This window comes from Camelus bactrianus, chromosome 16 (genome assembly GCF_048773025.1).
Source record: "Camelus bactrianus isolate YW-2024 breed Bactrian camel chromosome 16, ASM4877302v1, whole genome shotgun sequence".
NCBI classification, from domain to species: domain Eukaryota; kingdom Metazoa; phylum Chordata; class Mammalia; order Artiodactyla; family Camelidae; genus Camelus; species Camelus bactrianus.
This window is the reverse complement of record NC_133554.1, coordinates 26,236,355-26,380,533: the sequence shown is the minus strand read 5'-3', so window position 1 is coordinate 26,380,533 and position 144,179 is coordinate 26,236,355.

The window sequence follows — 144,179 nt, the reverse complement described above, 5'->3', positions numbered from 1 at the left end:
TTTCCTGTTGCAGTTTTCAAGTTCCTGCAGTTTTCACTGTAAAACCGAGATGGAGCGAGTACCACCTCATATATATGTATGGATTGCAGTTTGCTACTGAAAAGAATTTTGGGTTCTCAACAAGCTAGGTGATGGATGGCTTGCACACACACTTATCTCTCAGAACTGAGCATATGTAGAGAAATTCTTTCATCTAGCACAAAGGGAACGGTTTGCAAGACAAACTTTTACTCTGGTTTCTCAATGTGTTTCCAAGTGCCGGTTTGAAGTTCCTGCAGTTTTCACTGTAAAAATGTGTTGTTGCGTGTACCTCCCCATATAAATATATGGAGTGGAATTTGCAACTGCAAAGAAAGTTTGTGTTCCCAAAAAGCTAGTTGAAGAAAGGCTAGCACACACAATTAACTCTAAGAACTGAGCATGTGGAGAGACTTTCGTTCATCTTGCACAAATGGAACGGGATGCAAGAATCTTTTACTCTCGTTAACTAGTGTGCTTCCTAGTGCCGGTTTGAAGTTCCTTCAGTTATCACTGTAAAAACGGGTTGGAGCGTGTACATCCTCATATATAAGTATGCAATGCAGTCTGCAACTGAATAGAAAATTTGTGTTCCCAACTAGTTAGTTGAAGGACGACGTTCACACACACAAAACTCTCAGAACTAAGCATGTGGAGAGACGTTCGTTCATCTACCACAAACGGAAAGGTTTGCAGGAGAAACTTTTACTCTGGTTTCCAAGTGTGTTTAGTAGTGCCGGTTTGAATTTCCTGCAGGTTTCACTGTAAAAGACATTAGGAAATTGTACATACCCATATATATGTATGGAGTGCAGTTGGCAACTGAAAAGAAACTTTGTGTTCACAACAACCTAGGTAAAGTAAGGATTGCAAACACAATTATCTCCCAGAACTGAGCATGTGGAGAGACGATCGTTCATTTAACAAAAAGGGAATTGTTTGCCGGGGAAACTTTTACTCTGGTTTCTCAGTGTTTTTCCTACTGCCGGTTTGAATTTCCTGAAGTTTACACGGTAAAACGAGTTTGAGCGAGTACCTCCCCATGTATATATATTGATAGCAGTTTGCAACTGAATAGAAATTTTGTGTTCTCAACAAGCTAGTTGATGTACGGCTTTCACACACACTTAACTCTCACAACTGAGCATGTGGAGAGACTTTCTTTCATCTAGCACAAATGGGACGATTTGCTAGAAAATCTTTTACTCTGGTTTCGTAGTGTGTTTCCTAGTGCCGGTTTGAATTTCCTGCAGTTTTCACTGTAAAAACTAGTTGAAGCGAGTACCTCCCCATATATTTGTAAGGAGTGCAGTTTGCAACTGAAAAGAATCTTTGGGTTCCCAACATGCTATGTGAAGTAATGCTTGCAAACACACTGATCTCTCAGAATTGAGTATGTGGATAAACGTTCGTTCATCTAGCACAAAGGAAACGGGTTGCCGGAGAAAGTTTAACACAGGATTTTTCAGTGTTTTTCCTGGTGCATGTTTGAAGTTCCTGCAGTTATCACTGTAAATCAGAGTTGGAGCGAGTACCTCCCCATATATAATCATGGAGTGCAATTTGCAACTAAAAAGAAACTTTATGTTCCCAAAGTGCTAGGTGAAAGACGACTTTCACACACACTTATATCTCTGAACTGAGTATGTGGAGAGACGTTCATTCATCTAGCACAAAATAAATGATAGCAGGGGAAAATTTAACTCTGGATTCCCAGTGTGTTTCCTAGTGCCGTTTGAAACTCCTTCAATTTTCACTGTAAAACGAGTTGGAGCGAGTACTTCACCATATATTTGTATGTATTGCTGTTTGCAACTCACAAGAAACTTTAGGTTCCCAACAAGTTAGGTGAAGTACGGCTTTCATACACACATATCTCTCAGAATTGAGCATGTGGATAAACGTTCATTCATCCAGCACAAATGGAACGGGTGGCAGGAGAAAGTTTAACACTGGTTTTTCAGTGTTTTTCCTGGTGCAGGTTTAAGGTTCCTGCAGTTTTCACTGTAAAACCGAGTTGGAGCGAGTACCTCCCCATATATATGTATCCATTGCAGTTTGCAACTGAAAAGAATCTTTGGGTTCCCAATGAGGTATTTGAAGGATGGTTTTCTCACACATTTATCTCTCAGAACTGAGCATGTGGAGAGAGGTTCATTCCTCTAGCACAAAATGAATTATAGCTGGGGAAACTTTTACTCTGGTTTCTCAGTGTGTTTCCTAGTGCCGCTTTGAATTTCCTGCAGGTTTCATTGTAAAACCGAGTTGGAGTGAGTACCTGCCCATATATATGTATGGATTGAAGTTTGCAACTGAAAAGAAATTTTGGGTTCTCAACAAGCTAGGTGAAGGACGGCTTTCACACACACTTATTTCTCAGAATTTAGCATGTGGATAAACATTCGTTTATCCAGCACAAAGCGAACGGGTTGCAGGAGAAAGTTTAACACTGCATTTTCAGAGTTTTTCCTGGTGTAGCTTTCAACTTCCTGCACTTTTCACTATAAACCGAGTTGGAGCGAGTACCACCTCATATTTATTTAGGGATTGCATTTTGCAACTGAAAAGAAACTTTGTGTTCCCAACAAGCTAGGTGAAGAACGGCTTTCTCACACACTTATCCCTCAGAACTGAGCATGTGGAGAGACATTCGTTCATCTAGCACAAAAGGAACGGGTTGCAGGAGTATCTTTTTCTCTGGTTCAGTAGTGTGTTTCCTAGTGCCGGTTTGAATTTCCTGCAGTTTTCACTGTAAAAACTAGTTGAGGCGAGTACCTCCCCATATATTTGTAAGGAGTGCAGTTTGCAACAGAAAAGAATCTTTGTGTTCCCAACATGCTATGTGAAGTACGGCTTGCACACACACTGATCTCTCAGAATTGAGTATGTGGATAAACGTTCGTTCATCTAGCACAAAGGAAACGGTTTGCCGGAGAAAGTTTAACACAGGTTTTTCAGTGTTTTTCCTGGTGCATGTTTGAAGATCCTGCAGTTTTCACTGTAAATCAGAGTTGGAGCGAGTACCTCCCCATATATAATTATGGAGTGCAATTTGCAACTAAAAAGAAACTTTATGTTCCCAAAGTGCTAGTTGAAAGACGACTTTCACACACACTTATATCTTAGAACTGAGCAAGTGGAGAGACTGTCGTTCATCTAGCACTAAGGGAAAGGGATGCAGGGAAAATTTAACTCTGGATTCCCAGTGTGTTTCCTAGTGCCGTTTTGAAACTCCTTCAATTTTCACTGTAAAAACGAGTTGGAGCGAGTACTTCACCATATATTTGTATGTATTGCTGTTTGCAACTGACAAGAAACTTTGGGTTCCCAACATCTAGGTGAAGTATGGCTTTCACACACACATATCTCTCAGAATTGAGCATGTGGATAAACGTTCATACATCCAGCACAAATGGAACGGGTGGCAGGAGAAATTTAACACTGATTTTTCAGTGTTTTTCCTGGTGCAGGTTTAAGGTTCCTGCAGTTTTCACTGTAAAACCGAGTTGGAGCGAGTACCTCCCCATATATATGTATCCATTGCAGTTTGCAACTGAAAAGAATCTTTGTGTTCCCAATGAGGTATTTGAAATAAGTTTTTCACACACATTTATCTCTCAGAACTGAGCATGTGGAGAGACGTTCATTCATCTAGCACAAAAGGAATGATAGCTGGGAAACTTTTACTCTGGTTTCTCAGTGTGTTTCCTAGTGCCGCTTTGAAATTCCTGCAGGTTTCATTGTAAAACCGAGTTGGAGCCACTACATTCCCATATATTTGTATGGATTGAAGTTTGCAACTCAAAAGAAATTTTGGGTTCTCAACAAGCTAGGTGAAGGACGGCTTTCACACACACTTATTTCTCAGAATTGAGCATGTGGATAAACGTCCTTTTATCTAGCATAAAGGGAACGGGATGCAGGAGAAAGTTTAACACTTTTTTTCGGAGTTTTCCTGGTTAGGTTTCAAGTTCCTGCAGTTTTCACTGTAATACTGAGTTGGAGCGAGTACCTACCCATATATATGTATGGATTGCATTTTGCAACTGAAAAGGAACATTGTGTTCCCAACAAGCTATGTGAAGGACGGCATTCACACACTAAATTCTCTCAGAAATGAGCATGAGGATAAATTTTCCTTCATCTAGCAAAAATGGAACTGATTGCAGGAGAATCTTTTACTCTGGTTTCGTAGTGTGTTTCCTAGTGCTGGTTTGAAGTTCCTGCTGTTTTCTCTGTAAAACATATTTGGAGCGATTACCTCCCCTTATATATGTAAGGAGTGAAGTTTGCAACTTAAAAGAAACTTTCTGTTCCCAAAATGCTGGGTGAAGTACGGCTTGCACACACACTTATGTCTCAGAACTGAGCATGTGGAGAGACTTCCGTTCATCTAACACAAATGGAATGGTATGCAGGGGTAACTTTTCCTCTTGTTTCTCAGTGTTTTTCCTACTGCCGGTTTGAAGTTCCTGAAGTTTACACAGTAAATCGAGTTGGAGCGTGTAGCTCCCCATATATATGTATGGATTGCAGTTGGCCACTGAAAAGAAATTTTGGGTTCTCAACAAGCTAGATGAAGTACGGCTTGCACACACAATTATCTCTCAGAATTGAGCATGTGGATAAACTTTCGTTTATCCAGAACAAAGGGAAAGGTTTGCAGGAGAAAGTTTAACACTGCTTTTGCAGTGTTTTTCCTGTTGCAGTTTTCAAGTTCCTGCAGTTTTCACTTTAAAACCGAGATGGAGCTAGTACCAACTCATATATATGTATGGATTGCAGTTTGCTACTGAAAAGAATTTTGGGTTCTCAACAAGCTAGGTGATGGATGGCTTGCACACACACTTATCTCTCAGAACTGAGCATATGTAGACAAATTCTTTCATCTAGCACAAAGGGAACGGTTTGCAAGACAAACTTTTACTCTGGTTTCTCAATGTGTTTCCAAGTGCCGGTTTGAAGTTCCTGCAGTTTTCACTGTAAAAATTTGTTGGTGCGTGTACCTCCCCATATAAATATATGGAGTGCAATTTGCAAATTCAAAGAAAGTTTGTGTTCCCAAAAAGGTAGTTGAAGAAAGGCTAGGACACACAATTAACTCTAAGAACTGAGCATGTGGAGAGACGTTCGTTCATCTTGCACAAATGGAACGGGATGCAAGAATCTTTTACTCTCGTTAACTAGTGTGCTTCCTAGTGCCGGTTTGAAGTTCCTTCAGTTATCACTGTAAAAACGGGTTGGAGCGTGTACATCCTCATATATAAGTATGCAATGCAGTCTGCAACTGAATAGAAAATTTGTGTTCCCAACTAGTTAGTTGAAGGACGACGTTCACACACACAAAACTCTCAGAACTAAGCATGTGGAGAGACGTTCGCTCATCTACTACAAAGGGAAAGGTTTGCAGGAGAAACTTTTACTCTGGTTTCTCAGTGTGTTTAGTAGTGCCGGTTTGAATTTCCTGCAGTTTTCACTGTAAAAGACATTACGAAATTGTACATACCCATATATATGTATGGAGTGCAGTTGGCAACTGAAAAGAAACTTTGTGTTCCCAACAACCTAGGTAAAGTAAGGCTTGCAAACACAATTATCTCCCAGAACTGAGCATGTGGAGAGACGATCGTTCATTTAACACAAAGGGAATTGTTTGCCGGGGAAACTTTTACTCTGGGTTCTCAGTGTTTTTCCTACTGCCGGTTTGAAGTTCCTGAAGTTTACACTGTAAAACGAGTTTGAGTGAGTACCTCCCCATGTATATATATTGATAGCAGTTTGCAACTGAATAGAAATTTTGGGTTCTCAACAAGCTAGTTGAAGTACGGCTTTCACACACACTTAACTCTCAAAATTGAGCATGTGGAGAGATTTACTTTCATCTAGCCCAAATGGAACGGTTTGCTAGAAAATCTTTTACTCTGGTTTCGTAGTGTGTTTCCTAGTGCCGGTTTGAATTTCCTGCAGTTTTCACTGTAAAAACTAGTTGAAGCGAGTACCTCCCCATATATTTGTAAGGAGTGCAGTTTGCAACTGAAAAGAAACTTTGGGTTCCCTACATGCTATGTGAAGTACGGCTTGCACACACACTGATCTCTCAGAATTGAGTATGTGGATAAACGTTCGTTCATCTAGCACAAAGGAAACGGGTTGCTGGAGAAAGTTTAACACAGGTTTTTTCAGTGTTTTTCTTGGTGCATGTTTGAAGTTCCTGCAGTTATCACTGTAAACCAGAGTTGGAGCGAGTACCTCCCCATATATAATCATGGAGTGCAATTTGCAACTAAAAAGAAACTTTATGTTCCCAAAGTGCTAGGTGAAAGACGACTTTCACACACACTTATATATCTGAACTGAGTATGTGGAGAGATGTTCATTCATCTAGCACAAAAGAAATGATAGCAGGGGAAAATTTTACTCTGGTTTCTCAGTGTGTTTCCTAGTGCCGCTTTGAAGTTCCTGCAGATTTCATTGTAAAACCGAGTTGGAGCGAGTACCTGCCCATATATATGTATGGATTGAAGTTTGCAACTGTAAAGAAATTTTGGGTTCTCAACAAGCTATGTGAAGTACGGCTTTCACACACACATATCTCTCAGAATTGAGCATGTGGATAAACGTTCATTCATCTAGCACAAATGGAACGGGTGGCAGGAGAAATTTTAACACTGGTTTTTCAGTGTTTTTCCTGGTGCAGATTTAAGGTTCCTGCAGTTTTCACTGTAAAACCGAGTTGGAGCGGTACCTCCCCATATATGTGTATCCATTGCAGTTTGCAACTGAAAAGAATCTTTGTGTTCCCAATGAGGTATTTGAAGGATGGTTTTCACACACATTTATCTCTCAGAACTGAGCATGTGGAGAGACGTTCATTCATCCAGCACAAATGGAACGGTTGGCAGGAGAAAGTTTAACACTGGTTTTTCAGTGTTTTTCCTGGTGCAGGTTTAAGGTTCCTGCATTTTTCACTGTAAAACCGAGTGGGTGCTAGTACCTACACATATATATGTATGGATTGCAGTTTGCAACTGAAAAGGAACTTTGTGTTCCCAACTAGCTAGGTGAAGTACGGCATTCACACACAATATTCTCTCAGAAATGAGCATGAGGATAAACTTTCGTTCATCTAGCAAAAATGGAACTGGTTGCAGGAGAATCTTTTACTCTGGTTTCGTAGTGTGTTTCCTAGTGCTGGTTTGAAGTTCCTGCAGTTTTCTCTGTAAAACAGAGTTGAAGCGATTACCTCCCCTTATATATGTAAGGAGTGCAGTTTGCAACTTAAAAGAAACTTTCTGTTCCCAAAATGCTGGGTGAAGTACGGCTTGCACACACACTTATGTCTCAGAACTGAGCATGTGGAGAGACTTCCGTTCATCTAACACAAATGGAATGTTTTGCAGTTGAAACTTTTCCTCTGGTTTCTCAGTGTTTTTCCTACTGCCAGTTTGAAGTTCCTGAAGTTTACACTGTAAATCGAGTTGGAGCGTGTAGCTCCCCATATATATGTATGGATTGCAGTTTGCCACTGAAAAGAAATTTTGGGTTTTCAACAAGCTAGGTGAAGGACGGCTTCCACACACAATTATCTCTCAGAACTGAGCATGTGGATAAACTTTCGTTTATCCAGAACAAAGGGAACTGTTTGCACGTGAAAGTTTAACACTGTTTTGCAGTTTATTCCTGTTGCAGTTTTCAAGTTCCTGCAGTTTTCACTGTAAAACCGAGATGGAGCGAGTACCACCTCATATATATGTATGGATTGCAGTGTGCTACTGAAAAGAATTTTGGGTTCTCAACAAGCTAGGTGAAGGACGGCTTGCACACACACTTATCTCTCAGAACTGAGCATATGTAGGGAATTTCTTTCATCTAGCACAAAGGGAAAGGTTTGCAAGACAAACTTTTACTCTGGTTTCTCAATGTGTTTCCAAGTGCCGGTTTGAAGTTCCTGCAGTTTTCACTGTATAAACGTGTTGGAGCTTGTACCTCCCCATATAAATATATGGAGTGCAATTTGCAACTGCAGAGAATGTTTGTTTTCCCAAATAGCTAGTTGAAGAAAGTCTAGCACACACAATTAACTCTAAGAACTGAGCATGTGGAGAGACGTTCGTTCATCTAGCACAAATGGAACGGGTTGCAAGGATCTTTTACTCTGGTTAACTAGTGTGCTTCCTAGTGCCGGTATGATGTTCCTTCAGTTATCACTGTAAAAACGGGTTGGAGCGTGTACATCCCCATATATAAGTATGCAATGCAGTCTGCAACTGAATGGAAAATTTGTGTTCCCAACTAGTTAGTTGAAGGACGACGTTCACACACACAACACTCTCAGAACTATGCATGTGGAGAGACGTTCGTTCATCTACCTCAAAGGGAAAGGTTTGCAGGAGAAAATTTTACTCTGTTTTCTCAGTGTGTTTAGTAGTGCCGGTTTGAATTTCCTGCAGTTTTCACTGTAAAAGACATTAGGAAATTGTACATACCCATATATATGTATGGAGTGCAGTTGGCAACTGAAAAGAAACTTTGTGTTCCCAACAACCTAGGTAAAGTAAGGCTTGCAAACACAATTATCTCCCAGAACTGAGCATGTGGAGAGACGATCGTTCATTTAACACAAAGGGAATTGTTTGCCGGGGAAACTTTTACTCTGTTTTCTCAGTGTTTTTCCTATTGCCGGTTTGATTTTCCTGAAGTTTACAGTGTAAAACGAGTTTGAGCGAGTACCTCCCTATGTATTTATAATGATTGCTGTTTGCAACTGAATAGAAATTTTGGGTTCTCAACAATCTAGTTGAAGTACGGCTTTCACACACACTTAACTCTCAAAACTGAGCATGTGGAGAGACTTTCTTTCATCTAGCACAAATGGAAAGGTTTGCTAGAGAAACTTTTACTCTGGTTTCGTAGTCTGTTTCCTAGTGCCGGTTTGAATTTCCTGCAGTTTTCACTGTAAAAACTAGTTGAGGCGAGTACCTCTCCATATATTTGTAAGGAGTGCAGTTTGCAACTGAAAAGAATCTTTGTGTTCCCAACATGCTATGTGAAGTATGGCTTGCATACACACTGATCTCTCAGAATTGAGTATGTGGATAAACTTTCGTTCATCTAGCACAAAGGAAACGGGTTGCCGCAGAAAGTTTAACTCAGGTTTTTTCAGTGATTTTCCTGGTGCATGTTTGAAGTTCCTGCAGTTTTCACTGTAAATCAGAGTTGGAGCGAGTACTTACCCATATATATGTATCCATTGCAGTTTGCAACTGAAAAGAATCTTTGGGTTCCCAATGAGGTATTTGAAGGAAGGTTTTCACACACATTTATCTCTCAGAACTGAGCATGTGGAGAGACGTTCCTTCATCTAGCACAAAAGGAATGATAGCAGGGAAAACTTTTACTCTGGTTTCTCAGTGTGTTTCCTTGTGCCGCTTTGAAGTTCCTGCAGATTTCAATGTAAAACCGAGTTGGAGCGAGTACCTGACCATATATATGTATGGATTGAAGTTTGCAACTGAAAAGAAATTTTGGGTTCTCAACAAGCTAGGTGAAGGACGGCTTTCACACACAATTATTTCTCAGAATTGAGCATGTGGATAAACGTCCTTTTATCTAGCATAAAGGGAACGGGATGCAGGAGAAAGTTTAACACTGGTTTTTCGGAGCTTTCCTGGTTAGTTTTCGAGTTCCTGCAGTTTTCACTGTAAAACCGAGTGGGAGCGAGTACCTACCCATATATATGTATGGATTGCAGTTTGCAACTGTAAAGGAACTTTGTGTTCCCAACAAGCTAGGTGAAGGACAGCATTCACACACAAAATTCTCTCAGAAATGAGCATGAGGATAAACTTTCGTTCATCTAGCAAAAATGGAACTGGTTGCAGGAGAATCTATAACTCTGATTTCGTAGTGTGTTTCCTAGTGCTAGTTTGAAGTTCCTGCATTTTTCTCTGTAAAATAGAGTTGAAGCGATTACCTCCCCTTATATATTTAAGGAGTGCAGTTGGCAAATTAAAAGAAACTTTCTGTTCCCAAAATGCTGGGTGAAGTAAGGCTTGCACACACACTTATGTCTCAGAACTGAGCATGTGGAGAGACTTCCGTTCATCTAACACAAAAGGAATGATTTGAAGGGGAAATTTTTCCTCTGGTTTCTCAGTGTTTTTCCCACTGCCGGTTTGAAGTTCCTGATGTTTACACTGTAAATCGAGTTGGAGCGTGTAGCTTCCCATATATATGTATGGATTGCAGTTTGCAACTTAAAAGAAATTTTGGGTTCTCAACAAGCTAGGTGAAGGACGGCTTGCACACACACTTATTTCTCAGAACTGAGCATATGGAGAGAATTTCTTTCATCTAGCAAAAAGGGAACGGTTTGCAGGACAAACTTTTACTCTGGTTTCTCAATGTGTTTCCAAGTGCCGGTTTGAAGTTCCTGCAGTTTTCACTGTAAAAATTTTTGGTGTGAGTACCTCCCCATATAAATGTATGGAGTGCAGTTTGCAACTGCAAAGAAAGTTTGTGTTCCCAAAAAGCTAGTTGAAGAACGGCTAACACTCAGAATTATTTCTAAGATCTGAGCATGTGCAGAGAGTTTCGTTCATCTAGCACAAATCGAACGGGTTGCAAGGAATCTTTTACTGTGGTTAACTAGTGTGCTTCCTAGTGCCAGTTTGAAGTTCCTTCATTTGTCACTGTAAAAACGGGTTGGAGCGTGTACATCCCCATATATAAGTATGCAATGCAGTCTGCAACTGAATAAAAAATTTGTGTTCCAAACTAGTTAGTTGAAGGACGACTTTCACACACACAAAATCTCTCAGAAATTAGCATGTGGAGAGACATTCGTTCATCTACCACAAAGGGAAATTGTTGCAGGGGAAATTTTTACTCTGGATTCTCAGTGTGTTTAGTAGTGCCGGTTTGAATTTCCTGCAGTTTTCACTGTAAAAGACATTCGGAAATTGTACATACCCATATATATGTATGGAGTGCAGTTGGCAACTGAAAAGAAACTTTGTGTTCCCAACAACCTAGGTAAAGTAAGGCTTGCAAACACAATTATCTCCCAGAACTGAGCATGTGGAGAGACGATCGTTCATTTAACACAAAGGGAATTGTTTGCCGGGGAAACTTTTACTCTGGTTTCTCAGTGTTTTTCCTACTGCCGGTTTGAAGTTCCTGAAGTTTACACTGTAAAACGAGTTTGAGCGATTATATCCCTATGTATATATATTGATTGCAGTTTGCAACTGAATAGAAATTTTGGGTTCTCAACAAGCTAGTTGAAGTACGGCTTTCACACACATTTAAATCTCAAAACAGAGCATGTGGAGAGACTTTCTTTCATCTAGCACAAATGGAACGGTTTGCTAGAGAATCTTTTACTCTGGTTTCGTAGTGTGTTTCCTAGTGCCGGTTTGAATTTCCTGCAGTTTTCACTGTAAAAACTAGTTGAGGCGAGTACCTCCCCATATATTTGTAAGGAGTGCAGTTTGCAACTGAAAAGAATCTTTGTGTTCCCAACATGCTATGTGAAGTACGGCTTGCACACACACTGATCTCTCAGAATTGAGTATGTGGATAAACGTTCGTTCATCTAGCACAAAGGAAACGGGTTGCCAGAGAAAGTTTAACACAGGTTTTTTCAGTGTTTTCCTGGTGCATGTTTGAAGTTCCTGCAGTTTTCACTGTAAATCAGAGTTGGAGCGAGTACCCCCCCATATATAATTATGGAGTGCAATTTGCAACTAAAAAGAAACTTTATGTTCCCAAAGTGCTAGTTGAAAGACGACTTTCACACACACTTATATCTCAGAATTGAGCCTGTGGAGAGACATTCGTTCATCTAGCACTAAGGGAAAGGGTTGCAGGGAAAATTTTACTCTGGATTCCCAGTGTGTTTCTTAGTTCCGATTTGAAACTCCTTCAATTTTCACTGTAAAAACGAGTTGGAGCGAGTACTTCACCATAAATTTGTATGTATTGCTGTTTGCAACTGACAAGAAACTTTGGGTTCCCAACAAGCTAGGTGAAGTACGGCTTTCACACACACATATCTCTCAGAATTGAGCATGTGGATAAACGTTCATTCATCCAGCACAAATGGAAATGGTGGCAGGAGAAATTTTAACTCTGGTTTTTCAGTGTTTTTCCTGGTGCAGGTTTAAGGTTCCTGCAGTTTTCACTGTAAAACCGAGTTGGAGCGAGTACCTCCCCATATATATGTATCCATTGCAGTTTGTAACTGAAAAGAATCTTTGGGTTCCAATGAGGTATTTGAAGGATGGTTTTCACACACATTTATCTCTCAGAACTGAGCATGTGGAGAGACGTTCCTTCATCTAGCACAAAAGGAATGATAGCAGGGGAAACTTTTACTCTGGTTTCTCAGTGTGTTTCCTAGTGCCGCTTTGAAGTTCCTGCAGATTTCATTGTAAAACCGAGTTGGAGCAAGTACCTGCCCATATATATGTATGGATTGAAGTTTGCAACTGAAAAGAAATTTTGGGTTCTCAACAAGCTAGGTGAAGGACGGCTTTCACACACACATTTTTCTCAGAATTGAGCATGGTGATAAACGTCCTTTTATCTAGCATAAATGTAACGGGATGCAGGAGAAAGTTTAACACAGGTTTTTCGGAGTTTTCCTGGTTAGGTTTCAAGTTCCTGCAGTTTTCACTGTAAAACCGAGTGGGAGCGAGTACCTACCCATATATATTTATGGATTGCAGTTTGCAAATGAAAAGGAACTTTGTGTTCCCAACAAGCTAGGTGAAGGACGGCATTCACACACAAAATTCTCTCAGAAATGAGCATGAGGATAAACTTTCGTTCATCTAGCAAAAATGGAACTGGTTGCAGGAGAATATCTTACTCTGGTTTCGTAGTGTGTTTCCTAGTGCTGGTTTGAAGTTCCTGCAGTTTTCTCTGTAAAACAGAGTTGAAGCGATTACCTCCCCTTATATATGTAAGGAGTGCAGTGTGCAACTGAAAAGAAACTTTCTGTTCCCAAAATGCTGGGTGAATTACGGCTTGCACACACACTTATGTCTCAGAACTGAGCATGTGGAGAGACTTCCGTTCATCTAACACAAATGGAATATTTTGCAGGGGAAATTTTCCTCTGGTTTCTCAGTGTTTTGCCTACTGCCGGTTTGAAGTTCCTGCAGTTTTCACTGTAAAAAGGTGTTGGAGTGTGTACCTCCCCATATAAATGTATGGAGGGCAGTTTGCAACTGCAGAGAAAGTTTGTGTTCCCAAAAAGCTAGTTGAAGAACGGCTAATACACAGGATTATCTCTAAGAACTGAGCATGTGCAGAGACGTTCGTTCATCTAGCACAAATGGAACGGTTTGCAAGGCATCCTTTACTGTGGTTAACTAGTGTGCTTCCTAGTGCCGGTTTGAAGTTCCTTCAATTATCACTGTAAAAACGGGTTGGAGCGTGTACATCCCCATATATATGTATGCAATGTAGTCTGCAACTGAATAGAAAATTTGTGTTCCCAACTAGTTAGTTGAAGGACGATGTTCACACACACAACCCTCTCTGAACTATGCATGTGGAGAGACATTCGTTCATCTACCTCAAAGGGAAAGGTTTGCAGGAGAGAATTTTACTCTGTTTTCTCAGTGTGTTTATTAGTGCCGGTTTGAATTTCCTGCAGTTTTCACTGTAAAAGACATTCGGAAATTGTACATACCCATATATATGTATGGAGTGCAGTTGGCAACTGAAAAGAAACTTTGTGTTCCCAACAACCTAGGTAAAGTAAGGCTTGCAAACACAATTATCTCCCAGAACTGAGCATGTGGAGAGACGATCGTTCATTTAACACAAAGGGAATTGTTTGCCGGGGAAACTTTTACTCTGGTTTCTCAGTGTTTTTCCTACTGCCGGTTTGAAGTTCCTGAAGTTTAAACTGTAAAACGAGTTTGAGCGAGTACATCCCTATGTATATATATTGAATGCCGTTTGCAACTGAATAGAAATTTTGGGTTCTCAACAAGCTAGTTGAAGTACGGCTTTCACACACATTTAACTCTCAAAACAGAGCATGTGGAGAGACTTTCTTTCATCTAGCACAAATGGAACGGTTTGCTAGAGAATCTTTTACTCTGGTTTCGTAGTGTGTTTCCTAGTGCCGGTTTGAATTTCCTGCAGTTTTCACTGTAAAAACTAGTTGAGGCGAGTACCTCCCCATATATTTGTAAGGAGTGCAGTTTGCAACTGAAAAGAATCTTTGTGTTCCCTACATGCTATGTGAAGTACGGCTTGCACACACACTGATCTCTCAGAATTGAGTATGTGGATAAACGTTCGTTCATCTAGCACAAAGGAAACGGGTTGCCAGAGAAAGTTTAACACAGGTTTTTTCAGTGTTTTCCTGGTGCATGTTTGAAGTTCCTGCAGTTTTCACTGTAAATCAGAGTTGGAGCGAGTACCTCCCCATATATAATTATGGAGTGCAATTTGCAACTAAAAAGAAACTTTATGTTCCCAAAGTGCTAGTTGAAAGACGACTTTAACACACACTTATATCTCAGAATTGAGCCTGTGGAGAGACGTTCGTTCATCTAGCACTAAGGGAAAGGGTTGCAGGGAAAATTTTACTCTGGATTCCCTGTGTGTTTCCTAGTGCCGATTTGAAACTCCTTCAATTTTCACTGTAAAAACGAGTTGGAGCGAGTACTTCACCATATATTTGTATGTATTGCTGTTTGCAACTGACAAGAAACTTTGGGTTCCCAACAAGCTAGGTGAAGTACGGCTTCCACACACACATATCTCTCAGAATTGAGCATGTGGATAAACGTTCATTCATCCAGCACAAATGGAACGGGTGGCAGGAGAAAGTTTAACACTGGTTTTTCAGTGTTTTTCCTGGTGCAGGTTTAAGGTTCCTGCAGTTTTCACTGTAAAACCGAGTTGGAGCGAGTACCTCCCCATATATATGTATCCATTGCAGTTTGCATCTGAAAAGAATATTTGGGTTCCAATTGAGGTATCTGAAGGATGGTTTTCACACACATTTATCTCTCAGAACTGAGCATGTGGAGAGACGTTCCTTCATCTAGCACAAAAGGAATGATAGCAGGGGAAACTTTTACTCTGGTTTCTCAGGGTGTTTCCTAGTGCCGCTTTGAAGTTCCTGCAGATTTCATTGTAAAACCGAGTTGGAGCGTGTACCTGCCCATATATATGTATGGATTGAAATTTGCAACTGAAAAGAAATTTTGTGTTCTCAACAAGCTAGGTGAAGAACGGCTTTCACACACACTTATTTCTCAGAATTGAGCATGTGGATAAACGTCCTTTTATCTACCATAAATGTAACGGAATGCAGGGGAAAGATTAACACTGGTTTTTCGGAGTTTTCCTGGTTAGGTTTCAAGTTCCTGCAGTTTTCACTGTAAAACCGAGTGGGAGCGAGTACCTACCCATATATATTTATGGATTGCAGTTTGCAACTGAAAAGGAACTTTGTGTTCCCAACAAGCTAGGTGAAGGACGGCATTCACACACAAAATTCTCTCAGAAATGAGCATGAGGATAAACTTTCGTTCATCTAGCAAAAATGGAACTGGTTGCAGGAGAATCTTTTACTCTGGTTTCGTAGTGTGTTTCCTAGTGCTGGTTTGAAGTTCCTGCAGTTTTCTCTGTAAAACAGAGTTGAAGCGATTACTTCCCCTTATATATGTAAGGAGTGCAGTTGGCAAATTAAAAGAAACTTTCTGTTCCCAAAATGCTGGGTGAAGTACGGCTTGCACACACACTTATGTCTCAGAACTGAGCATGTGGAGAGACTTCCGTTCATCTAACACAAATGGAATGTTTTGCAGAGGAAATTTTCCTCTGGTTTCTCAGTGTTTTTCCTACTGCCGGTTTGAAGTTCCTGAAGTTTACACTGTAAATCGATTTGGAGCGTGTAGCTCCCCATATATATGTATGGATTGCAGTTTGCAACTGAAAAGAAATTTTGGGTTCTCAACAAGCTAGGTGAAGGACAGCTTGCACACACACTAATCTCTCAGAACTGAGCATATGGAGAGAATTTCTTTCATCTAGCACAAAGGGAACGGTTTGCAGGACAAACTTTTACTCTGGTTTCTCAATGTGTTTCCAAGTCCCGGTTTGAATTTCCTGCAGTTTTCTCTGTAAAAAGGTGTTGGACTGAGTACCTCCCCATATAAATGTATGGAGTGCAGTTTGCAACTGCAAAGAAAGTTTGTGTTCCCAAAAAGCTAGTTGAAGAACGGCTAATACACAGGATTATCTCTAATAACTGAGCATGTGCAGAGACGTTCGTTCATCTAGCACAAATGGAACGGTTTGCAAGGAATCCTTTACTGTGTTTAACTAGTGTGATTCCTAGTGCCGGTTGGAAGTTCCTTCAATTATCACTGTAAAAACGGGTTGGAGCGTGTACATCCCCATATATAAGTATGCAATGCAGTCTGCAACTGAATAGAAAATTTGTGTTCCCAACTAGTTAGTTGAAGGACGACGTTCACACACACAACATTCTCAGAATTATGCATGTGGAGAGACGTTCGTTCATCTACCTCAAAGGGAAAGGTTTGCATGAGAAAATTTTACTCTGGTTTCTCAGTGTGTTTAGTAGTGCCGGTTTGAATTTCCTGCAGTTTTCACTGTAAAAGACATTAGGAAATTGTACATACCCATATATATGTATGGAGTGCAGTTGGCAACTGAAAAGAAACTTCGTGTTCCCAACAACCTAGGTAAAGTAAGGCTTGCAAACACAATTATCTCCCAGAACTGAGCATGTGGAGAGACGATCGTTCATTTAACACAAAGGGAATTGTTTGCCGGGGAAACTTTTACTCTGGTTTCACAGTGTTTTTCCTATTGCCGGTTTGAATTTCCTGAAGTTTACAGTGTAAAACGAGTTTGAGCGAGTACCGCCCTATGTATATATAATGATTGCAGTTTGCAACTGAATAGAAATTTTGGGTTCTCAACAAGCTAGTTGAAGTACGGCTTTCACACAAACTTAACTCTCAAAACTGAGCATGTGGAGAGACTTTCTTTCATCTAGCACAAATGGAACGGTTTGCTAGAGAAACTTTTACTCTGGTTTCGTAGTGTGTTTCCTAGTGCCGGTTGGAATTTCCTGCAGTTTTCACTGTAAAACTAGTTGAGGCGAGTACCTCCCCATATATTTGTAAGGAGTGCAGTTAGCAACTGAAAAGAATCTTTGTGTTCCCAACATACTATGTGAAGTACGGCTTGCATACACACTGATCTCTCAGAATTGAGTATGTGGATAAACGTTCGTTCATCTAGCATAAAGGAAACGGGTTGCCGGAGAAAGTTTAACACAGGTTTTTTCAGTGTTTTTCCTGGTGCATGTTTGAAGTTCCTGAAGTTTTCACTGTAAACTAGAGTTGGAGCGAGTACCTCCCCATATATAATTATGGAGTGCAATTTGCCACTAAAAAGAAACTTTATGTTCCCAAAGTGCTAGATTAAAGACGACTTTCACACACACTTATATGTCAGAAATGAGCATGTGGAGAGACGTTCATTCATCTAGCACAAAAGGAATCATAGCAGGGGAAACTTTTACTCTGGTTTCTCAGTGTGTTTCCTTGTGCCGCTTTGAAGTTCCTGCAGATTTCAATGTAAAACCGAGTTGGAGCGAGTACCTGACCATATATATGTATGGATTGAAGTTTGCAACTGAAAAGAAATTTTGGGTTCTCAACAAGCTAGGTGAAGGACGGCTTTCACACACACATTTTTCTCAGAATTGAGCATGTGGATAAACGTCCTTTTATCTAGCATAAATGTAACGGGATGCAGGAGAATGTTTAACACTGGTTTTTCGGATTTTTCCTGGTTAGGTTTCAAGTTCCTGCAGTTTTCACTGTAAAACCGAGTGGGAGCGAGTACCTACCCATATATATGTATGGATTGCAGTTTGCTACGGAAAAGGATCTTTGTGTTCCCAACAAGCTAGGTGAAGGACGGCATTCACACACAAAATTCTCTCAGAAATGAGCATGAGGATAAACTTTCGTTCATCTAGCAAAAATGGAACAGGTTGCAGGAGAATCTTTTACTCTGGTTTCGTAGTGTGTTTCCTAGTGCTGGTTTGAAGTTCCTGCAGTTTTCTCTGTAAAACAGAGTTGAAGCGATTACTTCCCCTGATATATGTAAGGAGTGCAGTTGGCAAATTAAAAGAAACTTTCTGTTCCCAAAATGCTGGGTGAAGTACGGCTTGCACACACACTTATGTCTCAGAACTGAGCATGTGGAGAGACTTCCGTTCATCTAACAGAAATGGAATGATTTGCAGGGGAAAATTTTCCTCTGGTTTCTCAGTGTTTTTCCTACTGCCGGTTTGAAGTTCCTGAAGTTTACACTGTAAATTGAGTTGGAGCTTGTAGCTTCCCATATATATGTATGGATTGCCGTTTGCAACTGAAAAGAAATTTTGGGTTCTCAACAAGCTAGGTGAAGGACGGCTTGCACACACACTTATCTCTCAGAACTGAGCATATGGAGAGAATTTCTTTCATCTAGCAGAAAGGGAACGTTTTGCAGGACAAACTTTTCCTCTGGTTTCTCAATGTGTTTCCAAGTGCCGGTTTGAAGTTCCTGCAGTTTTCACTGTAAAAAGTGTTGGAGTGAGTACCTCCCCATATAAATATATGGAGTGCAGTTTGCAACTGCAAAGAAAGTTTGTGTTCCCAAAAAGCTAGTTGAAGGACGGCTAACACACAGAATTATTTCTAAGAACTGAGCATGTGCAGAGACTTTCGTTCATCTAGCACAAATGGAACGGGTTGCAAGGAATCTTTTACTGTGGTTAACTAGTGTGCTTCCCAGTGCCGGTTTGAAGTTCCTTCATTTATCACTGTAAAAACGGGTTGGAGCGTGTACATCCCCATATATAAGTATGCAATGCAGTCTGCAACTGAATAGTAAATTTGTGTTCCCAACTAGTTACATGAAGGACGACGTTCACGCACACAAAACTCTCAGAACTTAGCATGTGGAGAGACATTCGTTCATCTACCACAAAGGGAAATTGTTGCAGGAGAATCTTTTACTCTGGTTTCTCAGTGTGTTTAGTAGTGCCAGTTTGAATTTCCTGCAGTTTTCACTGTAAAAGACATTCGGAAATTGTACATACCCATATATATGTATGGAGTGCAGTTGGCAACTGAAAAGAAACTTTGTGTTCCCAACAACCTAGGTAAAGTAAGGCTTGCAAACACAATTATCTCACAGAACTGAGCATGTGGAGAGACGATCGTTCATTTAACACAAAGGGAACTGTTTGCCGGGGAAACTTTTACTCTGGTTTCTCAGTGTTTTTCCTACTGCCGGTTTGAAGTTCCTGAAATTTACACTGTAAAACGAGTTTGAGCGAGTACATCCCTATGTATATATATTGATTGCAGTTTGCAAGTGAATAGAAATTTTGGGTTCTCAACAAGCTAGTTGAAGTACGGCTTTCACACACACTTAACTCTCAAAACTGAGCATGTGGAGAGACTTTCTTTCATCTAGCACAAACGGAATGGTTTGCAAGAGAATGTTTTACTCTGGTTTCTTAGTGTGTTTCCTAGTGTCGGTTTGAATTTCCTGCAGTTTTCACTGTAAAAACTAGTTGAGGCGAGTACCTACCCATATATTTGTAAGGAGTGCAGTTTGCAACTGAAAAGAATCTTTGTGTTCCCAACATGCTATGTGAAGTACGGCTTGCACACACTGATCTCTCAGAATTGAGTATGTGGATAAACGTTCGTTCATCTAGCACAAAGGAAACGGGTTGCCAGGGAAAGTTTAACACAGGTTTTTTCAGTGTTTTCCGGGTGCATGTTTGAAGTTCCTGCAGTTTTCACTGTAAATCAGAGTTGGAGGGAGTACCTCCCCATATATAATTATGGAGTGAAATTTGCAACTAAAAAGAAACTTTATGTTCCCAAAGTGCTAGTTGAAAGACGACTTTCACACACACTTATATCTCAGAATTGAGCCTGTGGACAGACGTTCGTTCATCTAGCACTAAGGGAAAGGGTTGCAGGGAAAATTTTACTCTGGATTCCCAGTGTGTTTCCTAGTGCCGATTTGAAACTCCTTCAACTTTCACTGTAAAAACGAGTTGGAGCGAGTACTTCACCATATATTTGTATGTATTGCTGTTTGCCACTGACAAGAAACTTTGGGTTCCCAACAAGCTAGGTGAAGTACAGCTTCCACACACACATATCTCTCAGAATTGAGCATGTGGATAAACGTTCATTCATCCAGCACAAATGGAACGGGTGGCAGGAGAAAGTTTAACTCTGGTTTTTCAGTTTTTTCCTGGTGCAGGTTTAAGGTTCCTGCAGTTTTCACTGTAAAACCGAGTTGGAGCGAGTACCTCCCCATATATATGTATCCATTGCAGTTTGCAACTGAAAAGAATCTTTGGGTTCCCAATGAGGTATTTGAAGGATGGTTTTCACACACATTTATCTCTCAGAACTGAGCATGTGGAGAGACGTTCATTCATCTAGCACAAAAGAAATGAGAGCAGGGGAAACTTGTACTCTGGTTTCTCAGTGTGTTTCCTAGTGCCGCTTTGAAGTTCATGCAGATTTCATTGTAAAACCGAGTTGGAGCGAGTACCTGCCCATATATATGTATGGATTGAAGTTTGTAACTGAAAAGAAATTTTGGGTTCTCAACAAGCTAGGTGAAGGACGGCTTTCACACACACTTATTTCTCAGAATTGAGCATGTGGATAAACGTCCTTTTATCTAGCATAAATGTAACTGGATGCAGGAGAAAGTTTAACACTGGTTTTTCGGATTTTTCCTGGTTAGGTTTCAGATTCCTGCAGTTTTCACTGTAAAACCGAGTGGGAGCGAGTACCTACCCATATATATTTATGGATTGCAGTTTGCAACTGAAAAGGAACTTTGTGTTCCCAACAAGCTAGGTAAAGGGCGGCATTCACACACAAAATTCTCTCAGAAATGAGCATGAGGATAAACTTTCGTTCATCTAGCAAAAATGGAACTGGTTGCAGGAGAATCTTTTACTCTGGTTTTGTAGTGTGTTTCCTAGTGCTGGTTTGAAGTTCCTGCAGTTTTCTCTGTAAAACAGAGTTGAAGCGATTACCTACCCTTATATATGTAAGGAGTGCAGTTTGCAACTTAAAAGAAACTTTCTGTTCCCAAAATGCTGGGTGAATTACGGCTTGCACACACACTTATGTCTCAGAACTGAGCATGTGGAGAGACTTCCGTTCATCTAACACAAATGGAATATTTTGCAGGGGAAATTTTCCTCTGGTTTCCAAGTGTTTTTCCTACTGCCGGTTTGAAGTTCCTGAAGTTTGCACTGTAAATCGAGTTGGAGCGTGTAGCTCCACATATATATGTATGGATTGCAGTTTGCAACTGAAAAGAAATTTTGTGTTCTCAACAAGCTAGGTGAAGGACGGCTTGCACACACACTAATCTCTCAGAACTGAGCATATGGAGAGAATTTCTTTCATCTAGCAAAAAGGGAACGGTTTGCAGGACAAACTTTTACTCTGGTTTCTCAATGTGTTTCCAAGTGCCGGTTTGAAGTTCCTTCAGTTTTCACTGTAAAAAGGTGTTGGATTGTGTACCTCCCGTATAAATATATGGAGTGCAGTTGGCAACTGCAAAGAAAATTTGTGTTCCCAAAAAGCTAGTTGAAGAACGGCTAATACACAGGATTATCTCTAAGAACTGAGCATCTGCAGAGACGTTCGTTCATCTAGCACAAATGGAACTGTTTGCAAGGAATCCTTAACTGTGTTTAAATAGTGTGCTTCCTAGTCCCGGTTTGAAGTTCCTTCAATTATCACTGTAAAAACGTGTTGGAGCGTGTAAATCCCCATATATAAGTATGCAATGCAGTCTGCAACTGAATAGAAAATTTGTGTTCCCAACTAGTTAGTTGAAGAACGACATTCACACACACAACACTCTCAGAACTATTCATGTGGAGAGACGTTCGTTCATCTACCTCAAAGGGAAAGGTTTGCAGGAGAAAATTTTACTCTGGTTTCTCAGTGTGTTTAGTAGTGCCGGTTTGAATTTCCTGCAGTTTTCACTGTAAAAGACATTAGGAAATTGTACATACCCATATATATGTATGGAGTGCAGTTGGCAACTTAAAAGAAACTTTGTGTTCCCAACAACCTAGGTAAAGTAAGGCTTGCAAACACAATTATCTCCCAGAACTGAGCATGTGGAGAGACGATCGTTCATCTAGCACAAAGGGAACTGTTTGCCGGGGAAACTTTTACTCTGGTTTCTCAGTGTTTTTCCTACTGCCGGTTTGAATTTCCTGAAGTTTACAGTGTAAAACGAGTTTGAGCGAGTACATCCCTATGTATATATATTGATTGCAGTTTGCAACTGAATAGAAATTTTGGGTTCTCAACAAGCTAGTTGAAGTACGGCTTTCACACACATTTAACTCTCAAAACTAAGCATGTGGAGAGACTTTTTTTCATCTAGCACAAATGGAACGGTTTGCTAGAGAATCTTTTACTCTGGTTTCGTAGTGTGTTTCCTAGTGCCGGTTTGAATTTCCTGCAGTTTTCACTGTAAAAACTAGTTGAGGCGAGTACCTCCCCATATATTTTTAAGGAGTGCAGTTTGCAACTGAAAAGAAACTTTGTGTTCCCAACATGCTATGTGAAGTACGGCTTGCACACACACTGATCTCTCAGAATTGAGTATGTGGATAAACGTTCGTTCATCTAGCACAAAGAAACGGGTTGCCAGAGAAAGTTTAACACAGTTTTTCAGTGTTTTCCTGGTGCATGTTTGAAGTTCCTGCAGTTTTCACTGTAAATCAGAGTTGGAGCGAGTACCTCCCCATATATAATTATGGAGTGCAATTTGCAACTAAAAAGAAACTTTATGTTCCCAAAGTGCTAGTTGAAAGACGACTTTCACACACAATTATATCTCAGAATTGAGCCTGTGGACAGACGTTCGTTCATCTAGCACTAATGGAAAGGGTTGCAGGGAAAATTTTACTCTGGATTCCCAGTGTGTTTCCTAGTGCCGATTTGAAACTCCTTCAACTTTCACTGTAAAAACGAGTTGGAGCGAGTACTTCACCATATATTTTTATGTATTGCTGTTTGCCACTGACAAGAAACTTTGGGTTCCCAACAAGCTAGGTGAAGTACAGCTTCCACACACACATATCTCTCAGAATTGAGCATGTGGATAAACGTTCATTCATCCAGCACAAATGGAACGGTTTGCTAGAAAATCTTTTACTCTGGTTTCGTAGTGTGTTTAATAGTGCCGGTTTGAATTTCCTGCAGTTATCACTGTAAAAACTAGTTGAGGCGAGTACCTCCCCATATATTTGTAAGGATTGCAGTTTGCAACTGAAAAGAATCTTTGTATTCCCAACATGCTATGTGAAGTACGGCTTGCACACACACTGATTTCTCAGAATTGAGTATGTGGGTAAACATTCGTTCATCTAGCACAAAGGAAACGGGTTGCCGGAGAAAGTTTAACACAGGTTTTTTCAGTGTTTTTCCTGGTGCATGTTTGAAGTTCCTGCAGTTTTCACTGTAAATCAGAGTTGGAGCGAGTACATAACCATATATATGTATCTATTGCAGTTTGCAACTGAAAAGAATCTTTGGGTTCCCAAAGAGGTATTTGAAGGATGGTTTTCACACACATTTATCTCTCAGAACTGAGCATGTGGAGAGACGTTCATTCATCTAACACAAAAGGAATGATAGCAGGGGAAACATTTACACTGGTTTCTCAGTGTGTTTCCTTGTGCCGCTTTGAAGTTCCTGCATGTTTCATTGTAAAACCGAGTTGGAGCGAGTACCTGCCCATATATATGTATGGATTGAAGTTTGCAACTGAAAAGAAATTTTGGGTTCTCAACAAGCTAGGTGAAGGACGGCTTTCACACACACTTATTTCTCAGAATTGAGCATGTGGATAAACGTTCTTTTATCTAGCATAAAGGGAACGGGATGCAGGAGAAAGTTAAAACTTGTTTTTCGGAGCTTTCCTGGTTAGGTTTCAAGTTCCTGCAGTTTTCAATGTAAAACCGAGTGGGAGCGAGTACCTACCCATATATATGTATGGATTGCAGTTTGCAACTGAAAAGGAACTTTGAGTTCCCAACAAGCTTGGTGAAGGACGGCATTCACACACAAAATTCTCTCAGAAATGAGCATGAGGATAAACTTTCGTTCATCTAGCAAAAATGGAACTGGTTGCAGGAGAATCTTTTACTCTGGTTTTGTAGTGTGTTACCTAGTGCTGGTATGCAGTTCCTGCAGTTTTCTCTGTAAAACAGAGTTGAAGCGATTACCACACCTTATAAATGTAAGGAGTGCAGTTGGCAAATTAAAAGAAACTTTCTGTTCCCAAAATGCTGGGTGAAGTACGGCTTGCACACACACTTATGTCTCAGAACTGAGCATGTGGAGAGACTTCCGTTCATCTAACACAAATGGAATGATTTGCAGGGGAAACTTTTCCTCTGGTTTCTCAGTGTTTTTCCTACTGCCGGTTTGAAGTTCCTGAAGTTTACACTGTAAATCGAGTTGGAGCGTGTAGCTTCCCATATATATGTATGGATTGCAGTTTGCAACTGAAAAGAAATTTTGGGTTCTCAACAAGCTTGGTGAAGAACGGCTTGGACACACACTTATCTCTCAGAACTGAGCTTATGGAGAGAATTTCTTTCATCTAGCACAAAGGGAACCGTTTGCAGGACAAACTGTTACTCTGGTTTCTCAATGTGTTTCCAAGTGCCGGTTTGAAGTTCCTGCAGTTTTCACTGTAAAAGGGTGTTGGAGTGAGTACCTCCCCATATAAATATATGGAGTGCAGTTTGCAACTGCAAAGAAAGTTTGCGTTCCCAAAAAGCTAGTTGAAGAACGGCTAACACTCAGAATTATTTCTAAAAACTGAGCATGTGCAGAGACGTTCGTTCATCTAGCACAAATGGAACGGGTTGCAAGGAATCTTTTACTGTGGTTAACTAGTGTGCTTCCTAGTGCCGGTTTGAAGTTCCTTCATTTATCACAGTAAAAACGGGTTGGAGCGTGTACATCCCCATATATAAGTATGCAATGCAGTCTGCAACTGAATAGAAAATTTGTGTTCCCAACTAGTTAGCTGAAGGACGACGTTCACACACACAATTCTCTCTGAAATTAGCATGTGGAGAGACATTCGTTCATCTACCACAAAGGGAAACTGTTGCAAGAGAAATTTTACTCTGGTTTCTCAGTGTGTTTAGTAGTGCCGTTTTGAATTTCCTTAAGTTTTCACTGAAAAAGACATTAGGAAATAGTACATACCCATATATATGTATGGAGTGCAGTTGGCAACTGAAAAGAAACTTTGTGTTCCCAACAACCTAGGTAAAGTAAGGCTTGCAAACACAATTATATCCCAGAAATGAGCATGTGGAGAGACGATCGATCATTTAACATAAAGGGAATTGTTTGCCGGGGAAACTTTTACTCTGGTTTCTCAGTGTTTTTCCTATTGCCTGTTTGAACTCCCTGAAGTTTACACTGTAAAACGAGTTTGAGCGAGTACCTCCCCATGTGTATGTATGGATTACAGTTTGCAACTGAAAAAGTACTTTGTTTTCCCAACAAGCTAGGTGAAGGACCGCATTCACAAACAATTTTCTCTCATAATAGAGCATGAGGATAAACTTTCGTTCATCTAGCAAAAATGGAACTGGTTGCAGGAGAATCTTTTACTCTGGTTTCGTAGTGTGTTTCCTAGTGCTGGTTTGAAGTTCCTGCAGTATTCTTTGTAAAACAGTGTTGGAGCGAATACCTCCCCTTATATATGTAAGGTGTGCAGTTTGCAAATTAAGAGAAACTTTCTGTTCCCAAAATGCTAGGTAAAGTACGGCTTGCACACTCACTTATGTCTCTGAACTGAGCATGTGGAGAGACGTCCGTTCATCTAACACAAAGGGAACGTTTTGCAGGGGACTTTGACTCTGGTTTCACAGAGTTTTTCCTACAGCCGGTTTGAAGTTCTTGAAGTTTACACTGCAAAACGAGTTGGAGCGTGTAATTCCCCATATATATGTATGGATTGCAGTTTGCAACTTAAAAGAAATTCTGGGTTTTCAACAAGATAGGTGAAAGTCGGCTTTCACAAACAATTGTCTCTCAGAATTGAGCATGTGGATAAACGTTCGTTTAACCAGCAAAAGGCGAACGGGTTGCAAGAGAAAGTTTAACAATGCATTTTCAGAGTTTTTCCTGGTGCATGTTTGAAGTTCCTGTAGTTTTCACTGTAAATCAGGTTTGGAGCGAGTACCTCCCCATATATAATTATGGAGTGCAATTTGCAACTAAAAAGAAACTTTATTTTCCCAAAGTGCTAGTTGAAAGACGACTTTCACACACATTTATATCTCAGAACTGAGCATGTGGAGAGACGTTCGTTCATCTAGCACTAATGGAAAGGGTTGCAGGGAAAATTTTACTCTGGATTCCCAGTGTGTTTCCTAGTGCCGATTTGAAACTCCTTCAATTTTCACTGTAAAAAATAGTTGGAGCGAGTACTTCACCATATATTTGTATGTATTGCTGTTTGCAACTGACAAGAAACTTTGGGTTCCCAACAAGCTAGCTGAAGTACGGCTTTCACACACACATATCTCTCAGAATTGAACATGTGGATAAACGCTCATTCATCCAGCACAAATGGAACGGGTGGCAGGAGAAAGTTTAACACTGGTTTTTCAGTGTTTTTCCTGGTGCAGGTTTAAGGTTCCTGCAGTTTTCACTGTAAAACCGAGTTGGAGCGAGTACCTCCCCATATATATGTATCCATTGCAGTTTGCAACTGAAAAGAATCTTTTGGTTCCCAATGAGGTATTTGAAGGATGGTTTTCACACACATTTATCTCTCAGAACTGAGCATGTGGAGAGACATTCATTCATCTAGCACAAAAGGAATAATAGCAGGGGAAAATTTTACTCTGGATTCTCAGTGTGTTTCCTAGTGCCGCTTTGAAGTTCCTGCAGATTTCATTGTAAAACCGAGTTGGAGCGAGTACCTGCCCATATATATGTATGGATTGAAGTTTGCAACTGAAAAGAAATTTTGGGTTCTCAACAAGCTAGCTGAAGGACGGCTTTCACACACACATTTTTCTCAGAATTGAGCATGTGGATAAACGTCCTTTTATCGAGAATAAAAGGAACGGGAATCAGGAGAAAGTTTAACACAGTTTTTTCGGAGTTTTCCTGGTTTGGTTTCAAGTTCCTGCAGTTTTCACTGTAAAACCGAGATGGAGCAAGTACCACCTCATATATATGTATGGATTGCAGTTTGCTACTGAAAAGAATTTTGGGTTCTCAACAAGCTAGGTGATGGATGGCTTGCACACACACTTATCTCTCAGAACTGAGCATATGTAGAGAAATTCTTTCATCTAGCACAAAGGGAACGGTTTGCAAGACAAACTTTTACTCTGGTTTCTGAAAGTGTTTCCAAGTGCCGGTTTGAATTTCCTGCAGTTTTCACTGTAAAAATGTGTTGGTGCGTGTACCTCCCCATATAAATATATGGAGTGAAATTTGCAACTGCAAAGAAAGTTTGTGTTCCCAAAAAGCTAGTTGAAGAAAGGCTAGCACACACAATTAACTCTAAGAACTGAGCATGTGTAGAGACGTTCGTTCATCTTGCACAAATGGAACGGGATGCAAGAATCTTTTACTCTCGTTAACTAGTGTGCTTCCTAGTGCCGGTTTGAAGTTCCTTCAGTTATCACTGTAAAAACGGCTTGTAACTTGTACATCCCCATATATAAGTATGCAATACAGTCTGCAACTGAATAGAAAATTTGTGTTCCCAACTAGTTAGTTGAAGGACGATGTTCACACACACAAACCCTCAGAACTAAGCATGTGGAGAGACGTTCGTTAGTCTACCACAAAGGGAAAGGTTTGCAGGAGAAACTTTTACTCTGGTTTCTCAGTGTGTTTAGTAGTGCCGGTTTGAATTTCCTGCAGTTTTCACTGTAAAAGACATTAGGAAATTGTACATACCCATATATATGTATGGAGTGCAGTTGGCAACTGAAAAGAAACTTTGTGTTCCCAACAACCTAGGTAAAGTAAGGATTGCAAACACAATTATCTCCCAGAACTGAGCATGTGGAGAGACGATCGTTCATTTAACACAAAGGGAATTGTTTGCCGGGGAAACTTTTACTCTGGTTTCTCAGTGTTTTTCCTACTGCCTGTTTGAAGTTCCTGAAATTTACACTGTAAAACGAGTTTGAGCGAGAACCTCCCCATGTATATATATTGATAGCAGTTTGCAACTGAATAGAAATTTTGGGTTCTCAACAAGCTAGTTGAAGTACGGCTTCCACACACACTTAACTCTCAAAACTGAGCATGTGGAGAGACTTTCTTTCATCTAGCACAAATGGAACGGTTTGCTAGAGAATTTTTTACTCTGGTTTCGTAGTGTGTTTCCTAGTGCCGGTTTGAATTTCCTGCAGTTTTCACTGTAAAAACTAGTTGAGGCGAATACTTCCCCATATATTTGTAAGGAGTGCAGTTTGCAACTGAAAAGAATCTTTGTGTTCCCAACATGCTATGTGAAGTACGGCTTGCACACGCACTGATCTCTCAGAATTGAGTATGTGGATAAACGTTCGTTCATCTAGCGCAAAGGAAACGGGTTGCCGGAGAAAGTTTAACACAGGTTTTTTCAGTGTTTTTCCTGGTGCATGTTTGAAGTTCCTGTAGATTTCACTGTAAATCAGATTTGGAGCGAGTACCTCCCCATATATAATTATGGAGTGTAATTTGCAACTAAAAAGAAACTTTATGTTCCCAAAGTGCTAGTTGAAAGACGACTTTCACACACACTTATATCTCAGAACTGAGCATGTGGAGAGACGTTCGTTCATCTAGCACTAAGGGAAAGGGTTGCAGGGAAAATTTTACTCTGGATTCACAGTGTGTTTCCTAGTGCCGTTTTGAAACTCCTTCAATTTTCACTGTAAAACCGAGTTGGAGCGAGTAACTGCCCATATATATGTATGGATTGAAGTTTGCAACTGAAAAGAAATTTTGGGTTCTCAACAAGCTAGCTGAAGGACGGCTTTCACACACAATTTTTCTCAGAATTGAGCATGTGGATAAACGTCCTTTTATCTAGAATAAAGGCAACAGGATTCAGGAGAAAGTTTAACACAGTTTTTTCGGATTTTTCCTCGTTTGGTTTCAAGTTCCTGCAGTTTTCACTGTAAAACCGAGAGGGAGCGAGTACTTCCCCATATATATGTATGGATTGCAGTTTGCAACTGAAATGGAACTTTGTGTTCCCAACAAGCTATGTGAAGGACGGCATTCACACACAAAATTCTCTCAGAAATGAGCATGAGGATAAACTTTCATTCATCTAGAAAAATGGAACTGGTTTCAGGAGAATCTTTTACACTGGTTTCGTAGTGTGTTTCCTAGTGCTGGTTTGAAGTTCCTGCAGTTTTCACTGTAAAAGGGTGTTGGAGTGAGTACCTCCCCATATAAATATATGGAGTGCAGTTTGCAACTGCAAAGAAAGTTTGTGTTCCCAAAAAGCTAGTTGAAGAACGGCTAACACTCAGAATTATTTCTAAAAACTGAGCATGTGCAGAGACGTTCGTTCATCTAGCACAAATGGAACGGGTTGCAAGGAATCTTTTACTGTGGTTAACTAGTGTGCTTCCTAGTGCCGGTTTGAAGTTCCTTCATTTATCACAGTAAAAACGGGTTGGAGCGTGTACATCCCCATATATAAGTATGCAATGCAGTCTGCCACTGAATAGAAAATTTGTGTTCCAAACGAGTTAGCTGAAGGACGACGTTCACACACACAATTCTCTCTGAAATTAGCATGTGGAGAGACATTCGTTCATCTACCACAAAGGGAAAGTGTTGCAAGAGAAATTTTACTCTGGTTTCTCAGTGTGTTTAGTAGTGCCGTTTTGAATTTCCTTAAGTTTTCACTGAAAAAGACATTAGGAAATAGTACATACCCATATATATGTATGGAGTGCAGTTGGCAACTGAAAAGAAACTTTGTGTTCCCAACAACCTAGGTAAAGTAAGGCTTGCAAACACAATTATCTCCCAGAACTGAGCATGTGGAGAGACGATCGTTCATTTAGCACAAAGGGAATTGTTTGCCGGGGAAACTTTTACTCTGGTTTCTCAGTGTTTTTCCTACTGCCTGTTTGAAGTTCCTGAAATTTACACTGTAAAACGAGTTTGAGCGAGTACCTCCCTATGTATATAGAATGATTGCAGTTTGCAAGTGAATAGAAATTTTGGGTTCTCAACAAGTTCGTTGAATTACGGCTTTCACACACACTTAACTCTCAAAACTGAGCATGTGGAGAGACTTTCTTTCATCTAGCACAAATGGAACGGTTTGCTAGAGAATCTTTTACTCTGGTTTCGTAGTTTGTTTCCTAGTGCCGGTTTGAATTTCCTGCAGTTTTCACTGTAAAAACTAGTTGAGGCGAGTACCTCCCCATATATTTATAAGGAGTGCAGTTTGCAACTGAAAAGAATATTTGTGTTCCCAACATGCTATGTGAAGTACGGCTTGCACACACACTGATCTCTCAGAATTGAGTATGTGGATAAACGTTCGTTCATCTAGCACAAAGGAAACGGTTTGCCAGAGAATGTTTAACACAGGTTTTTTCAGTGTTTTTCCTGGTGCATGTTTAAAGTTCCTGCAATTTTCACTGTAAATCAGAGTTGGAGCGAGTACCTCCCCATATATAATTATGGAGTGCAATTTGCAAATAAAAAGAAACTTTATGTTCCCAAAGTGCTAGTTGAAAGACGACTTTCACACACACTTATATCTCAGAACTGAGCATGTGGAGTGACGTTCGTTCATCTAGCACTAAGGGAAAGGGTTGCAGGGAAAACTTTACTCTGGATTCCCAGTGTGTTTCCTAGTGCCGATTTAAAACTCCTTCAATTTTCACTGTAAAAAATAGTTGGAGAGAGTACTTCACCATATATTTGTATGTATTGCTGTTTGCAACTCACAAGAAACTTTGGGTTCCCAACAAGCTAGGTGAAGTACGGCTTTCACACACACATAACTTTCAGAATTGAGCTTGTGGATAAACGTTCATTCTTCCAGCACAAATGGAACGGGTGGCAGGAGAAAGTTTAACACTGGTTTTTCGGAGTTTTCCTGGTTAGGTTACAAGTTCCTGCAGTTTTCACTGTAAAACCGAGTGGGAGCGAGTACCTACCCATATATATGTATGGATTGCAGTTTGCAACTGAAAAGGAACTTTGTGTTCCCAACAAGCTAGGTGAAGTATGGCATTCACACACAAAATTCTCTCAGAAATGAGCATGAGTATAAACTTTCGTTCATCTAGCAAAAATGCAACTGGTTGCAGGAGAATCTTTTACTCTGGTTTCGTAGTGTGTTTCCTAGTGCTAGTTTGAAGTTCCTGCAGTTTTCTCTGTAAAACAGAGTTGAAGCGATTACCTCCCCTTATATATGTAAGGAGTGCATTTTGCAACTTAAAAGAAACTTTCTGTTCCCAAAATGCTGGGTGAAGTACGGCTTGCACACACACTTATGTCTCAGAACTGAGCATGTGGAGAGACTTCCGTTCATCTAACACAAATGGAATGTTTTGCTGGGGAAAATTTTCCTCTGGTTTCTAAGTGTTTTTCCTACTGCCGGTTTGAAGATCCTGAAGTTTACACTGTAAATCGGGTTGGAGCGTGTAGCTACCCATATATATGTATGGATTGCAGTTTGCAACTGAAAAGAAATTTTGGGTTCTCAACAAGCTAGATGAAGGACGGCTTGCACACACACTTATCTCTCAGAACTGAGCATATGGAGAGAATTTCTTTCATCTAGCACAAAGGGAACGGTTTGCTGGACAAACTTTTACTCTCGTTTTGTAGTGTCTTTCCTACTTCCGGTTTGAATTTCCTGCAGTTTTCACTGTAAAAATTAGTTGAGGCGAGTAACTACCCATATATTTATAAGGAGTGCAGTTTGGAACTGAAAAGAAATTTTGGGTTCTCAACAAGCTAGGGGTAGGACGGCTTTCACACACACTTATTTCTCAGAATTGAGCATGTGGATAAACGTCCTTTTATCTAGCATAAAGGGAACGGGATGCAGGAGAAAGTTTAACACTTGTTTTTCGGATTTTTCCTGGTTAGGTTTCAAGTTCCTGCAGTTTTCACTGTTAAACAGAGTGGGAGCGAGTACCTACCCATATATATGTATGGATTGCAGTTTGCAACTGAAAAGGAACATTGTGTTCCAAACAAGCTATGTGAAGAACGGCATTCACACACAAAATTCTCTCAGAAATGAGCATGAGGATAAACTTTCGTTCATCTAGCACAAATGGAACTGGTTGCAGGAGAATCTTTTACTCTGGTTTCGTAGTGTGTTTCCTAGTGCTGGTTTGAAGTTCCTGCAGTTTTCTCTGTAAAACATATTTGGAGCGATTACCTCCCCTTATATATGTAAGGAGTGCAGTTTGCAACTTAAAAGAAACTTTCTGTTCCCAAAATGCTGGGTGAAGTACGGCTTGCACACACACTTATGTCTCTGAACTGAGAATGTGGAGAGACTTCCGTTCATCTAACACAAATGGAATGGTTTGCAGGGGTAACTTTTCCTCTGGTTTCTCAGTGTTTTTCCTACTGCCGGTTTGAAGTTCCTGAAGTTTACACAGTAAATCGAGTTGGAGCGTGTAACTCCCCATATATATGTATGGATTGCATTTTGCCACTGAAAAGAAATTTTGGGTTCTCAACAAGCTAGATGAAATACGGCTTGCACACACAATTATCTCTCAGAATTGAGCATGTGAATAAACATTCGTTTATCCAGAACAAAGGGAACGGTTTGCAGGGGAAAGTTTAACTCTGCTTTTGCAGTGTTTTTCCTGTTGCAGTTTTCAAGTTCCTGCAGTTTTCACTGTAAATCCGACATGGAGCGAGTACCACCTCATATATATGTATGGATTGCAGTTTGCTACTGAAAAGAATTTTGTGTTCTCAACAAGCTAGGTGATGGATGGCTTGCACACACACTTATCTCTCAGAACTGAGCATATGTAGAGAAATTCTTTCATCTAGCACAAAGGGAACGGTTTGCAAGACAAACTTTTACTCTGGTTTCTCAATGTGTATCCAAGTGCCGGTTTGAAGTTCCTGCAGTTTTCACTGTAAAAATGTGTTGGTGCGTGTACCTCCCCATATAAATATATGGAGTGCAATTTGCAACTGCAAAGAAAGTTTGTGTTCCCAAAAAGCTAGTTGAAGAAAGGCTAGCACACACAATTAACTCTAAGAACTGAGCATGTGGAGAGACGTTCGTTCATCTTGCACAAATGGAACGGGATGCAAGAATCTTTTACTCTCGTTAACTAGTGTGCTTCCTAGTGCCGGTTTGAAGTTCCTTCAGTTATCACTGTAAAAACGGGTTGGAGCGTGTACATCCCCATATATAAGTATGCAATGCAGTCTGCAACTGAATAGAAAATTTGTGTTCCCAACTAGTTAGTTGAAGGACGACGTTCACACACACAAAACTCTCAGAACTAAGCATGTGGAGAGACGTTCGTTCATCTACCACAAAGGGAAAGGTTTGCAGGAGAAACTTTTACTCTGGTTTCTCAGTGTGTTTAGTAGTGTCGGTTTGAATTTCCTGCAGTTTTCACTGTAAAAGACATTCGAAAATTGTACATACCCATATATATGTATGGAGTGCAGTTGGCAACTGAAAAGAATCTTTGTGTTCCCAACAACCTAGGCAAAGTAAGGATTGCAAACACAATTATCTCCCAGAACTGAGCATGTGGAGAGACGATCGATAATTTAACACAAAGGGAATTGTTTGCCGGGGAAACTTTTACTCTGGTTTCTCAGTTTTTTTCCTATTGCCGGTTTAAATTTCCTGAAGTTTACACTGTAAAATGAGTTTGAGCGAGTACTTCTCCATGTATATATATTGATTGCAGTTTGCAACTGAATAGAAATTTTGAGTTCTCAACAAGCTAGTTGAAATACGGCTTTCACACACACTTAACTCTCAAAACTGAGCATGTGGAGAGACTTTCTTTCATCTAGCACAAATGGAACGGTTTGCTAGTGAATCTTTTACTCTGGTTTCGTAGTGTGTTTCCTAGTGCCGGTTTGAATTTCCTGCAGTTTTCACTGTAAAAACTAGTTGACGCGAGTACCTCTCCATATATTTGTAAGGAGTGCACTTTGCAACTGAAAAGAATCTTTGTGTTCCCAACATGCTATGTGAAGTACGGCTTGCACACACACTGATCTCTCAGAATTGAGTATGTGGATAAACGTTCGTTCATCTAGCACAAAGGAAACGGGTTGCCGGAAAAAGTTTAACACAGGTTTTTTCAGTGTTTTTCCTGGTGCATGTTTGAAGTTCCTGCAGTTTTCACTGTAAATCAGAGTTGGAGCGAGTACCTCCCCATATATAATTATGGAGTGCAATTTGCAACTAAAAAGAAACTTTATGTTCCCAAAGTGCTAGTTGAAAGACGACTTTCACACACACTTATATCTCAGAACTGAGCATGTGGAGAGACGTTCGTTCATCTAGCACTAAGGGAAAGGGTTGCAGGGAAAATTTTACTCTGGATTCCCAGTGTGTTTCCTAGTGCCGATTTGAAACTCCTTCAATTTTCACTGTAAAAACGAGTTGGAGCGAGTACTTCACCATATATATGTATGTATTCCTGCTTGCAACTGACAAGAAACTTTGGGTTCCCAACAAGCTAGGTGAAGTACGGCTTTCACACACACATATCTCTCAGAATTGAGCATGTGGATAAACGTTCATTCATCCAGCACAAATGGAACGGGTGGCAGGAGAAAGTTTAACACTGGTTTTTAGTGTTTTTCCTGGTGCAGGTTTAAGGTTCCTGCAGTTTTCACTGTAAAACCAAGTTGGAGAGTGTAACTCCCCATATATGTGTATCCATTGCAGTTTGCAACTGAAAAGAATCTTTGTGTTCCCAATGAGGTATTTGAAGGATGGTTTTCACACACATTTATCTCTCAGAACTGAGCATGTGGAGAGACGTTCATTCATCTAGCACAAAATGAATGATAGCAGGGGAAACTTTTACTGTGGTTTCTCAGTGTGTTTCCTAGTGCCGCTTTGAAGTTCCTGCAGATTTCTTTGTAAAACCGAGTTTGAGCGTGTACCTGCCCATATATATGTATGGATTGAAGTTTGCAACTGAAAAGAAATATTGGGTTCTCAACAAGCTAGGTGAATGACGGCATTCACACACACATATTTCTCAGAAATGAGCATGAGGATAAACTTTCGTTCATCTAGCAAAAATGGAACTGGTTGCAGGAGAATCTTTTACTCTGGTTTCGTAGTGTGTTTTCTAGTGCTGGTTTGAAGTTCCTGCAGTTTTCACTGTAAAACCGAGTGGGAGCGAGTACCTACCCATATATATGTATGGATTGCAGTTTGCAACTGAAAAGGAACTTTGTGTTCCCAACAAGCTAGGTGAAGGACGGCATTCACACACAATATTCTCTCAGAAATGAGCATGAGGATAAACTTTCATTCATCTAGCAAAAATGGAACTGGTTTCAGGAGAATCTCTTACTCTGGTTTCGTAGTGTGTTTCCTAGTGCTGGTTTGAAGTTCCTGCAGTTTTCTCTGTAAAACAGAGTTGAAGCGATTACCTCCCCGTATATATGTAAGGAGTGCAGTTGGCAACTTAAAAGAAACTTTCTGTTCCCAAAATGCTGGGTGAAGTACGGCTTGCACACACACTTATGTCTCAGAACTGAGCATGTGGAGAGACTTCCGTTCATCTAACACAAATGAAATGATTTGCAGGGGAAACTTTTCCTCTTGTTTCTCAGTGTTTTTCCTACTGCCGGTTTGAAGTTCCTGAAGTTTACACTGTAAATCGAGTTGGAGCGTGTAGCTTCCCATATATATGTATGGATTGCAGTTTGCAACTGAAAAGAAATTTTGGGTTCTCAACAAGCTAGGTGAAGGACGGCTTGCACACACACTTATCTCTCAGAACTGAGCATATGGAGAGAATTTCTTTCATCTTGCACAAAGGGAACGGTTTGCAGAACAAACTTTTACTCTGGTTTCTCAATGTGTTTCCAAGTGCCGGTTTGAAGTTCCTGCAGTTTTCACTTTAAAAAGGTGTTGGAGTGAGTACATCCCCATATAAATATATGGAGTGAAATTTGCAACTGCAAAGAAAGTTTGTGTTCCCAAAAAGCTAGTTGAAGAACGGCTAACACTCAGAATTCTTTCTAAGAACTGAGCATGTGCAGAGACTTTCGTTAATCTAGAATAAATGGAACGGCTTGCAAGGAATCTTTTACTGTATTTAACTAGTGTGCTTCCTAGTGCCGGGTTGAAGTTCCTTCATTTATCACTGTAAAAACGGGTTGGAGCGTGTACATCCCCATATATAAGTATGCATTGCAGTCTGCATCTGAATAGAAAATTTGTGTTCCCAACTAGTTAGTTGAAGGACGACGTTCACACACAAATAACTCTCAAAACTTAGCATGTGGAGAGACTTTCGTTCATCTACCACAAAAGGAAATTGTTGCAGGAGAAACTTTTACTCTGGTTTCTCAGTGTGTTTAGTAGTGCCGGTTTGAATTTCCTGCAGTTTTCACTGTAAAAGACATTAGGAAATTGTACATACCCATATATATGTATGGAGTGCAGTTGGCAACTGAAAAGAAACTTTGTGTTCCCAACAACCTAGGTAAATTAAGGCTTGCAAACACAATTATCTCCCAGAACTGAGCATGTGGAGAGACGATCGTTCATTTAACACAATGGGAATTGTTTGCCGGGGAAAATTTACTCTGGTTTCACATTTTTTTTCCTAATGCCGGTTTGAAGTTCCTGAAGTTTACATTGTAAAACGAGTTTGAGCGAGTACCTCCCCATGTAAATATATGGATTGCAGTTTGCAACTGAGAAGAAATTTTGGGTTCTCAACAAGATAGTTGAAGTACGGCTTTCACACACACTTAACTCTCAAAACTGAGCATGTGGAGAGACTTTCTTTCATCTAGCACAAATGGAACGGTTTGCTAGAGAATCTTTTACTCTGGTTTCGTAGTGTATTTCCTAGTGCCGGTTTGAATTTACTGCAGTTTTCACTGTAAAAACTAGTTGAGGCGAGTACCTCCCCATATATTTGTAAGGAGTGCAGTTTGCAACTGAAAAGAATCTTTGTGTTCCCAACATGCTATGTGAAGTACGGCTTGCACACACACTGATCTCTCAGAATTGAGTATGTGGATAAACGTTCGTTCATCTAGCACAAAGGAAACGGGTTGCCGGAGAAAGTTTAACACAGGTTTTTTCAGTGTTTTTCCTGGTGCATGTTTGAAGTTCCTGCAGTTTTCACTGTAAATCAGATTTGGGGCGAGTACCTCCCCATATATAATTATGGAGTGCAATTTGCAACTAAAAAGAAACTTTATGTTCCCAAAGTGCTAGTTGAAAGACAACCTTCACACACACTTATATCTCAGAACTGAGCATGTGGAGAGACGTTCGTTCATCTAGCACTAAGGGAAAGGTTTGCAGGGAAAATTTTACTCTGGATTCCCAGTGTGTTTCCTAGTGCCGATTTGTAACTCCTTCAATTTTCACTGTAAAAACGAGTTGGAGCGAGTACTTCACCATATATTTGTATGTATTGCTGTTTGCAACTTACAAGAAACTTTGGGTTCCCAACAAGCTAGGTGAAGTACGGCTATCACACACACATATCTCTCAGAATTGAGCATGTGGATAAACGTTCATTCATCCAGCACAAATGGAACGAGTGGCAGGAGAAAGTTTAACACTGGTTTTTCAGTGTTTTTCCTGGTGCAGGTTTAAGGTTCCTGCAGTTTTCACTGTAAAACCGAGTTGGAGCGAGTACCTCCCCATATATATGTATCCATTGCAGTTTGCAACTGAAAAGAATCTTTGGGTTCCCAATGAGGTATTTGAAGGATGGTTTTCACACACATTTATCTCTCAGAAATGAGCATGTGGAGAGACGTTCATTCATCTAGCACAATAGGAATGATTGCAGGGGAAACTTTAACTCTGGTTTCGTAGTGTGTTTCCTAGTGCCGCTTTGAATTTCCTGCAGATTTCATTGTAAAACCGAGTTGGAGCGCGTACCTACCCATATATATGTATGGATTGCAGTTTGCAACTGAAAAGGAAATTTGTGTTCCCAACAAGCTAAGTGAAGGGCGGCATTCACACACAAAATTCTCTCAGAAATGAGCATGAGGATAAACTTTCGTTCATCTAGCAAAAATGGAACTGGTTTCAGGAGAATCTCTTACTCTGGTTTCGTAGTGTGTTTCCTAGTGCTGGTTTGAAGTTCCTGCAGTTTTCTCTGTAAAACAAAGTTGAAGCGATTACCTCCCCTTATATATGTAAGGAGTGCAGTTGGCAACCTAAAAGAAACTTTCTGTTCCCAAAAAGCTGGGTGAAGTACGGCTTGCACACACACTTATGTCTCAGAACTGAGCATGTGGAGAGACTTCCGTTCATCTAACACAAATGGAATGTTTTGCAGGGGAAATTTTCCTCTGGTTTCTCAGTGTTTTGCCTACTGCCGGTTTGAAGTTCCTGAAGTTTACACTGTAAATCGAGTTGGAGCGTGTAGCTCCCCATATATATGTATGGATTGCAGTTTGCAACTGAAAAGAAATTTTGGGTTCTCAACAAGCTAGGTGAAGGACGGCTTGCACACACACTAATCTCTCAGAACTGAGCATATGGAGAGAATTTCTTTCATCTAGCACAAAGGGAACGGTTTGCAGGACAAACTTTTACTCTGGTTTCTCAATGTGTTTCCAAGTGCCGGTTTGAAGTTCCTGCAGTTTTCACTGTAAAAAGGTGTTGGAGTGAGTACTTCCCCATATAAATGTATGGAGTGCAGTTTGCAACTTCAAAGATAGTTTGTGTTCCCAAAAAGCTAGTTGAAGAACGGCTAATACACAGAATTATCTCTAAGAACTGAGCATGTGGAGAGACGTTCGTTCATCTAGCACAAATGGAACGGTTTGCAAGGAATATTTTACTGTGTTTAACTAGTGTGCTTCCTAGTGCCGGGTTGAAGTTCCTTCATTTGTCAATGTAAAAACGGGTTGGAGCGTGTACATCCCCATATATACGTATGCAATGCAGTCTGCAACTGAATAGGAAATTTGTGTTCACAAGTAGTTAGTTGAAGGACGATCTTCACACACACAAAACTCTCAGATCTTAGCATGTGGAGAGACTTTCGTTCATCTACCACAAAGGGAAAGTGTTGCAGGAGAAACTTTTACTCTGGATTCTCAGTGTGTTTAGTAGTGCCGGTTTGAATTTCCTGCAGTTTTCACTGTAAAAGACATTAGGAAATTGTACATACCCATATATATGTATGGAGTGCAGTTGGCAACTCAAAAGAAAATTTGTGTTCCCAACAACCTAGGTAAAGTAAGGCTTGCAAACACAATTATCTCCCAGAACTGAGCATGTGGAGAGACGTTCGTTCATCCAGCAAAATGGGAAAGGTTTGCAGGGGAAATTTTTGTCTGGATTCTCAGTGTTTTTCCTACTGCCGGTTTGAAGTTCCTGAAGATTACACTGTAAAACGAGTTTGAGCGAGTACCTCCCCATGTATATATATGGATTGCAGTTTGCAACTGAGAAGAAATTTTGGGTTCTCAACAAGCTAGTTGAAGTACGGCTTTCACACACACTTAACTCTCAAAACTGAGCATGTGGAGAGACTTTCTTTCATCTAGCACAAATGGAACGGTTTGCTAGAGAATCTTTTACTCTGGTTTCGTAGTGTGTTTCCTAGTGCCGGTTTGAATTTCCTGCAGGTTTCACTGTAAAAACTAGTTGAGGCGAGTACCTCCCCATATATTTGTAAGGAGTGCAGTTTGCAACTGAAAAGAAACTTTGGGTTCCCTACATGCTATGTCAAGTACGGCTTGCACACACACTGATCTCTCAGAATTGAGTATGTGGATAAACGTTCGTTCATCTAGCACAAAGGAAACGGTTTGCCGGAGAAAGTTTAACACAGGTTTTTTCAGTGTTTTTCCTGGTGCATGTTTGAAGTTCCTGCAGTTTTCACTGTAAATCAGAGTTGGAGCGAGTACCTCCCCATATATAATTATGGAGTGCAATTTGCAACTAAAAAGAAATTTTATGTTCCCAAAGTGCTAGTTGAAAGACGACTTTCACACACACTTATATCTCAGAACTGAGCATGTGGAGAGACGTTCGTTCATCTAGCACTAAGGGAAAGGGTTGCAGGGAAAATTTTACTCTGGATTCCCAGTGAGTTTCCTAGTGCCGATTTGAAACTCCTTCAATTTTCACTGTAAAAACGAGTTGGAGCGAGTACTTCACCATATATTTGCATGTATTGCTGTTTGCAACTGACAAGAAACTTTGGGTTCCCAACAATTTAGGTGAAGTATGGCTTTCACACACACATATCTCTCAGAATTGAGCATGTGGATAAACGTTCATTCATCCAGCACAAATGGAACGGGTGGCAGGAGAAAGTTTAACACTGGTTTTTAGTGTTTTTCCTGGTGCAGGTTTAAGGTTCCTGCAGTTTTCACTGTAAAACCGAGTTGGAGCGAGTACCTCCCCATATATGTGTATCCATTGCAGTTTGCAACTGAAAAGAATCTTTGTGTTCCCAATGAGGTATTTGAAGGATGGTTTTCACACAAATTGTCTCTCAGAACTGAGCATGTGGAGAGACGTTCATTCATCTAGCACAAAAGTAATGATAGCAGGGCAAATTTTTACTCTGGTTTCTCAGTGTGTTTCCTAGTGCCGCTTTGAAGTTCCTGCAGATTTCATTGTAAAACCGAGTTTGAGTGTGTACCTGCCCATATATATTTATGGATTGAAGTTTGCAACTGAAAAGAAATTTTGGGTTCTCAACAAGCTAGGTGAAGGACGGCTTCCACACACACTTATTTCTCAGAATTGAGCATGTGGATAAACGTCCTTTTATCTAGCATAAAGGGAACGGGATGCAGGAGAAAGTTTAACACTGGTTTTTCGGAATTTTCCTGGTTAGGTTTCAAGTTCCTGCAGTTTTCACTGTAAAATCGAGTGGGAGCGAGTACCTACCCATATATATGTATGGATTGCAGTTTGCAACTGAAAAGGAACTTTGTGTTCCCAACAAGCTAGTTGAAGGACGGCATTCACACAAAAAATTCTCTCAGAAATGAGCATGAGGTTAAATTTTCGTTCATCTAGCAAAAATGGAACTGGTTGCAGGAGAATCTTTTACTCTGGTTTCGTAGTGTGTTTCCTAGTGCTGGTTTGAAGTTTCTGCAGTTTTCTCTGTAAAACAAAGTTGGAGCAATTACCTCCCCTTATATATGTAAGGAGTGCAGTTGGCAAATTTAAAGAAACTTTCTGTTCCCAAAATGCTGGGTGAAGTACGGCTTGCACACACAATTATGTCTCAGAACTGAGCATGTGGAGAGACTTCCGTTCATCTAACACAAATGGAATGTTTTGCAGGGGAAACTTTTCCTCTGGTTTCTCAGTGTTTTTCCTACTGCCGGTTTGAAGTTCCTGAAGTTTACACTGTAAAACGAGTTTGAGCGAGTACATCCCTATGTATATATATTGATTGCAGTTTGCAACTGACAAGAAACTTTGGGTTCCCAACAAGCTAGGTGAAGTACGGCTTCCACACACACATATCTCTCAGAAATGAGTATGTGGATAAACGTTCATTCATCCAGCACAAATGGAACGGGTGGCAGGAGAAAGTTTAACACTGGTTTTTCAGTGTTTTTCCTGGTGCAGGTTTAAGGTTCCTGCAGTTTTCACTGTAAAACCGAGTTGGAGCGAGTACCTCCCCATATATATGTATCCATTGCAGTTTGCAACTGAAAAGAATCTTTGGGTTCCCAATGAGGTATTTGAAGGATGGTTTTCACACACATTTATCTCTCAGAACTGAGCATGTGGAGAGACGTTCATTCATCTAGCACAAATGGAATGATAGCAGGGGAAACTTTTACTGTGGTTTCTCAGTGTGTTTCCTAGTGCCGCTTTGAAGTTCCTGCAGATTTCATTGTAAAACCGAGTTTGAGTGTGTACCTGCCCATATATATGTATGGATTGAAGTTTGCAACTGAAAAGAAATTTTGGGTTCTCAACAAGCTAGGTGAAGGACGGCTTTCACACACACATTTTTCTCAGAATTGAGCATGTGGATAAACGTCCTTTTATCTAGCATAAATGTAACGGGATGCAGGAGAAAGTTTAACACTGGTTTTTCAGAATTTTCCTGGTTAGGTTACAAGTTCCTGCAGTTTTCACTGTAAAACCGAGTGGGAGCGAGTACCTACCCATATATATGTATGGATTGCAGTTTGCAACTGAAAAGGAACTTTGTGTTCCCAACAAGCTAGTTGAAGGACGGCATTCACACACAAAATTCTCTCAGAAATGAGCATGAGGATAAACTTTCTTTCATCTAGCAAAAATGGAACTGGTTTCAGGAGAATCTCTTACTCTGGTTTCGTAGTGTGTTTCCTAGTGCTGGTTTGAAGTTCCTGCAGTTTTCTCTGTAAAACAAAGTTGAAGCGATTACCTCCCCTTATATATGTAAGGAGTGCAGTTGGCAACCTAAAAGAAACTTTCTGTTCCCAAAAAGCTGGGTGAAGTACGGCTTGCACACACACTTATGTCTCAGAACTGAGCATGTGGAGAGACTTCCGTTCATCTAACACAAATGGAATGTTTTGCAGGGGAAATTTTCCTCTGGTTTCTCAGTGTTTTGCCTACTGCCGGTTTGAAGTTCCTGAAGTTTACACTGTAAATCGAGTTGGAGCGTGTAGCTCCCCATATATATGTATGGATTGCAGTTTGCAACTGAAAAGAAATTTTGGGTTCTCAACAAGCTAGGTGAAGGACGGCTTGCACACACACTAATCTCTCAGAACTGAGCATATGGAGAGAATTTCTTTCATCTAGCACAAAGGGAACGGTTTGCAGGACAAACTTTTACTCTGGTTTCTCAATGTGTTTCCAAGTGCCGGTTTGAAGTTCCTGCAGTTTTCACTGTAAAAAGGTGTTGGAGTGAGTACTTCCCCATATAAATGTATGGAGTGCAGTTTGCAACTTCAAAGAAAGTTTGTGTTCCCAAAAAGCTAGTTGAAGAACGGCTAATACACAGAATTATCTCTAAGAACTGAGCATGTGGAGAGACGTTCGTTCATCTAGCACAAATGGAACGGTTTGCAAGGAATATTTTACTGTGTTTAACTAGTGTGCTTCCTAGTGCCGGGTTGAAGTTCCTTCATTTATCACTGTAAAAACGGGTTGGAGCGTGTACATCCCCATATATACGTATGCAATGCAGTCTGCAACTGAATAGGAAATTTGTGTTCACAAGTAGTTAGTTGAAGGACGATGTTCACACACACAAAACTCTCAGATCTTAGCATGTGGAGAGACTTTCGTTCATCTACCACAAAGGGAAAGTGTTGCAAGAGAAATTTTACTCTGGTTTCTCAGTGTGTTTAGTAGTGCCGGTTTGAATTTCCTGCAGTTTTCACTGTAAAAGACATTAGGAAATTGTACATACCCATATATATGTATGGAGTGCAGTTGGCAACTCAAAAGAAAATTTGTGTTCCCAACAACCTAGGTAAAGTAAGGCTTGCAAACACAATTATCTCCCAGAACTGAGCATGTGGAGAGACGTTCGTTCATCCAGCAAAATGGGAAAGGTTTGCAGGGGAAATTTTTGTCTGGATTCTCAGTGTTTTTCCTACTGCCGGTTTGAAGTTCCTGAAGATTACACTGTAAAACGAGTTTGAGCGAGTACCTCCCCATGTATATATATGGATTGCAGTTTGCAACTGAGAAGAAATTTTGGGTTCTCAACAAGCTAGTTGAAGTACGGCTTTCACACACACTTAACTCTCAAAACTGAGCATGTGGAGAGACTTTCTTTCATCTAGCACAAATGGAACGGTTTGCTAGAGAATCTTTTACTCTGGTTTCGTAGTGTGTTTCCTAGTGCCGGTTTGAATTTCCTGCAGGTTTCACTGTAAAAACTAGTTGAGGCGAGTACCTCCCCATATATTTGTAAGGAGTGCAGTTTGCAACTGAAAAGAAACTTTGGGTTCCCTACATGCTATGTGAAGTACGGCTTGCACACACACTGATCTCTCAGAATTGAGTATGTGGATAAACGTTCGTTCATCTAGCACAAAGGAAACGGGTTGCCGGAGAAAGTTTAACACAGGTTTTTTCAGTGTTTTTCCTGGTGCATGTTTGAAGTTCCTGCAGTTTTCACTGTAAATCAGAGTTGGAGCGAGTACCTCCCCATATATAATTATGGAGTGCAATTTGCAACTAAAAAGAAATTTTATGTTCCCAAAGTGCTAGTTGAAAGACGACTTTCACACACACTTATATCTCAGAACTGAGCATGTGGAGAGACGTTCGTTCATCTAGCACTAAGGGAAAGGTTTGCAGGGAAAATTTTACTCTGGATTCCCAGTGTGTTTCCTAGTGCCGATTTGAAACTCCTTCAATTTTCACTGTAAAAACGAGTTGGAGCGAGTACTTCACCATATATTTATAAGGTATTGCTGTTTGCAACTGACAAGAAACTTTGGGTTCCCAACAATTTAGGTGAAGTATGGCTTTCACACACACATATCTCTCAGATTTGAGCATGTGGATAAACGTTCATTCATCCAGCACAAATGGAACGGGTGGCAGGAGAAAGTTTAACACTGGTTTTTAGTGTTTTTCCTGGTGCAGGTTTAAGGTTCCTGCAGTTTTCACTGTAAAACCGAGTTGGAGCGAGTACCTCCCCATATATGTGTATCCATTGCAGTTTGCAACTGAAAAGAATCTTTGTGTTCCCAATGAGGTATTTGAAGGATGGTTTTCACACAAATTGTCTCTCAGAACTGAGCATGTGGAGAGACGTTCATTCATCTAGCACAAAAGGAATGATAGCAGGGCAAATTTTTACTCTGGTTTCTCAGTGTGTTTCCTAGTGCCGCTTTGAAGTTCCTGCAGATTTCATTGTAAAACCGAGTTTGAGTGTGTACCTGCCCATATATATTTATGGATTGAAGTTTGCAACTGAAAAGAAATTTTGGGTTCTCAACAAGCTAGGTGAAGGACGGCTTCCACACACACTTATTTCTCAGAATTGAGCATGTGGATAAACGTCCTTTTATCTAGCATAAGGGGAACGGGATGCAGGAGAAAGTTTAACACTGGTTTTTCGGAATTTTCCTGGTTAGGTTTCAAGTTCCTGCAGTTTTCACTGTAAAATCGAGTGGGAGCGAGTACCTACCCATATATATGTATGGATTGCAGTTTGCAACTGAAAAGGAACTTTGTGTTCCCAACAAGCTAGTTGAAGAACGGCATTCACACAAAAAATTCTCTCAGAAATGAGCATGAGGTTAAATTTTCGTTCATCTAGCAAAAATGGAACTGGTTGCAGGAGAATCTTTTACTCTGGTTTCGTAGTGTGTTTCCTAGTGCTGGTTTGAAGTTTCTGCAGTTTTCTCTGTAAAACAAAGTTGGAGCAATTACCTCCCCTTATATATGTAAGGAGTGCAGTTGGCAAATTTAAAGAAACTTTCTGTTCCCAAAATGCTGGGTGAAGTACGGCTTGCACACACAATTATGTCTCAGAACTGAGCATGTGGAGAGACTTCCGTTCATCTAACACAAATGGAATGTTTTGCAGGGGAAACTTTTCCTCTGGTTTCTCAGTGTTTTTCCTACTGCCGGTTTGAAGTTCCTGAAGTTTACACTGTAAAACGAGTTTGAGCGAGTACATCCCTATGTATATATATTGATTGCAGTTTGCAACTGACAAGAAACTTTGGGTTCCCAACAAGCTAGGTGAAGTACGGCTTCCACACACACATATCTCTCAGAAATGAGTATGTGGATAAACGTTCATTCATCCAGCACAAATGGAACGGGTGGCAGGAGAAAGTTTAACACTGGTTTTTCAGTGTTTTTCCTGGTGCAGGTTTAAGGTTCCTGCAGTTTTCACTGTAAAACCGAGTTGGAGCGAGTACCTCCCCATATATATGTATCCATTGCAGTTTGCAACTGAAAAGAATCTTTGTGTTCCCAATGAGGTATTTGAAGGATGGTTTTCACACACATTTATCTCTCAGAACTGAGCATGTGGAGAGACGTTCATTCATCTAGCACAAATGGAATGATAGCAGGGGAAACTTTTACTGTGGTTTCTCAGTGTGTTTCCTAGTGCCGCTTTGAAGTTCCTGCAGATTTCATTGTAAAACCGAGTTTGAGTGTGTACCTGCCCATATATATGTATGGATTGAAGTTTGCAACTGAAAAGAAATTTTGGGTTCTCAACAAGCTAGGTGAAGGACGGCTTTCACACACACATTTTTCTCAGAATTGAGCATGTGGATAAACGTCCTTTTATCTAGCATAAATGTAACGGGATGCAGGAGAAAGTTTAACACTGGTTTTTCAGAATTTTCCTGGTTAGGTTACAAGTTCCTGCAGTTTTCACTGTAAAACCGAGTGGGAGCGAGTACCTACCCATATATATGTATGGATTGCAGTTTGCAACTGAAAAGGAACTTTGTGTTCCCAACAAGCTAGTTGAAGGACGGCATTCACACACAAAATTCTCTCAGAAATGAGCATGAGGATAAACTTTCTTTCATCTAGCAAAAATGGAACTGGTTTCAGGAGAATCTCTTACTCTGGTTTCGTAGTGTGTTTCCTAGTGCTGGTTTGAAGTTCCTGCAGTTTTCTCTGTAAAACAAAGTTGAAGCGATTACCTCCCCTTATATATGTAAGGAGTGCAGTTGGCAACCTAAAAGAAACTTTCTGTTCCCAAAAAGCTGGGTGAAGTACGGCTTGCACACACACTTATGTCTCAGAACTGAGCATGTGGAGAGACTTCCGTTCATCTAACACAAATGGAATGTTTTGCAGGGGAAATTTTCCTCTGGTTTCTCAGTGTTTTGCCTACTGCCGGTTTGAAGTTCCTGAAGTTTACACTGTAAATCGAGTTGGAGCGTGTAGCTCCCCATATATATGTATGGATTGCAGTTTGCAACTGAAAAGAAATTTTGGGTTCTCAACAAGCTAGGTGAAGGACGGCTTGCACACACACTAATCTCTCAGAACTGAGCATATGGAGAGAATTTCTTTCATCTAGCACAAAGGGAACGGTTTGCAGGACAAACTTTTACTCTGGTTTCTCAATGTGTTTCCAAGTGCCGGTTTGAAGTTCCTGCAGTTTTCACTGTAAAAAGGTGTTGGAGTGAGTACTTCCCCATATAAATGTATGGAGTGCAGTTTGCAACTTCAAAGAAAGTTTGTGTTCCCAAAAAGCTAGTTGAAGAACGGCTAATACACAGAATTATCTCTAAGAACTGAGCATGTGGAGAGACGTTCGTTCATCTAGCACAAATGGAACGGTTTGCAAGGAATATTTTACTGTGTTTAACTAGTGTGCTTCCTAGTGCCGGGTTGAAGTTCCTTCATTTATCACTGTAAAAACGGGTTGGAGCGTGTACATCCCCATATATACGTATGCAATGCAGTCTGCAACTGAATAGGAAATTTGTGTTCACAAGTAGTTAGTTGAAGGACGATGTTCACACACACAAAACTCTCAGATCTTAGCATGTGGAGAGACTTTCGTTCATCTACCACAAAGGGAAAGTGTTGCAAGAGAAATTTTACTCTGGTTTCTCAGTGTGTTTAGTAGTGCCGGTTTGAATTTCCTGCAGTTTTCACTGTAAAAGACATTAGGAAATTGTACATACCCATATATATGTATGGAGTGCAGTTGGCAACTCAAAAGAAAATTTGTGTTCCCAACAACCTAGGTAAAGTAAGGCTTGCAAACACAATTATCTCCCAGAACTGAGCATGTGGAGAGACGTTCGTTCATCCAGCAAAATGGGAAAGGTTTGCAGGGGAAATTTTTGTCTGGATTCTCAGTGTTTTTCCTACTGCCGGTTTGAAGTTCCTGAAGATTACACTGTAAAACGAGTTTGAGCGAGTACCTCCCCATGTACATATATGGATTGCAGTTTGCAACTGAGAAGAAATTTTGGGTTCTCAACAAGCTAGTTGAAGTACGGCTTTCACACACATTTAACTCTCAAAACTGAGCATGTGGAGAGACTTTCTTTCATCTAGCACAAATGGAACGGTTTGCTAGAGAATCTTTTACTCTGGTTTCGTAGTGTGTTTCCTAGTGCCGGTTTGAATTTCCTGCAGGTTTCACTGTAAAAACTAGTTGAGGCGAGTACCTCCCCATATATTTGTAAGGAGTGCAGTTTGCAACTGAAAAGAAACTTTGGGTTCCCTACATGCTATGTGAAGTACGGCTTGCACACACACTGATCTCTCAGAATTGAGTATGTGGATAAACGTTCGTTCATCTAGCACAAAGGAAACGGGTTGCCGGAGAAAGTTTAACACAGGTTTTTTCAGTGTTTTTCCTGGTGCATGTTTGAAGTTCCTGCAGTTTTCACTGTAAATCAGAGTTGGAGCGAGTACCTCCCCATATATAATTATGGAGTGCAATTTGCAACTAAAAAGAAATTTTATGTTCCCAAAGTGCTAGTTGAAAGACGACTTTCACACACACTTATATCTCAGAACTGAGCATGTGGAGAGACGTTCGTTCATCTAGCACTAAGGGAAAGGGTTGCAGGGAAAATTTTACTCTGGATTCCCAGTGAGTTTCCTAGTGCCGATTTGAAACTCCTTCAATTTTCACTGTAAAAACGAGTTGGAGCGAGTACTTCACCATATATTTGCATGTATTGCTGTTTGCAACTGACAAGAAACTTTGGGTTCCCAACAATTTAGGTCAAGTATGGCTTTCACACACACATATCTCTCAGAATTGAGCATGTGGATAAACGTTCATTCATCCAGCACAAATGGAACGGGTGGCAGGAGAAAGTTTAACACTGGTTTTTAGTGTTTTTCCTGGTGCAGGTTTAAGGTTCCTGCAGTTTTCACTGTAAAACCGAGTTGGAGCGAGTACCTCCCCATATATATGTATCCATTGCAGTTTGCAACTGAAAAGAATCTTTGTGTTCCCAATGAGGTATTTGAAGGATGGTTTTCACACACATTTATCTCTCAGAACTGAGCATGTGGAGAGACGTTCATTCATCTAGCACAAATGGAATGATAGCAGGGGAAACTTTTACTGTGGTTTCTCAGTGTGTTTCCTAGTGCCGCTTTGAAGTTCCTGCAGATTTCATTGTAAAACCGAGTTTGAGTGTGTACCTGCCCATATATATGTATGGATTGAAGTTTGCAACTGAAAAGAAATTTTGGGTTCTCAACAAGCTAGGTGAAGGACGGCTTTCACACACACATTTTTCTCAGAATTGAGCATGTGGATAAACGTCCTTTTATCTAGCATAAATGTAACGGGATGCAGGAGAAAGTTTAACACTGGTTTTTCAGAATTTTCCTGGTTAGGTTACAAGTTCCTGCAGTTTTCACTGTAAAACCGAGTGGGAGCGAGTACCTACCCATATATATGTATGGATTGCAGTTTGCAACTGAAAAGGAACTTTGTGTTCCCAACAAGCTAGGTGAAGGACGGCATTCACACACAAAATTCTCTCAGAAATGAGCATGAGGATAAACTTTCTTTCATCTAGCAAAAATGGAACTGGTTTCAGGAGAATCTCTTACTCTGGTTTCGTAGTGTGTTTCCTAGTGCTGGTTTGAAGTTCCTGCAGTTTTCTCTGTAAAACAAAGTTGAAGCGATTACCTCCCCTTATATATGTAAGGAGTGCAGTTGGCAACCTAAAAGAAACTTTCTGTTCCCAAAAAGCTGGGTGAAGTACGGCTTGCACACACACTTATGTCTCAGAACTGAGCATGTGGAGAGACTTCCGTTCATCTAACACAAATGGAATGTTTTGCAGGGGAAATTTTCCTCTGGTTTCTCAGTGTTTTGCCTACTGCCGGTTTGAAGTTCCTGAAGTTTACACTGTAAATCGAGTTGGAGCGTGTAGCTCCCCATATATATGTATGGATTGCAGTTTGCAACTGAAAAGAAATTTTGGGTTCTCAACAAGCTAGGTGAAGGACGGCTTGCACACACACTAATCTCTCAGAACTGAGCATATGGAGAGAATTTCTTTCATCTAGCACAAAGGGAACGGTTTGCAGGACAAACTTTTACTCTGGTTTCTCAATGTGTTTCCAAGTGCCGGTTTGAAGTTCCTGCAGTTTTCACTGTAAAAAGGTGTTGGAGTGAGTACTTCCCCATATAAATGTATGGAGTGCAGTTTGCAACTTCAAAGAAAGTTTGTGTTCCCAAAAAGCTAGTTGAAGAACGGCTAATACACAGAATTATCTCTAAGAACTGAGCATGTGGAGAGACGTTCGTTCATCTAGCACAAATGGAACGGTTTGCAAGGAATATTTTACTGTGTTTAACTAGTGTGCTTCCTAGTGCCGGGTTGAAGTTCCTTCATTTATCACTGTAAAAACGGGTTGGAGCGTGTACATCCCCATATATACGTATGCAATGCAGTCTGCAACTGAATAGGAAATTTGTGTTCACAAGTAGTTAGTTGAAGGACGATGTTCACACACACAAAACTCTCAGATCTTAGCATGTGGAGAGACTTTCGTTCATCTACCACAAAGGGAAAGTGTTGCAAGAGAAATTTTACTCTGGTTTCTCAGTGTGTTTAGTAGTGCCGGTTTGAATTTCCTGCAGTTTTCACTGTAAAAGACATTAGGAAATTGTACATACCCATATATATGTATGGAGTGCAGTTGGCAACTCAAAAGAAAATTTGTGTTCCCAACAACCTAGGTAAAGTAAGGCTTGCAAACACAATTATCTCCCAGAACTGAGCATGTGGAGAGACGTTCGTTCATCCAGCAAAATGGGAAAGGTTTGCAGGGGAAATTTTTGTCTGGATTCTCAGTGTTTTTCCTACTGCCGGTTTGAAGTTCCTGAAGATTACACTGTAAAACGAGTTTGAGCGAGTACCTCCCCATGTACATATATGGATTGCAGTTTGCAACTGAGAAGAAATTTTGGGTTCTCAACAAGCTAGTTGAAGTACGGCTTTCACACACACTTAACTCTCAAAACTGAGCATGTGGAGAGACTTTCTTTCATCTAGCACAAATGGAACGGTTTGCTAGAGAATCTTTTACTCTGGTTTCGTAGTGTGTTTCCTAGTGCCGGTTTGAATTTCCTGCAGGTTTCACTGTAAAAACTAGTTGAGGCGAGTACCTCCCCATATATTTGTAAGGAGTGCAGTTTGCAACTGAAAAGAAACTTTGGGTTCCCTACATGCTATGTCAAGTACGGCTTGCACACACACTGATCTCTCAGAATTGAGTATGTGGATAAACGTTCGTTCATCTAGCACAAAGGAAACGGGTTGCCGGAGAAAGTTTAACACAGGTTTTTTCAGTGTTTTTCCTGGTGCATGTTTGAAGTTCCTGCAGTTTTCACTGTAAATCAGAGTTGGAGCGAGTACCTCCCCATATATAATTATGGAGTGCAATTTGCAACTAAAAAGAAATTTTATGTTCCCAAAGTGCTAGTTGAAAGACGACTTTCACACACACTTATATCTCAGAACTGAGCATGTGGAGAGACGTTCGTTCATCTAGCACTAAGGGAAAGGGTTGCAGGGAAAATTTTACTCTGGATTCCCAGTGAGTTTCCTAGTGCCGATTTGAAACTCCTTCAATTTTCACTGTAAAAACGAGTTGGAGCGAGTACTTCACCATATATTTGCATGTATTGCTGTTTGCAACTGACAAGAAACTTTGGGTTCCCAACAATTTAGGTGAAGTATGGCTTTCACACACACATATCTCTCAGAATTGAGCATGTGGATAAACGTTCATTCATCCAGCACAAATGGAACGGGTGGCAGGAGAAAGTTTAACACTGGTTTTTAGTGTTTTTCCTGGTGCAGGTTTAAGGTTCCTGCAGTTTTCACTGTAAAACCGAGTTGGAGCGAGTACCTCCCCATATATGTGTATCCATTGCAGTTTGCAACTGAAAAGAATCTTTGTGTTCCCAATGAGGTATTTGAAGGATGGTTTTCACACAAATTGTCTCTCAGAACTGAGCATGTGGAGAGACGTTCATTCATCTAGCACAAAAGGAATGATAGCAGGGCAAATTTTTACTCTGGTTTCTCAGTGTGTTTCCTAGTGCCGCTTTGAAGTTCCTGCAGATTTCATTGTAAAACCGAGTTTGAGTGTGTACCTGCCCATATATATTTATGGATTGAAGTTTGCAACTGAAAAGAAATTTTGGGTTCTCAACAAGCTAGGTGAAGGACGGCTTCCACACACACTTATTTCTCAGAATTGAGCATGTGGATAAACGTCCTTTTATCTAGCATAAGGGGAACGGGATGCAGGAGAAAGTTTAACACTGGTTTTTCGGAATTTTCCTGGTTAGGTTTCAAGTTCCTGCAGTTTTCACTGTAAAATCGAGTGGGAGCGAGTACCTACCCATATATATGTATGGATTGCAGTTTGCAACTGAAAAGGAACTTTGTGTTCCCAACAAGCTAGTTGAAGAACGGCATTCACACAAAAAATTCTCTCAGAAATGAGCATGAGGTTAAATTTTCGTTCATCTAGCAAAAATGGAACTGGTTGCAGGAGAATCTTTTACTCTGGTTTCGTAGTGTGTTTCCTAGTGCTGGTTTGAAGTTTCTGCAGTTTTCTCTGTAAAACAAAGTTGGAGCAATTACCTCCCCTTATATATGTAAGGAGTGCAGTTGGCAAATTTAAAGAAACTTTCTGTTCCCAAAATGCTGGGTGAAGTACGGCTTGCACACACAATTATGTCTCAGAACTGAGCATGTGGAGAGACTTCCGTTCATCTAACACAAATGGAATGTTTTGCAGGGGAAACTTTTCCTCTGGTTTCTCAGTGTTTTTCCTACTGCCGGTTTGAAGTTCCTGAAGTTTACACTGTAAAACGAGTTTGAGCGAGTACATCCCTATGTATATATATTGATTGCAGTTTGCAACTGACAAGAAACTTTGGGTTCCCAACAAGCTAGGTGAAGTACGGCTTCCACACACACATATCTCTCAGAAATGAGTATGTGGATAAACGTTCATTCATCCAGCACAAATGGAACGGGTGGCAGGAGAAAGTTTAACACTGGTTTTTCAGTGTTTTTCCTGGTGCAGGTTTAAGGTTCCTGCAGTTTTCACTGTAAAACCGAGTTGGAGCGAGTACCTCCCCATATATATGTATCCATTGCAGTTTGCAACTGAAAAGAATCTTTGTGTTCCCAATGAGGTATTTGAAGGATGGTTTTCACACACATTTATCTCTCAGAACTGAGCATGTGGAGAGACGTTCATTCATCTAGCACAAATGGAATGATAGCAGGGGAAACTTTTACTGTGGTTTCTCAGTGTGTTTCCTAGTGCCGCTTTGAAGTTCCTGCAGATTTCATTGTAAAACCGAGTTTGAGTGTGTACCTGCCCATATATATGTATGGATTGAAGTTTGCAACTGAAAAGAAATTTTGGGTTCTCAACAAGCTAGGTGAAGGACGGCTTTCACACACACATTTTTCTCAGAATTGAGCATGTGGATAAACGTCCTTTTATCTAGCATAAATGTAACGGGATGCAGGAGAAAGTTTAACACTGGTTTTTCAGAATTTTCCTGGTTAGGTTACAAGTTCCTGCAGTTTTCACTGTAAAACCGAGTGGGAGCGAGTACCTACCCATATATATGTATGGATTGCAGTTTGCAACTGAAAAGGAACTTTGTGTTCCCAACAAGCTAGGTGAAGGACGGCATTCACACACAAAATTCTCTCAGAAATGAGCATGAGGATAAACTTTCTTTCATCTAGCAAAAATGGAACTGGTTTCAGGAGAATCTCTTACTCTGGTTTCGTAGTGTGTTTCCTAGTGCTGGTTTGAAGTTCCTGCAGTTTTCTCTGTAAAACAAAGTTGAAGCGATTACCTCCCCTTATATATGTAAGGAGTGCAGTTGGCAACCTAAAAGAAACTTTCTGTTCCCAAAAAGCTGGGTGAAGTACGGCTTGCACACACACTTATGTCTCAGAACTGAGCATGTGGAGAGACTTCCGTTCATCTAACACAAATGGAATGTTTTGCAGGGGAAATTTTCCTCTGGTTTCTCAGTGTTTTGCCTACTGCCGGTTTGAAGTTCCTGAAGTTTACACTGTAAATCGAGTTGGAGCGTGTAGCTCCCCATATATATGTATGGATTGCAGTTTGCAACTGAAAAGAAATTTTGGGTTCTCAACAAGCTAGGTGAAGGACGGCTTGCACACACACTAATCTCTCAGAACTGAGCATATGGAGAGAATTTCTTTCATCTAGCACAAAGGGAACGGTTTGCAGGACAAACTTTTACTCTGGTTTCTCAATGTGTTTCCAAGTGCCGGTTTGAAGTTCCTGCAGTTTTCACTGTAAAAAGGTGTTGGAGTGAGTACTTCCCCATATAAATGTATGGAGTGCAGTTTGCAACTTCAAAGAAAGTTTGTGTTCCCAAAAAGCTAGTTGAAGAACGGCTAATACACAGAATTATCTCTAAGAACTGAGCATGTGGAGAGACGTTCGTTCATCTAGCACAAATGGAACGGTTTGCAAGGAATATTTTACTGTGTTTAACTAGTGTGCTTCCTAGTGCCGGGTTGAAGTTCCTTCATTTATCACTGTAAAAACGGGTTGGAGCGTGTACATCCCCATATATACGTATGCAATGCAGTCTGCAACTGAATAGGAAATTTGTGTTCACAAGTAGTTAGTTGAAGGACGATGTTCACACACACAAAACTCTCAGATCTTAGCATGTGGAGAGACTTTCGTTCATCTACCACAAAGGGAAAGTGTTGCAAGAGAAATTTTACTCTGGTTTCTCAGTGTGTTTAGTAGTGCCGGTTTGAATTTCCTGCAGTTTTCACTGTAAAAGACATTAGGAAATTGTACATACCCATATATATGTATGGAGTGCAGTTGGCAACTCAAAAGAAAATTTGTGTTCCCAACAACCTAGGTAAAGTAAGGCTTGCAAACACAATTATCTCCCAGAACTGAGCATGTGGAGAGACGTTCGTTCATCCAGCAAAATGGGAAAGGTTTGCAGGGGAAATTTTTGTCTGGATTCTCAGTGTTTTTCCTACTGCCGGTTTGAAGTTCCTGAAGATTACACTGTAAAACGAGTTTGAGCGAGTACCTCCCCATGTATATATATGGATTGCAGTTTGCAACTGAGAAGAAATTTTGGGTTCTCAACAAGCTAGTTGAAGTACGGCTTTCACACACACTTAACTCTCAAAACTGAGCATGTGGAGAGACTTTCTTTCATCTAGCACAAATGGAACGGTTTGCTAGAGAATCTTTTACTCTGGTTTCGTAGTGTGTTTCCTAGTGCCGGTTTGAATTTCCTGCAGGTTTCACTGTAAAAACTAGTTGAGGCGAGTACCTCCCCATATATTTGTAAGGAGTGCAGTTTGCAACTGAAAAGAAACTTTGGGTTCCCTACATGCTATGTGAAGTACGGCTTGCACACACACTGATCTCTCAGAATTGAGTATGTGGATAAACGTTCGTTCATCTAGCACAAAGGAAACGGGTTGCCGGAGAAAGTTTAACACAGGTTTTTTCAGTGTTTTTCCTGGTGCATGTTTGAAGTTCCTGCAGTTTTCACTGTAAATCAGAGTTGGAGCGAGTACCTCCCCATATATAATTATGGAGTGCAATTTGCAACTAAAAAGAAATTTTATGTTCCCAAAGTGCTAGTTGAAAGACGACTTTCACACACACTTATATCTCAGAACTGAGCATGTGGAGAGACGTTCGTTCATCTAGCACTAAGGGAAAGGTTTGCAGGGAAAATTTTACTCTGGATTCCCAGTGTGTTTCCTAGTGCCGATTTGAAACTCCTTCAATTTTCACTGTAAAAACGAGTTGGAGCGAGTACTTCACCATATATTTGTATGTATTGCTGTTTGCAACTGACAAGAAACTTTGGGTTCCCAACAATTTAGGTGAAGTATGGCTTTCACACACACATATCTCTCAGATTTGAGCATGTGGATAAACGTTCATTCATCCAGCACAAATGGAACGGGTGGCAGGAGAAAGTTTAACACTGGTTTTTAGTGTTTTTCCTGGTGCAGGTTTAAGGTTCCTGCAGTTTTCACTGTAAAACCGAGTTGGAGCGAGTACCTCCCCATATATGTGTATCCATTGCAGTTTGCAACTGAAAAGAATCTTTGTGTTCCCAATGAGGTATTTGAAGGATGGTTTTCACACAAATTGTCTCTCAGAACTGAGCATGTGGAGAGACGTTCATTCATCTAGCACAAAAGGAATGATAGCAGGGCAAATTTTTACTCTGGTTTCTCAGTGTGTTTCCTAGTGCCGCTTTGAAGTTCCTGCAGATTTCATTGTAAAACCGAGTTTGAGTGTGTACCTGCCCATATATATTTATGGATTGAAGTTTGCAACTGAAAAGAAATTTTGGGTTCTCAACAAGCTAGGTGAAGGACGGCTTCCACACACACTTATTTCTCAGAATTGAGCATGTGGATAAACGTCCTTTTATCTAGCATAAAGGGAACGGGATGCAGGAGAAAGTTTAACACTGGTTTTTCGGAATTTTCCTGGTTAGGTTTCAAGTTCCTGCAGTTTTCACTGTAAAATCGAGTGGGAGCGAGTACCTACCCATATATATGTATGGATTGCAGTTTGCAACTGAAAAGGAACTTTGTGTTCCCAACAAGCTAGTTGAAGGACGGCATTCACACAAAAAATTCTCTCAGAAATGAGCATGAGGTTAAATTTTCGTTCATCTAGCAAAAATGGAACTGGTTGCAGGAGAATCTTTTACTCTGGTTTCGTAGTGTGTTTCCTAGTGCTGGTTTGAAGTTTCTGCAGTTTTCTCTGTAAAACAAAGTTGGAGCAATTACCTCCCCTTATATATGTAAGGAGTGCAGTTGGCAAATTTAAAGAAACTTTCTGTTCCCAAAATGCTGGGTGAAGTACGGCTTGCACACACAATTATGTCTCAGAACTGAGCATGTGGAGAGACTTCCGTTCATCTAACACAAATGGAATGTTTTGCAGGGGAAACTTTTCCTCTGGTTTCTCAGTGTTTTTCCTACTGCCGGTTTGAAGTTCCTGAAGTTTACACTGTAAAACGAGTTTGAGCGAGTACATCCCTATGTATATATATTGATTGCAGTTTGCAACTGACAAGAAACTTTGGGTTCCCAACAAGCTAGGTGAAGTACGGCTTCCACACACACATATCTCTCAGAAATGAGTATGTGGATAAACGTTCATTCATCCAGCACAAATGGAACGGGTGGCAGGAGAAAGTTTAACACTGGTTTTTCAGTGTTTTTCCTGGTGCAGGTTTAAGGTTCCTGCAGTTTTCACTGTAAAACCGAGTTGGAGCGAGTACCTCCCCATATATATGTATCCATTGCAGTTTGCAACTGAAAAGAATCTTTGTGTTCCCAATGAGGTATTTGAAGGATGGTTTTCACACACATTTATCTCTCAGAACTGAGCATGTGGAGAGACGTTCATTCATCTAGCACAAATGGAATGATAGCAGGGGAAACTTTTACTGTGGTTTCTCAGTGTGTTTCCTAGTGCCGCTTTGAAGTTCCTGCAGATTTCATTGTAAAACCGAGTTTGAGTGTGTACCTGCCCATATATATGTATGGATTGAAGTTTGCAACTGAAAAGAAATTTTGGGTTCTCAACAAGCTAGGTGAAGGACGGCTTTCACACACACATTTTTCTCAGAATTGAGCATGTGGATAAACGTCCTTTTATCTAGCATAAATGTAACGGGATGCAGGAGAAAGTTTAACACTGGTTTTTCAGAATTTTCCTGGTTAGGTTACAAGTTCCTGCAGTTTTCACTGTAAAACCGAGTGGGAGCGAGTACCTACCCATATATATGTATGGATTGCAGTTTGCAACTGAAAAGGAACTTTGTGTTCCCAACAAGCTAGGTGAAGGACGGCATTCACACACAAAATTCTCTCAGAAATGAGCATGAGGATAAACTTTCTTTCATCTAGCAAAAATGGAACTGGTTTCAGGAGAATCTCTTACTCTGGTTTCGTAGTGTGTTTCCTAGTGCTGGTTTGAAGTTCCTGCAGTTTTCTCTGTAAAACAAAGTTGAAGCGATTACCTCCCCTTATATATGTAAGGAGTGCAGTTGGCAACCTAAAAGAAACTTTCTGTTCCCAAAAAGCTGGGTGAAGTACGGCTTGCACACACACTTATGTCTCAGAACTGAGCATGTGGAGAGACTTCCGTTCATCTAACACAAATGGAATGTTTTGCAGGGGAAATTTTCCTCTGGTTTCTCAGTGTTTTGCCTACTGCCGGTTTGAAGTTCCTGAAGTTTACACTGTAAATCGAGTTGGAGCGTGTAGCTCCCCATATATATGTATGGATTGCAGTTTGCAACTGAAAAGAAATTTTGGGTTCTCAACAAGCTAGGTGAAGGACGGCTTGCACACACACTAATCTCTCAGAACTGAGCATATGGAGAGAATTTCTTTCATCTAGCACAAAGGGAACGGTTTGCAGGACAAACTTTTACTCTGGTTTCTCAATGTGTTTCCAAGTGCCGGTTTGAAGTTCCTGCAGTTTTCACTGTAAAAAGGTGTTGGAGTGAGTACTTCCCCATATAAATGTATGGAGTGCAGTTTGCAACTTCAAAGAAAGTTTGTGTTCCCAAAAAGCTAGTTGAAGAACGGCTAATACACAGAATTATCTCTAAGAACTGAGCATGTGGAGAGACGTTCGTTCATCTAGCACAAATGGAACGGTTTGCAAGGAATATTTTACTGTGTTTAACTAGTGTGCTTCCTAGTGCCGGGTTGAAGTTCCTTCATTTATCACTGTAAAAACGGGTTGGAGCGTGTACATCCCCATATATACGTATGCAATGCAGTCTGCAACTGAATAGGAAATTTGTGTTCACAAGTAGTTAGTTGAAGGACGATGTTCACACACACAAAACTCTCAGATCTTAGCATGTGGAGAGACTTTCGTTCATCTACCACAAAGGGAAAGTGTTGCAAGAGAAATTTTACTCTGGTTTCTCAGTGTGTTTAGTAGTGCCGGTTTGAATTTCCTGCAGTTTTCACTGTAAAAGACATTAGGAAATTGTACATACCCATATATATGTATGGAGTGCAGTTGGCAACTCAAAAGAAAATTTGTGTTCCCAACAACCTAGGTAAAGTAAGGCTTGCAAACACAATTATCTCCCAGAACTGAGCATGTGGAGAGACGTTCGTTCATCCAGCAAAATGGGAAAGGTTTGCAGGGGAAATTTTTGTCTGGATTCTCAGTGTTTTTCCTACTGCCGGTTTGAAGTTCCTGAAGATTACACTGTAAAACGAGTTTGAGCGAGTACCTCCCCATGTATATATATGGATTGCAGTTTGCAACTGAGAAGAAATTTTGGGTTCTCAACAAGCTAGTTGAAGTACGGCTTTCACACACACTTAACTCTCAAAACTGAGCATGTGGAGAGACTTTCTTTCATCTAGCACAAATGGAACGGTTTGCTAGAGAATCTTTTACTCTGGTTTCGTAGTGTGTTTCCTAGTGCCGGTTTGAATTTCCTGCAGGTTTCACTGTAAAAACTAGTTGAGGCGAGTACCTCCCCATATATTTGTAAGGAGTGCAGTTTGCAACTGAAAAGAAACTTTGGGTTCCCTACATGCTATGTGAAGTACGGCTTGCACACACACTGATCTCTCAGAATTGAGTATGTGGATAAACGTTCGTTCATCTAGCACAAAGGAAACGGGTTGCCGGAGAAAGTTTAACACAGGTTTTTTCAGTGTTTTTCCTGGTGCATGTTTGAAGTTCCTGCAGTTTTCACTGTAAATCAGAGTTGGAGCGAGTACCTCCCCATATATAATTATGGAGTGCAATTTGCAACTAAAAAGAAATTTTATGTTCCCAAAGTGCTAGTTGAAAGACGACTTTCACACACACTTATATCTCAGAACTGAGCATGTGGAGAGACGTTCGTTCATCTAGCACTAAGGGAAAGGTTTGCAGGGAAAATTTTACTCTGGATTCCCAGTGTGTTTCCTAGTGCCGATTTGAAACTCCTTCAATTTTCACTGTAAAAACGAGTTGGAGCGAGTACTTCACCATATATTTGTATGTATTGCTGTTTGCAACTGACAAGAAACTTTGGGTTCCCAACAATTTAGGTGAAGTATGGCTTTCACACACACATATCTCTCAGATTTGAGCATGTGGATAAACGTTCATTCATCCAGCACAAATGGAACGGGTGGCAGGAGAAAGTTTAACACTGGTTTTTAGTGTTTTTCCTGGTGCAGGTTTAAGGTTCCTGCAGTTTTCACTGTAAAACCGAGTTGGAGCGAGTACCTCCCCATATATGTGTATCCATTGCAGTTTGCAACTGAAAAGAATCTTTGTGTTCCCAATGAGGTATTTGAAGGATGGTTTTCACACAAATTGTCTCTCAGAACTGAGCATGTGGAGAGACGTTCATTCATCTAGCACAAAAGGAATGATAGCAGGGCAAATTTTTACACTGGTTTCTCAGTGTGTTTCCTAGTGCCGCTTTGAAGTTCCTGCAGATTTCATTGTAAAACCGAGTTTGAGTGTGTACCTGCCCATATATATGTATGGATTGAAGTTTGCAACTGAAAAGAAATTTTGGGTTCTCAACAAGCTAGGTGAAGGACGGCTTTCACACACACATTTTTCTCAGAATTGAGCATGTGGATAAACGTCCTTTTATCTAGCATAAATGTAACGGGATGCAGGAGAAAGTTTAACACTGGTTTTTCAGAATTTTCCTGGTTAGGTTACAAGTTCCTGCAGTTTTCACTGTAAAACCGAGTGGGAGCGAGTACCTACCCATATATATGTATGGATTGCAGTTTGCAACTGAAAAGGAACTTTGTGTTCCCAACAAGCTAGGTGAAGGACGGCATTCACACACAAAATTCTCTCAGAAATGAGCATGAGGATAAACTTTTTTTCATCTAGCAAAAATGGAACTGGTTTCAGGAGAATCTCTTACTCTGGTTTCGTAGTGTGTTTCCTAGTGCTGGTTTGAAGTTCCTGCAGTTTTCTCTGTAAAACAAAGTTGAAGCGATTACCTCCCCTTATATATGTAAGGAGTGCAGTTGGCAACCTAAAAGAAACTTTCTGTTCCCAAAAAGCTGGGTGAAGTACGGCTTGCACACACACTTATGTCTCAGAACTGAGCATGTGGAGAGACTTCCGTTCATCTAACACAAATGGAATGTTTTGCAGGGGAAATTTTCCTCTGGTTTCTCAGTGTTTTGCCTACTGCCGGTTTGAAGTTCCTGAAGTTTACACTGTAAATCGAGTTGGAGCGTGTAGCTCCCCATATATATGTATGGATTGCAGTTTGCAACTGAAAAGAAATTTTGGGTTCTCAACAAGCTAGGTGAAGGACGGCTTGCACACACACTAATCTCTCAGAACTGAGCATATGGAGAGAATTTCTTTCATCTAGCACAAAGGGAACGGTTTGCAGGACAAACTTTTACTCTGGTTTCTCAATGTGTTTCCAAGTGCCGGTTTGAAGTTCCTGCAGTTTTCACTGTAAAAAGGTGTTGGAGTGAGTACTTCCCCATATAAATGTATGGAGTGCAGTTTGCAACTTCAAAGAAAGTTTGTGTTCCCAAAAAGCTAGTTGAAGAACGGCTAATACACAGAATTATCTCTAAGAACTGAGCATGTGGAGAGACGTTCGTTCATCTAGCACAAATGGAACGGTTTGCAAGGAATATTTTACTGTGTTTAACTAGTGTGCTTCCTAGTGCCGGGTTGAAGTTCCTTCATTTATCACTGTAAAAACGGGTTGGAGCGTGTACATCCCCATATATACGTATGCAATGCAGTCTGCAACTGAATAGGAAATTTGTGTTCACAAGTAGTTAGTTGAAGGACGATGTTCACACACACAAAACTCTCAGATCTTAGCATGTGGAGAGACTTTCGTTCATCTACCACAAAGGGAAAGTGTTGCAAGAGAAATTTTACTCTGGTTTCTCAGTGTGTTTAGTAGTGCCGGTTTGAATTTCCTGCAGTTTTCACTGTAAAAGACATTAGGAAATTGTACATACCCATATATATGTATGGAGTGCAGTTGGCAACTCAAAAGAAAATTTGTGTTCCCAACAACCTAGGTAAAGTAAGGCTTGCAAACACAATTATCTCCCAGAACTGAGCATGTGGAGAGACGTTCGTTCATCCAGCAAAATGGGAAAGGTTTGCAGGGGAAATTTTTGTCTGGATTCTCAGTGTTTTTCCTACTGCCGGTTTGAAGTTCCTGAAGATTACACTGTAAAACGAGTTTGAGCGAGTACCTCCCCATGTACATATATGGATTGCAGTTTGCAACTGAGAAGAAATTTTGGGTTCTCAACAAGCTAGTTGAAGTACGGCTTTCACACACACTTAACTCTCAAAACTGAGCATGTGGAGAGACTTTCTTTCATCTAGCACAAATGGAACGGTTTGCTAGAGAATCTTTTACTCTGGTTTCGTAGTGTGTTTCCTAGTGCCGGTTTGAATTTCCTGCAGGTTTCACTGTAAAAACTAGTTGAGGCGAGTACCTCCCCATATATTTGTAAGGAGTGCAGTTTGCAACTGAAAAGAAACTTTGGGTTCCCTACATGCTATGTGAAGTACGGCTTGCACACACACTGATCTCTCAGAATTGAGTATGTGGATAAACGTTCGTTCATCTAGCACAAAGGAAACGGGTTGCCGGAGAAAGTTTAACACAGGTTTTTTCAGTGTTTTTCCTGGTGCATGTTTGAAGTTCCTGCAGTTTTCACTGTAAATCAGAGTTGGAGCGAGTACCTCCCCATATATAATTATGGAGTGCAATTTGCAACTAAAAAGAAATTTTATGTTCCCAAAGTGCTAGTTGAAAGACGACTTTCACACACACTTATATCTCAGAACTGAGCATGTGGAGAGACGTTCGTTCATCTAGCACTAAGGGAAAGGTTTGCAGGGAAAATTTTACTCTGGATTCCCAGTGTGTTTCCTAGTGCCGATTTGAAACTCCTTCAATTTTCACTGTAAAAACGAGTTGGAGCGAGTACTTCACCATATATTTGTATGTATTGCTGTTTGCAACTGACAAGAAACTTTGGGTTCCCAACAATTTAGGTGAAGTATGGCTTTCACACACACATATCTCTCAGATTTGAGCATGTGGATAAACGTTCATTCATCCAGCACAAATGGAACGGGTGGCAGGAGAAAGTTTAACACTGGTTTTTAGTGTTTTTCCTGGTGCAGGTTTAAGGTTCCTGCAGTTTTCACTGTAAAACCGAGTTGGAGCGAGTACCTCCCCATATATGTGTATCCATTGCAGTTTGCAACTGAAAAGAATCTTTGTGTTCCCAATGAGGTATTTGAAGGATGGTTTTCACACAAATTGTCTCTCAGAACTGAGCATGTGGAGAGACGTTCATTCATCTAGCACAAAAGGAATGATAGCAGGGCAAATTTTTACTCTGGTTTCTCAGTGTGTTTCCTAGTGCCGCTTTGAAGTTCCTGCAGATTTCATTGTAAAACCGAGTTTGAGTGTGTACCTGCCCATATATATTTATGGATTGAAGTTTGCAACTGAAAAGAAATTTTGGGTTCTCAACAAGCTAGGTGAAGGACGGCTTCCACACACACTTATTTCTCAGAATTGAGCATGTGGATAAACGTCCTTTTATCTAGCATAAAGGGAACGGGATGCAGGAGAAAGTTTAACACTGGTTTTTCGGAATTTTCCTGGTTAGGTTTCAAGTTCCTGCAGTTTTCACTGTAAAATCGAGTGGGAGCGAGTACCTACCCATATATATGTATGGATTGCAGTTTGCAACTGAAAAGGAACTTTGTGTTCCCAACAAGCTAGTTGAAGGACGGCATTCACACAAAAAATTCTCTCAGAAATGAGCATGAGGTTAAATTTTCGTTCATCTAGCAAAAATGGAACTGGTTGCAGGAGAATCTTTTACTCTGGTTTCGTAGTGTGTTTCCTAGTGCTGGTTTGAAGTTTCTGCAGTTTTCTCTGTAAAACAAAGTTGGAGCAATTACCTCCCCTTATATATGTAAGGAGTGCAGTTGGCAAATTTAAAGAAACTTTCTGTTCCCAAAATGCTGGGTGAAGTACGGCTTGCACACACAATTATGTCTCAGAACTGAGCATGTGGAGAGACTTCCGTTCATCTAACACAAATGGAATGTTTTGCAGGGGAAACTTTTCCTCTGGTTTCTCAGTGTTTTTCCTACTGCCGGTTTGAAGTTCCTGAAGTTTACACTGTAAAACGAGTTTGAGCGAGTACATCCCTATGTATATATATTGATTGCAGTTTGCAACTGACAAGAAACTTTGGGTTCCCAACAAGCTAGGTGAAGTACGGCTTCCACACACACATATCTCTCAGAAATGAGTATGTGGATAAACGTTCATTCATCCAGCACAAATGGAACGGGTGGCAGGAGAAAGTTTAACACTGGTTTTTCAGTGTTTTTCCTGGTGCAGGTTTAAGGTTCCTGCAGTTTTCACTGTAAAACCGAGTTGGAGCGAGTACCTCCCCATATATATGTATCCATTGCAGTTTGCAACTGAAAAGAATCTTTGTGTTCCCAATGAGGTATTTGAAGGATGGTTTTCACACACATTTATCTCTCAGAACTGAGCATGTGGAGAGACGTTCATTCATCTAGCACAAATGGAATGATAGCAGGGGAAACTTTTACTGTGGTTTCTCAGTGTGTTTCCTAGTGCCGCTTTGAAGTTCCTGCAGATTTCATTGTAAAACCGAGTTTGAGTGTGTACCTGCCCATATATATGTATGGATTGAAGTTTGCAACTGAAAAGAAATTTTGGGTTCTCAACAAGCTAGGTGAAGGACGGCTTTCACACACACATTTTTCTCAGAATTGAGCATGTGGATAAACGTCCTTTTATCTAGCATAAATGTAACGGGATGCAGGAGAAAGTTTAACACTGGTTTTTCAGAATTTTCCTGGTTAGGTTACAAGTTCCTGCAGTTTTCACTGTAAAACCGAGTGGGAGCGAGTACCTACCCATATATATGTATGGATTGCAGTTTGCAACTGAAAAGGAACTTTGTGTTCCCAACAAGCTAGGTGAAGGACGGCATTCACACACAAAATTCTCTCAGAAATGAGCATGAGGATAAACTTTCGTTCATCTAGCAAAAATGGAACTGGTTTCAGGAGAATCTCTTACTCTGTTTTCGTAGTGTGTTTCCTAGTGCTGGTTTGAAGTTCCTGCAGTTTTCTCTGTAAAACAAAGTTGAAGCGATTACCTCCCCTTATATATGTAAGGAGTGCAGTTGGCAACCTAAAAGAAACTTTCTGTTCCCAAAAAGCTGGGTGAAGTACGGCTTGCACACACACTTATGTCTCAGAACTGAGCATGTGGAGAGACTTCCGTTCATCTAACACAAATGGAATGTTTTGCAGGGGAAATTTTCCTCTGGTTTCTCAGTGTTTTGCCTACTGCCGGTTTGAAGTTCCTGAAGTTTACACTGTAAATCGAGTTGGAGCGTGTAGCTCCCCATATATATGTATGGATTGCAGTTTGCAACTGAAAAGAAATTTTGGGTTCTCAACAAGCTAGGTGAAGGACGGCTTGCACACACACTAATCTCTCAGAACTGAGCATATGGAGAGAATTTCTTTCATCTAGCACAAAGGGAACGGTTTGCAGGACAAACTTTTACTCTGGTTTCTCAATGTGTTTCCAAGTGCCGGTTTGAAGTTCCTGCAGTTTTCACTGTAAAAAGGTGTTGGAGTGAGTACTTCCCCATATAAATGTATGGAGTGCAGTTTGCAACTTCAAAGAAAGTTTGTGTTCCCAAAAAGCTAGTTGAAGAACGGCTAATACACAGAATTATCTCTAAGAACTGAGCATGTGGAGAGACGTTCGTTCATCTAGCACAAATGGAACGGTTTGCAAGGAATATTTTACTGTGTTTAACTAGTGTGCTTCCTAGTGCCGGGTTGAAGTTCCTTCATTTATCACTGTAAAAACGGGTTGGAGCGTGTACATCCCCATATATACGTATGCAATGCAGTCTGCAACTGAATAGGAAATTTGTGTTCACAAGTAGTTAGTTGAAGGACGATGTTCACACACACAAAACTCTCAGATCTTAGCATGTGGAGAGACTTTCGTTCATCTACCACAAAGGGAAAGTGTTGCAAGAGAAATTTTACTCTGGTTTCTCAGTGTGTTTAGTAGTGCCGGTTTGAATTTCCTGCAGTTTTCACTGTAAAAGACATTAGGAAATTGTACATACCCATATATATGTATGGAGTGCAGTTGGCAACTCAAAAGAAAATTTGTGTTCCCAACAACCTAGGTAAAGTAAGGCTTGCAAACACAATTATCTCCCAGAACTGAGCATGTGGAGAGACGTTCGTTCATCCAGCAAAATGGGAAAGGTTTGCAGGGGAAATTTTTGTCTGGATTCTCAGTGTTTTTCCTACTGCCGGTTTGAAGTTCCTGAAGATTACACTGTAAAACGAGTTTGAGCGAGTACCTCCCCATGTACATATATGGATTGCAGTTTGCAACTGAGAAGAAATTTTGGGTTCTCAACAAGCTAGTTGAAGTACGGCTTTCACACACACTTAACTCTCAAAACTGAGCATGTGGAGAGACTTTCTTTCATCTAGCACAAATGGAACGGTTTGCTAGAGAATCTTTTACTCTGGTTTCGTAGTGTGTTTCCTAGTGCCGGTTTGAATTTCCTGCAGGTTTCACTGTAAAAACTAGTTGAGGCGAGTACCTCCCCATATATTTGTAAGGAGTGCAGTTTGCAACTGAAAAGAAACTTTGGGTTCCCTACATGCTATGTGAAGTACGGCTTGCACACACACTGATCTCTCAGAATTGAGTATGTGGATAAACGTTCGTTCATCTAGCACAAAGGAAACGGGTTGCCGGAGAAAGTTTAACACAGGTTTTTTCAGTGTTTTTCCTGGTGCATGTTTGAAGTTCCTGCAGTTTTCACTGTAAATCAGAGTTGGACCGAGTACCTCCCCATATATAATTATGGAGTGCAATTTGCAACTAAAAAGAAATTTTATGTTCCCAAAGTGCTAGTTGAAAGACGACTTTCACACACACTTATATCTCAGAACTGAGCATGTGGAGAGACGTTCGTTCATCTAGCACTAAGGGAAAGGTTTGCAGGGAAAATTTTACTCTGGATTCCCAGTGAGTTTCCTAGTGCCGATTTGAAACTCCTTCAATTTTCACTGTAAAAACGAGTTGGAGCGAGTACTTCACCATATATTTGTATGTATTGCTGTTTGCAACTGACAAGAAACTTTGGGTTCCCAACAATTTAGGTGAAGTATGGCTTTCACACACACATATCTCTCAGAATTGAGCATGTGGATAAACGTTCATTCATCCAGCACAAATGGAACGGGTGGCAGGAGAAAGTTTAACACTGGTTTTTAGTGTTTTTCCTGGTGCAGGTTTAAGGTTCCTGCAGTTTTCACTGTAAAACCGAGTTGGAGCGAGTACCTCCCCATATATGTGTATCCATTGCAGTTTGCAACTGAAAAGAATCTTTGTGTTCCCAATGAGGTATTTGAAGGATGGTTTTCACACAAATTGTCTCTCAGAACTGAGCATGTGGAGAGACGTTCATTCATCTAGCACAAAAGGAATGATAGCAGGGCAAATTTTTACTCTGGTTTCTCAGTGTGTTTCCTAGTGCCGCTTTGAAGTTCCTGCAGATTTCATTGTAAAACCGAGTTTGAGTGTGTACCTGCCCATATATATTTATGGATTGAAGTTTGCAACTGAAAAGAAATTTTGGGTTCTCAACAAGCTAGGTGAAGGACGGCTTCCACACACACTTATTTCTCAGAATTGAGCATGTGGATAAACGTCCTTTTATCTAGCATAAATGTAACGGGATGCAGGAGAAAGTTTAACACTGGTTTTTCGGAATTTTCCTGGTTAGGTTTCAAGTTCCTGCAGTTTTCACTGTAAAATCGAGTGGGAGCGAGTACCTACCCATATATATGTATGGATTGCAGTTTGCAACTGAAAAGGAACTTTGTGTTCCCAACAAGCTAGTTGAAGGACGGCATTCACACAAAAAATTCTCTCAGAAATGAGCATGAGGTTAAATTTTCGTTCATCTAGCAAAAATGGAACTGGTTGCAGGAGAATCTCTTACTCTGGTTTCGTAGTGTGTTTCCTAGTGCTGGTTTGAAGTTTCTGCAGTTTTCTCTGTAAAACAAAGTTGGAGCAATTACCTCCCCTTATATATGTAAGGAGTGCAGTTGGCAAATTTAAAGAAACTTTCTGTTCCCAAAATGCTGGGTGAAGTACGGCTTGCACACACACTTATCTCTCAGAACTGAGGATATTGAGAGAATTTTTTTCATCTAACACAAAGGGAACGTTTTGCAGGACAAACTTTTACTCTGGTTTCTCAATGTGTTTCCAAGTGCCGGTTTGAAGTTCCTGCAGTTTTCACTGTAAAAATGTGTTGGAGCGAGTACCTCCCCATATAAATGTATGGAGTCCAGTTTGCAACTGCAAAGAAATGTTGTGTTCCAAAAAAGCTAGTTGAAGAATGGCTAGCACACACAATTAACTCTAGAAACTTAGCATGTGCAGAGACGTTCGTTCATCTAGCACAAATGAAACGGGTTGCAAGGAATCTTTTACTGTGGTTAACTAGTGTGCTTCCTAGAGCCGGTTTGAAATTCCTTCATTTATCACTGTAATATCAGGATGGAGCGTGTACCTACCCATATATAAATATGCAATGCAGTCTGCAACTGAATAGAAAATTTGTGTTCCCAACTAGTTAGTTGAATGACGACGTTCACACACACAAAACTCTCAGAACTTAGCATGTGGAGATACGTTCATTCATCTAGCACAAAAGGAATGATAGCAGGGGAAACTTTTACTCTGGTTTCGTAGTGTGTTGCCCAGTGCCGCTTTGAAGTTCCTGCAGATTTCATTGTAAAACCGAGTTGGAGCGAGTACCTACCCATATATATGTATGGATTGCAGTTTGCAACTGAAAAGGAAATTTGTGTTCCCAACAAGGTAAGTGAAGGACGGCATTCACACACAAAATTCTCTCAGAAATGAGCATGAATATAAACTTTCGTTCATCTAGCACAAATGGAACTGGTTGCAGGAAAATCTTTTACGCTGTTTTCGTAGTGTTTCCTAGTGCTGGTTTGAAGTTCCTGCAGTTTTCTCTGTAAAACAGAGTTGAAGCGATTACTACCCCTTATATATGTAAGGAGTGCAGTTGGCAACTTAAAAGAAACTTTCTGTTCCCGAAATGCTGGGTGAAGCACGGCTTGCACACACACTTATGTCTCAGAACTGAGCATGTGGAGAGACTTCCGTTCATCTAACAAAAATGGAATGATTTGCAGGGGAAACTTTTCCTCTGGATTCTCACTGTTTTTCCTACTGCCGGTTTGAAGTTCCTGAACTTTACACTGTAAAACGAGTTTGAGAGAGTACATCCCCATTTATATATATGGATTGAAGTTTGCAACTGTGAAGAAATTTTGGGTTCTCAACAAGCTAGTTGAAGTACGGCTTCCACACACACTTAACTCTCAAACCTGAGCATGTGAAGAGACATTCTTTCATCTAGCACAAATGGAACGGTTTGCTAGAGAATCTTTTACTCTGGTTACGTAGTGTGTTTCTTAGTGCCGGTTTGAATTTCCTGCAGTTTTCACTGCAAAAATTATTTGAGGCGAGTACCTCCCCATATATTTGTAAGGAGTGCAGTTTGCAACTGAAAAGAAACTTTGGGTTCCCAACATGCTATGTGAAGTACGGCTTGCACACACACTGATCTCTCAGAATTGAGTATGTGGATAAACGTTCGTTCATCTAGCACAAAGGAAACGGGTTGCCGGAGAAAGTTTAACACAGGTTTTTTCAGTGTTTTTCCTGGTGCATGTTTGAAGTTCCTGCAGTTTTCACTGTAAATCAGAGTTGGAGCGAGTACCTCCCCATAAATAATTATGGAGTGCAATTTGCAACTAAAAAGAAATTTTATGTTCCCAAAGTGCTAGTTGAAAGACGACTTTCACACACACTTATATCTCAGAACTGAGCATGTGGAGAGACGTTCGTTCATCTAGCACTAAGGGAAAGGGTTGCAGGGAAAATTTTACTCTGGATTCCCAGTGTGTTTCCTAGTGCCGATTTGAAACTCCTTCAATTTTCACTGTAAAAACGAGTTGGAGCGAGTACTTCACCATATATTTGTATGTATTGCTGTTTGCAACTGACAAGAAACTTTGGGTTCCCAACAATCTAGGTGAAGTACGGCTTTCACACACACATATCTCTCAGAATTGAGCATGTGGCTAAACGTTCATTCATCCAGCACAAATGGAACGGGTGGCAGGTGAAAGTTTAACACTGGTTTTTCAGTGTTTTTCCTGGTACAGGTTTAAGGTTCCTGCAGTTTTCACTGTAAAATCGAGTTGGAGCGTGTACCTCCCCATATATATTTATCCATTGCAGTTTGCAACTTAAAAGAATCTTTGTGTTCCCAATGAGGTATTTGAAGTATGGTTTTCACACACATTTATCTCTCAGAACTGAGCATGTGGAGAGACGTTCATTCATATAGCAGAAAAAGAATGATAGCAGGGGAAACATTTACTCTGGTTTCTCAGTGTGTTTCCTAGTGCCGCTTTGAAGTTCCTGCAGGTTTCATTGTAAAACCGAGTTGGAGCGAATACCTGCCCATATATATGTATGGATTGAAGTTTGCAACTGAAAAGAAATTTTGGGTTCTCAACAAGCTAGGTGAAGGACGGCTTTCACACACACTTATTTCTCAGAATTGAGCATGTGGATAAACGTCCTTTTATCTAGCATAATGGGAACGGGTTGCAGGAGAAAGTTTAACACTAGTTTTTCGGAATTTTCCTCGTTAGGTTTCAAGTTCCTGCAGTTTTCACTGTAAAATCGAGTGGGAGCGAGTACCTACCCATATATATGTATGGATTGCAGTTTGCAACTGAAAAGGAAATTTGTGTTCCCAACAAGCTAGGTGAAGGACGGCATTCACACACAAAATTCTCTCAGAAATGAGCATGAGGATAAACTTTCGTTCATCTAGCAAAAATGGAACTGGTTGCAGGAGAATCATTTACTCTGGTTTCGTAGTGAGTTTCCTAGTGCTGGTTTGAAGTTCCTGCAGTTTTCTCTGTAAAACAGAGTTGAAGCGATTACCTCCCCTTATATATGTAAGGAGTGCAGTTTGCAACTTAAAAGAAACTTTCTGTTCCCAAAATGCTGGGTGAAGTACGGCTTGCACACACACTTATGTCTCAGAACTGAGCATGTGGAGAGACTTCCGATCATCTAACACAAATGGAATGTTTTGCAGGGGAAACTTTTCCTCTGGTTTCACATCGTTTTTCCTACTGCCGGTTTGAAGTTCCTGAAGTTTACACTGTAAATCGAGTTGGAGCGTGTAGCTTCCCATATATATGTATGGATTGCAGTTTGCAACTGAAAAGAAATTTTGGGTTCTCAACAAGCTAGGTGAAGGACGGCTTGCACACACACTTATCTCTCAGAACTGAGCATATGGAGAGAATTTTTTTCATCTAGCACAAAGGGAATGTTTTCCAGGACAAACTTTTTATCTGGTTTCTCAATGTGTTTCCAAGTGACGGTTTGAAGTTCCTGCAGTTTTCACTGTAAAAAGGTGTTGGAGTGAGTACCTCCCCATATAAATGAATGGAGTGCAGTTTGCAACTGCAAAGAAAGTTTGTGTTCCCAAAAAGCTAGTTGAAGGACGGCTAATACACAGAATTATCTCTAGGAACTGAGCATGTGCAGAGACGTTCGTTCATCTAGCACAAATGGAACGGGTTGCAAGGAATATTTTACTGTGTTTAACTAGTGTGCTTCCTAGTGCCGGTTTGAAGTTCCTTCAGTTATCAATGTAAAAACGGGTTGGAGCGTGTACATCCCCATATATAATTATGCAATGCAGTCTGCAACTGAATAGAAAATTTGTGTTCCCAACTAGTTAGTTGAAGGACGACGTTCACACACACAAATCTCTCAGAACTTAGCATGTGGAGAGACATTCGTTCATCTACCACAAAGGGAAAGTGTTGCAGGAGAAACTTTTACTCTGGTTTCTCAGTGTGTTTAGTAGTGCCGGTTTGAATTTTTTGCAGTTTTCACTGTAAAAGTCATTATGAAATATACATACCCATATATATGTATGGAGTGCAGTTGGCAACTGAAAAGAAACTTTGTGTTCCCAACAACCTAGGTAAAGTAAGGCTTGCAAACAAAATTATCTCCCAGAACTGAGCATGTAGAGAGACGATCGTTCATTTAACACAAAGGGAATTGTTTGCCGGGGAAACATTTACTCTGGTTTCTCAGTGTTTTTCCTACTGCCGGTTTGAAGTTCCTGAAGTTTACACTTTAAAACGAGTTTGAGCGAGTACATCCCTATGTATATATATTGATTGAGGTTTGCAACTGAATAGAAATTTTGGGTTCTCAACAAGCTAGTTGAAGTACGGCTTTCACACACATTTAAATCTCAAAACTGAGCATGTGGAGAGACTTTCTTTCATCTAGCACAAATGGAACGGTTTGCTAGAGAATCTTTTACTCTGGTTTCGTAGTGTGTTTCCTAGTGCCGGTTTGAATTTCCTGCAGTTTTCACTGTAAAAACTAGTTGAGGCGAGTACCTCCCCATATATTTGTAAGGAGTGCAGTTTGCAACTGAAAAGAATCTTTGTGTTCACAACATGCTATGTGAAGTACGGCTTGCACACACACTGATCTCTCAGAATTGAGTATGTGGATAAACGTTCGTTCATCTAGCACAAAGGAAACGGGTTGCCGGAGAAAGTTTAACACAGGTTTTTTCAGTGTTTTTCCTGGTGCATGTTTGAAGTTCCTGCAGTTTTCACTGTAAATCAGAGTTGGACCGAGTACCTCCCCATATATAATTATGGAGTGCAATTTGCAACTAAAAAGAAACTTTATGTTCCCAAAGTGCTAGTTGAAAGACGACTTTCACACACACTTATATCTCAGAATTGAGCATGTGGAGAGACGTTCGTTCATCTAGCACTAAGGGAAAAGGTTGCAGGGAAAATTTTACTCTGGATTCCCAGTGTGTTTCCTAGTGCCGATTTGAAACTCCTTCAATTTTCACTGCAAAAACGAGTTGGAGCGAGTACTTCACCATATATTTGTATGTATTGCTGTTTGCAACTGACAAGAAACTTTGGGTTCCCAACAAGCTAGGTGAAGTACGGCTTTCACACACACATATCTCTCAGAATTGAGCATGTGGATAAACGTTCATTCATCCAGCACAAATGGAACGGGTGGCAGGAGAAAGTTTAACACTGGTTTTTCAGTGTTTTTCCTGGTGCAGGTTTAAGGTTCCTGCAGTTTTCACTGTAAAACCGAGTTGGAGCGGGTACCTCCCCATATAAATGTATCCATTGCAGTTTGCAACTGAAAAGAATTTTTGTGTTCCCAATGAGGTATTTGAAGTATGTTTTTCACACACATTTATCTCTCAGAACTGAGCATGTGGAGAGACGTTCATTCATGTAGCACAAATGAATGATAGCAGTTGAAATTTTACTCTGGTTTCGTAGTGTGTTTCCTAGTGCCGCTTTGAAGTTCCTGCAGATTTCATTGTAAAACCGAGTTCGAGCGAGTACCTCCCCATGTGTATGTATGGATTACAGTTTGCAAATGAAAAAGAACTTTGTTTTCCCAACAAGCTAGGTGAAGGACGGCATTCACAAACAATTTTCTCTAGTAATAGATCTTGAGGATAAACTTTCGTTCATCTAGCAAAAATGGAACTGTTTGCAGGAGAATCTTTTACTCTGGTTTCGTAGTGTGTTTCCTAGTGCTGGTTTGAAGTTCCTGTAGTATTCTCTGTAAAACAGAGTAGGAGCGAATACCTACCCATATATATGTAAGGTGTGCAGTATGCAAATTAAGAGAAACTTTCTGTTCCCAAAATGCTAGGTAAAGTACGGCTTGCACACTCACTTATGTCTCAGAACTGAGCATGTGGAGAGACGTCCGTTCATCTAACACAAAGGGAACATTTTGCAGGGGACTTTTCCTCTGGTTTCACAGAGTTTTTCCTACAGCCGGTTTGAAGTTCATGAAGTTTACACTGCAAAACGAGTTGGAGCATGTAATTCCCCATATATATGTATGGATGGCAGTTTGCAACTTAAAAGAAATTCTGGGTTCTCAACAAGATAGTTGAAGGACGGCTTTCACAAACAATTATCTCTCAGAATTGAGCATGTGGATAAACGTTCGTTTATCCCGCACAAATCGAACGGGAAGCAGGAGAAAGTTTAACACAGCATTTTCAGAGTTTTTCCCGGTGCAGTTTTCAAATTTCTGCAGTTTTCACTGTAAAACCGATTTGGAGCGAATACCACCTCATATTTATGTAGGGATTGCAGTTTGCAACTGAAAAGAAACTTTGTGTTCCAAACAAGCTAGGTGAAGAACGGCTTTCACACACACTTATCTCTCAGAACTGAGCATGTGGAGTGACTTTCGTTCATCTAGCACAAATGGAACGGGTTGCAGGAGTATCTTTATCTCTGGTTAAGTAGTGTGTTTCCTAGAGCCGGTTTGAAATTCCTTCAGTTATCACTGTAATATCGGGTTGGAGCATGTACCTACCCATATATAAATATGCAATGCAGTCTGCAACTGAATAGAAAATTAGTGTTCCCAACAAGTTAGTTGAAGGACGACGTTCACACACACAAAACTCTCAGAACTTAGCATGTGGAGAGACATTCGTTCATCTAGCACAAAGGGAACGGTTTGCAGGGGAAACATTTACTCTGGTTTCTCAGTGTTTTTCCTACTGCCGGTTTGAAGTTCTTGAAGTTTACACTGTAAAACGAGTTTGAGCGAGTACCTCCCCATGTATATATATGGATTGCAGTTTACAACTGAGAAGAAATTTTGGGTTCTCAACAAGCTAGTTGAAGTACGGCTTTCACACACACTTAACTCTCAAAACTGAGCATGTGGAGAGATTTTCTTTCATCTAGCACAAATGGAACGGTTTGCTAGAGAATCTTTTACTCTGGTTTCGTAGTGTATTTCCTAGTGCCGGTTTGAATTTCCTGCAGTTTTCACTGTAAAAACTAGTTGAGGCGTGTACCTCCCCATATATTTTTAAGGAGTGCAGTTTGCAACTGAAAAGAATCTTTGTGTTCCCAACATGCTATGTGAAGTACGGCTTGCACACACACTGATCTCTCAGAATTGAGTATGTGGATAAACGTTCGTTCATCTAGCACAAAGGAAACGGGTTGCCGGAGAAAGTTTAACACAGGTTTTTCAGTATTTTTCCTGGTGCATGTTTGAAGTTCCTGCAGTTTTCACTGTAAATCAGAGTTGGAGCGAGTACCTCCCCATATATAATTATGGAGTGCAATTTGCAACTAAAAAGAAACTTTATGTTCCCAAAGTGCTAGTTGAAAGACGACTTTCACACAAACTTATATCTCAGAATTGAGCATGTGGAGAGACGTTCGTTCATCTAGCACTAAGGGAAAGGGTTGCAGGGAAAATTTTACTCTGGATTCCCAGTGTGTTTCCTAGTGCCGATTTGAAACTCCTTCAATTTTCACTGCAAAAACGAGTTGGAGCGAGTACTTCACCATATATTTGTATGTATTGCTGTTTGCAACTGACAAGAAACTTTGGGTTCCCAACAAGCTAGGTGAAGTACGGCTTTCACACACACATATCTCTCAGAATTGAGCATGTGGATAAACGTTCATTCATCCAGCACAAATGGAACGGGTGGCAGGAGAAAGTTTAACACTGGTTTTTCAGTGTTTTTCCTGGTGCAGGTTTAAGGTTCCTGCAGTTTTCACTGTAAAACCGAGTTGGAGCGGGTACCTCCCCATATATATGTATCCATTGCAGTTTGCAACTGAAAAGAATCTTTGTGTTCCCAATGAGGTATTTGAAGTATGGTTTCCACACACATTTATCTCTCAGAACTGAGCATGTGGAGAGACGTTCATTCATGTAGCACAAAATGAATGATAGCAGGGGAAACTTTTACTCTGGTTTCGTAGTGTGTTTCCTAGTGCTGCTTTGAAGTTCCTGCAGATTTCATTGTAAAACCGAGTTGGAGCGAGTACCTGCCCATATATATGTATGGATTGCAGTTTGCAACTGAAAAGGAATTTTTGGGTTCCCAAAAAGCAAAGTGAAGGACGGCATTCACACACAAAATTCTCTCAGAAATGAGCATCAGGATAAACTTTCGTTCATCTAGCAAAAATGGAACTTGTTGCAGGAGAATCTTTTTCTCTGTTTTCGTAGTGTTTCCTAGTGCTGGTTTGAAGTTCCTGCAGTTTTCTCTGTAAAACAGTGTTGAAGCGATTACCTCCCCTTATATATGTAAGGAGTGCAGTTTGCAACTTAAAAGAAACTTTCTGTTCCCAAAAAGCTGGGTGAAGTACGGCTTGCACACACACTATGTCTCAGAACTGAGCATGTGGAGAGACTTCCGTTCATCTAACAAAAATGGAATGTTTTGCAGGGGAAACTTTTCCTCTGATTTCTCAGTGTTTTTCCTAATGCCGGTATGAAGTTCCTGAAGTTTACACTGTAAATCGAGTTGGAGCGTGTAGCTCCCCATATATATGTATGGATTGCAGTTTGCAACTGAAAAGAAATTTTGGGTTCTCAACAAGCTAGGTGAAGGACGGCTTTCAAACACACTTATATCTCAGAATTGAGCATATGGAGAGAATTTCTTTCTTCTAGCACAAAGGGAACGGTGTGCAGGACAAACATTTACTCTGGTTTCTCAATGTGTTTCCAAGTGCCGGTTTGAAGTTCCTGCAGTTTTCACTGTAAAAATTAGTTGAGGCGAATACCACCCCATATATTTGTAAGGAGTGCAGTTTGCAACTCTAAAGATTCTTTGTGTTCCCAACATGCTATGTGAAGTACGGCTTGCACACACACTGATCTCTCAGAATTGAGTATGTGGATAAACTTTCGTTCATCTAGCACAAAGGAAACGGGTTGCCGGAGAAAGTTAAACACAGGTATTTTCAGTATTTTTCCTGGTGCATGTTTGAAGTTCCTGCAGTTTTCACTGTAAATCAGAGTTGGAGCGAGTACCTCCCCATATATAATTATGGAGTGCAATTTGTAACTAAAAGTAAACTTTATGTTCCCAAAGTGCTAGTTGAAAGACGACTTTCACACAAACTTATATCTCAGAACTGAACATGTGGAGAGACGTTCGTTCATCTAGCACTAAGGGAAAGGTTTGCAGGGAAAATTCTACTCTGGATTCCCAGTGTGCTTCCTAGTGCCGATTTGAAACTCCTTCAATTTTCACTGTAAAAAAGAGTTGGAGCGAGTACTTCACCATATATTTGTATGTATTGCTGTTTGCAACTGAAAAGAAACTTTGTGTTCCCAACAAGTTTGGTGAAAGGCGGCTTTCACACACACTTATTTCTCAGAACTGAGCATGTGGAAAGACGTTCGTTCATCTAGCACAAAGGGAACGGGTTGCAGGAGAAACTTTTACTCTGGTTTCTCAGTCTGTTTCTTACTGCCGGTTTGAATTTCCTGCAGTTTTCACTGTAAAACCGAGTTGGAGCTAGTATCTCCCGATATATATGTATGGAGTGGAGTTTGCAACTGAAAAGAAACTTCGTGTTCCCAACAAGCTAAACGAAGGACGGCTTTCACACACACTTATCTCTCAGAACTGAGCATGTGGAGAGACGTTCGTTCATCTAGCACAAAGTGAACGGGTTGCAGGAGAAACTTTTACTCTGGTTTCTCAGTCTGTTTCCAAGTGCCGGTTTGACGTTCCTGCAGTTTTCACTGTAAAACCGAGTTGGAGCTAGAACCTCCCCATACATATGTATGGAGTGAGTTTGCAAATGAAAAGAAACTTTGTGTTCCCAACAAGATAGGTGAAGGACGGCTTTCACACACACTTATCTCTCAGAACTGAGCATGTGGAGAGACGTTCGTTCATCTAGCACAAATGGAACTGGTTGCAGGGGAAACTTTTACTCTGGTTTCTCAGTCTGTTTCCTAGTGCCGGTTTGAAGTCCCTGCAGTTCTCAATGTAAAACCGAGTTGCAGCTAGTACCTCCGTATATATATGTATGGAGAGATGTTTGCTTCTGAAAAGAATCTTTGTGTTCCCAACAAGCTAGGTGAAGGACGGCTTTCACAAACACATATCTCACAGAACCGAGCATGTGGAGAGACGTTCGTTCATCTAGCACAAAAGGAACGGTTTGCAGGAGAAACTTTTACTCTGGTTTCTCAGTCTGTTTCCTAGTGCCGGTTTTAAGTTCATGCAGTTTTCACTGTAAAACCGAGTTGGAGCTAGTACCTCCCCATATATATGTATGGAGTGGAGTTTGCAACTGAAAAGAAACTTTGTGTTCCCAACAAGCTAGGTGAAGGACGGCTTTCACAAACACATATCTCACAGAACCGAGCATGTGGAGAGACGTTCGTTCATCTAGCACAAAAGGAACGTGTTGCAGGAGAAACTTTTACTCTGGTTTCTCAGTCTGTTTCGTATTGCCGGTTTGAAGTTCCTGCAGTTTTCACAGTAAAACCGATTTGGAGCTAGTACCTCCCCATATATATGTATGGAGTGGAGTTTGCAACTGAAAAGAAACTTTGTGTTCCCAACAAGCTAGTTGAAATTCGGCTTTCACAAACACTTATCTCTCAGATCCGAGCATGTGGAGAGAAGTTCGTTCATCTAGCACAAAGGGAAAGGGTTGCAGGAGAAACTTTTACTCTGGATTCTCAGTCTGTTTCCTAGTGCCGGTTTGATGTTCCTGTTGTTTTCACTGTAAAACAGTGTTGGAGATAGTACCTCCCCATATATATGTATGGAGTGGAGTTTGCAACTGAAAAGAATCTTTGTGTTCCCAACAAGCTAGGTGAAGGTCGGCTTTGACACACAATTATCTCACAGAACCGAGCATGTGGAGAGACGTTCGTTCATCTAGCACAAAAGGAACGGGTTGCAGAAGAAACTTTTACTCTGGTTTCTCAGTCTGCTTCGTAGTGCCGGTTTGAAGTTCCTGCAGTTTTCACTGTAAAACCGAGTTGGAGCTAGTACCTCCCCATATATATGTATGGAGTGGAGTTTGCAACTGAAAAGAAACTTTGTGTTCCCAACAAGCTAGGTGAAGGACGGCTTTCACACACACTTATCACTCAGAACTGAGCATGTGGAGAGACGTTCGTTCATCTAGCACAAAGGTATCGGGTTGCAGGAGAAACTTTTACTCTGGTTTCTCTGTATGTTTCCAAGTGCCGGTTTGATGTTCCTGCAGTTTTCACTGTAAAATCGAGTTGGAGCTAGTACCACCCCATATATATGTATGGAGTGGAGTTTGCAACTGAAAAGAAACTTTGTGTTCCCAACAAGCTAAATGAAGGACAGCTTTCACACACACTTATCTCTCAGATATGAGCATGTGGAGAGACGTTCGTTCATCTAGCACAAAGGGATCGGGTTGCAAGGGAAACTTTTACTCTGTTTTCTCAGTCTGTTTCCAAGTGCCGGTTTGAAGTTCCTGCATTTCTCACTGTAAAACCGAGTTGCAGCTAGAACCACCCCATATATATGTATGGAGAGATATTTGCAACTGAAAAGAAACTTTGTGTTCCCAACAAGCTAGGTGAAGGACGGCATTCACTCACAATTATCTCTCAGAACTGACCTTGTGGAGAGACGTTCGTTCATCTAGCACAAAGGGAGCGGGTTGCAGGAGAAACTTTTACTCTGGTTTCTCAGTCTGTTTCCTAGTGTCGGTTTGACGTTCCTGCAGTTTTCACTGTAAAACCGAGTTGGAGCTAGTACCTAACCATATATATGTATGGAGTGGAGTTTGCAACTGAAAAGAAACTTTGTTTTCCCAACAAGCTAGGTGAAGGACGGCTTTCACAAACACATATTTCACAGAACCGTGCATGTGGAGAGACGCTCGTTCATCTAGCACAAAGGGAACGGGTTCTAGGAGAAACTTTTACCCTGGTTTCTCAGTCTGTTTCTAAGTACCGGTTTGAATTTCCTGCAGTTTTCACTGTAAAACCGAGTTGGAGCTAGTACCTCCCCATATATATGTAAGGAGTGGAGTTTGCAACTGAAAAGAAACTTTGTGTTCCCAAGAAGCTAGGTGAAGGACGGCTTTCACTCACACTTATCTCTCAGAACTGAGCATGTGGAGAGACGTTCGTTCATCTAGCACAAAGGGAACGGGTTGCAGGAGAATCTTTTACTCTGGTCTCTCAGTCTGTTTCCTAGTGCCTGTTAGAAGTTCCTGCGGTTTTCACTGTAAAACAGATTTGGAGCTAGTACCTCCCCATATATATGTATGGAGTGGAGTTTGCAACTGAAAAGAAACCTTGTGTTCCCAACAAGCTAGGTGAAGGACGGCTTTCACACACATTTATCTCTCAGAAATGAGCATGTGGAGAGACGTTCGTTCATCTAGCACAAAGGGAACGGTTTGCAGGAGAAACTATTACTCTGGTTTCTCAGTCTGTTACCTACTGCCGGTTTGAAGTTCCTGCAGTTTTCACTGTAAAACCGAGTTGGAGCTAGTACCTCCCCATATATATGTATGGAGTGGAGTTTGCAACTGAAAAGAAACTTTGTGTTCCCAACAAGCTAGGTGAAGGACGGATTTCACACACACTTATCTCTCAGAACTGAGCATGTGGAGAGATGTTCGTTCATCTAGCACAAAGGGAACGGGTTGCAGGAGAAACTTTTACTCTGGTTTCTCAGTCTGTTTCCTAGTGCCGGTTTGAAGTTCCTGCAGTTTTCACTGTAAAACCGAGTTGGAGCTAGTACCTCCCCATATATATGTATGGATTGGAGTTTGCAACTGAAAAGAAACTTTGTGTTCCCAACAAGCTATGTGAAGGATGGCCTTCACACACACTTATCTCTCAGAACTGAGCATGTGGAGAGACGTTCGTTCATCTACCAAAAACGAACGGGTTTCAGGAGAAACTTTTACTCTGGTTTCTCAGTCTGTTTCCTAGTGCCGGTTTGAAGTTCCTGCAGTTTTCACTGTAAAACAGATTTGCAGCTAGTACATCCCCATATATATGTATGGAGAGATGTTTGCAACTGAAAAGAATCTTTGTGTTCCCAACAAGCTAGGTGAAGTACGGCTTTCACACACACTTATCCCTCAGAACTGAGCATGTGAAGAGACGTTCGTTCATCTAGCACAAAGGGAAAGGGTTGCAGGGGAAACTTTTACTCTGGTCTCTCAGTCTGTTTCCTAGTGCCGTTTTGAAGTTCCTGCAATTTTCACTGTAAAACAGAGTTGGAGCTAGTACCTCCCCTTATATACGTATGGAGTGGAGTTTGCAACTGAAAAGAAACTTTGTGTTCCCAACAAGCTAGGTGAAGGACGGCTTTCACACACACTTCTGTCTCAGAACTGAGCATGTGGAGAGACGTTCGTTCATCTATCACAAAAGGAACGGGTTGCAGGAGAATCTTTTACTCTGGTTTCTCAGACTGTTTCCTAGTGCCGGTTTGACATTCCTGCCGTTTTCACTATAAAAAAGTGTTGGAGCTAGTACCTCCCCATATATGTGTATGGAATGGAGTTTGCAACTGAAAAGAAACTTTGTGTTCCCAACAAGCTAGGTGAAGGTCGGCTTTCACACACACTTATCTCTCAGAACTCAGCATGTGGAGAGACGTTCGTTCATCTAGCACAAAGGGAACGGGTTGCAAGAGAAACTTTTACTCTGGTTTCTCAGTCTGTTTCCTAGTGCCGGTTTGATGATCCTGCACTTTTCACTGTAAAACCGAGTTGGAGCTAGTACATCCCCATATATATGTATGGAGTGGAGTTTGCAACTGAAAAGAATCTTTGTGTTCCCAACAAGCTATGTGAAGGACGGCTTTCACACACACTTATCTCTCAAAACTGAGTATGTGGAGAGGCGTTCGTTCATCTAGCACAAAGGGAACGGGTTGCAGGAGAAACTTTTACTCTGGTTTCTCAGTCTCTTTCCTAGTGCCGGTTTGAAGTTCCTGCAGTTTTCACTGTAAAACCGAGTTGGAGCTAGTACCTCCCCATATATATGTAAGGAGTGGTGTTTGCAACTGAAAAGAACTTTGTATTCCCAACAAGCTAGGTGAAGGACGGCTTTCACACACACTTATCTCTCAGAACTGAGCATGTGGAGAGACGTTCGTTCATCTAGCACAATGAATGGGTTGCAGGAAAATCTTTTACTCTGGTTTCTCAGTCTGTTTCCTAGTGCCGGTTTGAAGTTCCTGCAGATTTCACTGTAAAACCGAGTTGCAGCTAGTACCTCCCCATATATATGTATGGAGAGATGTTTGCAACTGAAAAGAAACTTTGTTTTCCCAACAAGCTAGGTGAAGGACGGCTTTCACACACACTTATCTCTCAGAAATGAGCATGTGGAGAGACTTTCGTTAATCTAGCACAAAGGGAACGGGTTGCAGGAGAAACTTTTACTCTGGTTTCTCAGTCTGTTTCCTAGTGCCGGTTTGAAGTTCCTGCAGTTTTCACTGTAAAACCGAGTTGGAGCTAGTACCTCCCCATATATATGTATGGATTGGAGTTTGCAACTGAAAAGAAACTTTGTGTTCCCAACAAGCTATGTGAAGGATGGCCTTCACACTCACTTATCTCTCAGAACTGAGCATGTGGAGAGACTTTCGTTCATCTACCAAAAACGAACGTGTTTCAGGAGAAACTTTTACTCTGGTTTCTCAGCCTGTTTCCTAGTGCCGGTTTGAAGTTCCTGCAGTTTTCACTGTAAAACAGATTTGCAGCTAGTACATCCCCATATATATGTATGGAGAGATGTTTGCAACTGAAAAGAATCTTTGTGTTCCCAACAAGCTAGGTGAAGTACGGCTTTCACACACACTTATCCCTCAGAACTGAGCATGTGAAGAGACGTTCGTTCATCTAGCACAACGGGAACGGGTTGCAGGGGAAACTTTTACTCTGGTCTCTCAGTCTGTTTCCTAGTGCCGTTTTGAAGTTCCTGCAGTTTTCACTGTAAAACAGAGTTGGAGCTAGTACCTCCCCTTATATACGTATGGAGTGGAGTTTGCAACTGAAAAGAAACTTTGTGTTCCCAACAAGCTAGGTGAAGTACGGCTTTCACACACACTTCTGTCTCAGAACTGAGCATGTGGAGAGTCGTTCGTTCATTTAGCACAAAGGGATCGGGTTGTAGGAGAAACTTTTACTCTGGTTTCTCAGTCTGTTTCCTAGTGCCGGTTTGAAGTTCCTGCAGTTTTCACTGTAAAACCGAGTTGGAGCTAGTACCTCCCCATATATATGTATGGAGAGATGTTTGCAACTGAAAAGAAACTTTGTGTTCCCAACAAGCTAGGTGAAGGACGGCTTTCACACACACTTATCTCTCAGAAATGAGCATGTGGAGAGACGTTCGTTCATCTATCACAAAAGGAACGGGTTGCAGGAGAAACTTTTACTCTGGTTTCTCAGTCTGTTTCCTAGTGCCGGTTTGAAGTTCCTGCAGTTTTCACTGTAAAACCGAGTTTTAGCTAGTACCTCCCCATATATATGTAAGGAGTGGAGTTTGCAAATGAAAAGAAACTTTGTGTTCCCAACAAGCTAGTAGAAGGACGGCATTCACACACACTTATCTCTCAGAACTGAACATGTGGAGAGACGTTCTTTCATCTAGCACAAAGGGAACGGGTTGCAGGAGAATCTTTTACTCTGGTTTCTCAGACTGTTTCCTAGTGCCGGTTTGACATTCCTGCCGTTTTCACTATAAAACCGAGTTGGAGCTAGTACCTCCCCATATATATGTATGGAATGGAGTTTGCAACTGAAAAGAAACTTTGTGTTCCCAACAAGCTAGGTGAAGGACGGCTTTCACACACACTTATCTCTCAGAACTGAGCATGTGGAGAGACGTTCGTTCATCTAGCACAAAGGGAACGGGTTGCAGGAGAAACTTATACTCTGGTTTCTCAGTCTGTTTCCTAGTGCCGGTTTGATGATCCTGCACTTTTCACTGTAAAACCGAGTTGGAGCTAGTACATCCCCATATATATGTATGGAGTGGAGTTTGCAACTGAAAAGAATCTTTGTGTTCCCTACAATCTATATGAAGGACGGATTTCACACACACTTATCTCTCAAAACTGAGCATGTGGAGAGGCGTTCGTTCATCTAGCACAAAGGGAACGGGTTGCAGGAGAAACTTTTACTCTGGTTTCTCAGTCTGTTTCCTAGTGCCGGTTTGAAGTTCCTGCAGTTTTCACTGTATAACCGAGTTGGAGCTAGTACCTCCCCATATATATGTAAGGAGTGGTGTTTGCAACTGAAAAGAACTTTGTATTCCCAACAAGCTAGGTGAAGGACGGCTTTCACACACACTTATCTCTCAGAACTGAGCATGTGGAGAGACGTTCGTTCATCTAGCACAAAGGAATGGGTTGCAGGAAAATCTTTTACTCTGGTTTCTCAGTCTGTTTCCTAGTGCCGGTTTGAAGTTCCCGCAGATTTCACTGTAAAACCGAGTTGCAGCTAGTACCTCCCCATATATATGTATGGAGAGATGTTTGCAACTGAAAAGAAACTTTGTGTTCCCAACAAGCTAGGTGAAGGACGGCTTTCACACACACTTATCTCTCAGAACTGAGCATGTGGAGAGACTTTCGTTCATCTAGCACAAAGGGAACGGGTTGCAGGAGAAACTTTTACTCTGGTTTCTCAGTCTGTTTCCTAGTGCCGGTTTGAAGTTCCTGCCGTTTTCACTGTAAAACCGAGTTGGAGCTAGTACCTCCCCATATATATGTATGGTGTGGAGTCTGCAACTGAAAAGAAACTTTGTGTTCCCAACAAGCTAGGTGAAGGACGGCTTTCACACACACATATCTCTCAGAACTGAGCATGTGGAGAGACGTTCGTTCATCTAGCACAAAGGGAACGGGTTGCAGGAGAAACTTTTACTCTGGTTTCTCTGTCTGTTTCCTGGTGCCGGTTTGAAGTTCCGGCAGTTTTCACTATAAAACCGAGTTAGAGCTAGTACCTCCCCATGTATATGTATGGAGTGGAGTTTGCAACTGAAAAGAAACTTTGTGTTCTCAACAAGCTTGTTGAAGGACGGCATTCACACACACTTATCTCTCAGAACTGAGCATGAGGAGAGACGTTCGTTCATCCAGCACAAAGGGACCGTGTTGCAGGAAAATATTTTACTCTGGTTTCTCAGTGTGTTTCCTAGTGCTGGTTAGAAATTCCTGCAGTTTTCACTGTAAAACCGAGTTGGAGCTGGTACCTCCCCATATATATGTATGCAGTGGAGTTTGCAACTGAAAAGAAACTTTGTGTTCCCAACAAGCTAGGTGAAATACGGCTTTCACACACACTTATCTCTCAGAACTGAGCATGTGGAGAGACGTTCGTTCATCTAGCAAAAAGGGAACGGTTTGCAGGAGAAACTTTTACTCTTGTATCTCAGTATGTTTCCTACTGCCGGTTTGGAGTTCCTGCAGTTTTCACTATAAAACCGAGTTGGAGCTAGAAACTCCCCATATATATGTATGGAGTGGAGTTTGCAACTGAAAAGAAACTTTGTGTTCCCAACAAGCTAGGTGAAGGACGGCTTTCACACACACTTATCTCTCAGAACTGAGCATGTGGAGAGACTTTCGTTCATCTAGCACAAAAGGAACGGGTTGCAGGAGAAACTTTCACTCTGGTTTCTCAGTCTGTTTCCTAGTGCCGGTTTGAAGTTCCTGCACTTTTCACTGTAAATTCGATTTGCAGCTTGTACCTCCCCATATATATGTATGGAGAGATGTTTGCAACTGAAAAGAAACTTTGTGTTCCCAACAAGATAGGTTAAGGACTGCTTTCACACACACTTATCTCTCAGAACTGAGCATGTGGAGAGACGTACGTTCATCTAGCACAAAGGAACGGGTTGCAGGAGAATCTTTTACTCTGGTTTCTCAGTCTGTTTCCTAGTGCCGGTTTGAAGTTCCTGGAGTTTTCACTATAAACCGAGTTGGAGCTAGTACCACCCCATATATATGTATGGAGTGGGTTTGCAACTGAAAAGAAACTTTGTGTTCCCATCAAGCTAGGTGAAGGACGGTTTTCACACACAATTATCTCTCAGAACTGAGCATGTGGAGAGACGTTCGTTCATCTAGCACAAAGGGAACGGGTTGCAGGAGAAACTTTTACTCTTGTTTCTCTGTCTGTTTCCTAGTGCCGGTTTGAAGTTCCTGCAGTTTTCACTGTAAAACCGAGTTGGAGCTAGTACCATCCCCTATATATGTATGGAGTGGAGTTTGCAACTGAAAAGAAACTTTGTGTTCCCATCAAGCTAGGTGAAGGACGGCTTTCACACACACTTATCTCTCAGAACTGAGCATGTGGAAAGACGTTCGTTCATCTAGCACAAAGGGAAAGGTTTGCAGGAGGAACTTTTACTCTGGTTTCTCAGTCTGTTTCCTAGTGCCGGTTTGAAGTTCCTGCAGTTTTCACTGTAAAACTGAGTTGGAGCTAGTACCTCCCCATATATATGTATGGAGTGGAGTCTGAAACTGAAAAGAAACTTTGTGTTCCCAAAAAGCTAGGTGAAGGACGGCTTTCACACACACTTATCTCTCAGAAATTAGCATGTGGAGAGACGTTGGTTCATCTTGCACAAAGGGAACGGGTTGCAGGGGAAACTTTACTCTGGATTCTCAGTCTGTTTCCTAGTGCCGGTTTGATGTCCCTGCAGTTTTCACTGTAAAACCGAGTTGGGGCTAGTCCCTACCCATATATATATATGGAGTGGAGTTTGCAAATGAAAAGAAACTTTGTGTTCCCAACAAGCTAGGTGAAGGACGGTTTACACAGAGTCTTATCTCTCAGAACTGAGCATGTGGAGAGACGTTCGTTCATTTAGCACAAAAGGAAAGGTTTGCAGGAGAAACTTTTACTCTGGTTTCTCAGTCTGTTTCGTAGTGCCGGTCTGAAGTTCCTGCAGTTTTCACTGTAAAACCGAGTTGGAGCTAGTACCTCACCATATATATGTATGGAGTGGAGTTTGCAACTGAAAAGAAACTTTGTGTTCACAACAAGCTAATTGAAGGACGGCTTTCATACACAATTATCTCTCAGAACTGAGCATGTGGAGAGACGTTCGTTCATCTAGCACAAAGGGAACGGGTTGCAGGAGAAACTTTTACTCTGGTTTCTCAGTCTGTTTCCTATTGCCTGTTTGAAGTTCCTGCACATTTCACTGTAAAATAGAGTTGCAGCTTGTACCTCCCCATATATATGTATGGATAGATGTTTGCAACTGAAAAGAAACTTTGTGTTCCCAACAAGATAGGTGAAGGACGGCTTTCACACACACTTATCTCTCAGAGCTGAGAATGTGGAGAGACGTTCGTTCATCTATCACAAAGGAACGGGTTGCAGGAGAAACTATTACTCTGGTTTCTCAGTCTGTTTCCTAGTGCCGGTGTGAAGTTCCTGGTATTTTCACTGTAAAACCGAGTTGGAGCTAGTACCCCCCCATATATATATATGGAGTGGAGTTTGCAACTGAAAAGAAACTTTGTGTTCCCATCAAGCTAGGTGAAGGACGGCTTTCACACACACTTATCTCTCAGAACTGAGCATGTGGAGAGTCGTTCGTTCATCTTGCACAAAGGAAACGGGTTGCAGGAGAAACTTTTACTCTGGTTTCTCAGTCTGTTTCCAAGTGCCGGTTTGAAGTTCCGGCAGTTTTCACTATAAAACCGAGTTAGAGCTAGTACCTCCCCATGTATATGTATGGAGTGGAGTTTGCAACTGAAAAGAAACTTTGTGTTCTCAACAAGCTTGTTGAAGGACGACATTCACACACACTTATCTCTCAGAACTGAGCATGTGGAGAGACATTCGTTCATCTAGCACAAATGGAACGGGTTGCAGGCGAAACTTTCACTCTGGTTTCTCAGTCTGTTTCCTAGTGCCGGTTTGAAGTTCCTGCACTTTTCACTGGAAATTCGAGTTGCAGCTAGTACCTCCCCATATATATGTATGGAGAGATGTTTGCAACTGAGAAGAAACTTTGTGTTCCCAACAAGATAGGTGAAGGACGGCTTTCACACACACTTTTCTCTCAGAACTGAGTATGTGGAGAGACGTTCGTTCATCTAGCACAAAGGGAACGGGTTGCAGGGGAAACTATTACTCTGGTTTCCCAGTGTGTTTCTTAGTGCCGGTTTGAAGTTCCTGCCATTTTCACTGTAAAACCGTGTTGGAGCTAGTACCTCCCCATATATATGTATGTAGTGGAGTCTGCAACTGAAAAGAAACTTTGTGTTCCCAACAAGCTAGGTGAAGGACGGCTTTCACACACACTTATCTCTCAGAACTGAGCATGTGGAGAGTGGTTCGTTCATCTAGCACAAAGGGAACGGGTTGCAGGAGAAACTTTTACTCTGGTTTCTCAGTCTGTTTCCTAGTGCCGTTTTGAAGTTCCTGCAGTTTTCACTGTAAAACCGAGTTGGAGCTAGTACCTCCCCATATATATGTATGGAGTGGGTTTGCAACTGAAAAGAAACTTTCTGCTCCCAGCAAGCTAGGTGAAGGACGGCTTTCAAACACACTTATCTCTCAGAACTAAGCATGAGGAGAGACGTTCGTTCATCTAGCAAAAAGGGAACGGGTTGCAGGAGAAACTTTTACTCTGGTTTCTCAGTCTGTTTCCTAGTGCCGGTTTGAAGTTCCTGGGGTTTTCACTTTAAAACCGAGTTGGAGCTAGTACCTCCCCATATATATGTATGGAGTGGGTTTGCAACTGAAAAGAAACTTTGTGTTCCCAACAAGCTATGTGAAGGTCGGTTTTCACACACACTTATCTCTCAGAAGTGAGCATGTGGAGAGACGTTCGTTCATCTAGCACAAAGGGAACGGGTTGCAGGAGAAACTTTTACTCTTGTTTATCAGTCTGTTTCCTAGTGCCGGTTTGAAGTTCCTGCAGTTTTCACTGTAAAACCGAGTTGGAGCTAGTACCTCCCCATATATATGTATGGAGTGGAGTTTCCAACTGAAAAGATACTTTGTGTTCCCATCAAGCTAGGTGAAGGACGGCTTTCACACACACTTATCTCTCAGAACTGAGCATGTGGAAAGACGTTCGTTCATCTAGTACAAAAGGAACGGGTTGCAGGTGCAACTTTTACTCTGGTTTCTCAGTCTGTTTCCTAGTGCCGGTTTGAAGTTCCTGCAGTTTTCACTGTAAAACAGAGTTGGAGCTAGTACCTCCCCATATATATGTATGGAGTGGAGTTTGCAACTGAAAAGAAACTTAGTGTTCCCAACAAGCTAGGTGAAGGACGGCTTTCACACACACTTATCTCTCAGAACTGAACATGTGGAGAGATGTTCTTTCATCTAGCACAAAGTGAACGGGTTGCAGGGAATCTTTTACTCTGGTTTCTCAGTCTGTTTCCTAGTGCCGATTTGAAGTCCCTGCAGTTTTCACTGTAAAACCGAGTTGGGGCTAGTCCCTCGCCATATATATTTATGGAGTGGAGTCTGCAACTGAAAAGAAACTTTGTGTTCCCAAAAAGCTAGGTGAAGTACGGCTTTCACACACACTTATCTTTCAGAAATTAGCATGTGGAGAGACCTTCGTTCATCTAGCACAAAAGGAAAGGGTTGTAGGAAAAACTTTTTCTCCTGTTTCTCAGTCTGTTTCGTAGTGCCGGTTTGAAGTTCCTACAGTTTTCACTGTAAAACCGAGTTTGAGGTAGTACCTCCCCATATATATGTATGGAGTGAAGTTTGCAACTGAAAAGAAACTTTGTGTTCCCAACAAGCTAGGTGAAGGACGGCTTTCACACACACATATCTCTCAGAACTGAGCATGTGGAAAGACGTTCGTTCATCTAGCACAAAGGGAAAGGTTTGCAGGAGGAACTTTTACTCTGGTTTCTCAGTCTGTTTCCTAGTGCCGGTTTGAAATTCCTGCAGTTTTCACTGTAAAACCGAGTTGGAGCTAGTACCTCCCCATGTATATGTATGGAGTGGAGTTTGCAACTGAAAAGAAACTTTGTGTTCCCAACAAGCTAGGTGAAGGACGACTTACACACACACTTATCTCTCAGAACTGAGCATGTGGAGAGAAGTTCGTTCATCTAGCACAAAGGGAACGGGTTGCAGGAGAATCTTTTACTCTGGTTTCTCAGTCTGTTTCCTAGTGCCGATTTGAAGTTCCTGCAGTTTTCACGGTAAAATCGAGTTGGAGCTAGTACCTCCCCATATATATGTATGGAGTGGAGTTTGCAACTGAAAAGAAACTTTGTGTTCACAATAAGCTAATTGAAGAACGGCTTTCATACACACATCTCTCAGAACTGTGCATGTGGAGAGATGTTCTTTCATCTAGCACAAAGGGAACGGGTTGCAGGAGAATCTTTTACTCTGGTTTCTCAGTCTGTATCCTAGTGCGGGTTTGAAGTTCCTGCAGTTTTCACTGTAAAACCGTGTTGGAGCTAGTACCTCCCCATATATATGTATGGAGTGGAGTTTGCAACTGAAAAGAAACTTTGTGTTCACAACAAGCTAATTGAAGGACGGCTTTCATACACACTTATCTCTCAGAACTGAGCATGTGGAGAGACGTTCGTTCATCTAGCACAAAGGGAACGTGTTGCCGGAGAAACTTTTACTCTGGTTTCTCAGTGTGTTTCCTAGTGCCGGTTTGAAGTTAGTGCAGTTTTCACTGTAAAGCCGAGTTGGAGTTAGTACCTCCCCATATATATGTATAATTGGTTTTGCAACTGAAAAGAAACTTTGTGTTCCCAACAAGCTATGTGAAGGACGGCTTTCACACACACTTATCTCTCAGAACTGAGCATGTGGAAAGACGTTCGTTCATCTAGCACAAAGGGAACGGTTTGCAGGGGATACTATTACTCTGGTTTCCCAGTGTGTTTCTTAGTGCCGGTTTGAAGTTCCTGCCGTTATCACTGTAAAACAGTGTTGGAGCTTGTACCTCCCCATATATATATATGGAGTGGAGTCTGCAACTGAAAAGAAACTTTGTGTTCCCAACAAGCTAGGTGAAGGACGGCTTTCACACACACTTATCTCTCAGAACTTAGCATGTGGAGAGTCGTTCGTTCATCTAGCACAAAGGGAACGGGTTTCAGGGGAAACTTTTACTCTGGTTTCTCAGTCTGTTTCTTAGTGCCGGTATTAAGTTCCTGCAGTTTTCACTGTAAAACAGATTTGGAGCTAGTTCGTCCCCATATATATGTATGGAGAGATGTTTGCAACTGAAAAGAAACTTTTGTTCCCAACAAGCTAAGTGAAGGACGGCTTTCACACACACTTATCTCTCAGAACTTAGCATGTGGAGAGACGTTCGTTCATCTAGCACAAAGGGAACCGGTTGCAGGAGAAACTTTTACTCTGGTTCCTCAGTCTGTTTTCTAGTGCCTTTTTGAAGTTCCGTCAGTTTTCCCTATAAAACCGAGTTGGAACTAGTACCTCCCCATATATATGTATGGAGTGGAGTTTGCAACTTAAAAGAAACTTTGTGTTCCCAACAAGCTAGTTGAAGGACGGCTTTCACACACATTTATCTCTCAGAACTGAGCATGTGGAGAGACGTTCGTTCATCTAGCACAAAGGGAACGGGTTGCAGGAGAATCTTTTACTCTGGTTTCTCAGTCTGTTTCCTAGTGCCGGTTTGAAGTTCCTGAAGTTTTCACTGTAAAACCGAGTTGGAGCTAGTGTCTCCCCATATATATGTATGGAATGGGTTTGCAACTGAAAAGAAACTTTGTGTTCCCAACAAGCTAGGTGAAGGACGGCTTTCACACACACTTATCTCTCAGAACTGAGCATGTGGAAAGACGTTCGTTCATCTAGCACAAAGGGAACGGGTTGCAGGGGAAACTATTACTCTGGTTTCCCAGTGTGTTTCTTAGTGCCGGTTTGAAGTTCCTGCCGTTTTCTCTGTAAAACCGTGTTGGAGCTAGTACCTCCCCATATATATGTATGGAGTGGAGTCTGCAACTGAAAGAAACTTTGTGTTCCCAACAATCTAGGTGAAGGACGGCTTTCACACACACTTATCTCTCAGAACTGAGCATGTGGAGAGTGGTTCGTTCATCTAGCACAAAGGGAACAGGTTGCAGGTGAAACTTTTACTCTGGTTTCTCAGTCTGTTTCCTAGTGCCGGGTTGAAGTTCCTGCAGTTTTCACTGTAAAACCGAGTTGGAGCTAGTACCTCCCCATATATATGTATGGAGAGATATTTGCAACTGAAAAGAAACTTTCTGTTCCCAGCAAGCTAGGTGAAGTACGGCTTTCACACACTCTTATCTCTCAGAACTGAGCATGTGGAGAGACTTTCTTTCATCTAGCACAAAGGGAACGGGTTTCAGGGGAAACTTTTTCTATGGTTTCTCAGTCTGTTTCCTAGTGCCGGTTTTAAGTTCCTGCAGTTTTCACTCTAAAATAGATTTGGAGCTAGTTCCTCCCCATATATATGTATGGAGAGATGTTTGCAACTGAAAAGAAACTTTGTGTTCCCAACAAGCTAAGTGAAGGACGGCTTTCACACACACTTATCTCTCAGAACTTAGCATGTGGAGAGACGTTCGTTCATCTAGCACAAAGGGAACCGGTTGCAGGAGAAACTTTTACTCTGGTTTCTCAGTCTGTTTTCTAGTGCCTTTTTGAAGTTCCGTCAGTTTTCCCTATAAAACCGAGTTGGAGCTAGTACCTCCCCATATATATGTATGGATTGGAGTTTGCAAATGAAAAGAAACTTTGTGTTCCCAACAAGCTAGGTGAAGGACGGCTTTCACACACTTTTATCTCTCAGAACTGAGCATGTGGAGAGACGTTCTTTCATCTAGCACAAAGGGAACGGATTGCAGGAGAATCTTTTACTCTGGTTTCTCAGTCTGTTTCCTAGTGCCGGTTTGAAGCTCCTGAAGTTTTCACTGTAAAACCGAGTTGGAGCTAATACCTCCCCATATATATGTATGGAGTGGAGTTTGCAACTGAAAAGAAACTTTGTGTTCACAACAAGCTAATTGAAGGACGGCTTTCATACACACTTATCTCTCAGAACTGAGCATGTGGAGAGACGTTCGTTCATCTAGGACAATGGGAACGGGTTGCAGGAGAAACTTTTACTCTGGTTTCTCAGTCTGTTTCCTAGTGCCGGTTTGAATTTCCTGCAGTTTTCACTGTAAAACCGAGTTTGAGCTAGTACCTCCCCATATATATGTGTGGAGTGGGTTTGCAACAGAAAAGAAACTTTGTGTTCCCAACAAGCTAGGTGAAGGACGGCTTTCACACACACTTATCTCTCGGAACTGAGCATGTGGAGAGTCGTTCGTTCATTTAGCACAAAGGGAACGGGTTGCAGGAGAAACTTTTACTCTTGTTTCTCACTCTGTTTCCTAGTGCCGGTTTGAAGTTCCTGCAGTTTTCACTGTAAAACCGAGTTGGAGCTAGTACCTCCCCATATATATGTATGGAGTGGGTTTGCAACTGAAAAGAAACTTTGTTTTCCCAACAAGCTAGGTGAAGGACGGCTTTCACACACACTTATCTCTCAGAACTGAGCATGTGGAGAGACGTTCGTTCATCTAGCACAAAGGGAACGGGTTGCAGGAGAAAATTTTACTCTGGTTTCTCAGTCTATTTCCTAGTGCCGGTTTGAAGTTCCTGCAGTTTTCACTGTAAAACCGATTTGGAGCTAGTACCTCCCCATATATATGTATGGATTGGAGTTAGCAACTGAAAAGAAACTTTGTGTTCCCAACAAGCTAAGTGAAGGACGGCTTTCACACACACTTATCTCTCAGAACTGAGCATGTGGAGAGACGTTCGTTCATCTAGCACAAAGGGAACGGGTTGCAGGAGAAAATTTTACTCTGGTTTCTCAGTTTATTTCCTAGTGCCGGTTTGAAGTTCCTGCAGTTTTCACTGTAAAACCGAGTTGGAGCTAGTACCTCCCCATATATATGTATGGAGTGGGTTTGCACCTGAAAAGAAACTTTCTGTTCCCAGCAAGCTAGGTGAAGTACGGCTTTCACACACTCTTATCTCTCAGAACTGAGCATGTGGAAAGACTTTCTTTCATCTAGAACAAATGGAACGGGTTTCAGGGGAAACTTTTACTCTGGTTTCTCAGTCTGTTTCTTAGTGCCGGTTTTAAGTTCCTGCAGTTTTCACTGTAAAACCGATTTGGAGCTAGTTCCTCCCCATATATATGTATGGAGAGAAGTTTGCAACTGAAAAGAAACTTTGTGTTCCTAACAAGCTAGGTGAAGGACGGCTTACACACACACTTATCTCTCAGAACTGAGCATGTGGAGAGACGTTCGTTCATCTAGCACCAAGGGAACCGTTTGCAGGAGAAACTTTACTCTGGTTTCTCAATCTGTTTTCTAGTGCCTTTTTGAAGTTCCGTCGGTTTTCCCTATAAAACAGAGTTGGAGCTAGTACCTCCCCATATATATGTATGGATTGGAGTTTGCAAATGAAAAGAAAATTTGTGTTCCCAACAAGCTAGGTGAAGGACGGCTTTCAAACACTTTTATCTCCTAGAACTGAGCATGTGGAGAGACGTTCTTTCATCTAGCACAAAGGGAACGGTTTGCAGGAGAATCTTTTACTCTGGTTTCTCAGTCTGTTTCCTAGTACCGGTTTGAAGTTCCTGAAGTTTTCACTGTAAAACCGAGTTGGAGCTAATACTTCCCCATATATATTTATGGAGTGGAGTTTGCAACTGAAAAGAAACTTTGTGTTCACAACAAGCTAATTGAAGGACGGCTTTCATACACACTTATCTCTCAGAACAGAGCATGTGGAGAGACGTTCGTTCATCTAGCACAATGGGAACGGGTTGCAGGAGAAACTTTTACTCTGGTTTCTCAGTCTGTTTCCTAGTGCCGGTTTGAAGTTCCTGCAGTTTTCACTGTAAAACCGAGTTTGAGCTAGTACCTCCCCATATATATGTGTGGAGTGGGTTTGCAACAGAAAAGAAACTTTGTGTTCCCAACAAGCTAGGTGAAGGACGGCTTTCACACACACTTATCTCTCAGAACTGAGCATGTGGAGAGTCGTTCGTTCATCTAGCACAAAGGGAACGGGTTGCAGGAGAAACTTTTACTCTGGTTTCTCACTCTGTTTCCTAGTGCCGGTTTGAAGTTCCTGCAGTTTTCACTGTAAAACCGAGTTGTAGCTATTACCTCCCCATATATATGTATGGATTGGAGTTAGCAACTGAAAAGAAACTTTGTGTTCCCAACAAGCTAAGTGAAGGACGGCTTTCACACACACTTATCTCTCAGAACTGAGCATGTGGAGAGACGTTCGTTCATCTAGCACAAAGGGAACGGGTTGCAGGAGAAAATTTTACTCTGGTTTCTCAGTCTATTTCCTAGTGCCGGTTTGAAGTTCCTGCAGTTTTCACTGTAAAACCGAGTTGGAGCTAGTACCTCCCCATATATATGTGTGGAGTGGGTTTGCAACAGAAAAGAAACTTTGTGTTCCCAACAAGCTAGGTGAAGGACGGCTTTCACACACACTTATCTCTCAGAACTGAGCATGTGGAGAGTCGTTCGTTCATCTAGCACAAAGGGAACGGGTTGCAGGAGAAACTTTTACTCTGGTTTCTCACTCTGTTTCCTAGTGCCGGTTTGAAGTTCCTGCAGTTTTCACTGTAAAACCGAGTTGTAGCTATTACCTCCCCATATATATGTATGGATTGGAGTTAGCAACTGAAAAGAAACTTTGTGTTCCCAACAAGCTAAGTGAAGGACGGCTTTCACACACACTTGTCTCTCAGAACTGAGCATGTGGAAAGACTTTCTTTCATCTAGAAAAAATGGAACGGGTTTCAGGGGAAACTTTAACTCTGGTTTCTCAGTCTGTTTCCTAGTGCCGGTTTTAAGTTCCTGCAGTTTTCACTGTAAAACCGATTTGGAGCTAGTTCCTCCCCATATATATGTATGGAGAGATGTTTGCAACTGAAAAGAAACTTTGTGTTCCCAACAAGCTAGGTGAAGGACGGCTTTCACACACACTTATCTCTCAGAACTGAGCATGTGGAGAGACGTTCGTTCATCTAGCACAGATGGAACGGGTTGCAGGAGAAACTTTTACTCTGGTTTCTCAGTCTGTTTCCTAGTGCCGGTTTGAAGTTCCTGCAGTTTTCACTGTAAAACCAAGTTGGAGCTAGAACCTCCCCTTATATATGTATGGATTGGAGTTTGCAACTGAAAAGAAACTTTGTGTTCCCAACAAGCTAGTTGAAGGACGGCTTTCACACACACTTATCTCTCAGAACTGAGCATGTGGAGAGACGTTCGTTCATCTAGCACAAATGGAACGGTTTGCAGGAGAAACTATTACTCTGGTTTCTCAGTCTGTTTCCTAGTGCCGGTTTGTAGTTCCTGCAGTTTTCACTGTAAAACCGAGTTGGAGCTAGTACCTCCCCATATATATGTGTGGAGTTGAGTTTGCAACTGAAAAGAAACTTTGTGTTCCCAACAAGCTAGGTGAAGGACGGCTTTCACACACACTTATCTCTCAGAACTGAGCATGTGGAAAGACGTTCGTTCATCTAGCACAAAGGGAACGGGTTGCAGGGGAAACTATTACTCTGGTTTCCCAGTGTGTTTCTTAGTGCCGATTTGAAGTTCCTGCCGTTTTCTCTGTAAAATCGTGTTGGAGCTAGTACCTCCCCATATATATGTATGGAGTGGAGTCTGCAACTGAAAGAAACTTTGTGTTCCCAACAATCTAGGTGAAGGACGGGTTTCACACACACTTATCTCTCAGAACTGAGCATGTGGAGAGACGTTCGTTCATCTAGCACAAAGGGAAAGGTTTGCAGGGGAAACTTTCACACTGGTTTCTCAGTCTCTTTCCTAGTGCCGGTTTGAAGTTCCTGCAGTTTTCACTATAAAACCGAGTTGGATCTAGTACCTCCCCATATATATGTATGGAGTGGGTTGGCAACTGAAAAGAAACTTTGTGTTCCCAACAAGCTAGGTGAAGGACGGCTTTCACACACACTTATCTCTCAGAACTGAGCATGTGGAGAGACGTTCGTTCATCTAGCACAGATGGAAAGGGTTGCAGGAGAAACTTTTACTCTGGTTTCTCAGTCTGTTTCCTAGTGCCGGTTTGAAGTTCCTGCAGTTTTCACTGTAAAACCGAGTTGGAGCTAGTACCTCCCCTTATATATGTATGGATTGGAGTTTGCAACTGAAAAGAAACTTTGTGTTCCCAACAAGCTAGTTGAAGGACGGCTTTCACACACACTTATCTCTCAGAACTGAGCATGTGGAGAGACGTTCGTTCATCTAGCACAAATGGAACGGTTTGCAGGAGAAACTATTACTCTGGTTTCTCAGTCTGTTTCCTAGTGCCGGTTTGTAGTTCCTGCAGTTTTCACTGTAAAACCGAGTTGGAGCTAGTACCTCCCCATATATATGTGTGGAGTTGAGTTTGCAACTGAAAAGAAACTTTGTGTTCCCAACAAGCTAGGTGAAGGACGGCTTTCACACACACTTATCTCTCAGAACTGAGCATGTGGAAAGACGTTCGTTCATCTAGCACAAAGGGAACGGGTTGCAGGGGAAACTATTACTCTGGTTTCCCAGTGTGTTTCTTAGTGCCGATTTGAAGTTCCTGCCGTTTTCTCTGTAAAATCGTGTTGGAGCTAGTACCTCCCCATATATATGTATGGAGTGGAGTCTGCAACTGAAAGAAACTTTGTGTTCCCAACAATCTAGGTGAAGGACGGCTTTCACACACACTTATCTCTCAGAACTGAGCATGTGGAGAGTGGTTCGTTCATCTAGCACAAAGGGAACGGGTTGCAGGAGACACTTTTCCTCTGGTTTCTCAGTCCGTTTCCTAGTGCCGGGTTGAAGTTCCTGCAGTTTTCACTGTAAAACCGAGTTGGAGCTAGTACCTCCCCATATATATGTATGGAGTGGGTTTGCAACTGAAAAGAAACTTTCTGTTCCCAGCAAGCTAGGTGAAGTACGGCTTTCACACACTCTTATCTCTCAGAACTGAGCATGTGGAGAGGCTTTCTTTCATCTAGCACAAAGGGAACGGGTATCAGGGGAAACTTTTTCTATGGTTTCTCAGTCTCTTTCCTAGTGCCGGTTTTAAGTTCCTGCAGTTTTCACTCTAAAATAGATTTGGAGCTAGTTCCTCCCCATATATATGTATGGAGAGATGTTTGCAACTGAAAAGAAACTTTGTGTTCCCAACAAGCCAAGTGAAGTTCGGCTTTCACACACACTTATCTCTCAGAACTTAGCATGTGGAGAGACGTTCGTTCATCTAGCACCAAGGGAACCGGTTGCAGGAGAAACTTTTACTCTGGTTTCTCAGTCTGTTTTCTAGTGCCTTTTTGAAGTTCCGTCAGTTTTCCCTATAAAACCGAGTTGGAGCTAGTACCTCCCCATATATATGTATGGATTGGAGTTTGCAAATGAAAAGAAACTTTGTGTTCCCAACAAGCTAGGTGAAGGACGGCTTTCAAACACTTTTATCTCTCAGAACTGAGCATGTGGAGAGACGTTCGTTCATCTAGCACAAAGGGAACGGATTGCAGGAGAATCTTTTACTCTGGTTTCTCAGTCTGTTTCCTAGTGCCGGTTTGAAGTTTTCACTGTAAAACCGAGTTTGAGCTAGTACCTCCCAATATATATGTGTGGAGTGGGTTTGCAACTGAAAAGAAACTTTGTGTTCCCAACAAGCTAGGTGAAGGACGGCTTTCACACACACTTATCTCTCAGAACTGAGCATGTGGAGAGTCGTTCGTTCTTTAGCACAAAGGGAACGGGTTGCAGGAGAAACTTTTACTCTTGTTTCTCAGTCTGTTTCCTAGTGCCGGTTTGAAGTTCCTGAAGTTTTCACTGTAAAAAGGAGTTGGAGCTAGTACCTCCCCATATATATGTATGGAGTGGGTTTGCAATAGAAAAGAAACTTTGTGTTCCCAACAAGCTAGGTGAAGGACGGCTTTCACACACACTTATCTCTCAGAACTGAGCATGTGGAGAGTCGTTCGTTCATTTAGCACAAAGGGAACGGGTTGCAGGAGAAACTTTTACTCTTGTTTCTCACTCTGTTTCCTAGTGCCGGTTTGAAGTTCCTGCAGTTTTCACTGTAAAACCGAGTTGGAGCTAGTACCTCCCCATATATATGTATGGAGTGGGTTTGCAACTGAAAAGAAACTTTGTGTTCCCAACAAGCTAGGTGAAGGACGGCTTTCACACACACTTATCTCTCAGAACTGAGCATGTGGAGAGTCGTTCGTTCATCTAGCACAAAGGGAACGGGTTGCAGGAGAAACTATTACTCTGGTTTCTCACTCTGTTTCCTAGTGCCGGTTTGAAGTTCCTGCAGTTTTCACTGTAAAACCGAGTTGTAGCTATTACCTCCCCATATATATGTATGGATTGGGGTTAGCAACTGAAAAGAAACTTTGTGTTCCCAACAAGCTAAGTGAAGGACGGCTTTCACACACACTTATCTCTCAGAACTGAGCATGTGGAGAGACGTTCGTTCATCTAGCACAAAGGGAACGGGTTGCAGGAGAAAATTTTACTCTGGTTTCTCAGTCTATTTCCTAGTGCCGGTTTGAAGTTCCTGCAGTTTTCACTGTAAAACCGAGTTGGAGCTAGTACCTCCCCATATATATGTATGGAGTGGGTTTGCACCTGAAAAGAAACTTTCTGTTCCCAGCAAGCTAGGTGAAGTACGGCTTTCACACACACTTGTCTCTCAGAACTGAGCATATGGAAAGACTTTCTTTCATCTAGAAAAAATGGAACGGGTTTCAGGGGAAACTTTAACTCTGGTTTCTCAGTCTGTTTCCTAGTGCCGGTTTTAAGTTCCTGCAGTTTTCACTGTAAAACCGATTTGGAGCTAGTTCCTCCCCATATATATGTATGGAGAGATGTTTGCAACTGAAAAGAAACTTTGTGTTCCCAACAAGCTAGGTGAAGGACGGCTTTCACACACACTTATCTCTCAGAACTGAGCATGTGGAGAGACGTTCGTTCATCTAGCACAGATGGAACGGGTTGCAGGAGAAACTTTTACTCTGGTTTCTCAGTCTGTTTCCTAGTGCCGGTTTGAAGTTCCTGCAGTTTTCACTGTAAAACCGAGTTGGAGCTAGTACCTCCCCATATATATGTGTGGAGTTGAGTTTGCAACCTAAAAGAAACTTTGTGTTCCCAACAAGCTAGGTGAAGGACGGCTTTCACACACACTTATCTCTCAGAACTGAGCATGTGGAAAGACGTTCGTTCATCTAGCACAAAGGGAACGGGTTGCAGGGGAAACTATTACTCTGGTTTCCCAGTGTGTTTCTTAGTGCCGATTTGAAGTTCCTGCCGTTTTCTCTGTAAAATCGTGTTGGAGCTAGTACCTCCCCATATATATGTATGGAGTGGAGTCTGCAACTGAAAGAAACTTTGTGTTCCCAACAATCTAGGTGAAGGACGGCTTTCACACACACTTATCTCTCAGAACTGAGCATGTGGAGAGTGGTTCTTTCATCTAGCACAAAGGGAAAGGTTTGCAGGGGAAACTTTCACACTGGTTTCTCAGTCTCTTTCCTAGTGCCGGTTTGAAGTTCCTGCAGTTTTCACTATAAAACCGAGTTGGATCTAGTACCTCCCCATATATATGTATGGAGTGGGTTGGCAACTGAAAAGAAACTTTGTGTTCCCAACAAGCTAGGTGAAGGACGGCTTTCACACACACTTATCTCTCAGAACTGAGCATGTGGAGAGACGTTCGTTCATCTAGCACAGATGGAACGGGTTGCAGGAGAAACTTTTTCTCTGGTTTCTCAGTCTGTTTCCTAGTGCCGGTTTGAAGTTCCTGCAGTTTTCACTGTAAAACCGAGTTGGAGCTAGTACCTCCCCTTATATATGTATGGATTGGAGTTTGCAACTGAAAAGAAACTTTGTGTTCCCAACAAGCTAGTTGAAGGACGGCTTTCACACACACTTATCTCTCAGAACTGAGCATGTGGAGAGACGTTCGTTCATCTAGCACAAATGGAACGGTTTGCAGGAGAAACTATTACTCTGGTTTCTCAGTCTGTTTCCTAGTGCCGGTTTGTAGTTCCTGCAGTTTTCACTGTAAAACCGAGTTGGAGCTAGTACCTCCCCATATATATGTGTGGAGTTGAGTTTGCAACTGAAAAGAAACTTTGTGTTCCCAACAAGCTAGGTGAAGGACGGCTTTCACACACACTTATCTCTCAGAACTGAGCATGTGGAAAGACGTTCGTTCATCTAGCACAAAGGGAACGGGTTGCAGGGGAAACTATTACTCTGGTTTCCCAGTGTGTTTCTTAGTGCCGATTTGAAGTTCCTGCCGTTTTCTCTGTAAAATCGTGTTGGAGCTAGTACCTCCCCATATATATGTATGGAGTGGAGTCTGCAACTGAAAGAAACTTTGTGTTCCCAACAATCTAGGTGAAGGACGGCTTTCACACACACTTATCTCTCAGAACTGAGCATGTGGAGAGTGGTTCGTTCATCTAGCACAAAGGGAACGGGTTGCAGGAGAAACTTTTCCTCTGGTTTCTCAGTCTGTTTCCTAGTGCCGGGTTGAAGTTCCTGCAGTTTTCACTGTAAAACCGAGTTGGAGCTAGTACCTCCCCATATATATGTATGGAGTGGGTTTGCAACTGAAAAGAAACTTTCTGTTCCCAGCAAGCTAGGTGAAGTACGGCTTTCACACACTCTTATCTCTCAGAACTGAGCATGTGGAGAGGCTTTCTTTCATCTAGCACAAAGGGAACGGGTATCAGGGGAAACTTTTTCTATGGTTTCTCAGTCTCTTTCCTAGTGCCGGTTTTAAGTTCCTGCAGTTTTCACTCTAAAATAGATTTGGAGCTTGTTCCTCCCCATATATATGTATGGAGAGATGTTTGCAACTGAAAAGAAACTTTGTGTTCCCAACAAGCCAAGTGAAGGACGGCTTTCACACACACTTATCTCTCAGAACTTAGCATGTGGAGAGACGTTCGTTCATCTAGCACCAAGGGAACCGGTTGCAGGAGAAACTTTTACTCTGGTTTCTCAGTCTGTTTTCTAGTGCCTTTTTGAAGTTCCGTCAGTTTTCCCTATAAAACCGAGTTGGAGCTAGTACCTCCCCATATATATGTATGGATTGGGGTTTGCAAATGAAAAGAAACTTTGTGTTCCAAACAAGCTAGGTGAAGGACGGCTTTCAAACACTTTTATCTCTCAGAACTGAGCATGTGGAGAGACGTTCGTTCATCTAGCACAAAGGGAACGGATTGCAGGAGAATCTTTTACTCTGGTTTCTCAGTCTGTTTCCTAGTGCCGGTTTGAAGTTTTCACTGTAAAACCGAGTTTGAGCTAGTACCTCCCCATATATATGTGTGGAGTGGGTTTGCAACTGAAAAGAAACTTTGTGTTCCCAACAAGCTAGGTGAAGGACGGCTTTCACACACACTTATCTCTCAGAACTGAGCATGTGGAGAGTCGTTCGTTCTTTAGCACAAAGGGAACGGGTTGCAGGAGAAACTTTTACTCTTGTTTCTCAGTCTGTTTCCTAGTGCCGGTTTGAAGTTCCTGAAGTTTTCACTGTAAAAAGGAGTTGGAGCTAGTACCTCCCCATATATATGTATGGAGTGGGTTTGCAACAGAAAAGAAACTTTGTGTTCCCAACAAGCTAGGTGAAGGACGGCTTTCACACACACTTATCTCTCAGAACTGAGCATGTGGAGAGTCGTTCGTTCATTTAGCACAAAGGGAACGGGTTGCAGGAGAAACTTTTACTCTTGTTTCTCACTCTGTTTCCTAGTGCCGGTTTGAAGTTCCTGCAGTTTTCACTGTAAAACCGAGTTGGAGCTAGTAACTCCCCATATATATGTATGGAGTGGGTTTGCAACTGAAAAGAAACTTTGTGTTCCCAACAAGCTAGGTGAAGGACGGCTTTCACACACACTTATCTCTCAGAACTGAGCATGTGGAGAGTCGTTCGTTCATCTAGCACAAAGGGAACGGGTTGCAGGAGAAACTATTACTCTGGTTTCTCACTCTGTTTCCTAGTGCCGGTTTGAAGTTCCTGCAGTTTTCACTGTAAAACCGAGTTGTAGCTATTACCTCCCCATATATATGTATGGATTGGAGTTAGCAACTGAAAAGAAACTTTGTGTTCCCAACAAGCTAAGTGAAGGACGGCTTTCACACACACTTATCTCTCAGAACTGAGCATGTGGAGAGACGTTCGTTCATCTAGCACAAAGGGAACGGGTTGCAGGAGAAAATTTTACTCTGGTTTCTCAGTCTATTTCCTAGTGCCGGTTTGAAGTTCCTGCAGTTTTCACTGTAAAACCGAGTTGGAGCTAGTACCTCCCCATATATATGTATGGAGTGGGTTTGCACCTGAAAAGAAACTTTCTGTTCCCAGCAAGCTAGGTGAAGTACGGCTTTCACACACACTTATATCTCAGAACTGAGCATGTGGAAAGACTTTCTTTCATCTAGAACAAATGGAACGGGTTTCAGGGGAAACTTTTACTCTGGTTTCTCAGTCTGTTTCTTAGTGCCGGTTTTAAGTTCCTGCAGTTTTCACTGTAAAACCGATTTGGAGCTAGTTCCTCCCCATATATATGTATGGAGAGATGTTTGCAACTGAAAAGAAACTTTGTGTTCCCAACAAGCTAGGTGAAGGACGGCTTACACACACACTTATCTCTCAGAACTGAGCATGTGGAGAGACTTTCGTTCATCTAGCACCAAGGGAACCGTTTGCAGGAGAAACTTTTACTCTGGTTTCTCAGTCTGTTTTCTAGTGCCTTTTTGAAGTTCCGTCAGTTTTCCCTATAAAACACAGTTGGAGCTAGTACCTCCCCATATATATGTATGGATTGGAGTTTGCAAATGAAAAGAAAATTTGTGTTCCCAACAAGCTAGGTGAAGGACGGCTTTCACACACTTTTATCTCCTAGAACTGAGCATGTGGAGAGACGTTCTTTCATCTAGCACAAAGAAAACGGATTGCAGGAGAATCTTTTACTCTGGTTTCTCAGTCTGTTTCCTAGTGCCGGTTTGAAGTTCCTGAAGTTTTCACTGTAAAACCGAGTTGGAGCTAATACTTCCCCATATATATGTATGGAGTGGAGTTTGCAACTGAAAAGAAACTTTGTGTTCACAACAAGCTAATTGAAGGACGGCTTTCATACACACTTATCTCTCAGAACAGAGCATGTGGAGAGACGTTCGTTCATCTAGCACAATGGGAACGGGTTGCAGGAGAAACTTTTACTCTGGTTTCTCAGTCTGTTTCCTAGTGCCGGTTTGAAGTTCCTGCAGTTTTCACTGTAAAACAGAGTTGTAGCTATTACCTCCCCATATATATGTATGGATTGGAGTTAGCAACTGAAAAGAAACTTTGTGTTCCCAACAAGCTAAGTGAAGGACGGCTTTCACACACATTTATCTCTCAGAACTGAGCATGTGGAGAGACGTTCGTTCATCTAGCACCAAGGGAACCGTTTGCAGGAGATACTTTTACTCTGGTTTCTCAGTCTGTTTTCTAGTGCCTGTTTGAAGTTTCGTCAGTTTTCTCTATAAAACCGAGTTGGAGATCGTACCTCCCCATATATATGCATGGAGTGGAGTTTGCAACTGAAAAGAAACTTTGTGTTCCCAACAAGCTAGGTGAAGGACGGCTTTCACACACACTTATCTCTCAGAACTGAGCATGTGGAAAGACGTTCGTTCATCTAGCACAGATGGAACGGGTTGCAGGAGAAACTTTTACTCTGGTTTCTCAGTCTGTTTCCTAGTGCCGGTTTGAAGTTCCTGCAGTTTTCACTGTAAAACCGAGTTGGAGCTAGTACCTCCCCTTATATATGTATGGATTGGAGTTTGCAACTGAAAAGAAACTTTGTGTTCCCAACAAGCTAGTTGAAGGACGGCTTTCACACACACTTATCTCTCAGAACTGAGCATGTGGAGAGACGTTCGTTCATCTAGCACAAATGGAACGGTTTGCAGGAGAAACTATTACTCTGGTTTCTCAGTCTGTTTCCTAGTGCCGGTTTGTAGTTCCTGCAGTTTTCACTGTAAAACCGAGTTGGAGCTAGTACCTCCCCATATATATGTGTGGAGTTGAGTTTGCAACTGAAAAGAAACTTTGTGTTCCCAACAAGCTAGGTGAAGGACGGCTTTCACACACACTTATCTCTCAGAACTGAGCATGTGGAAAGACGTTCGTTCATCTAGCACAAAGGGAACGGGTTGCAGGGGAAACTATTACTCTGGTTTCCCAGTGTGTTTCTTAGTGCCGATTTGAAGTTCCTGCCGTTTTCTCTGTAAAATCGTGTTGGAGCTAGTACCTCCCCATATATATGTATGGAGTGGAGTCTGCAACTGAAAGAAACTTTGTGTTCCCAACAATCTAGGTGAAGGACGGCTTTCACACACACTTATCTCTCAGAACTGAGCATGTGGAGAGTGGTTCGTTCATCTAGCACAAAGGGAAAGGTTTGCAGGGGAAACTTTCACACTGGTTTCTCAGTCTCTTTCCTAGTGCCGGTTTGAAGTTCCTGCAGTTTTCACTATAAAACCGAGTTGGATCTAGTACCTCCCCATATATATGTATGGAGTGGGTTGGCAACTGAAAAGAAACTTTGTGTTCCCAACAAGCTAGGTGAAGGACGGCTTTCACACACACTTATCTCTCAGAACTGAGCATGTGGAGAGACGTTCGTTCATCTAGCACAGATGGAACGGGTTGCAGGAGAAACTTTTACTCTGGTTTCTCAGTCTGTTTCCTAGTGCCGGTTTGAAGTTCCTGCAGTTTTCACTGTAAAACCGAGTTGGAGCTAGTACCTCCCCTTATATATGTATGGATTGGAGTTTGCAACTGAAAAGAAACTTTGTGTTCCCAACAAGCTAGTTGAAGGACGGCTTTCACACACACTTATCTCTCAGAACTGAGCATGTGGAGAGACGTTCGTTCATCTAGCACAAATGGAACGGTTTGCAGGGAAACTATTACTCTGGTTTCTCAGTCTGTTTCCTAGTGCCGGTTTGTAGTTCCTGCAGTTTTCACTGTAAAACCGAGTTGGAGCTAGTACCTCCCCATATATATGTGTGCAGTTGAGTTTGCAACTGAAAAGAAACTTTGTGTTCCCAACAAGCTAGGTGAAGGACGGCTTTCACACACACTTATCTCTCAGAACTGAGCATGTGGAAAGACGTTCGTTCATCTAGCACAAAGGGAACGGGTTGCAGGGGAAACTATTACTCTGGTTTCCCAGTGTGTTTCTTAGTGCCGATTTGAAGTTCCTGCCATTTTCTCTGTAAAATCGTGTTGGAGCTAGTACCTCCCCATATATATGTATGGAGTGGAGTCTGCAACTGAAAGAAACTTTGTGTTCCCAACAATCTAGGTGAAGGACGGCTTTCACACACACTTATCTCTCAGAACTGAGCATGTGGAGAGTGGTTCGTTCATCTAGCACAAAGGGAACGGGTTGCAGGAGAAACTTTTACTCTGGTTTCTCAGTCTGTTTCCTAGTGCCGGGTTGAAGATCCTGCAGTTTTCACTGTAAAACCGAGTTGGAGCTAGTACCTCCCCATATATATGTATGGAGTGGGTTTGCAACTGAAAAGAAACTTTCTGTTCCCAGCAAGCTAGGTGAAGTACGGCTTTCACACACTCTTATCTCTCAGAAATGAGCATGTGGAGAGACTTTCTTTCATCTAGCACAAAGGGAACGGGTTTCAGGGGAAACTGTTTCTATGGTTTCTCTGTCTCTTTCCTAGTGCCGGTTTTAAGTTCCTGCAGTTTTCACTCTAAAATAGATTTGGAGCTAGTTCCACCCCATATATATGTATGGAGAGATGTTTGCAACTGAAAAGAAACTTTGTGTTCCCAACAAGCTAAGTGAAGGACGGCTTTCACACACACTTATCTCTCAGAACTTAGCATGTGGAGAGACGTTCGTTCATCTAGCACCAAGGGAACCGGTTGCAGGAGAAACTTTTACTCTGGTTTCTCAGTCTGTTTTCTAGTGCCTTTTTGAAGTTCCGTCAGTTTTCCCTATAAAACCGAGTTGGAGCTAGTACCTCCCCATATATATGTATGGATTGGAGTTTGCAAATGAAAAGAAACTTTGTGTTCCCAACAAGCTAGGTGAAGGACGGCTTTCAAACACTTTTATCTCTCAGAACTGAGCATGTGGAGAGACGTTCGTTCATCTAGCACAAAGGGAACGGATTGCAGGAGAATCTTTTACTCTGGTTTCTCAGTCTGTTTCCTAGTGCCGGTTTGAAGTTTTCACTGTAAAACCGAGTTTGAGCTAGTACCTCCCCATATATATGTGTGGAGTGGGTTTGCAACTGAAAAGAAACTTTGTGTTCCCAACAAGCTAGGTGAAGGACGGCTTTCACACACACTTATCTCTCAGAACTGAGCATGTGGAGAGTCGTTCGTTCATTTAGCACAAAGGGAACGGGTTGCAGGAGAAACTTTTACTCTTGTTTCTCACTCTGTTTCCTAGTGCCGGTTTGAAGTTCCTGCAGTTTTCACTGTAAAACCGAGTTGGAGCTAGTACCTCCCCATATATATGTATGGAGTGGGTTTGCAACTGAAAAGAAACTTTGTGCTCCCAACAAGCTAGGTGAAGGAAGGCTTTCACACACACTTATCTTTCAGAACTGAGCATGTGGAGAGTCGTTCGTTCATCTAGCACAAAGGGAACGGGTTGCAGGAGAAACTATTACTCTGGTTTCTCACTCTGTTTCCTAGTGCCGGTTTGAAGTTCCTGCAGTTTTCACTGTAAAACCGAGTTGTAGCTATTACCTCCCCATATATATGTATGGATTGGAGTTAGCAACTGAAAAGAAACTTTGTGTTCCCAACAAGCTAAGTGAAGGACGGCTTTCACACACACTTATCTCTCAGAACTGAGCATGTGGAGAGACGTTCGTTCATCTAGCACAAAGGGAACGGGTTGCAGGAGAAAATTTTACTCTGGTTTCTCAGTCTATTTCCTAGTGCCGGTTTGAAGTTCCTGCAGTTTTCACTGTAAAACCGAGTTGGAGCTAGTACCTCCCCATATATATGTATGGAGTGGGTTTGCACCTGAAAAGAAACTTTCTGTTCCCAGCAAGCTAGGTGAAGTACGGCTTTCACATACACTTATCTCTCAGATCTGAGCATGTGGAAAGACTTTCTTTCATCTAGAACAAATGGAACGGGTTTCAGGGGAAACTTTTACTCTGGTTTCTCAGTCTGTTTCTTAGTGCCGGTTTTAAGTTCCTGCAGTTTTCACTGTACAACCGATTTGGAGCTAGTTCCTCCCCATATATATGTATGGAGAGATGTTTGCAACTGAAAAGAAACTTTGTGTTCCCAACAAGCTACGTGAAGGACGGCTTACACACACACTTATCTCTCAGAACTGAGCATGTGGAGAGACGTTCGTTCATCTAGCACCAAGGGAACCGTTTGCAGGAGAAACTTTTACTCTGGTTTCTCAGTCTGTTTTCTAGTGCCTTTTTGAAGTTCCGTCAGTTTTCCCTATAAAACACAGTTGGAGCTAGTACCTCCCCATATATATGTATGGATTGGAGTTTGCAAATGAAAAGAAAATTTGTGTTCCCAACAAGCTAGGTGAAGGACGGCTTTCACACACTTTTATCTCCTAGAACTGAGCATGTGGAGAGACGTTCTTTCATCTAGCACAAAGGGAACGGATTGCAGGAGAATCTTTTACTCTGGTTTCTCAGTCTGTTTCCTAGTGCCGGTTTGAAGTTCCTGAAGTTTTCACTGTAAAACCGAGTTGGAGCTAATACTTCCCCATATATATGTATGGAGTGGAGTTTGCAACTGAAAAGAACCTTTGTGTTCACAACAAGCTAATTGAAGGACGGCTTTCATACACACTTATCTCTCAGAAATGAGCATGTGGAGAGACGTTCGTTCATCTAGCACAATGGGAACGGGTTGCAGGAGAAACTTTTACTCTGGTTTCTCAGTCTGTTTCCTAGTGCCGGTTTGAAGTTCCTGCAGTTTTCACTGTAAAACCGAGTTTGAGCTAGTACCTCCCCATATATATGTGTGGAGTGGGTTTGCAACAGAAAAGAAACTTTGTGTTCCCAACAAGCTAGGTGAAGGACGGCTTTCACACACACTTATCTCTCAGAACTGAGCATGTGGAGAGTCGTTCGTTCATTTAGCACAAAGGGAACGTGTTGCAGGAGAAACTTTTACTCTTGTTTCTCACTCTGTTTCCTAGTGCCGGTTTGAAGTTCCTGCAGTTTTCACTGTAAAACCGAGTTGGAGCTAGTACCTCCCCGTATATATGTATGGAGTGGGTTTGCAACTGAAAAGAAACTTTGTGTTCCCAACAAGCTAGGTGAAGGACGGCTTTCACACACACTTATCTCTCAGAACTGAGCATGTGGAGAGTCGTTCGTTCATCTAGCACAAAGGGAACGGGTTGCAGGAGAAACTTTTACTCTGGTTTCTCACTCTGTTTCCTAGTGCCGGTTTGAAGTTCCTGCAGTTTTCACTGTAAAACCGAGTTGTAGCTATTACCTCCCCATATATATGTATGGATTGGAGTTAGCAACTGAAAAGAAACTTTGTGTTCCCAACAAGCTAAGTGAAGGACGGCTTTCACACACACTTATCTCTCAGAACTGAGCATGTGGAGAGACGTTCGTTCATCTAGCACAAAGGGAACGGGTTGCAGGAGAAAATTTTACTCTGGTTTCTCAGTCTATTTCCTAGTGCCGGTATGAAGTTCCTGCAGTTTTCACTGTAAAACCGAGTTGGAGCTAGTACCTCCCCATATATATGTATGGATTGGGTTTGCACCTGAAAAGAAACTTTCTGTTCCCAGCAAGCTAGGTGAAGTACGGCTTTCACACACACTTATCTCTCAGAACTGAGCATGTGGAAAGACTTTCTTTCATCTAGAAAAAATGGAACGGGTTTCAGAGGAAACTTTAACTCTGGTTTCTCAGTCTGTTTCCTAGTGCCGGTTTTAAGTTCCTGCAGTTTTCACTGTAAAACCGATTTGGAGCTAGTTCCTCCCCATATATATGTATGGAGAGATGTTTCCAACTGAAAAGAAACTTTGTGTTCCCAACAAGCTAGTTGAAGGACGGCTTACACACACACTTATCTCTCAGAACTGAGCATGTGGAGAGACGTTCGTTCATCTAGCACCAAGGGAACCGTTTGCAGGAGAAACTTTTACTCTGGTTTCTCAGTCTGTTTTCTAGTGCCTGTTTGAAGTTTCGTCAGTTTTCTCTATAAAACCGAGTTGGAGATCGTACCTCCCCATATATATGCATGGAGTGGAGTTTGCAACTGAAAAGAAACTTTGTGTTCCCAACAAGCTAGGTGAAGGACGGCTTTCACACACACTTATCTCTCAGAACTGAGCATGTGGAAAGACGTTCGTTCATCTAGCACAAAGGGAAAGGGTTGCAGGAGAAACTATTACTCTGGTTTCTCAGTCTGTTTCCTAGTGCCGGTTTGAAGTTCCTGCAGTTTTCACTGTAAAACCGAGTTGGAGCTAGTACCTCCCAATATATATGTATGGAGTGGAGTTTGCAACTGAAAAGAAACTTTGTGTTCACAACAAGCTAATTGAAGGACGGCTTTCATACACATTTATCTCTCAGAACTGAGCATGTGGAGAGACGTTCGTTCATCTAGCACAAAGGGAACGGGTTGCAGGTGAAACTATTACTCTGGTTTCCCAGTGTGTTTCTTAGTGCCGATTTGAAGTTCCTGCCGTTTTCTCTGTAAAATCGTGTTGGAGCTAGTACCTCCTCATATATATGTATGGAGTGGAGTCTGCAACTGAAAGAAACTTTGTGTTCCCAACAATCTAGTTGAAGGACGGCTTTCACACACACTTATCTCTCAGAACTGAGCATGTGGAGAGTCGTTCGTTCATCTAGCACAAAGGGAACGGGTTGCAGGAGAAACTGTTACTCTGGTTTCTCAGTCTGTTTCCTAGTGCCGGGTTGAAGTTCCTGCAGTTTTCACTGTAAAACCGAGTTGGAGCTAGTACCTCCCCATATATATGTATGGAGTGGGTTTGCAACTGAAAAGAAACTTTCTGTTCCCAGCAAGCTAGGTGAAGTACGGCTTTCACACACTCTTATCTCTCAGAACTGAGCATGTGGAGAGACTTTCTTTCATCTAGCACAAAGGGAACGGGTTTCAGGGGAAACTTTTTCTATGGTTTCTCAGTCTCTTTCCTAGTGCCGGTTTGAAGTTCCTGCAGTTTTCACTCTAAAATAGATTTGGAGCTAGTTCCTCCCCATATATATGTATGGAGAGATGTTTGCAACTGAAAAGAAACTTTGTGTTCCCAACAAGCTAAGTGAAGGACGGCTTTCACACACACTTATCTCTCAGAACTTAGCATGTGGAGAGACGTTCGTTCATCTAGCACCAAGGGAACCGGTTGCAGGAGAAACTTTTACTCTGGTTTCTCAGTCTGTTTTCTAGTGCCTTTTTGAAGTTCCGTCAGTTTTCCCTATAAAACCGAGTTGGAGCTAGTACCTCCCCATATATATGTATGGATTGGAGTTTGCAAATGAAAAGAAACTTTGTGTTCCCAACAAGCTAGGTGAAGGACGGCTTTCAAACACTTTTATCTCTCAGAACTGAGCATGTGGAGAGACGTTCGTTCATCTAGCACAAAGGGAACGGATTGCAGGAGAATCTTTTACTCTGGTTTCTCAGTCTGTTTCCTAGTGCCGGTTTGAAGTTTTCACTGTAAAACCGAGTTTGAGCTAGTACCTCCCCATATATATGTGTGGAGTGGGTTTGCAACTGAAAAGAAACTTTGTGTTCCCAAAAAGCTAGGTGAAGGAAGGCTTTCACACACACTTATCTTTCAGAACTGAGCATGTGGAGAGTCGTTCGTTCTTTAGCACAAAGGGAACGGGTTGCAGGAGAAACTTTTACTCTTGTTTCTCACTCTGTTTCCTAGTGCCGGTTTGAAGTTCCTGAAGTTTTCACTGTAAAAAGGAGTTGGAGCTAGTACCTCCCCATATATATGTATGGAGTGGGTTTGCAACTGAAAAGAAACTTTGTGTTCCCAACAAGCTAGGTGAAGGAAGGCTTTCACACACACTTATCTTTCAGAACTGAGCATGTGGAGAGTCGTTCGTTCATCTAGCACAAAGGGATCGGGTTGCAGGAGAAACTTTTACTCTGGTTTCTCACTCTGTTTCCTAGTGCCGGTTTGAAGTTCCTGCACTTTTCACTGTAAAACCGAGTTGGAGCTAGTACCTCCCCATATATATGTATGGATTGGAGTTAGCAACTGAAAAGAAACTTTGTGTTCCCAACAAGCTAAGTGAAGGACGGCTTTCACACACACTTATCTCTCAGAACTGAGCATGTGGAGAGACGTTCGTTCATCTAGCACAAAGGGAAAGGTTTGCAGGAGAAAATTTTACTCTGGTTTCTCAGTCTATTTCCTAGTGCCGGTTTGAAGTTCCTGCAGTTTTCACTGTAAAACCGAGTTGGAGCTAGTACCTCCCCATATATATGTATGGAGTGGGTTTGCACCTGAAAAGAAACTTTCTGTTCCCAGCAAGCTAGGTGAAGTACGGCTTTCACACACACTTATCTCTCAGAACTGAGCATGTGGAAAGACTTTCTTTCATCTAGCACAAAGGGAACGGGTTTCAGGGGAAACTTTTACTCTGGTTTCTCAGTCTGTTTCCTAGTGCCGGTTTTAAGTTCCTGCAGTTTTCACTGTAAAACCGATTTGGAGCTAGTTCCTCCCCATATATATGTATGGAGAGATGTTTGCAACTGAAAAGAAACTTTGTGTTCCCAACAAGATAGGTGAAGGACGGCTTACACACACACTTATCTCTCAGAACTGAGCATGTGGAGAGACGTTCGTTCATCTAGCACAGATGGAACGGGTTGCAGGAGAAACTTTTACTCTGGGTTCTCAGTCTGTTTCCTAGTGCCGGTTTGAAGTTCCTGCAGTTTTCACTGTAAAACCGTGTTGGAGCTAGTACCAACCCATATATATGTATGGATTGGAGTTTGCAACTGAAAAGAAACTTTGTGTTCCCAACAAGCTAGTTGAAGGACGGCTTTCACACACACTTATCTCTCAGAACTGAGCATGTGGAGAGACGTTCGTTCATCTAGCACAAATGGAACGGGTTGCAGGAGAAACTATTACTCTGGTTTCTCAGTCTGTTTCCTAGTGCCGGTTTGAAGTTCCTGCAGTTTTCACTGTAAAACCGAGTTGGAGCTAGTACCTCCCCATATATATGTGTGGAGTGGAGTTTGCAACTGAAAAGAAACTTTGTGTTCCCAACAAGCTAGGTGAAGGACGGCTTTCACACACACTTATCTCTCAGAACTGAGCATGTGGAAAGAAGTTCGTTCATCTAGCACAAAGGGAACGGGTTGCAGGGGAAACTATTACTCTGGTTTCCCAGTGTGTTTCTTAGTGCCGGTTTGAAGTTCCTGCCGTTTTCTCTGTAAAACCGTGTTGGAGCTAGTACCTCCCCATATATATGTATGGAGTGGAGTTTGCAACTGAAAGAAACTTTGTGTTCCCAGCAATCTAGGTGAAGGACGGCTTTCACACACACTTATCTCTCAGAACTGAGCATGTGGAGAGTGGTTCGTTCATCTAGCACAAAGGGAACGGGTTGCAGGAGAAACTTTTACTCTGGTTTCTCAGTCTGTTTCCTAGTGCCGGGTTGAAGTTCCTGCAGTTTTCACTGTAAAACCGAGTTGGAGCTAGTACCTCCCCATATATATCTATGGAGTGGGTTTGCAACTGAAAAGAAACTTTCTGTTCCGAGCAAGCTAGGTGAAGTACGGCTTTCATACACTCTTATCTCTCAGAACTGAGCATGTGGAGAGACTTTCTTTCATCTAGCACAAAGGGAACGGGTTTCAGGGGAAACTTTTTCTATGGTTTCTCAATCTGTTTCCTAGTGCCGGTTTTAAGTTCCTGCAGTTTTCACTCTAAAATAGATTTGGAGCTAGTTCCTCCCCATATATATGTATGGAGAGATGTTTGCAACTGAAAAGAAACTTTGTGTTCCCAACAAGCTAAGTGAAGGACGGCATTCACACACACTTATCTCTCAGAACTTAGCATGTGGAGAGACGTTCGTTCATCTAGCACCGAGGGAACCGGTTGCAGGAGAAATTTTTACTCTGGTTTCTCAGTCTGTTTTCTAGTGCCTTTTTGAAGTTCCGTCAGTTTTCCCTATAAAACCGAGTTGGAGCTAGTACCTCCCCATATATATGTATGGATTGGAGTTTGCAAATGAAAAGAAACTTTGTGTTCCCAACAAGCTAGGTGAAGGACGGCTTTCACACACTTTTATCTCTCAGAACTGAGCATGTGGAGAGACGTTCGTTCATCTAGCACAAAGGGAACGGGTTGCAGGAGAATCTTTTACTCTGGATTCTCTGTCTATTTCCTAGTGCTGGTTTGAAGTTCCTGAAGTTTTCACTGTAAAACCGAGTTGGAGCTAGTACCTCCCCATATATATGTATGGAGTGGAGTTTGCAACTGAAAAGAAACTTTGTGTTCACAACAAGCTAATTGAAGGACGGCTGTCATACACACTTATCTCTCAGAACTGAGCATGTGGAGAGACGTTCGTTCATCTAGCACAATGGGAACGGGTTGCAGGAGAAACTTTTACTCTGGTTTCTCACTCTGTTTCCTAGTGCCGGTTTGAAGTTCCCGCAGTTTTCACTGTAAAACCGATTTGGAGCTAGTTCCTCCCCATATATATGTATGGAGAGATGTTTGCAACTGAAAAGAAACTTTGTGTTCCCAACAAGATAGGTGAAGGATGGCTTTCACACACACTTATCTCTCAGAACTGAGCATGTGGAGAGACGTTCGTTCATCTAGCACCAAGGGAACCGTTTGCAGGAGAAACTTTTATACTGGTTTCTCAGTCTGTTTTCTAGTGCCTGTTTGAAGTTCCGTCAGTTTTCCCGATAAAACCGAGTTGGAGCTCGTACCTCCCCATATATATCTATGGAGTGGAGTTTGCAACTGAAAAGAAACTTTGTGTTCCCAACAAGCTAGGTGAAGGACGGCTTTTACACACACTTATCTCTCAGAACTGAGCATGTGGAAAGACGTTCGTTCATCTAGCACAAAGGGAAAGGGTTGAGGAGAAACTTTTACTCTGGTTTCTCAGTCTGTTTCCTAGTGCCGGTTTGAAGTTCCTGCAGTTTTCACTGTAAAACAGAGTTGGAGCTAGTACCTCCCCATATATATGTATGGAGTGGATTTTGCAACTGAAAAGAAACTTTGTGTTCACAACAAGCTAATTGAAGGATGGCTTTCATACACATTTATCTCTCAGAACTGAGCATGTGGAGAGACGTTCGTTCATCTAGCAAAAAGGGAAAGTTTTGCAGGGGAAACTTTCACTCTGGTTTCTCAGTCTGTTTCCTAGTGCCGGTTTGAAGTTCCTGCAGTTTTCACTGTAAAACCGAGATGGATCTAGTACCTCCCCATATATATGTATGGAGTGGGTTTGCAACTGAAAAGAAACTTTGTGTTCCCAACAAGCTAGGTGAAGGGCGGCTTTCACACACACATATCTCTCAGAACTGAGCATGTGGAGAGACGTTCGTTCATCTAGCACAGATGGAACGGGTTGCAGGAGAAACTTTTACTCTGGTTTCTCAGTCTGTTTCCTAGTGCCGGTTTGAAGTTCCTGAAGTTTTCACTGTAAAACCGAGTTGGAGCTAGTACCTCCCCATATATATGTATGGAGTGGATTTTGCAACTGAAAAGAAACTTTGTGTTCACAACAAGCTAATTGAAGGACGGCTTTCATACACACTTATCTCTCAGAACTGAGCATGTGGAGAGACGTTCGTTCATCTAGCAAAAAGGGAAAGGTTTGCAGGGGAAACTTTCACTCTGGTTTCTCAGTCTGTTTCCTAGTGCCGGTTTGAAGTTCCTGCAGTTTTCACTGTAAAACCGAGATGGATCTAGTACCTCCCCATATATATGTATGGAGTGGGTTTGCAACTGAAAAGAAACTTTGTGTTCCCAACAAGCTAGGTGAAGGACGGCTTTCACACACACATATCTCTCAGAACTGAGCATGTGGAGAGACGTTCGTTCATCTAGCACAGATGGAACGGGTTGCAGGAGAAACTTTTACTCTGGTTTCTCAGTCTGTTTCCTAGTGCCGGTTTGAAGTTCCTGAAGTTTTCACTGTAAAACCGAGTTGGAGCTAGTACCTCCCCATATATATGTATGGAGTGGATTTTGCAACTGAAAAGAAACTTTGTGTTCACAACAAGCTAATTGAAGGACGGCTTTCATACACACTTATCTCTCAGAACTGAGCATGTGGAGAGACGTTCGTTCATCTAGCAAAAAGGGAAAAGTTTGCAGGGGAAACTTTCACTCTGGTTTCTCAGTCTGTTTCCTAGTGCCGGTTTGAAGTTCCTGCAGTTTTCACTGTAAAACCGAGATGGATCTAGTACCTCCCCATATATATGTATGGATTGGAGTTAGCAACTGAAAAGAAACTTTGTGTTCCCAACAAGCTAGGTGAAGGACGGCTTTCACACACACATATCTCTCAGAACTGAGCATGTGGAGAGACGTTCGTTCATCTAGCACAGATGGAACGGGTTGCTGGAGAAACTTTTACTCTTGTTTCTCAGTCTGTTTCCTAGTGCCGGTTTGAAGTTCCTGCAGTTTTCACTGTAAAACCGAGTTGGAGCTAGTACCTCCCCATATATATGTATGGAGTGGGTTTGCACCTGAAAAGAAACTTTCTGTTCCCAGCAAGCTAGGTGAAGTACGGCTTTCACACACTCTTATCTCTCAGAACTGAGCATGTGGAGAGACTTTCTTTCATCTAGCACAAAGGGAACGGGTTTCAGGGGAAACTTTTTCTATGGTTTCTCAGTCTCTTTCCTAGTGCCGGTTTTAAGTTCCTGCAGTTTTCACTCTAAAATAGATTTGGAGCTAGTTCCTCCCCATATATATGTATGGAGAGATGTTTGCAACTGAAAAGAACTTTGTGTTCCCAACAAGCTAAGTGAAGGACGGCTTTCACACACACTTATCTCTCAGAACTTAGCATGTGGAGAGACGTTCGTTCATCTAGCACCAAGGGAACCGGTTGCAGGAGAAACTTTTACTCTGGTTTCTCAGTCTGTTTTCTAGTGCCTTTTTGAAGTTCCGTCAGTTTTCCCTATAAAACCGATTTGGAGCTAGTACCTCCCCATATATATGTATGGATTGGAGTTTGCAAATGAAAAGAAACTTTGTGTTCCCAACAAGCTAGCTGAAGGACGGCTTTCAAACACTTTTATCTCTCAGAACTGAGCATGTGGAGAGACGTTCGTTCATCTAGCACAAAGGGAACGGATTGCAGGAGAATCTTTTACTCTGGTTTCTCAGTCTGTTTCCTAGTGCCGGTTTGAAGTTTTCACTGTAAAACCGAGTTTGAGCTAGTACCTCCCCATATATATGTGTGGAGTGGGTTTGCAACTGAAAAGAAACTTTGTGTTCCCAACAAGCTAGGTGAAGGAAGGCTTTCACACACACTTATCTTTCAGAACTGAGCATGTGGAGAGTCGTTCGTTCTTTAGCACAAAGGGAACGGGTTGCAGGAGAAACTTTTACTCTTGTTTCTCACTCTGTTTCCTAGTGCCGGTTTGAAGTTCCTGCAGTTTTCACTGTAAAACCGTGTTGGAGCTAGTACCAACCCATATATATGTATGGATTGGAGTTTGCAACTGAAAAGAAACTTTGTGTTCCCAAGAAGCTAGTTGAAGGACGGCTTTCACACACACTTATCTCTCAGAACTGAGCATGTGGAGAGACGTTCGTTCATCTAGCACAAATGGAACGGGTTGCAGGAGAAACTATTACTCTGGTTTCTCAGTCTGTTTCCTAGTGCCGGTTTGAAGTTCCTGCAGTTTTCACTGTAAAACCGAGTTGGAGCTAGTACCTCCCCATATATATGTGTGGAGTGGAGTTTGCAACTGAAAAGAAACTTTGTGTTCCCAACAAGCTAGGTGAAGGACGGCTTTCACACACACTTATCTCTCAGAACTGAGCATGTGGAGAGACGTTCGTTCATCTAGCACCAAGGGAACCGGTTGCAGGAGAAATTTTTACTCTGGTTTCTCAGTCTGTTTCCTAGTGCCGGTTTGAAGTTCCGTCAGTTTTCCCTATAAAACCGAGTTGGAGTTCGTACCTCCACATATATATGTATGGAGTGGAGTTTGCAACTGAAAAGAAACTTTGTGTTCCCAACAAGCTAGGTGAAGGACGGCTTTCACACACACTTATCTCTCAGAACTGAGCATGTGGAAAGACGTTCGTTCATCTAGCACAAAGGGAACGGGTTGTAGGGGAAACTTTTACTCTGGTTTCTCAGTCTGTTTCCTAGTGCCAGTTTGAAGTTCCTGCAGTTTTCACTGTAAAACCGAGTTGGAGCTAGTACCTCCCCATATATATGTGTGGAGTGGAGTTTGCAACTGAAAAGAAACTTTTTGTTCCCAACAAGTTAGGTGAAGGACGGTTTACACACACTCTTATCTCTCAGAACTGAGCATGTGGAGAGACGTTCGTTCATCTAGCACAAAAGGAAAGGGTTGCAGGAGAAACTTTTACTCTGGTTTCTCACTCTGTTTCGTAGTGCTGGTTTGAAGTTCCTGCAGTATTCACTGTAAAACCGAGTTGGAGCTAGTACCTCCCCATATATATGTATGGAGTGGAGTTTGCAACTGAAAAGAATCTTTGTGTTCCCAACAAGCTAGGTGAAGGACGGCTCTCACACACACTTATCTCTCAGAACAGAGCATGTGGAGAGACGTTCGTTCATCTAGCACAAAGGGAACGGGTTGCAGGAGAAAATTTTACTCTGGATTCTCAGTCTATTTCCTAGTGCCGGTTTGAAGTTCCTGCAGTTTTCACTGTAAAACCGAGTTGGAGCTAGTACCTCCCCATATATATGTATGGAGTGGGTTTGCACCTGAAAAGAAACTTTCTGTTCCAAGCAAGCTAAGTGAAGTACGGCTTTCACACACACTTATCTCTCAGAACTGAGCATGTGGAAAGACTTTCTTTCATCTAGCACAAAGGGAATGGGATTCAGGGGAAACTTATACTCTGTTTTCTCAGTCTGTTTCCTAGTGCCGGTTTTAAGTTCCTGCAGTTTTCACTGTAAAACAGATTTGGAGCTAGTTCCTCCCCATATATATGTATGGAGAGATGTTTGCAACTGAAAAGAAACTTTGTGTTCCCAACAAGCTAGGTGAAGAACGGCTTTCACACACACTTATCTCTCAGAACTGAGCATGTGGAGAGACGTTCGTTCATCTAGCACCAAGGGAACCGTTTGCAGGAGAAACTTTTACTCTGGTTTCTCAGTCTGTTTTCTAGTGCCTGTTTGAAATTCCGTCAGTTTTCCCTATAAAACCGAGTTGGAGCTCGTACCTCCCCATATATATGTATGGAGTGGAGTTTGCAACTGAAAAGAAACTTTGTGTTCCCAACAACCTAGGTGAAGGACGGCTTTCACACACACTTATCTCTCAGAACTGAGCATGTGGAAAGACGTTCGTTCATCTAGCACAAAGGGAAAGGGTTGCAGGAGAAACTTTTACTCTGGTTTCTCAGTCTGTTTCCTAGTGCCAGTTTGAAGTTCCTGCATTTTTCATGTAAAACCGAGTTGGAGCTAGTACCTCCCCATATATATGTATGGAGTGGAGTTTGCAACTGAAAAGAAACTTTGTGTCCCAACAATCTAGGTGAAGAACGGCTTTCACACACACTTATCTCTCAGAATTGAGCATGTGAAGAGACGTTCGTTCATCTAGCACAAATGGAACGGGTTACAGGAGAAACATTTACTCTGGTTTCTCATTCTGTTTCCTAGTGCCGGTTTGAACTTACTGCAGTTTTCACTATAAAACCGAGTTGTAGCAAGTACCTCCCCATATATATGTATGGAGTGGAGTTTGCAACTGAAAAGAAACTTTGTGTTCCCAACCAGCTAGGTGAAGGACGGCTTTCACACACACTTATCTCTCAGAACTGAGCATGTGGAGAGACGTTCGTTCATCTAGCACAAAGGGAACGGGTTGCAGGAGAAACTTTTACTCTGGATTCTGAGTCTGTTTCTTAGTGCCGGTTTGAAGTTCCTGCAGTTTTCACTGTAAAACCGTGTTGGTGCTAGTACCTCCCCATATATATGTATGGAGTGGAGTTTGCAACCGAATAGAAACTTTGTGTTCCCAACAAGCTAGGTGAAGGACGGCTTTCACACACACTTATCTCTCAGAACTGAGCATGTGGAGAGACGTTCGTTCACCTAGCACCAAGGGAACCGTTTGAAGGAGAAACTATTACTCTGGTTTCTCAGTCTGTTTTCTAGTGCCTGTTTGAAGTTCTGTCAGTTTTCCCTATAAAACCGAGTTGGATCTCGTACCTCCCCATATATATGTATGGAGTGGAGTTTGCAACTGAAAAGAATCTTTGTGTTCACAACAAGCTAATTGAAGGACGGCTTCCATACACACTTATCTCTCAGAACTGAGCATGTGGAGAGACGTTCGTTCATGTAGCACAAAGGGAAAGGGTTGCAGGGGAAACTTTCACTCTGGTTTCTCAGTCTGTTTCCTAGTGCCGGTTTGAAGTTCCTGCAGTTTTCACTGTAAATCCGAGATGGATCTAGTACCTCCCCATATATATGTATGGAGTGGGTTTGCAACTGAAAAGAAACTTTGTGTTCCCAACAAGCTAGGTGAAGGACGGCTTTCACACACACTTATCTCTCAGAACTGAGCATGTGGAGAGACGTTCGTTCATCTAGCACAGATGGAACGGGTTGCAGGAGAAACTTTTACTCTGGTTTCTCAGTCTGTTTCCTAGTGCCGGTTTGAAGTTCCTGCAGTTTTCACTGTAAAACCGAGTTGGAGCTAGTACCAACCCATATATATGTATGGATTGGAGTTTGCAACTGAAAAGAGACTTTGTGTTCCCAACAAGCTAGTTGAAGTACGGCTTTAACACACACTTATCTCTCAGAACTGAGCATGTGGACAGACGTTCGTTCATCTAGCACAAAGGGAACGGGTTGCAGGAGAAACTTTTACTCTGGTTTCTCAGTCTGTTTCCTAGTGCCGGTTTGAAGTTCCGGCAGTTTTCACTATAAAACATAGTTGGAGCTAGTACCTACCCATTTATATGTATGGAGTGGAGTTTGCAACTGAAATGAAACTTTGTGTTCCCAACAAGCTTGGTGAAGGGCGGCTTTCACACACACTTATTTCTCAGAACTGAGCATGTGGATAGACGTTCGTTCATCTAGCACAAAGGGAACGGGTTGCTGGAGAAACTTTTACTCTGGTTTCTCAGTCTGTTTCCTAGTGCCGGTTTGAAGTTCCTGCAGTTTTCACTGTAAAACCGAGTTAGAGCTAGTACCTCCCCATATATATTTATGGAGTGGAGTTTGCAACTGAAAAGAAACTTTGTGTTCCCAACAAGCTAGGTGAAGGACGGCTTTCACACACACTTATCTCTCAGAACTGAGCATGTGGAGAGACGTTCATTCATCTAGCACAAAGGGAACGGGTTGCAGGACAAACTTTTACTCTGGTTTCTCAGTCTGTTTCCTAGTGCCGGTTTCAAGTTCCGGCACTTTTAACTGTAAAACCGAGTTGGAGCTAGTACCTCCCCATATATATGTATGGAGTGCAGTTTACAACTGAAAAGAAACTTTGTGTTCCCAACAAGCTAGGTGAAGGGCGGCTTTCACACACACTTATCTCTCAGAACTGAGCATGTGGAGAGACGTTCGTTCAACTAGCACAAAGGGAACGGGTTGCAGGAGAAACTTTTACTCTGGTTTCTCAGTCTGTTTCCTAGTGCCGGTTTGAAGTTCCTGCAGTTTTCACTATAAAACCGAGTTGGAGCTAGTACCTCCCCATATATATGTATGGATTGGAGTTTGCAACTGAAAAGAAACTTTCTGTTCCCAGCAAGCTAGGTGAAGTACGGATTTCACACACACTTATCTCTCAGAACTGAGCATGTGGAGAGACGTTCGTTCATCTAGCACAGATGGAACGGGTTGCAGGAGAAACTTTTACTCTGGTTTCTCAGTCTGTTTCCTAGTGCCGGTTTGAAGTTCCTGCAGTTTTCACTGTAAAACCGAGTTGCAGCTAGTACCTCCCCATACATATGTATGGAGTGGAGTTTGCAACCGAAAAGAAACTTTGTGTTCCCAACAAGCTAGGTGAAGGACGGCTTTCACACACACTTATCTCTCAGAACTGAGCATGTGGAGAGACGTTCGTTCATCTAGCACAAAGGGAACGGGTTACAGGAGAAACTTTTACTCTGGTTTCTCAGTCTGTTTCCTAGTGCCGGTTTGAAGTTCCTGCAGTTTTCACTGTAAAACCGAGTTGCAGCTAGTACCTCCCCATATATATGTATGGAGTGGAGTTTGAAACTGAAAAAAACTTTGTGTTCCCAACAAGCTAGGTGAAGGACGGATTTCACACACACTTATCTCTCAGAACTGAGCATGTGGTGATACGTTCTTTCATCTAGCACAATGGGAACGGGTTTCAGGGGAAACTTTTACTATGGCTTCTCAGTCTGTTTCCTAGTGCCGGTTTTAAGTTCCTGCAGTTTTCACTGTAAAACCGATTTGGAGCTAGTTCCTTCCCATATATATGTATGGAGAGATGTTTGCAACTGAAAAGAAACTTTGTGTTCCCAACAAGCTAGGTGAAGGACGGCTTTCACACACACTTATCTCTCAGAACTGAGCATGTGGAGAGTCGTTCGTTCATTTAGCACCAAAGGAACCGGTTGCAGGGGAAACATTTACTCTGGTTTCTCAGTCTGTTTCCTAGTGCCTGTTTGAAGTTCCGTCAGTTTTCCATATAAAACCGAGTTGGAGCTCGTACCTCCCAATATATATGTATGGAGTGGAGTCTGCAACTGAAAAGAAACTTTGTGTTCCCAACAAGCTAGGTGAAGGACGGCTTTCACACACACGTATCTCTCAGAACTGAGCATATGGAGAGACGTTCGTTCATCTAGCACAAAGGGAATGGGTTGCAGGAGAAACTTTTACTCTGGTTTTTCAGTCTGTTTCCTAGTGCCGGTTTGAAGTTCCTGCCGTTTTCACTGTAAAACCGAGTTGGAGCTAGTACCTCCCCATATATATGTATGGAGAGATGTTTGCAACTGAAAAGAAACTTTGTGTTCCCAACAAGCTAGGTGAAGGACGGCTTTCACACACACTTATCTCACAGAACTGAGCATGTGGAGAGACTTTCGTTCATCTAGCACAAAGGGAACTGGTTGCAGGGGAAACTTTTACTCTGGTTTCTCAGTCTGTTTCCTAGTGCCGGTTTGAAGTTCCTGCAGTTTTCACTGTAAAACCGAGTTAGAGCTAGTACCTCCCCATATGTATATATGGAGTGGAGTTTGCAACTGAAAAGAAACTTTGTGTTCCCAACAAGCTAGGTGAAGGACGGCTTTCACACACACTTATCTCTCAGAACTGAGCATGTGGAGAGACGTTCATTCATCTAGCACAAAGGGAACGGGTTGCAGGACAAACTTTTACTCTGGTTTCTCAGTCTGTTTCCTAGTGCCGGTTTGAAGTTCCGGCACTTTTCACTGTAAAACCGAGTTGGAGCTAGTACCACCCCATATATATGTATGGAGTGGATTTTACAACTGAAAAGAATCTTTGTGTTCACAACAAGCTAGGTGAAGGGCGGCTTTCACACACACTTATCTCTCAGAACTGAGCATGTGGAGAGACGTTCGTTCAACTAGCACAAAGGGAACGGGTTGCAGGAGAAACTTTTACTCTGGTTTCTCAGTCTGTTTCCTAGTGCCGGTTTGAAGTTCCTGCAGTTTTCACTATAAAACCGAGTTGGAGCTAGTACCTCCCCATATATAAGTATGGAGTGGAGTTTGCAACTGAAAAGAAACTTTCTGTTCCCAGCAAGCTAGGTGAAGTACGTTTTTCACACACACTTATCTCTCAGAACTGAGAATGTGGAGAGACGTTCGTTCATCTAGCACAAAGGGAACGGGTTGCAGGAGAAACTTTTACTCTGGTTTCTCAGTCTGTTTCCTAGTGCCGGTTTGAAGTTCCGGCAGTTTTCACTATAAAACATAGTTGGAGCTAGTACCTACCCATTTATATGTATGGAGTGGAGTTTGCAACTGAAATGAAACTTTGTGTTCCCAACAAGCTTGGTGAAGGGCGGCTTTCACACACACTTATTTCTCAGAACTGAGCATGTGGATAGACGTTCGTTCATCTAGCACAAAGGGAACGGGTTGCTGGAGAAACTTTTACTCTGGTTTCTCAGTCTGTTTCCTAGTGCCGGTTTGAAGTTCCTGCAGTTTTCACTGTAAAACCGAGTTAGAGCTAGTACCTCCCCATATATATTTATGGAGTGGAGTTTGCAACTGAAAAGAAACTTTGTGTTCCCAACAAGCTAGTTGAAGGACGGCTTTCACACACACTTATCTCTCAGAACTGAGCATGTGGAGAGACGTTCATTCATCTAGCACAAAGGGAACGGGTTGCAGGACAAACTTTTACTCTGGTTTCTCAGTCTGTTTCCTAGTGCCGGTTTCAAGTTCCGGCACTTTTAACTGTAAAACCGAGTTGGAGCTAGTACCTCCCCATATATATGTATGGAGTGCAGTTTACAACTGAAAAGAAACTTTGTGTTCCCAACAAGCTAGGTGAAGGGCGGCTTTCACACACACTTATCTCTCAGAACTGAGCATGTGGAGAGACGTTCGTTCAACTAGCACAAAGGGAACGGGTTGCAGGAGAAACTTTTACTCTGGTTTCTCAGTCTGTTTCCTAGTGCCGGTTTGAAGTTCCTGCAGTTTTCACTATAAAACCGAGTTGGAGCTAGTACCTCCCCATATATATGTATGGATTGGAGTTTGCAACTGAAAAGAAACTTTCTGTTCCCAGCAAGCTAGGTGAAGTACGGATTTCACACACACTTATCTCTCAGAACTGAGCATGTGGAGAGACGTTCGTTCATCTAGCACAGATGGAACGGGTTGCAGGAGAAACTTTTACTCTGGTTTCTCAGTCTGTTTCCTAGTGCCGGTTTGAAGTTCCTGCAGTTTTCACTGTAAAACCGAGTTGCAGCTAGTACCTCCCCATACATATGTATGGAGTGGAGTTTGCAACCGAAAAGAAACTTTGTGTTCCCAACAAGCTAGGTGAAGGACGGCTTTCACACACACTTATCTCTCAGAACTGAGCATGTGGAGAGACGTTCGTTCATCTAGCACAAAGGGAACGGGTTACAGGAGAAACTTTTACTCTGGTTTCTCAGTCTGTTTCCTAGTGCCGGTTTGAAGTTCCTGCAGTTTTCACTGTAAAACCGAGTTGCAGCTAGTACCTCCCCATATATATGTATGGAGTGGAGTTTGAAACTGAAAAAAACTTTGTGTTCCCAACAAGCTAGGTGAAGGACGGATTTCACACACACTTATCTCTCAGAACTGAGCATGTGGTGATACGTTCTTTCATCTAGCACAATGGGAACGGGTTTCAGGGGAAACTTTTACTATGGCTTCTCAGTCTGTTTCCTAGTGCCGGTTTTAAGTTCCTGCAGTTTTCACTGTAAAACCGATTTGGAGCTAGTTCCTTCCCATATATATGTATGGAGAGATGTTTGCAACTGAAAAGAAACTTTGTGTTCCCAACAAGCTAGGTGAAGGACGGCTTTCACACACACTTATCTCTCAGAACTGAGCATGTGGAGAGTCGTTCGTTCATTTAGCACCAAAGGAACCGGTTGCAGGGGAAACATTTACTCTGGTTTCTCAGTCTGTTTCCTAGTGCCTGTTTGAAGTTCCGTCAGTTTTCCATATAAAACCGAGTTGGAGCTCGTACCTCCCAATATATATGTATGGAGTGGAGTCTGCAACTGAAAAGAAACTTTGTGTTCCCAACAAGCTAGGTGAAGGACGGCTTTCACACACACGTATCTCTCAGAACTGAGCATGTGGAGAGACGTTCGTTCATCTAGCACAAAGGGAATGGGTTGCAGGAGAAACTTTTACTCTGGTTTTTCAGTCTGTTTCCTAGTGCCGGTTTGAAGTTCCTGCCGTTTTCACTGTAAAACCGAGTTGGAGCTAGTACCTCCCCATATATATGTATGGAGAGATGTTTGCAACTGAAAAGAAACTTTGTGTTCCCAACAAGCTAGGTGAAGGACGGCTTTCACACACACTTATCTCACAGAACTGAGCATGTGGAGAGACTTTCGTTCATCTAGCACAAAGGGAACTGGTTGCAGGGGAAACTTTTACTCTGGTTTCTCAGTCTGTTTCCTAGTGCCGGTTTGAAGTTCCTGCAGTTTTCACTGTAAAACCGAGTTAGAGCTAGTACCTCCCCATATGTATATATGGAGTGGAGTTTGCAACTGAAAAGAAACTTTGTGTTCCCAACAAGCTAGGTGAAGGACGGCTTTCACACACACTTATCTCTCAGAACTGAGCATGTGGAGAGACGTTCATTCATCTAGCACAAAGGGAACGGGTTGCAGGACAAACTTTTACTCTGGTTTCTCAGTCTGTTTCCTAGTGCCGGTTTGAAGTTCCGGCACTTTTCACTGTAAAACCGAGTTGGAGCTAGTACCACCCCATATATATGTATGGAGTGGATTTTACAACTGAAAAGAATCTTTGTGTTCACAACAAGCTAGGTGAAGGGCGGCTTTCACACACACTTATCTCTCAGAACTGAGCATGTGGAGAGACGTTCGTTCAACTAGCACAAAGGGAACGGGTTGCAGGAGAAACTTTTACTCTGGTTTCTCAGTCTGTTTCCTAGTGCCGGTTTGAAGTTCCTGCAGTTTTCACTATAAAACCGAGTTGGAGCTAGTACCTCCCCATATATAAGTATGGAGTGGAGTTTGCAACTGAAAAGAAACTTTCTGTTCCCAGCAAGCTAGGTGAAGTACGTTTTTCACACACACTTATCTCTCAGAACTGAGAATGTGGAGAGACGTTCGTTCATCTAGCACAAAGGGAACGGGTTGCAGGAGAAACTTTTACTCTGGTATCTCAGTCTGTTTCCTAGTGCCGGTTTGAAGTTCCTGCAGTTTTCACTGTAAAACGGAGTTGCAGCTAGTACCTCCCCATATATATGTATGGAGTGGAGTTTGCAACTGAAAAGAAACTTTGTGTTCCCAACAAGCTACGTGAAGGACGGCTTTCACACACACTTATTTCTCAGAACTGAGCATGTGGATAGACGTTCGTTCATCTAGCACAAAGGGAACGGGTTGCTGGAGAAACTTTTACTCTGGTTTCTCAGTCTGTTTCCTAGTGCCGGTTTGAAGTTCCTGCAGTTTTCACTGTAAATCCGAGTTAGAGCTAGTACCTCCCCATATATATTTATGGAGTGGAGTTTGCAACTGAAAAGAAACTTTGTGTTCCCAACAAGCTAGGTGAAGGACGGCTTTCACAGACACTTATCTCTCAGAACTGAGCATGTGGAGAGACGTTCATTCATCTAGCACAAAGGGAACGGGTTGCAGGACAAACTTTTACTCTGGTTTCTCAGTCTGTTTTCTAGTGCCTGTTTGAAGTTCCGTCAGTTTTCCATATAAAACCGAGTTGGAGCTCGTACCTCCCAATATATATTTATGGAGTGGAGTCTGCAACTGAAAAGAAACTTTGTGTTCCCAACAAGCTAGGTGAAGGACGGCTTTCACACACACGTATCTCTCAGAACTGAGCATGTGGAGAGACGTTCGTTCATCTAGCACAAAGGGAACGGGTTGCAGGAGAAACTTTTACTCTGGTTTCTCATTCTGTTTCCTAGTGCCGGTTTGAAGTTCCGTCACTTCTCACTGTAAAACCGAGTTGCAGCTAGTAACTCCCCATATATATGTATGGAGTGGAGTTTACAACTGAAAAGAAACTTTGTGTTCCCAACAAGCTAGGTGAAGGGCGGCTTTCACACACACTTATCTCTCAGAACTGAGCATGTGGAGAGACGTTCGTTCAACTAGCACAAATGGAATGGGTTGCAGGAGAAACTTTTACTCTGGTTTCTCTGTCTGTTTCCTAGTGCCGGTTTGAAGTTCCTGCAGTTTTCACTATAAAACCAAGTTGGAGCTAGTACCTCCCCATATATATGTATGGAGTGGAGTTTGCAACTGAAAAGAAACTTTGTGTTCCCAACCAGCTAGGTGAAGTACGGCTTTCACACACACTTATCTCTCAGAACTGAGCATGTGGAAAGACGTTCGTTCATCTAGCACAAAGGGAACGGGTTGCAGGAGAAACTTTTACTCTGGTTTCTCAGTCTGTTTCCTAGTGCCGGTTTGAATTTCCTGCAGTTTTCACTGTAAAACCGAGTTGCAGCTAATACCTCCCCATACATATGTATGGAGTGGAGTTTGCAACCGAAAAGAAACTTTGTGTTCCCAACAAGCTAGGTGAAGGACGGCTTTCACACACACTTATCTCTCAAACTGAGCATGTGGAGAGACGTTCGTTCATCTAGCACAAAGGGAACGGGTTGCAGGAGAAACTTTTACTCTGGTTTCTCAGTCTGTTTCCTAGTGCCGGTTTGAAGTTCCTGCAGTTTTCACTATAAAACCGAGTTGGAGCTAGTACCTCCCCATATATAAGTATGGAGTGGAGTTTGCAACTGAAAAGAAACTTTCTGTTCCCAGCAAGCTAGGTGAAGTACGTTTTTCACACACACTTAACTCTCAGAACTGAGAATGTGGAGAGACGTTCGTTCATCTAGCACAAAGGGAACGGGTTGCAGGAGAAACTTTTACTCTGGTTTCTCAGTCTGTTTCCTAGTGCCGGTTTGAAGTTCCTGCAGTTTTCACTGTAAAACGGAGTTGCAGCTAGTACCTCCCCATATATATGTATGGAGTGGAGTTTGCAACTGAAAAGAAACTTTGTGTTCCCAACAAGCTACGTGAAGGACGGCTTTCACACACACTTATTTCTCAGAACTGAGCATGTGGATAGACGTTCGTTCATCTAGCACAAAGGGAACGGGTTGCTGGAGAAACTTTTACTCTGGTTTCTCAGTCTGTTTCCTAGTGCCGGTTTGAAGTTCCTGCAGTTTTCACTGTAAATCCGAGTTAGAGCTAGTACCTCCCCATATATATTTATGGAGTGGAGTTTGCAACTGAAAAGAAACTTCGTGTTCCCAACAAGCTAGGTGAAGGACGGCTTTCTCAGACACTTATCTCTCAGAACTGAGCATGTGGAGAGACGTTCATTCATCTAGCACAAAGGGAACGGGTTGCAGGACAAACTTTTACTCTGGTTTCTCAGTCTGTTTCCTAGTGCCGGTTTCACGTTCCGGCACTTTTCACTGTAAAACCGAGTTGGAGCTAGTACCTCCCCATATATATGTTTGGAGTGGAGTTTACAACTGAAAAGAAACTTTGTGTTCCCAACAAGCTAGGTGAAGGGCGGCTTTCACATACACTTATCTCTCAGAACTGAGCATGTGGAGAGACGTTCGTTCAACTAGCAAAAATGGAACGGGTTGCAGGAGAAACTTTTACTCTGGTTTCTCAGTCTGTTTCCTAGTGCCGGTTTGAAGTTCCTGCAGTTTTCACTATAAAACCGAGTTGGAGCTAGTACCTCCCCATATATATGTATGGAGTGGAGTTTGCAACTGAAAAGATACTTTCTGTTCCCAGCAAGCTAGTTGAAGTACGGTTTTCACACACACTTATCTCTCAGAACTGAGCATGTGGAGAGACGTTCGTTCATCTAGCACAAAGGGAACGGGTTTCAAGAGAAACTTTTACTGTGGTTTCTCAGTCTGTTTCCTAGTGCCGGTTTGAAGTTCCTGCAGTTTTCACTGTAAAACCGAGTTGGAGCTAGTACCTCCCCATATATATGTATGGAGAGATGTTTGCTACTGAAAAGAAACTTTGTGTTCCCAACAAGCTAGGTGAAGGACGGCTTTCAAACACACTTATCTCTCAGAACAGAGCATGTGGAGAGACGTTCGTTCATCTAGCACAAAGGGAACGGGTTGCAGGAGAAACTTTTACTCTGGTTTCTCATTGTGTTTCCTAGTGCCGTTTTGAAGTTCCTGCAATTTTCACTGTAAAACAGAGTTGGAGCTAGTACCTCCCCATATATATGTATGGAGTGGAGTTTGCAACTGAAAAGAAATGTGTGTTCCCAACAAGCTAGGTGAAGGACGGCTTTCACACACACTTATCTCTCAGAACTGAGCATGTGGAGAGACGTTCGTTCATCTAGCACAAAGGGAACGGGTTGCAGGAGAAACTTTTACTCTGGTTTTTCAGTCTGTTTCCTAGTGCCGGTTTGAAGTTCCTGCCGTTTTCAATGTAAAACCGAGTTGGAGCTAGTACCTCCCCATATATATGTATGGAGAGATGTTTGCAACTGAAAAGAAACTTTGTGTTCCCAACAAGCTAGGTGAAGGACGGCTTTCACACACACTTATCTCTCAGAACTGAGCATGTGGAGAGTCGTTCGTTCATCTAGCACCAAGGGAACCGGTTGCAGGGGAAACATTTACTCTGGTTTCTCAGTCTGTTTTCTAGTGCCTGTTTGAAGTTCCGTCAGTTTTCCATATAAAACCGAGTTGGAGCTCGTACCTCCCAATATATATGTATGGAGTGGAGTCTGCAACTTAAAAGAAACTTTGTGTTCCCAACAAGCTAGGTGAAGGACGGCTTTCACACACACGTATCTCTCAGAACTGAGCATGTGGAGAGACGTTCGTTCATCTAGCACAAAGGGAACGGGTTGCAGGAGAAACTTTTACTCTGGTTTTTCAGTCTGTTTCCTAGTGCCGGTTTGAAGTTCCTGCCGTTTTCACTGTAAAACCGAGTTGGAGCTAGTACCTCCCCATATATATGTATGGAGAGATGTTTGCAACTGAAAAGAAACTTTGTGTTCCCAACAAGCTAGGTGAAGGACGGCTTTCACACACACTTATCTCACAGAACTGAGCATGTGGAAAGACTTTCGTTCATCTAGCACAAAGGCAACTGGTTGCAGGGGAAACTTTTACTCTGGTTTCTCAGTCTGTTTCCTAGTGCCGGTTTGAAGTTCCTGCAGTTTTCACTGTAAAACCGAGTTAGAGCTAGTACCTCCCCATATGTATTTATGGAGTGGAGTTTGCAACTGAAAAGAAACTTTGTGTTCCCAACAAGCTAGGTGAAGGACGGCTTTCACACACACTTATCTCTCAGAACTGAGCATGTGGAGAGACGTTCGTTCATCTAGCACAAAGGGAACGGGTTGCAGGACAAACTTTTACTCTGGTTTCTCAGTCTGTTTCCTAGTGCCGGTTTGAAGTTCCGGCACTTTTCACTGTAAAACCGAGTTGGAGCTACTACCTCCCCATATATATGTATGGAGTGGATTTTACAACTGAAAAGAATCTTTGTGTTCACAACAAGCTAGGTGAAGGGCGGCTTTCACACACACTTATCTCTCAGAACTGAGCATGTGGAGAGACGTTCGTTCAACTAGCACAAAGGGAACGGGTTGCAGGAGAAAATTTTACTCTGGTTTCTCAGTCTGTTTCCTAGTGCCGGTTTGAAGTTCCGGCAGTTTTCACTATAAAACCGAGTTGGAGCTAGTACCTCCCCATATATAAGTATGGAGTGGAGTTTGCAACTGAAAAGAAACTTTCTGTTCCCAGCAAGATAGGTGAAGTACGTTTTTCACACACACTTATCTCTCAGAACTGAGAATGTGGAGAGACGTTCGTTCATCTAGCACAAAGGGAACGGGTTGCAGTAGAAACTTTTACTCTGGTTTCTCAGTCTGTTTCCTAGTGCCGGTTTGAAGTTCCTGCAGTTTTCACTGTAAAACGGAGTTGCAGCTAGTACCTCCCCATATATATGTATGGAGTGGAGATTGCAACTGAAAAGAAACTTTGTGTTCCCAACAAGCTACGTGAAGGACGGCTTTCACACACACTTATTTCTCAGAACTGAGCATGTGGATAGACGTTCGTTCATCTAGCACAAAGGGAACGGGTTGCTGGAGAAACATTTACTCTGGTTTCTCAGTCTGTTTCCTAGTGCCGGTTTGAAGTTCCTGCAGTTTTCACTGTAAATCCGAGTTAGAGCTAGTACCTCCCCATATATATTTATGGAGTGGAGTTTGCAACTGAAAAGAAACTTTGTGTTCCCAACAAGCTAGGTGAAGGACGGCTTTCACAGACACTTATCTCTCAGAACTGAGCATGTGGAGAGACGTTCATTCATCTAGCACAAAGGGAACGGGTTGCAGGACAAACTTTTACTCTGGTTTCTCAGTCTGTTTCCTAGTGCCGGTTTCACGTTCCGGCACTTTTCACTGTAAAACCGAGTTGGAGCTAGTACCTCCCAATATATATGTACGGAGTGGAGTTTACAACTGAAAAGAAACTTTGTGTTCCCAACAAGCTAGGTGAAGGGCGGCTTTCACATACACTTATCTCTCAGAACTGAGCATGTGGAGAGACGTTCGTTCAACTAGCAAAAATGGAACGGGTTGCAGGAGAAACTTTTACTCTGGTTTCTCAGTCTGTTTCCTAGTGCCGGTTTGAAGTTCCTGCAGTTTTCACTATAAAACCGAGTTGGTGCTAGTACCTCCCCATATATATGTATGGAGTGGAGTTTGCAACTGAAAAGATACTTTCTGTTCCCAGCAAGCTAGTTGAAGTACGGTTTTCACACACACTTATCTCTCAGAACTGAGCATGTGGAGAGACGTTCGTTCATCTAGCACAAAGGGAACGGGTTTCAAGAGAAACTTTTACTGTGGTTTCTCAGTCTGTTTCCTAGTGCCGGTTTGAAGTTCCTGGGGTTTTCACTGTAAAACCGAGTTGGAGCTAGTACCTCCCCATATATATGTATGGAGAGATGTTTGCTACTGAAAAGAAACTTTGTGTTCCCAACAAGCTAGGTGAAGGATGGCTTTCACACACACATATCTCTCAGAACAGAGCATGTGGAGAGACGTTCGTTCATCTAGCACAAAGGGAACGGGTTGCAGGAGAAATTTTTACTCTGGTTTCTCATTGTGTTTCCTAGTGCCGTTTTGAAGTTCCTGCAATTTTCACTGTAAAACAGAGTTGGAGCTAGTACCTCCCCATATATATGTATGGAGTGGAGTTTGCAACTGAAAAGAATCTTTGTGTTCACAACAAGCTAGGTGAAGGACGGCTTTCACACACACTTATCTCTCAGAACTGAGCATGTGGAGAGACGTTCGTTCATCTAGCACAAAGGGAACGGGTTGCAGGAGAAACTTTTACTCTGGTTTTTCAGTCTGTTTCCTAGTGCCGGTTTGAAGTTCCTGCCGTTTTCAATGTAAAACCGAGTTGGAGCTAGTACCTCCCCATATATATGTATGGAGAGATGTTTGCAACTGAAAAGAAACTTTGTGTTCCCAACAAGCTAGGTGAAGGACGGCTTTCACACACACTTATCTCTCAGAACTGAGCATGTGGAGAGACGTTCGTTCATCTAGCACAAAGGGAACGGTTTGCAGGAGAAATTATACTCTGGTTTCTCAGTCTGTTTCCTAGTGCCGGTTTGAAGTTCCTGCAGTTTTCACTGTAAAAACGAGTTGGAGCTAGTACCTCCCCATATATATGTATGGAGTGGAGTTTGCAACTGAAAAGAAACTTTGTGTTCCCAACAAGCTTGGTGAAGGACGCCTTTCAAACACACTTATCTCTCAGAACTTATCATGTGAATAGACGTTCGTTCATCTAGCACAAATGGAACGGGTTGCAGGAGAAATATTTACTCTGGTTTCTCAGTCTGTTTCCTAGTGCCGGTTTGAAGTTACCGCAGTTTTCACTATAAAACCGAGTTGTAGCAAGTACCTCCCCATATATATGTATGGAGTGGTGTTTGCAACTGAAAAGAAAATTTGTGTTCCCAACCAGCTAGTTGAAGGACGGCTTTCACACACACTTATCTCTCCGAACTGAGCATGTGGAGAGACGTTCGTTCATCTAGCACAAAGGGAACGGGTTGCAGGAGAAACTTTTACTCTGGTTTCTCAGTCTGTTTCCTAGTGCCGGTTTGAATTTCCTGCAGTTTTCACTGTAAAACCGAGTTGGAGCTAGTACCTCCCTATATATATTTATGGAGTGGAGTTTGCAACTGAAAAGAAACTTTGTGTTCCCAACAAGCTAGGTGAAGGACGGCTTTCACACACACTTATCTCTCAGAACTGAGCATGTGGAGAGACGTTCATTCATCTAGCACAAAGGGAACGGGTTGCAGGACAAACTTTTACTCTGGTTTCTCAGTCTGTTTCCTAGTGCCGGTTTGAAGTTCCTGCAGTTTTCACTGTAAAACCGAGTTGCAGCTAGTACCTCCCCATATATATGTATGGAGTGGAGTTTGCAACTGAAAAGAAACTTTGTGTTCACAACAAGCTAGGTGAAGGACGGATTTCACACACAATTATCACTCAGAACTGAGCATGTGGAGAGACGTTCGTTCATCTTGCACAAATGGATCGGGTTGCAGGAGAAACTTTTACTCTGGTTTCTCAGTCTGGTTCCTAGTGCCGGTTTGAAGTTCCTGCAGTTTTCACTGTAAAACCGAGTTGCAGCTAATACCTCCCATACATATGCATGGAGTGGAGTATGCAAATGAAAAGAAACTTTGTGTTCCCAACAAGCTAGGTGAAGGACGGCTTTCACACACACTTATCTCTCAGAACTAAGCATGTGGATTGACGTTCGTTCATCTAGCACAAAGGGAACGGTTTGCAGGAGAAACTTTTACTCTGGTTTCTCAGTCTGTTTCCTAGTGCCGGTTTGAAGTTCCTGCAGTTTTCACTGTAAAACCAATTTGGAGCTGGTACCTCCCCATATATATGTATGGAGTGGAGTTTGCAACTGAAAAGAAACTTTGTGTTCCAAACAAGCTAGGTGAAGTACGGATTTCACACACACTTATCTCTCAGAACTGAGCATGTGGAGAGACGTTCGTTCATCTAGCACAAAGGGAACGGGTTGCAGGAGAAACTTTTACTCTGGTTTCTCAGTCTGTTTCCTAGTAGCGGTTTGAAGTTACTGCAGTTGTCACTATAAAATCGTGTTGGAGCAAGTACTTCCCCATATATATGTATGGAGTGGAGGTTGCAACTGAAAAGAAACTTTGTGTTCCCAACAAGCTAGGTGAAGGACGGCTTTCACACAGACTTATATCTCAGAACTGAGCATGTGGAGAGACGTTCGTTCATCTAGCACAGAGGTAACGGGTTGCAGGAGAAATTTTTACTCTGGTTTCTCAGTCTGTTTCCTAGTGCCGTTTTCAAGTTACTGCAGTTTTCACTGTAAAACCGAGTTGGAGCTAGTACCTCCCCATATATATGTATGGAGTGGAGTCTGCAACTGAAAAGAAACTTTGTGTTCCCAACAAGCTAGGTGAAGGACGGCTTTCACACACACGTATCTCTCAGAACTGAGCATGTGGAGAGACGTTCGTTCATCTAGCACAAAGGGAATGGGTTGCAGGAGAAACTTTTACTCTGGTTTTTCAGTCTGTTTCCTAGTGCCGGTTTGAAGTTCCTGCCGTTTTCACTGTAAAACAGAGTTGGAGCTAGTACCTCCCCATATATATGTATGGAGAGATGTTTGCAACTGAAAAGAAACTTTGTGTTCCCAACAAGCTAGGTGAAGGACGGCTTTCACACACACTTATCTCACAGAACTGAGCATGTGGAGAGACTTTCGTTCATCTAGCACAAAGGGAACTGGTTGCTGGGGAAACTTTTACTCTGGTTTCTCAGTCTGTTTCCTAGTGCCGGTTTGAAGTTCCTGCAGTTTTCACTGTAAAACAGAGTTAGAGCTAGTACCTCCCCATATGTATATATGGAGTGGAGTTTGCAACTGAAAAGAAACTTTGTGTTCCCAACAAGCTAGGTGAAGGACGGCTTTCACACACACTTATCTCTCAGAACTGAGCATGTGGAGAGACGTTCATTCATCTAGCACAAAGGGAACGGGTTGCAGGACAAACTTTTACTCTGGTTTCTCAGTCTGTTTCCTAGTGCCGGTTTGAAGTTCCGGCACTTTTCACTGTAAAACCGAGTTGGAGCTAGTACCACCCCATATATATGTATGGAGTGGATTTTACAACTGAAAAGAATCTTTGTGTTCACAACAAGCTAGGTGAAGGGCGGCTTTCACACACACTTATCTCTCAGAACTGAGCATGTGGAGAGACGTTCGTTCAACTAGCACAAAGGGAACGGGTTGCAGGAGAAACTTTTACTCTGGTTTCTCAGTCTGTTTCCTAGTGCCGGTTTGAAGTTCCTGCAGTTTTCACTATAAAACAGAGTTGGAGCTAGTACCTCCCCATATATAAGTATGGAGTGGAGTTTGCAACTGAAAAGAAACTTTCTGTTCCCAGCAAGCTAGGTGAAGTACGTTTTTCACACACACTTATCTCTCAGAACTGAGAATGTGGAGAGACATTCGTTCATCTAGCACAAAGGGAACGGGTTGCAGGAGAAACTTTTACTCTGGTTTCTCAGTCTGTTTCCTAGTGCCGGTTTGAAGTTCCTGCAGTTTTCACTGTAAAACGGAGTTGCAGCTAGTACCTCCCCATATATATGTATGGAGTGGAGTTTGCAACTGAAAAGAAACTTTGTGTTCCCAACAAGCTACGTGAAGGACGGCTTTCACACACACTTATTACTCAGAACTGAGCATGTGGATAGACGTTCGTTCATCTAGCACAAAGGGAACGGGTTGCTGGAGAAACTTTTACTCTGGTTTCTCAGTCTGTTTCCTAGTGCCGGTTTGAAGTTCCTGCAGTTTTCACTGTAAATCCGAGTTAGAGCTAGTACCTCCCCATATATATTTATGGAGTGGAGTTTGCAACTGAAAAGAAACTTTGTGTTCCCAACAAGCTAGGTGAAGGACGGCTTTCACAGACACTTATCTCTCAGAACTGAGCATGTGGAGAGACGTTCATTCATCTAGCACAAAGGGAACGGGTTGCAGGACAAACTTTTACTCTGGTTTCTCAGTCTGTTTTCTAGTGCCTGTTTGAAGTTCCGTCAGTTTTCCATATAAAACCGAGTTGGAGCTCGTACCTCCCAATATATATGTATGGAGTGGAGTCTGCAACTGAAAAGAAACTTTGTGTTCCCAACAAGCTAGGTGAAGGACGGCTTTCACACACACGTATCTCTCAGAACTGAGCATGTGGAGAGACGTTCGTTCATCTAGCACAAAGGGAACGGTTTGCAGGAGAAACTTTTACTCTGGTTTCTCATTCTGTTTCCTAGTGCCGGTTTGAAGTTCCGTCACTTCTCACTGTAAAACCGAGTTGCAGCTAGTAACTCCCCATATATATGTATGGAGTGGAGTTTACAACTGAAAAGAAACTTTGTGTTCCCAACAAGCTAGTTGAAGGGCGGCTTTCACACACACTTATCTCTCAGAACTGAGCATGTGGAGAGACGTTCGTTCAACTAGCACAAATGGAATGGGTTGCAGGAGAAACTTTTACTCTGGTTTCTCTGTCTGTTTCCTAGTGCCGGTTTGAAGTTCCTGCAGTTTTCACTATAAAACCAAGTTGGAGCTAGTACCTCCCCATATATATGTATGGAGTGGAGTTTGCAACTGAAAAGAAACTTTGTGTTCCCAACCAGCTAGGTGAAGTACGGCTTTCACACACACTTATCTCTCAGAACTGAGCATGTGGAAAGACGTTCGTTCATCTAGCACAAAGGGAACGGGTTGCAGGAGAAACTTTTACTCTGGTTTCTCAGTCTGTTTCCTAGTGCCGGTTTGAATTTCCTGCAGTTTTCACTGTAAAACCGAGTTGCAGCTAATACCTCCCCATACATATGTATGGAGTGGAGTTTGCAACCGAAAAGAAACTTTGTGTTCCCAACAAGCTAGGTGAAGGACGGCTTTCACACACACTTATCTCTCAAAACTGAGCATGTGGAGAGACGTTCGTTCATCTAGCACAAAGGGAACGGGTTGCAGGAGAAACTTTTACTCTGGTTTCTCAGTCTGTTTCCTAGTGCCGGTTTGAAGTTCCTGCAGTTTTCACTATAAAACCGAGTTGGAGCTAGTACCTCCCCATATATAAGTATGGAGTGGAGTTTGCAACTGAAAAGAAACTTTCTGTTCCCAGCAAGCTAGGTGAAGTACGTTTTTCACACACACTTAACTCTCAGAACTGAGAATGTGGAGAGACGTTCGTTCATCTAGCACAAAGGGAACGGGTTGCAGGAGAAACTTTTACTCTGGTTTCTCAGTCTGTTTCCTAGTGCCGGTTTGAAGTTCCTGCAGTTTTCACTGTAAAACGGAGTTGCAGCTAGTACCTCCCCATATATATGTATGGAGTGGAGTTTGCAACTGAAAAGAAACTTTGTGTTCCCAACAAGCTACGTGAAGGACGGCTTTCACACACACTTATTTCTCAGAACTGAGCATGTGGATAGACGTTCGTTCATCTAGCACAAAGGGAACGGGTTGCTGGAGAAACTTTTACTCTGGTTTCTCAGTCTGTTTCCTAGTGCCGGTTTGAAGTTCCTGCAGTTTTCACTGTAAATCCGAGTTAGAGCTAGTACCTCCCCATATATATTTATGGAGTGGAGTTTGCAACTGAAAAGAAACTTTGTGTTCCCAACAAGCTAGGTGAAGGACGGCTTTCACAGACACTTATCTCTCAGAACTGAGCATGTGGAGAGACGTTCATTCATCTAGCACAAAGGGAACGGGTTGCAGGACAAACTTTTACTCTGGTTTCTCAGTCTGTTTCCTAGTGCCGGTTTCACGTTCCGGCACTTTTCACTGTAAAACCGAGTTGGAGCTAGTACCTCCCCATATATATGTTTGGAGTGGAGTTTACAACTGAAAAGAAACTTTGTGTTCCCAACAAGCTAGGTGAAGGGCGGCTTTCACATACACTTATCTCTCAGAACTGAGCATGTGGAGAGACGTTCGTTCAACTAGCAAAAATGGAACGGGTTGCAGGAGAAACTTTTACTCTGGTTTCTCAGTCTGTTTCCTAGTGCCGGTTTGAAGTTCCTGCAGTTTTCACTATAAAACCGAGTTGGAGCTAGTACCTCCCCATATATATGTATGGAGTGGAGTTTGCAACTGAAAAGATACTTTCTGTTCCCAGCAAGCTAGTTGAAGTACGGTTTTCACACACACTTATCTCTCAGAACTGAGCATGTGGAGAGACGTTCGTTCATCTAGCACAAAGGGAACGGGTTTCAAGAGAAACTTTTACTGTGGTTTCTCAGTCTGTTTCCTAGTGCCGGTTTGAAGTTCCGGCAGTTTTCACTGTAAAACCGAGTTGGAGCTAGTACCTCCCCATATATATGTATGGAGAGATGTTTGCTACTGAAAAGAAACTTTGTGTTCCCAACAAGCTAGGTGAAGGACGGCTTTCAAACACACTTATCTCTCAGAACAGAGCATGTGGAGAGACGTTCGTTCATCTAGCACAAAGGGAACGGGTTGCAGGAGAAACTTTTACTCTGGTTTCTCATTGTGTTTCCTAGTGCCGTTTTGAAGTTCCTGCAATTTTCACTGTAAAACAGAGTTGGAGCTAGTACCTCCCCATATATATGTATGGAGTGGAGTTTGCAACTGAAAAGAAATGTGTGTTCCCAACAAGCTAGGTGAAGGACGGCTTTCACACACACTTATCTCTCAGAACTGAGCATGTGGAGAGACGTTCGTTCATCTAGCACAAAGGGAACGGGTTGCACGAGAAACTTTTACTCTGGTTTTTCAGTCTGTTTCCTAGTGCCGGTTTGAAGTTCCTGCCGTTTTCAATGTAAAACCGAGTTGGAGCTAGTACCTCCCCATATATATGTATGGAGAGATGTTTGCAACTGAAAAGAAACTTTGTGTTCCCAACAAGCTAGGTGAAGGACGGCTTTCACACACACTTATCTCTCAGAACTGAGCATGTGGAGAGTCGTTCGTTCATCTAGCACCAAGGGAACCGGTTGCAGGGGAAACATTTACTCTGGTTTCTCAGTCTGTTTTCTAGTGCCTGTTTGAAGTTCCGTCAGTTTTCCATATAAAACCGAGTTGGAGCTCGTACCTCCCAATATATATGTATGGAGTGGAGTCTGCAACTTAAAAGAAACTTTGTGTTCCCAACAAGCTAGGTGAAGGACGGCTTTCACACACACGTATCTCTCAGAACTGAGCATGTGGAGAGACGTTCGTTCATCTAGCACAAAGGGAACGGGTTGCAGGAGAAACTTTTACTCTGGTTTTTCAGTCTGTTTCCTAGTGCCGGTTTGAAGTTCCTGCCGTTTTCACTGTAAAACCGAGTTGGAGCTAGTACCTCCCCATATATATGTATGGAGAGATGTTTGCAACTGAAATGAAACTTTGTGTTCCCAACAAGCTAGGTGAAGGACGGCTTTCACACACACTTATCTCACAGAACTGAGCATGTGGAAAGACTTTCGTTCATCTAGCACAAAGGCAACTGGTTGCAGGGGAAACTTTTACTCTGGTTTCTCAGTCTGTTTCCTAGTGCCGGTTTGAAGTTCCTGCAGTTTTCACTGTAAAACCGAGTTAGAGCTAGTACCTCCCCATATGTATTTATGGAGTGGAGTTTGCAACTGAAAAGAAACTTTGTGTTCCCAACAAGCTAGGTGAAGGACGGCTTTCACACACACTTATCTCTCAGAACTGAGCATGTGGAGAGACGTTCATTCATCTAGCACAAATGGAACGGGTTGCAGGACAAACTTTTACTCTAGTTTCTCAGTCTGTTTCCTAGTGCCGGTTTGAAGTTCCGGCACTTTTCACTGTAAAACCGAGTTGGAGCTACTACCTCCCCATATATATGTATGGAGTGGATTTTACAACTGAAAAGAATCTTTGTGTTCACAACAAGCTAGGTGAAGGGCGGCTTTCACACACACTTATCTCTCAGAACTGAGCATGTGGAGAGACGTTCGTTCAACTAGCACAAAGGGAACGGGTTGCAGGAGAAAATTTTACTCTGGTTTCTCAGTCTGTTTCCTAGTGCCGGTTTGAAGTTCCGGCAGTTTTCACTATAAAACCGAGTTGGAGCTAGTACCTCCCCATATATAAGTATGGAGTGGAGTTTGCAACTGAAAAGAAACTTTCTGTTCCCAGCAAGCTAGGTGAAGTACGTTTTTCACACACACTTATCTCTCAGAACTGAGAATGTGGAGAGACGTTCGTTCATCTAGCACAAAGGGAACGGGTTGCAGGAGAAACTTTTACTCTGGTTTCTCAGTCTGTTTCCTAGTGCCGGTTTGAAGTTCCTGCAGTTTTCACTGTAAAACGGAGTTGCAGCTAGTACCTCCCCATATATATGTATGGAGTGGAGTTTGCAACTGAAAAGAAACTTTGTGTTCCCAACAAGCTACGTGAAGGACGGCTTTCACACACACTTATTTCTCAGAACTGAGCATGTGGATAGACGTTCGTTCATCTAGCACAAAGGGAACGGGTTGCTGGAGAAACATTTACTCTGGTTTCTCAGTCTGTTTCCTAGTGCCGGTTTGAAGTTCCTGCAGTTTTCACTGTAAATCCGAGTTAGAGCTAGTACCTCCCCATATATATTTATGGAGTGGAGTTTGCAACTGAAAAGAAACTTTGTGTTCCCAACAAGCTAGGTGAAGGACGGCTTTCACAGACACTTATCTCTCAGAACTGAGCATGTGGAGAGACGTTCATTCATCTAGCACAAAGGGAACGGGTTGCAGGACAAACTTTTACTCTGGTTTCTCAGTCTGTTTCCTAGTGCCGGTTTCACGTTCCGGCACTTTTCACTGTAAAACCGAGTTGGAGCTAGTACCTCCCAATATATATGTACGGAGTGGAGTTTACAACTGAAAAGAAACTTTGTGTTCCCAACAAGCTAGGTGAAGGGCGGCTTTCACATACACTTATCTCTCAGAACTGAGCATGTGGAGAGACGTTCGTTCAACTAGCAAAAATGGAACGGGTTGCAGGAGAAACTTTTACTCTGGTTTCTCAGTCTGTTTCCTAGTGCCGGTTTGAAGTTCCTGCAGTTTTCACTATAAAACCGAGTTGGTGCTAGTACCTCCCCATATATATGTATGGAGTGGAGTTTGCAACTGAAAAGATACTTTCTGTTCCCAGCAAGCTAGATGAAGTACGGTTTTCACACACACTTATCTCTCAGAACTGAGCATGTGGAGAGACGTTCGTTCATCTAGCACAAAGGGAACGGGTTTCAAGAGAAACTTTTACTGTGGTTTCTCAGTCTGTTTCCTAGTGCCGGTTTGAAGTTCCTGGGGTTTTCACTGTAAAACCGAGTTGGAGCTAGTACCTCCCCATATATATGTATGGAGAGATGTTTGCTACTGAAAAGAAACTTTGTGTTCCCAACAAGCTAGGTGAAGGATGGCTTTCACACACACATATCTCTCAGAACAGAGCATGTGGAGAGACGTTCGTTCATCTAGCACAAAGGGAACGGGTTGCAGGAGAAATTTTTACTCTGGTTTCTCATTGTGTTTCCTAGTGCCGTTTTGAAGTTCCTGCAATTTTCACTGTAAAACAGAGTTGGAGCTAGTACCTCCCCATATATATGTATGGAGTGGAGTTTGCAACTGAAAAGAATCTTTGTGTTCACAACAAGCTAGGTGAAGGACGGCTTTCACACACACTTATCTCTCAGAACTGAGCATGTGGAGAGACGTTCGTTCATCTAGCACAAAGGGAACGGGTTGCAGGAGAAACTTTTACTCTGGTTTTTCAGTCTGTTTCCTAGTGCCGGTTTGAAGTTCCTGCCGTTTTCAATGTAAAACCGAGTTGGAGCTAGTACCTCCCCATATATATGTATGGAGAGATGTTTGCAACTGAAAAGAAACTTTGTGTTCCCAACAAGCTAGGTGAAGGACGGCTTTCACACACACTTATCTCTCAGAACTGAGCATGTGGAGAGACGTTCGTTCATCTAGCACAAAGGGAACGGTTTGCAGGAGAAATTATACTCTGGTTTCTCAGTCTGTTTCCTAGTGCCGGTTTGAAGTTCCTGCAGTTTTCACTGTAAAAACGAGTTGGAGCTAGTACCTCCCCATATATATGTATGGAGTGGAGTTTGCAACTGAAAAGAAACTTTGTGTTCCCAACAAGCTTGGTGAAGGACGCCTTTCAAACACACTTATCTCTCAGAACTTAGCATGTGAATAGACGTTCGTTCATCTAGCACAAATGGAACGGGTTGCAGGAGAAATATTTACTCTGGTTTCTCAGTCTGTTTCCTAGTGCCGGTTTGAAGTTACCGCAGTTTTCACTATAAAACCGAGTTGTAGCAAGTACCTCCCCATATATATGTATGGAGTGGTGTTTGCAACTGAAAAGAAAATTTGTGTTCCCAACCAGCTAGTTGAAGGACGGCTTTCACACACACTTATCTCTCCGAACTGAGCATGTGGAGAGACGTTCGTTCATCTAGCACAAAGGGAACGGGTTGCAGGAGAAACTTTTACTCTGGTTTCTCAGTCTGTTTCCTAGTGCCGGTTTGAATTTCCTGCAGTTTTCACTGTAAAACCGAGTTGGAGCTAGTACCTCCCTATATATATTTATGGAGTGGAGTTTGCAACTGAAAAGAAACTTTGTGTTCCCAACAAGCTAGGTGAA